General features: G+C 42.8%; 1 protein-coding gene and 1 long non-coding RNA gene across 2 annotated transcripts; one reads left to right on the top strand and one right to left on the bottom strand.

Annotated features, from left to right (window-relative positions):
* Positions 1 to 30,874: 30,874 nt before the first annotated feature.
* LOC137546290 (uncharacterized) lies at positions 30,875 to 31,751 on the bottom strand. The gene is made up of 2 exons (XR_011026222.1): positions 31,662 to 31,751; positions 30,875 to 31,096 (listed from the first exon to the last, which is right to left on the bottom strand). It is a non-coding gene; the product is annotated as an uncharacterized lncRNA (long non-coding RNA).
* Positions 31,752 to 50,781: 19,030 nt separating this feature from the next.
* LOC137561579 (uncharacterized) lies at positions 50,782 to 122,732 on the top strand. The gene is made up of 9 exons (XM_068272923.1): positions 50,782 to 50,861; positions 53,889 to 53,949; positions 75,004 to 75,151; positions 79,980 to 80,059; positions 84,457 to 84,520; positions 96,218 to 96,258; positions 103,545 to 103,607; positions 107,396 to 107,443; positions 122,418 to 122,732. The coding sequence occupies exons 1-9, from the start codon at positions 50,782 to 50,784 to the stop codon at positions 122,652 to 122,654; spliced, it is 822 nt and encodes a 273-aa protein (XP_068129024.1). The 3' UTR covers positions 122,655 to 122,732.
* Positions 122,733 to 144,179: the final 21,447 nt, after the last annotated feature.

The raw sequence follows: 144,179 nt of genomic DNA, 5'->3' as shown, positions 1-144,179 counted from the left end.
ACATTACAGTAATTATGTGACTTTGTACATGGCAATATGTACATATGTACATGGCAATTTTCAGTTGTTTTTTAATTCATTTTTATATATATTTTTCTCATTTCACTTCACCAACTTTGACTATTTTTTGTAGATCCATCACATAAAAAATAAGATGAAGAAGCATTCAAATGACAGGTTGGAATGAAACAAAATAGGTATGCAGCCAAGGGGGTGGAAACTCCTGCAAGGCACTGTACATAATGGTGATGCACATGGAAACACTGTTGGCTTCTTGAAATGATTTGCTTAGACACTTGTGAGGTGGCCTCAACCGATTTGCAGCAGGGATAAGCAGAAACTACGCCAGTGCGAATTTACGCATCGTAGTTCGCATCTACGCATCGTCGTTTGTAGGTGAAGTTTCAAAACTACGCTTAAGAATTTACGCGTAGCAAAGTACCGCTACGCGTAGCTTATGCCCACTATGCATAGTTAACATGTGTATTGCGTAGTGAACTACGAATGTGTTACTCGTGCCTAATTTTCCGCGTGCGATTGTATGCTTACAAATTTACGCATTGGAAAGGGGGAATGTATGCAAAGAAGAGTTCCCGGTTTAAGCATTTAACCTCCTTGCCGGTTTTCCCGACCTGAGCTCGGGGTAGAAAAAAGAAGCTATTAGCGGTGATCCCGAGCTCAGGTCGGGGTAGGCATTGCAGAGCTTTACCTTTAGTTGTGGAGTCCCGCACGCGATCTCGCTGCGCAGCGGGACTCCAGCCTCTCTCCCCGGCAGTGTGGGGTCTTTCCCTGGCCGCCGGGATCCCCCATGTCCCCGCTATTCTTCCGGGGACCCGGCAGCCAGTTGGAGCAGCGCAGCCGTGGTGGTGGCAGCAGAGCGGTGGTGGCAGCGTGACGTCATCGGGGGCGGGGCTAATATTGAAAACGAACTTCTCTATATTAGAGAAATATAGAGAAGTTCGTTTATATGTATATTAGCGCCATCTTGTGGGCAAAGAGAAAACTGCAGCACAGGACCCCAGGAAGGTACATTTTTTTTTTATTTTGCTGCAGATCTCCCTGCCAGAATGATTTTTTTCAGGTTTTAGGGTCTGAAAGAGTGGAAAAAAATTGCACCGCTTTTAGACCCTAAAATCTGGAAAGAATCAGACCGCCAAGGAGGTTAAAGAGGAATTAATGCGTAAAATGTTCTGCATACGGGCATAAGCATACGCTTCCCACTACGCGTAATTGCGTATTTTAATGTGTATTCTACGAAATGCATACGAAGCGAATATTTGATTTCGAAGCCGTAGTTTAGTGAAGCGTAACTGCGTAAAACTATGCGTAGTTCCAGCGTAGCGAAGTTGGCTGACTACGACCTTCCCTGAATTGCAGTACAAGATGTCTTCTATTATTTAAATATAAATAATTACATCGTGCCAGTATTACCACAGACATGTAGGGATAGAACATTTTCGGGATTGAATAGTGTTGCTATTCAAATTTGGGTTGAAGGCAAATGCATTGCCTATATATATACCTCAGTTTGTAAAATTCTAAAGTCCTACACTATACATGGGCAAACGCAGGGGGCATTACAGCTGCCCAGAATCCCCCTCAGACCAGGGCTGGTGCAGTGTCTGGGGACAGGCACAAGTTGAGACACCAGAAAATCAGCAGGCATTCTGCAGCTCACACCTCTGCCTCCTTTCTTTCCCAGCTGCAGTTGACTTTGGATGGAGCAGCAGCGTATGTACATAGCATGGAGCAGCTCTGGGGAACTTAACAGAGTCAGGTATGAGCACAGCCCTGTACCCTGCTGTGTGAAAGCTTCACTTTCCCCTTCATTAGCAATGTCAGCTGTCCTCATTATTATCTGTATCCAAACTGCTCCTGATTGATCGCGTTGTTGATCGGAAGCAATTCGGACATTTAGGAAATAATTGTCAAATCCTGTCAGTCGGATGGGAAATTGCGTTGAGTGTACCCAGCTTGATGGACGTCCTACCATATTATTATACTGTAATGTGGGTGGCTGAGGAAGACCTTTTAGAAATCTCCCCCCCCCTGGAATATCCTGGGTTTGCCCCTGCTATATCCATCGTCCACCATTGCATGCAGCGTCCGGGACCCCGATCGATGTAGTTTTTAACAAAAAGCTGGGATGCTAACGAACAGAACCTGTCAGCACATAGTTTCCAAACATCCAGCAATGAGGACCACCTACCGCCGTAGGAGGCCAAAATGGCAGCCAGACTGTGAGAGCTGCTGTGATTCTAAACAGCCCACTGGAATGTCATCATCTTTGACTTCAATGGTTCTAAGGCCTTCAGAATACTGAACATTTTGTCCTTTTCAGACAAATTAGCGTTTTTTTATAGTTATACAGAGGCATCATTAACAATAAAGAAAATTAAAAATTGAATGTGTACTCCAGAATGAATCAGTTAATTTCGGCACTCAGCGCGGAGTGCCGAAGCTGGGTGCCGTCATAGCAGCAATGCTATGCTGTGTGCCTGGAGTAAGGGTAATTCAGGGATCTGGCATTAGAAAGACCCCAAATTACATCTCCCTCTGAGTTGCTAAAACCCGGAGGGAGAATAGTGTACCCGATTAGTCTCTGTGTTCAGCCCCGACTGAGAGGAATCCACAAGACACTGACTTAAAGGGGTTCTTTCGCGAAAAAAGTAGGCAGTTAAAAAATGTGACAGATGACAGGTTTTGGGCCAGTCCATCTTTTTAAGGGGGATTCTCAGGGCTTTCTTTGTTTTCAACAGCATTTCCTAAACAACAGTTGCAAAATCTAACTGACATAATAGTGTACAAGTGATTAGGGAGGCCGGCTGGTATCTTGCTATTTTGGCAGTTAAACTGTTGTTCAGGAAATGCTGTTGAAAACAAAGAAAGCCCTGAGAATCTCCCTTAAAAAGATGGACTGGCCCAAAACCTGTCATCTGTCACATTTTTTAACTGCCTACTTTTTTCGCGAAAGAACCCCTTTAAATGCGAATATCAAGAATTTATTTGTGACCTAATAATGGTCAACTGGTAACTTCTCAACCAGTAATAACCCTCAACACAAATAAATATCCTTTTCACAATACAAGTCAGATAAATCTTCTCCTCTTCACAGCCGGTGCACCGGTAAAAACTGCGGAATGAAATTCAGGTTACTTATACACTTCTTACAAACAGTTGAGCTTTAACAGATCTATCTTTTTCTTACAAACATCAACCACTACTCAATACAATCTTTGTTCATCACAGTACCATATGCTGATATATAGGGGGCTTGGGCAAGAACAGGTCTACTGAGCAACTCAAGTTTTATTCAGTCTCTGTCCCTTGCTACCAAGTCCAAGCTATGTTGCTCAGCGAAACCTTAGGGTGTTAGAGGTTCTCTCTTTGTTGGTTTCTTTTGTTGGTTTATGACACTGAAATGATTAAGCCCATTCACACATGAGCGTTTTGCTGGCGATTTCGGTAAAACGCTCAAACACTAGCACTTTTGAAAGCGCTAATGTAATAAAACCCTATGGGCCCGTTCTTACTTACTTGAGCGATTTGCGCAAATCGCCCAAAATCGCGAAACACAAACACATAGTCTGCACCATTTTCAGGGGATTTCCCAGTGATCGCGTTTCAATGCTATAGAAGCGCTAAACGCGATCGCGGAGAAATCGCTGCACTGTCCAGTGATTTTTCCACGTGAAATCGCGGGAAAATCACTTTCGCAAAGCGCCGGCAAAAATCAATGGCGTTTTGCTCTTTCAAGTGTGAATGAGCCCTTACACCTTTTTGGCTCAGAGGGTTTCTCAGACTCTCTCTTTACTGTGGTCCCCAAATAAAATAATAATCAATCAAACAAAATAAAAATAAGGAAATAAACGGATAAAGGGTCAAAGAAATAAAAAGAAACAAAGAAAACAAATGCACCTAACTATAGCACCAATATCTCTCTGTAGTAAGATCACTCTTTTTTTGTGCTTTTTGAACTTCACACTAAATAAAGCTCCAGCTTATGCAATTGCAATACTTGAATCACAAACTCTGTTTGACTCCTTCTCTCTATCAGGTGCTACTTTCCTTTTTACTGTAGTTCTTTTAGTGTCACTGGATGCAGTGTGGCAGGTTAACAGAACTTATGTTTAGCTGACAGGTTATTTTTTATCTCAAATGCTCTTTCTCTCTCTCTCTTTCACAAGCCTTGCACTTAGGTAGAACAAATATCACTTATGATTCATTTTAATATCAGTGTAACGATAGGTGTCAGTGAACAGAGAGGATCTGATTACTGGTGATCTGCAGTATTACCAACAATACAGACGTAACCTGATTATTGATGATCTGCAGAATCACCAATAATACAAGTGTAACTAACCTCTGGACACCTAAAACAGTGATGACAATAAAGACAGTAACAATTCACAAGATCGTGGAAATATCCACCACACAGCGATTCCTCAGAGGTGTGGTTACCTCTGAATGGGAACCCCGTATGTGAGATCCTTTCTTTGTTTTCAACAGCATTTCCTGAACAACAGTTTAACTGCCAAAATAGCAAGATACCAGCCGGCCTCCCTAATCACTTGCACACTATTATGTCAGTTAAATTTTGCAACTGTTGTTCAGGAAATGCTGTTGAAAACAAAGAAAGCCCTGAGAATCCCCCTTAAAAAGATGGACTGGCCCAAAACCTGTCATCTGTCACATTTTTTAACTGCCTACTTTTTCCGCGAAATAACTCCTTTAAGAATATATCAAACAGGCAGATCTTAATCATACTACCTTCATCAGAGGATAAATTCAGTATGCTGCGGTTAACTATTACTTTTCTGAGACAACCGTCACTGAATCTTAGCTCTTTTCACCTTGTTGCTGGCTGCTACTCTGATCACAGCCTGTGGCAAAGTCGCAATGCTTATACTCATCTGACTCAACAGTGTCTCTCTCTCTGCACTGGCTTGGATCTGGCCCGATGTCTCTTTAATCTTTTTCTAGTTGCCGCTTAGTCTCCGTCATGTCTGACTGCGCTTTCTCTCTCCTTTGTGTCCGGTTAGCTGCCGTCGGGCCCCAGTTCTGCTTCAAGGGGTGGTTGCTGCATCTGCTCCGGTGCGGGCCTCTGTTCCCCTCGCTCACCGCCGCCTGACTGAACTGCGCGCTGTGAGGAGAACTGGTTGTAACCAGCCTCCTCAGCCTGTGTCTTGCGCCACTCTGCCTACTGCGCCTGCGCTGTACCTCGCGCCCTGCTCGCCCGGTCTCTGGAAGGTTCCCCACTCTGTGCATATGGTTGCCTAGCAACCCAAATACATGCGCTCAAATACTCGCTTAGGGCCTATGATGCTCCGATTTGGTTCCACAGCGCTGAATCTCAAGGCGAATTTTAGCCTGTCATGCTAATATTACATTACCCACATCACACAAATATATTCCCTCATCACACTCCGTTCTCTTAAAGGGCTAAAATAGTATTTACCACCGCCGGGAAGTTTAGTGGCAGCAGGGAGAGCCGTCATTAGTCTCGCCCTGTGCCCAACTGCCCGGCGCCGATATGACATGTCCTCCCTCTAGAAGGCTTGTGACTAAATTGGATTCCGTATTTCAAGCATTTACCAAACTTCGCATCTAAAAGCTTCACTATGAAGTCAGTATTTCAAGTATCTGTGTTACTGCTTAAAACAATGAATCATGTATTGTTAATCAGTTCCTGCAGTTAAAGTAGAATATGATGAATGTTGTGGCGAGTTCCTTAGTGAGCATACAGTATGTGCTGCCAATTTCCCAGCATTCAAACTTACTTATGCATTTTGAAATAGCGTCTTCTTACATGCAGCAGTCAGGGTGCTAACCTCACTAACAATAGCTCCATAGGCTTAAAACTAATAGTTCAATGAAGGGGTATGCTGTAGCAAATTCCATCTGTGTGTTAACTAGATTGGATGGAATTTCATTTTATTTGAGTTGCCTGGCTCAGGTGGTCCCAACTAACCAACATTATTATTATCACAGAAACATCTGTATCTTTCATTTGTATTTTGTATAATTCATTTCATTTTTAAAGTAGACCTGAACTCTTGAACAGGACAGAAGGAAAACATAGAAAAATGCACCCTGTAATTATTTAGAGCGTCTAACCTGTCCAATTACCCCTCATGTGTTACTAATCACAACTGTAATTTGATCTCTCAGTTGTGTCAGCTGGCTGCCTCGGCAGAGCTGCTAATTTGTAAATACAGGATATTAACCCCATGTCTGCTTCCACGAAAGCAGGAAGTAGTCACACTGTTGATTTATTCCAGGATTTGTATTAGCTGTTACAAAGACATGTTTTTCAGGTTATGCTGTTGCTCATCTTTTAGATCAGAGAGGAAGTTTTTAGTACTGGTCCACTTTCAATGCATACATTCAATTTTAAATTGAGCCTGTGATTTTGTGAAATTTAAACAGCAATCCTGTATATAGTGCAGGCACAAACAAGATTCGGACAAAACCGAGTGGCCTTTCTGGCTAATAGTAACACTTTGGAAGGATGGTGTCTGTGAAAATTAATTTGTTGCCTAGGCTAAAGGTTTCTGTATGTTATGCAAGCTAACCCTATTCATATACCTTAAAGTGGCCCTGAACTGTTGTTGCACAAGGCAGAAGGAAATTTAATTCCCCCTCATTTGTGTCTAATCACAATTTGTAATTTGATCTCTCCCGTGTCACATGACTGTCATGGCAGAGGCACAGGATGTTAACAATATGTCTGCTTCCATGAAACAGGAAGTGGAAACAGTGCAGATTTATTTTAGGATTTGTATCAGCTGTATCAAAAATGTTTTTTGTTTAAAGGTTATTGTGCTGTTGTTTATCTTTTAGAGCAGAGCGGACGTTTTGAGTTCAGGTCAGCTTTAACATTTTTTTCAAAATCTGCAGAAAATCATTAATTGATTTATCTGGGTTGATAAACCTCCTAGCATCAGACAATCGTTCCTAACAATGTTAAAGCAAACCTGAACTGAAAATGAAAAGTCAAAATAAACATACACACATCATATTTACCTCCCGTGTAGTCTACTCCTCAATCTCTTTTTCCTCTCCTGTGTCCTGTTTGTCCACTGTGATCAATGGAATTCTCCGTCCATTTTAAAAATAGCCATTGCCCCATAACCGCTTCCTGGTCAGCACACTGTTAAACTGTAATATCGCCCACTTGAGCCATAGGGAAACAAGGACATTACCTTGCACATCAGTTGTCCTTTCAGTAATAACTGACAGCAACTGATATATAACTGACATCAACTGATATTTTAGCTCTGACAAAAGCTTGTCAGAACTGGAAGGAATCATTGTAAGAAGAAAATGGTGAGCTTCTGAGAGGAACTGATGGCGAGGTAAGTATGTAATATTAATTTGCAGGTACATCATGTGTTTATTTTAAATTATTTTACTCGGTTCAGGTTCCTTTAAAATCTCAAGGAGGCACAGTACTCCCTAACCTGGAAACTTACGGTATCATTGGGCTTCACAACTGAGTCAAATAATTGGATTATTCTCATAAAAAAGGTTAAGTATCGAAAGAGAATCTAACAATACTTAGAAAATGAATCCTGGTTATTAGGCAAACAGGATCACCACTTACTGTCCAATAACCCTCTGATTGAGGCATCAGTTAAGGTTGTTAGCTCAGTGTAATAAATTAGCCTCTGTCCCTGGTTATTTAATTCGCTTCCCTTGTTGGGTAAATTCAATTTTAACCTAAGATCTCTATACACTTTAGTTATTGAATGTTTGTCCTAATTATTAATATAATAGATAATGGTACAGTTAAACCTTTGGATTTCTTACAATTGTATTCAGCACACATACTGTAAATGATCTTACTGGAAATATTACTGGATCTATTGTCACATTAGAAACTTTGCTAGATCTGTATCACAACGCACAGACCTACCTTCCATGCAGGCATTGTATCTCATGGATATAATAAAGTTGAAACTCGATAAATTTGAATATCATGCAAAAGTCCATTTATTTCAGTAATTCAACTTAAAAGGTGAAACTAATATATGAAATAGGAACCCTTTGCAGGTGTTTTGGATTCATTAGCTGATTAGAGTCTGACACTTTGAGCCTAGAATATTGAACCTTTTCACAATATTCTAAGGGCCTGATTCAGTAAACGGTGCTAACGCCAGTTAGCACGCCTAAAGGGTTTGGGCGTGCTAACTAGGGTGCTAAGTAGTTAGCACAAGCAAACTACTTAGCACCGTAGTTAGCACATGCAAATTTAGCACCGTAGTTAGCACATGCAAACTACTTAGCACCATAGTTAGCACATGCAAACTACTACTTAGCACCATGCTAACTGGGGTGGTAAGTAGTTTGCACGTGCTAACTAGGATGCTAAGTTGTTTGCATGTGCTAACTACGTAGCACCCTAGTTAGCACGTGCAAAGCGTGTTAGCACATGCAAAGTGGCGTTTCAATGGCGTGCTAACACTTAGCACCCTTTTCTGAATCAAGCCCTAATAGTCTGAGATGTTGATTTTGGGGTTCTCATAAGCTGTAAGCCATAATCATCAAAATTATAACAAATAAAGGCTTTAAATATCTTGCTTTGCTTGTAATGAGTCTATTTCATATATTAGCTTCACCTTTTAAGTCTTACTTTTAGTCTATTATTATTTTCTAATATAATCTTATGATCTAAATAAATTGTCCCTTTAAAGTAAGTGAGAGAGGGATCAAGGAAGAAATCTACATGATAAACAATAGCGCAAAAATGTTCCTGAATACCCATAAGGCTCCTTATATGTCAATTATAAAGGAATCATAACAAGTTTTGCAGACTTGTAGACAATCCCTATTAAGTGTTCAACAAGGTCTTGTGTACAGCTCTTTTCTTCCCCCAGCCTTTTTACCCCTCCCCAAGTGCTGTATCCTGTAGTGATGCTTGAGGAGTCTGGGCACGGAGAGAATAAGCTTTCTATTCTCTGCATGCTTGAGGTTTGGCGGGAAAGGGCCCCATCCAAAGTTTTGTAGGGGGGGCCAGTGATTTCTAGTTATGCCCCTGCGCTGGCGGGGAACCAGACAGCAATCAGAGCAGTAGAAACGTAGCCTAAAGGTGGCCACACACCATACAATTTTTTAAAGATCAGTTTAATTTAAGAATTGCAATCAATTTTTGTGACTGATTGTAACATTTCAAAAATATGACCAATGTACCACACACATATGTTCTATTTTTCCCCAATTATGCTAAAAATGATTGGATACTCTGACAAAATTGCTAGGGTGTGTATATTAATAAATTGGCAATCTAACACACACCATACAATCTTTAGAAAGATTGAAGCAAAATATCTGGCATTCCGGATAAAAATCGAAGAAAACGAGAAAACCGATCGGATTTTTCAGTCGAATGGAAAAAAAGCTTACGATTTTTTCGGGAGATATGATCGTTTTTATCGAATCACCGTAAAATCGGATCATTTTATTGTATCGTGTGTGGCCACCTTAAGTGATATTTGTCGGGGTTGTGACAGTGAGGTGTTCTTCATCTTCTTCATATTCATTGCTCTTGTCCCAAACTGAACAAGTTCTGGGCACAAGTACACTATTATTGCAAACACATCATTATGTTAGATTACGCTTTTATACCTGCAGTTTAAATGCTTTATTGGATGCCATTTTTTCACTTTTATTACAAAAAAAAAATCTCAATTTTGAGGCACTTAATTAATGTTGCTAGAGCAACATTTGCATTGGAAATCTAAAAATCCTTTTAATTTAGCTTTCACTATTGTATTAATGTCTTTTCATTAATTATAACTTGTGATGTAAGGCCCGGTTCACACTTGCGGTGGCCCTCCGGAATCGCCGTGCCGGAGCCGCACCGCTTGCAGAACGGACGGAACGGACGCACGGCATAGCAATGAAAGCCTATGCGTCCGTTCACATGCGTCCGTTCTGCCGAACCGGAGCCGGACCGGATCCGGGCCGGATCCGGACTCCGGCCTCCGTTCCAACATGCGCTATTTTTTCATCCGGCTCCTCCGGCAGCCGTATCCGGGGCGGAGCCGGACTGCACCATCCGGCCAATACAAACCAATGGGAACCGGAGAGCGCACAACACACTGGCTGAGAAATCCGGATGTTCTACCCCACTTCCTATGGGGATTGTTGCGGCGATATTGGATGGGGACACATGGGCAAGCATTTTGGAGTGGAGCAGCACAGCTGGATCCGGATCCGGAGATGTTGGCAGCATGTCGCAGGTGGAGGTGAGTGCTAAACAGCAGAGGGCCTGATTCCACAGGTCCCCCTTCTGCTGACCTCCCAGACCCCAACATTTTTTTTGTTTTTAACGTAACTTTTGCCAAACGGATCCGGATCGCATCCTGATGGACACCTGATGCAACCTGACCGGATCCGGATCGGATCCGGATCAGAACCGTACGGTTCCGATCCGGATCCGGTCCGGATCCGGTCAGGTCATCCGGTCCGTTTGGCAAACAACCGCAAGTGTGAACCGGGCCTAAAAGAGAAGGAACAGAGCCAAGAAGGACTTTTCCTGAGTACAGTCAGCGTTTGTAAGCTATTACACTTCAAGTTCCTTCCAGGAAGTGTCAGAAATGAAAGTGAGGGCTGGGCATTCATTAGCAACATTTCTACACTTTTGTGTTGCTTAGCATAAATTTACAAGTATTAGGCATGGAACCCACTAGAGTGCCTTTTTGAGCATTTAGGGAGCGCTTAAAGTGAATCGAGCACCTTTTTAGCACTCAGGACATTTCTATAGCACATGAAAAATGCATGCCAACAATCTGTTTCATTATTAAAATAAACTTTCATTTACTTTTGTATTTTACAATCAAAGTAGTATTTTTAGCCTGTTTCAACAGACCTGACCGTCCTCAGAGCTCTCAGGACGCTAATTCTTTTATTGAGCTAATTACCCAGAAGGACTGTTTCTTCAAAGACCTAGTGTGTGTCAAACAGTCCTAATTACCCACCCCCTTTGTTGAGAGAAAAGCTATTGTTTACTTATGGGTGATTAGCTTAATAAAAGAATTAGCGTCCTGAGAGCTCTGCGGACCGTCAGGTCTGCTGAAACAGGCTAATACTGCTACTTTGATTGTAAAATACAAAGGTAAATGAAAGTTTATTTTAATAATGAAACAGATTGTTGGCATGCATTTTTCATGTGCTATAGAAATGTCCTGAGTGCTAAAAAGGTGCTCGGTTCACTTTAAATCACTAGAGATTTCCCTAAACGCTCTACTAATGTAAATAAATGTAACAAATTCCACAGTAGCCAGTGTGATTAGCAAAATTGCAATCAAAGGACATGCAACATTTTAGGAGCATTTGCGCTTCTATGTAAAGTATTAAAGCACTGGCAAATCGCTCCAATACTTTACATAGAGATGTCTGTGCGATTTTAAATTACTGCAAACTGTAAAAAAAATTATAATAACCGTCCCCATAGTTTCTACTGTAATGCAGGGGTGCTGAAAATGGAGTTTGGCTTTTATTGACCTTTCTATGCTTGGCGTTACACGTCTATACCTGCTGATTCCAGAGAGGAGAAGAATCAAGTTGTATTACAGTGGCAAGTGTGGCAAGAACCACTTTGCCTCAATACAATATTTATTAATTTATCATCCTGATTGCTGTTAGAATTTGTCTTGTTCAGTTTTAGGTTTAATTAGGCTCTGTCATTTGCATGTTCTACACATTGATCTGAAAAGAGTCAGTTGCCAGTATAGATTGATATTTCTTCAGATGATTTTTCAGTCAGATGTCCCCTTGTCCAGTGTAGGTAGCAGGGCCAGATTTACCATAAGGCACTGTAGGCATGTGCCTACCGGTGCCTGATGATGGAAAGGCAGCTCCTCGAGTGCCTCTCTCCTTCCCTATAGATCTCCCTTCAGTCAAGGGCACCTCTAGCTACTTTATACTGAGGTTCCTCTAGATACCTAATACTTGATGGCACCTCTAGCTACTTAATACTAAGGGAAATTGTTCTGGCTACCTAATACAAAGGGGCACCTGTAGCTACCTATGACGGGCAAGGGAAGTATGGTAGAAGTGACAGCTGGGACAGCCAGCACACTTGCGGTGCAGTTCAGCGGGGGTTTGTACATTTATGGAGGGTGAAGTCTAGGGTGCCAGAACATCTGTGCCTGGCAGGAGTGAGGTAAATCTGGGCCTGGTAGGTAGTCAGATGTCTTCTCCCCGCCCAGTATAGGTAGTCAGATGTCTCCCCATCCCAGTGTAAGTAGTCAGATGTCCTCCCCCAGATCCCCCCACCCCAGTGTAGGTAGTCATATGACTTCATCATGAGAGGCACCGGTTGCAAGCATGTTGACTGGGCGCCAAGCGGCAGAGGAAAGCGGTGAGATTTAGTGCTGGATTGTGGACATGTGAGTTCACACTACACACAATTCTGCAGGGCAGAAGCGGGGCTGTGAGCATCCCTGCAGGCACAACAAAGGGCAGCCAAGAATGGGAGGCCCTAAGCCGCTGATTGCCCTGCTTGTAGCTAGTGGTGGCCCTGCAGAAGCAAGAGGTTAACTCCATCTCTGTGCATTCTGATACTGCAGTCTTTGTATAAATATAGTACTGTTTTGGCTGCTGTTACATTGTTGTATAAGCAAACTGACCTTTCTGCACAAACTTATCAACTTTAAGAGCAATTATCATAGACATTTTTGAGTTATAGGAACAATTTGTTCTATTCCAAAGTGCTTTTATGTTTACGTGATGATTCATAATTAATGTTATAATGTAGAACGATTTGTAATTTTGACCTCTGAAGTTGTATTCTTACTTTCAGGCATTCAATGAGATCCTAGCAGCAAAGGTGCAAGAAGAATATATCGGTTTATGTAATTTCTTAAGGTAACATTCTCCAGAAAACATTAACATATGGAGTGAAAACCATACACAGTTTAGCTAACTGTAGAAGGAACACAATACAATACATTTTTTTCCCACTGTTTATTCAGTAACATACAGTCAGAAGGAATAGTTATGGAAAATGTACTACTTTGAAAAGGCACAAGAGGGCTATTTAGGTGTTTGATAACTTTAGATGCATGTACCTGCAGTAATATTGCTGTGCACAGACAACGCACAGCAATACTATTCTTCCACCAGCAGTACCATGAGTTATGCTATCTAACACTCGTTAGTAACGCACATTACCATAGCAACCGTCTCTAATAGCTCAAATTGTGGTACTGCTGGCGAAAGTAAGGGTAGCATTCTCATGTGCTGTCTGTGCATGGCAATATTACCACAGATACTTGCATCTATCTCATTGTATCCTAGGTGAAATTCTGCCATAGTTCACACTAATTTGTTTTAACCCTTTCCGATTCAGTTTTGCAGTTTCCAATCCAATTTTGCTATCACCCACATTCCCTTTCCCCAGCACTTAAACAACCTCCTGCCAAAAGATAGTTTGAATGGCTATATATATATATATATATATATATATATATATATATATATATATATATATATACACATACAGTGGGTTGCAAAAGTATTCGGCCCCCTTGAAGTTTTACACATTTTGTCACATTACTGCCACAAACATGCATCAATTTTATTGGAATTCCACGTGAAAGACCAGTACAAAGTGGTGTACATGTGAGAAGTGGAATGAAAATCATACATGATTCCAAACATTTTTTACAAATCAATAACTGCAAAGTGGGGTGTGCGTAATTATTCTGCCCCATGAGTCAATACTTTGTAGAACCACCTTTTGCTGCAATTACAGCTGTCAGTCTTTTAGGGTATGTCTCTACCAGCTTTGCACATCTAGAAACTGAAATCTTTGCCCATTCTTCTTTGCAAAACAGCTCCAGCTCAGTCAGATTAGATGGACAGCGTTTGTGAACAGCAGTTTTCAGATCTTGCCGCAGATTCTCGATTGGATTTAGATCTGGACTTTGACTGGGCCATTCTAACACATAAATATGTTTTATTTTAAACCATTCCATTGTTGCCCTGGCTTTATGTTTCGGGTCATTGTCCTGCTGGAAGGTGAACCTCCGCCCCAGTCTCAAGTCTCTTGCAGTCTCCAAGAGGTTTTCTTCCAAGATTGCCCTGTATTTGGCTACATCCATCTTCCCAACAACTCTGACCAGCTTCCCTGTCCCTGCTGATGAGATGCACCCCCCAAGCATGATGCTGCCACCACCATATTTGACAGTGGGGATGGTGTGTTTAGAGTGATGTGCAGTGTTAGTTTTCCGCCCCACATAGCGTTTTGCATTTTGGCCAAAAAGTTCCATTTTGGTCTAATCTGACCAGAGCACCTTCTTCCACATGGTTGCTGTGTCCCCCACATGGCTTGTGGCAAACTGCAAACGGGACTTCTTATGCTTTCTGTTAACAATGCCTTTCTTCTTGCCACTCTTCCGTAAAGGCCAACTTTGTACAGTGCATGACTAACAGTTGTCCTATGGAAAGAGTCTCCCACCTGAGCTGTAGATCTCTGCAGCTCGTCCAGAGTCACCATGGGCCTCTTGCCTGCATTTCTGATCAGCGCTCTCCTTATTTGGCCTGTGAGTTTAGGTGGATGGCCTTGTGTTGGTAGGTTTACAGTTGTGCCATACTCCTTCCATTTCTGAATGATCGCTTGAACAGTGCTCCGTGGGATGTTCAAGGCTTTGGAAATCTTTTTGTAGCCTAAGCCTGCTTTAAATTTCTCAATAACTTTATCCCTGACCTGTATTGTGTGTTCTTTGGACTTCACTGTGTTGTTGCTCCCAATATTCTCTTAGACAACCTCTGAGGCCCTCACAGAGCAGCTGTATTTGTACTGACATTAGATTACACACAGGTGCACTCTATTTAGTCATTAGCACTCATCAGGCAATGTCAATAGGCAACTGACTGCACTGAGATCAAAGGGGGCTGAATAATTATGCACAGACCACTTTGCAGTTATTGATTTGTAAAAAAAAAATGTTTGGAATCATGTATGATTTTCGTTCCACTTCTCTTGTGTACACCACTTTGTATTGGTCTTTCATGTGGAATTCCAATAAAGTTGATTCATGTTTGTGGCAGTAATATGACAAAATGTGGAAAACTTCAAGGGGGCAGAATACTTTTGCAACCCACTGTGTATATATATATATATATATATATATATATATATATATGTAATCTATGCACTGTGTACAGTTAGATAAACATATAACGTTTATATCTGGTACATCGTAGTGGATAGAACAGACTCACATTTATATCTGTAGTAGAACCTCCATCTTTCTCCTCATGCTGATGCCAGGCACGCACACCCTCAGCATCGTGTCCTCCCCTACAGCCTAGTACCCTCCCCTGCCCTCTGTCTGCCTGGATCAAATTACATCTCTTTTCACAGTGTGTAGGAGAGAGGACACACAGCAGAACAGCTGCAACCTGTCTTATCATGTCTGTTTGCTATAATTTGGTTTTCAGATGTCTTGTCTGCCTGTCTGGTTTAGATCACATCTCTTTTTACAGTGGTTGTGGGCTATGAGCAGGCATTCGGTGGTGGAGTTATGACATGTATCCTCCACCATGCTTTGCACCTGTAATTTGGAAAGAAAAAAAAAATGCCTAGGCCCAATTTCACATTGGGGATGGGGATTAATAACGCTAATCCTCCCCAATCTATACCTAACACTAATGGGCACAGCCATAGGCGCCCATGTAAATAGTTGCTAATAGTGGCAATAAACAGTAAATTGGGGTGCCCAATACTGGGCACAGAAATTGCTCACTATAGGTACCGTGGCTGTAAATAGTGGGTGCTTTGGTGCATCTCAAAATAACCTCACATATCGCAATAAAAACTTGCTGCAAAAAAACCATCATAGGTGCGGACCTTCAGGCACACTGTTTGGTTCAGGGATCCCATGATCCCTTGCAGCAATCATCAGGGATGAACTCGTAGCTACTCAGAATCAAAATTGTATTTATAGCAGCTGTGACCGCTGGGGGGGTTAATTTACCCATAATTCCCTGGGATCCTATGCATCTCCTTTTCCTCATATGCGAAGTGTTGGCCACATTCAATGACTCACTACCGCACTTCCTCCTTTCCGGCTATCACTTTTTAAAATATTTTTTATTTTATATATTTTTTTTTTTATCAATGATCATTATTACTTAACAGTAATAGTGATCATTGAGGGACTGGTGGACACTGATTGGCCAAGAGATCACATGATCCCTTGGGCCAATCACTGCAGGCACAGAAGTCAAGGGATCACATGATCCCTTTGCCCAATGCTGCTGCAGAACGGTGGTCACGTTCGCCTGCATGATCGTCACAGGAAATCAATGACTTCCTGTATTGCTCTTTAGAGAATCATTCTCTCTACGCAGGCACGGATTGGTTCAGGGGACATCTGTTCCCTTCGGCTAATCCCCCCTGCTTCAGATGCTGTCGGGAGCGCACTTGTGCACACATGCGATCATGCGCGGCAGCTGGCACAGTGCACGGTAGGGACTCTCACACCCCTGCGGCAATAGCTGCAGCAGCCGCAGACGTGAGAGTAACGTCCGTATGGCGGTAGCAGTTAAGGAACTATGTGGTATTTATTCAGTATGTAATGGATTATGGTAGTGCAGGGAAAATGGACGAGAGATATGATACAGAAAGTGTTTTTTTGCCATTATACTCACAAGTAAAGTGCAAGTCCAAGCTGCATAGAATTCACATACAATTTGTATCAGCTCAAACCTTTAGTATCTTACTAACCATTTTTAATTAGGACATATTCATATTGTGAAATTATGGAAATATGTTTTTATTATTTATTTTTCTTATTTTCCGGTATAGTTTAATTAGTTTTCACTTTTTCTCTGCTCTGTTTCTTCCCTTCTTTACCTTTCAGAATGGCTGTTTTTGTTATCTTACCGACAGCTCCAGGCTGGAGATAAAAACCCAACATATCACTTGTTTAAGTAATTGATTGCTAGGAAGCAGAACATATGGGCTAGTTTACACAAGCAGTTCATCTACCCAGCAGGCCTCAGTTACACAACAGTGCTAAAAAACATGGTTGCTGTTCAAACCGACCACATGCAGGGGCGTAGCAATAGGGGGTGCAGAGGTAGCGACCGCATCGGGGCCCTTGGGCCAGAGGGGCCCCAAAGGGCCCTCCCTCAACTACAGTATTAGCTCTCTATTGGTCCTGTGCTCATAATAATGACTTCTATAGCTACTGTGAATAGTGGCAATCATTAACACACTGTTCCCCATCCCCTTCTTGCACCTCTGACACTGTAGTTGTCATTGGCAGGGTTTGGTGCGTCGTATCAATTGTAATGTATAGCGTGCTTGGGGGGGGGGGCCCCATTGTAAAACGTGCATCGGGGCCCACAGCTCCTTAGCTACGCCACTGACCACATGTAATGTCTTGTGGGTGGCTGCTATGGCAGTCCTGTGCCACCTCCAGCCATCTGCAAACACAGTGCAAATGTTGCCTTATCATACTTTTATACGATATACTGTAGCTAAAACTTACATACAGAAACCATATTCAAATTCTAAAACGTTTACTGCAAAAAATACATAAGTGGGCACTAGGTGGCAGTATGTTCATCCTAGACGAATAGTATTGAGCTAATTTACCTCATCAGAAAAAGGTGCACAACAGCTTTGAGCTTCTGATATGACTGTATAAATGGCAAATGACTAATACACGGGGAAGAATAGGTGCCATTTACAGTGTCTGCGATTCCACATAAAATGTATACAAAAATACATAATTGCTAAATGTGTGTTATTTTATGCTTGAGAGAATTACTCAAGACAAATGTGATTTTAACATTACTTTGCTATAAAGTGACTGATCGCTCCCATTAAAGCTTCCTAGCACAGCAATGTAACAAAGGCTTGTTATTATAAACCATTGTTATCAAACATTTTTCATATTCAGTCTTGTATGGGTTACCCACAGAGCACACAATGCGTTTTATAATTCAATAGTACGTTTTATTCCTTACAAATGTCATCAGGAGATCAGATTTAATAGAAAAATCTAACCTAAGGTAGATTTTGATGAAAAGTTATTAGTGAAAATTATGGACCACGGTTTATCCTTAAAGTGTACCAGAGCTGGTATACATAAAATGTTTTATACATACCTGGGGGTTCCTCCAGCCCCATGCGCACGGATCGCTCCCACACCGCCGTCCTCAGCCTTCCCGCAGCTCTGATACCGGGTCCCCGCACTTCCGTCAGTCGGAGCCGGTCTGACGTAAGTGAAGTGCGTTTCTCTCCAGCAGGTGCTATAGAGATACGTAGAGGGTGCACTTCTCCTGTGCAGAGTGCAGACTGGCCCGACTGATGGAAGTGCGGCGACCCGGTATCGGAGCTACAGGAAGGCTGAGGACGGCAGTGTGGGAGCGATCCGTGCGTATGGGGCTGGAAGAAGCCCCATGTATGTATAAAACGTGTTATGTATACCAACTCTGGTTTCCTTTAACCACTTCACCACTGAGGGGTTTTACCCCTGAAACACCAGAGCAATTTTCACCTTTCAGCGCTCCTTCCATTCATTCGTCTATAACTTTATCATTACTTATCACAATGAAATGAACTATAACTTGTTTTTTTCGCCACCAATTAGGCTTTCTTTAGGTGGGACATTATGCCAAGAATTATTTTATTCTAAATATGTTTTAATGGGAAAATAGGAAAACATGTGGGAAAAAATTCATTATTTTTCAGTTTTCGGCCATTATAGTTTTTAAATAATGCATGCTACTGTAATTAAAACCCATGAAATTTATGTGCCCATTTGTCCCAGTTATAAAACCGTTTAAATTATGTCCCTATCACAATGTTTGGCGCCAATGCCAATATTTTATTTGGAAATAAAAGTGCATTTTTTTCAGTTTTGCGTACATCCCCAATTACAAGCCCATAGTTTATAAAGTAACAGTGTTATACAGACTTGACATAAATATTTAAAAAGTTCAGTCCCTAAGGTAATTATTTATGTATTTTTTTTAATTGTAATTTTTTTTTTTAATTACAAAAAAAAATAATAATTGGGGAGTGTTGGATGTAATGAGTTATTTTTGTGTGTAAAACTAATGTATTTGAATATGAAAAATGCTTTAAGGTGTAGTTTTACTATTTGGCCACAAGATGGCCACAGTAACTTTTTGTTTATGCGACTCCGGAAGGACGCTTGCAGGAAGTGCTATGAGGCTGGGAACCTTTTTTTTTTCTTCACAATGATCGCGCTGCTTCTCGTAGAAGCAGCAGATCATTGCGGGGCTTAGATCAACGAACGGGAATGGATTTTCCCATTCAATGATCTCCGGCGAGTGGGCGGCGGCGTGCACAAGCGCGAGGGTGCGCGCACGAGCGAGCGGGAGTGCAGGCAGCGGCGGGAGGTACGGATATCTCTGTCCCTGGGGGTGAAAGGATGGAAAAAGGGACGGAGATATCCGTACAGCTGGAGGTAAAGTGGTTAATGTGTACCTGAGGCGAGAAAGAAAAAATGTATACGTACCTAGGGCGTCCTCCCGCCCCCTTCAGATCATTGGCTTTAGCGCCATGGAGGTAGTGAAATTGATCAATGATTGGCCAATCATAATTGAAAGTGTTTACCAGGCTTGTAGCCTTGGCTCAGATCAAATCATATGTCGAAATCTGGACATCACAAATATAATATAAATATAATAATTTTTTGCAACCCAGAGGGTGAGAAAAAATTGTTGTCAGTTTTTCAAAAAGAGTTTCTTTAACTGAAACCACACGAGCTTGCAGCGCATAACATGAGGACCTGCAACTAGGGGAGAAAATAATTGAGGGTAACAATATTGTATGCAAATTGATTATAAATGAGATGTGGAGGGGTACGCACCTCATTATGTTATTGAATATTAAATATGAGGTCAGGCTTGAAGGTTACCTCTGGAGGGGGAATAGTAATTAACGCTGCCGGGAAATTTGCAATAGCAGGGTGAGCAGTTTTCCAGCTTTACCCTGCGCACAAATTTCCCAGTGCCCTTTTTTGCATGTATGCTATTTAGGTGAGTACCCAAAGTCTGGTGACTTGAATGCAGATATGGGCGGTACACTGCATAAGGAATTGTGCTGTTATAGGAAAGTAATTGGACAGGTGGACAAGTGTGTAGGAGATTGCGTACAAAGGAGTCTCTGTTCTGTCTATTCAGCTATGTGGACAGCACACTGTTCAAAGTAACTTTTCAGTTACTGCAACTGAAAAAGTTCCAAAAAGTAGGTAAAAAGTACTGTTGAAATGTAGTCTGAGTATTTTCTTGCTTAGTTAGTGGCTTAAAATATATAAGGATATGGGCCCTTATGCAATTAACTTTTTCACCTGAGTTATCTCCTAGGTCCTAGGAGATCATTTCCATTTTCTCTTTAAACTAACTTTTCAACATTTTACAATTGAAAAGTACTATCAAATTTATTTTGAGTATTATCTTGCTTGCTGGTGGCTTAAAATGAATTTTATGACAAGTTGTGAAAATATCACCTGAGAGAAAACTCAAGAGAAAAAGTGAATTGCATATTGGCCCAAGGTGTGAAAATGTCACTAATTTAGGAGAAAATGTGTAGTGAATAAGGACCAAAGGCTTTTATTTACCTTTTTTTCCCAGTCCATGATTTTAGCTATGTTTTCTTATTCTTTTTCTCCTTTTAGGTGTGAGGGGGTAAGAGGTTTAGGAATGGGGAAACTATTGACAACAATTGATATTTTGACAATTCTTGATTATAGGTAGGCACACTGGTGAAAAAAAACATATTTTAAGGTGGTTGTGAACTGTTTTGAAAATTTCAACAAAAACATATTTAAAAAGAAAAAAAATCTGTTGACCCTCATATTACACGAAGGTGCTGAGATTAGCTAATAATTGGCCAATAAAATTTGAATGTGTGTATTTACCTTTATTGACCATGGTTGTAAATTTTGTAAACATGGTTTATGGTTTTGAGGGCTGTTGTCAGGTCACACAAAATTGTTGCATCCTAATTGCAGAAGCAATGAGAATCATATAGGGCTATCACACTGATCGCAGTGCGGTGGTTATCGATGCAGTAATTCAGTGCATGCAGTGCGTTAACAGTACAATGTGCGCATTAACATTGGCAGTGAGGCATGCTGTCATTGTACTGTGTGCTTCACTGTATGGTTGCTCCACAGGGTTAGTGTGCAATTGAGAATTAACCGCATCGCACTGGTCTGTGCAACGTGTGAAAGGAGCCTTAATTTTATCAAACAAAGAGAAAACCCGATATTCATGGATAAAAATGTATTGACCACCGTAGTACATTTTATAAATGTAGTCAATGGTTGTGTATTGCATCAAGCAATAAAATAATGTGCAAAGTGCAGCTGCATACAATTTGCATTTAAAGGACACCTGAAGTGAGAGGAATATGGAGGCTGACATATTTATTTTCTTTTTAAACAATACCAGTTGCCTGGTAGTCCTGCTGATCTATTTGTCTGCAGAAGTGTGTGAATCACACCACAAACACGCATGCAGCTTATCTGACAATGTCAGAAATACCTGGATCTACATGCTTCTTCAGGGTCTATGGCTGAAAGTATTAGAGGCAGAGGATCAGCAGGACTGCCAGGCAATTGGTATTGTGTAAAATAAAATAAATATGTCAGCCTCCATATCCATCTCGTTACAGTAGTCCTTTAAAGGGTACCTTTAGAGGCAGAGGGTCCTCAGGATATACAGGCAATTGGAATTGCTTAAAGTGAACCCGAGATGAAAATAAACTAATAAGATAAACAATTGGATCTGTCCTTCTACTCCTAAAAATGACTCTATTAGATATCTCAAGATTTTATTTTATGTATAAACATTTACAAAGCTGATTTAATGTTTCATAGTCTCTGCTCAATTGCAGTGTCTCAAGATTCCCAGAGTGAAAATACATGGACTATTGATCTTTTTATCTTTTCCTCTCATAGTAAAAAGCCCAGGTATCTGCTTAGGAAAGTGTTTTATAGCTGTAATTTGTTATTAGTGAGCCAACTGAGTCCTGACTGGAGAAAAGTTCCATAGCTAATTATAAACTCTTTCAGGCAGGGAAAAAAAGAAAAGGAGCACAGCACAAGTGTCTGTATGCTTGCCACTGTATATGCACATGTCTATTTCATTATGTCACATGTCATCTCTGGTACACTTTAAAAGGAAAGAAATATGGTAGCCTCCATATCCCCCTCGCTTCAGTTGTCCTTTAAAGAGAATCTGTACTGTCACATGTTACAGTATACTACAAGTTTTTATTGCATAGGGAATTATCTGCACTCCAGTCTGGGATTCCCACAGTTTCTCAGCATGTGTCAGGCAGCTCCCTTCCCCCCTCAGCCTCACACTGTGAGGAGTAAACAAAGCACACAGAGCCTGCAGGGGGCGTGCATAACTTGTATTCATTACAACATAGGCAGCCCATTCCTGCCTGGGTCGACAAAGCTTAACAAAGAAAAGAAGATTAGATATATTACAGATGCAACTAGAAAAGGCTGCAGTAATCCAGATCACATTAGAACAGGTATAGGAACTTATAGGATAGAAGAAATAAGGCTGAAAATGTTGTTACAGAGTCTCTTTAAGCTGAACATATAAGCATTTCATGGCCCATCTCTATTGGCAATTGACACATGAGACCTCTAGACCACTTGCTGGGCATCAGTGATATACAGCAAGCTGTTGATTTTACACAAACATACAGTGAATAAAAATGTGACAGACTTTGTGCGTAGAATGCTCTGCCAATGACGTGTTGTTTTATTTGTTACAGGAGTCTGCCATTATTCTCCTCATGGTCTTCAGAGAAAATAAACCTTCTTATTCACCGCTCTCTGCGGAGGAATCACAGGTCAGGAGTGACAGTAACACAATGTTCATCTTACTTTATTTTTTTTTCTCTAAGAAAGGCGAAGCCATGTTTGAAGTAAAATGTACCATTAGGCATCACTGCAGCCTCTGTGGTTTTCAAGTTCATTAAAAACTGGATATAAGAATGTTCTTCCACCTATTATCACCTATTCATGAAACTGTCAGCATGTGGCTATGAAATAAAGTCTTTTTTATGAGGCAGAATACAATTACTAAAGAGTTATGAAAAACTGATATAAAATTTATCAGTGATGCAAAAGCCATTTTGTAATTTAGTGTTATTAAAAATGTAGTTTTATTTCAGTCTGCAGCAGTTATAGAGGTCTCACTGGCCTGTTATATGTGTTCCAGAGAAGGCTATGTACATACTTTCAAATTCTGTCAGGCACACAGTTTAGAACTTTAACCCTGGGCCAACTTCAAATTAACCGAAAGGCTAGGTAAGTATGGAGGTGGGAGAGGGGAGGGACTGCATGTGGGGGAAGACAGAGCAGCTTCCAGTGGGTGAGGTGAGTAGGAATACAATGTGCTTGGGGGTTATTTAAAGTAAATGGGAACTTGAAAAAAACAAACAACTAGATACTTACCTAAAGAGAAGGAGGGCTCTAAGTAATATGTTGGCGCTTTATAAATACAATAAATAATAATAATAATAATAAGTGCTATAGAGCCTTTCCGCTCCTCTAATGGTCCCTGCGTTCCAGCGCTGGAACCCCTGGTAGCAGTATTCCACCAATTGGTCAGATACTGCTCGCTGCCACCTAAGGAGGCTTTCGAAGTTTTCAGGAGCCTGAGTGCTCCCGAAGACGGTCCGCTCCATACTGCGCCTGTGCTAGCATGCTCTCTCTCGGGCTCATGCATGCAAAGTATAAAGCCACCCATGGTGGGGGATTCAAATGGATAGCCAGGGCTTAAACGCGAAATGGGAGAGGAGTGGGAAGGGTCAGTAGGACCCAGAGGTAAGTATCTCCTTAGGTAAGTTTCTTCAATATACTACTACTACTACTACTACTACTATTACTACCGTACTACTACTACTACTACTACTACTACTACTACTACTACTACTACTACTACTACTACTACTACTACTACTACTACTACTACTACTACTACTACTACTACTACTACTATATTCTACTACTCCTTAGTTCGGTCAAAGTAAGATACTTACATATTCCTTAGGTAAGTATCTGTTTTTTTTCCAAGTTCCCATTAGCTTTAATCTTTGCTAAAGATGCAGCACGGCAGACATTTAGGCAATTTTGGGAGGCTCTCATACACATGCTAGATTCTTATGGTCTGTACTGACTGCCCCATTTGAGTTTAAACCAGCCTATGTACATAGCTTAATAGATGTTGAACTCCAGTCCTCGAGGGCCAAGGCCCTGACACATTTTTGGCACAGCTCAAATGGATAAATGACACTGAATCAGAGAAGTTGTGGTTCATCAGGTAGAACACTTGTCTCTATTTCTCAGTCCATCCTAAACACTGGCATGGATATGGCCCTCGAGGATGGGAGTCTCCCGAGGGGGGAAACCTGTGGCTTAAAGAGACACTTAAGCGAAAATAATAATAATGATATAATGAATTGGTTGTGTAGTACGGATAATTACTAGAACATTAGTAGCAAAGAAAATATTCTCATTTTTTTATTTTCAGTTATATAGTTTTTTTTTTTAATAACATTGCATCATACTCTAATATTTGCAGTTTACCCACTACTCAGCATTCTAAATGATTTTGCAGAGCAGGCTGTGAACTTTTGAACCCTTCTCTACAGAGAAATAGAAAATACAGTGACAGACAGTTGAGATAATAAGCTTCAGAAGACAGAGCTCTCTGCGACTTTGAAAGTCATGGAGCTCAGTGGCTCTTTTGCGTAGATAACAACTGGAGTTTCTTAACTCTTCCTGTACTGGAAACAATATTAGACTTATGTCTCAGCTCCTAATGTTTTATTTCTTAGCTGTACTACACATACAAATCATTATATAATCATTTTTTTTCCGCTTCAGTGTCCCTTTAAGGCTTGGTTTGCAGTGGGCCTCATGCTCTCTGTAAAAGTAGGAATGCGACAGAATGGAACGGGAAAGTCACGACACGCATTGTACGACCGTTTAGGTTAGTTCCACTTAAAGCAAAGCAGAATATTTCTGTGCACAAGTGTTTCTGCTCTGCTCTGCTCTGTGGGAAGCACTTTATACTGTAATTAGGACATGTACTTTTAAAAAAGCTGCAAGTTAAAATGGGTGTGGATTTGCCTGATAGTACAATATTGGTAAATTTTACCAATATTCTACATTTCGTTTTACCGTTAGTACAAGATCTTTAAATTTACCTATATTCTACTTTCACTTTACCCTAGCCTAACTCTTACATTATCCTTCCCCTACCTATGCCTAACTCTAACTCCCTTACCTACACATAACACTAACTTTCACCGCTTTAGCCACAATTGACCTTCTCAGCGCTAGTGTCACCATAGCCACAATTTCTACAGTGGCCTCCGACGGCTCCCAAATTATCAGGCATAGTGTTGAACCGAAATTTTCGTAATTTCGCGTTTCCCTAATTGCGGATGCGAATTTTGCTGCTACGACACGAATACAAACCATAATTTGAAATTCCGTAAGCAAAATTTCGGTTTTGTAAATTCTCGTTTCGGTGCAAATTCAGGTTTAATGAGAAATTTCATAATTTTGTGTTTTCTATAGAAACAAAGTTTTAATTGAAATTACAAAAATGGATGTTATTTCATTTCTAATAGTAATTATGCACATTTAGGTAATGACTTAACTCAGGAAAGTCACTCATTTATTGCAATTACTGATAATGCAAAGGCCCTGGCTGCACATGCTGTTGCTTTAAATATATCAGGAGGCTCTATCTGCAGCCATTTCTAAGACAGGTGCTCTTTGCCATGGTGCACTTAGAGGTCATGTTGAGATGCTTGGTTTTTGGCCTTGCAATTAGGCATGAACTCACAAGTAGTTACAAGTACGTAAGGACTCGAATTTCGTGATTTAAATGAGGTTTAAAGGGAACCAGAGATGAACGTTTCACACAAAATAAACATATCAGTCGATAGCTTGTAAAGAATAAACGCTCTACCTGATAATTTCGCCGCTCTGGTGTGCCTTTTTTAGTGTTTTTTATCCATTATTGCTCCAGGAAAAATCAAATGTGGCCGCCGGCTCATATCCCTTCTGCTTCCGGGTTATGAGTTTTTCTGGATGTGCTGTCTAGGCTATATGAGACTAGGCTGCTATCTAGGCTATATGAGAAAGGCTGCTGCAGCCTTTCATCTGTGTGCTTTCATTTTGGTATGATGTGCAGCTGCCTGTAGGAAGTGTCTCTCATAGGAATGAAACTGCAGTCATCATCATTATCTATGCAGAGAGAGTGCACACAGAGCACACAGATCATATTGCAGCCACACTTGTCTGTTTAAGAGATTCTCTCTCAGCAGCAGCAGCAGCCCCTCCAATGTCATCACAGCTCTCAGTATGTAAAGCAGGGAATCTGAGTCAGGAGGTGGCAGGCTTGGGCTTGAAAAGACTCCACAGAAGAGTGACTCAGCTATAATGATTCCAGGTCAAACCTAGACTGAGCCAGTCGGGGATTCTTATCACAGCTGATAATAGACAAATTAAGCAGATAAGAATGAAACTAAAAGCAGGGTAGGTGTTTACTGTCATGTTCCTACTGATAAATGTAATAAAATACATGAGGGTGCTTCATCTCTGGTTCTCTTTAAATCGGTATTGTCACCATAAAAATCAAATTTCAACAGCAACTTGTCTGAGTGTATTAAGTGATAAAGATGCTATTCCTACATTCAAAACTTTTTCTGCTGTTATGGTTTGGAGTTATCACATACTTTGGGAGCACTAGCCCTAGTGCCAAACAGTGCCAAAAAGTTGAATGCTGGGAGTTCTTTTGAATGCTGGGAGTTCTTTTTATCTATAACATATACCTCCTCTTCCATTTATTTCCCTGCCTAGCTGATCACTTGTGTTTACAAGCAAGGCTGAGGTGACTCAGTGATTGGATGTGTAAATAAAAAAAAAGACCCTGGAAGGAGGGCAGCTAATGAATACACAATGAGCAAGAGAAAGGAGGGGAGGGGGAGCAAGAGTCAGGGAGGATATGATGTCAGCATTAGCTTGGCAAAATGGCCACTGCCTAGAATAGGATTTTCTGCTTTTCCTTTGTAAAATTCACAGGAATCATTAAGTGGATAGCACAATACATATGTTATGTAAGTAGAAGTAGTATTTCTCTACTTATATATGTGTTTTTTATTTCTAGGTTAGCATGGGTGTCGCTTGTTCTTTAATTGCCTCAGGTGTGCAGCTGGATCTGAAGTGGTTAGTTACCCATTAGTCCGTTGTCCTCCCTGCGCTCCAAACAGCTTGCACGCGTCCTATTGGACGTGTTGCAAGCCTCACTACGTGCACTTCCGCCTTCAAGCCAGGTAGGAGGAAGTGCATGGTGGTGAGGCTTGTAACTTGTGATCACGAGCTGTTTTTTTGCGATCACGAGGTCGTACTGCTCTCGTGATTGCACTCATTACCCGACTCGTGATCACGAGCTACTCGTGATCACTTGTCGGTATTCGTGATTAAAAGCCCGCCAACTTTAGCAGTTAATAGCAAAGCCCCCTTACGTGCTAGAAACACCAAATTTGACGGTTTCAAAGGAAAAAAGTATACATTGAAATGCAGTAAATGACAGTTAATGTAATTACCGCATTTAAATGTATACTTTTTTCCTTTGAAACATTAAAATCGATTTTCTTAAATACTATAAGTTCTTTTTGAAACAAACAAAAAAAATCCTCTTGTTCCCACTGTTCTACTTAACATACAGTGGTGTGAAAAACTAGTTGCCCCCTTCCTGATTTCTTATTCTTTTGCATGTTTGTCACACTTAAATGTTTCTGCTCATCAAAAACCGTTAACTATTAGTCAAAGATAACATAATTGAACACAAAATGCAGTTTTAAATGATGGTTTTTATTATTTAGTGAGAAAAAAACCTCAAAACCTACATGGCCCTGTGTGAATAAGAAATTGCCCCCTGAACCTAATAACTGGTTGGGCCACCCTTAGCAGCAATAACTGCAATCAAGCGTTTGCGATAACTTGCAACGAGTCTTTTACAGCGCTCTGGTGGAATTTTGGCCCACTCATCTTTGCAGAATTGTTGTAATTCAGCTTTATTTGAGGGTTTTCTAGCATGAACCGCCTTTTTAAGGTCATGCCACAACATCTCAATAGGATTCAAGTCAGGACTTTGACTAGGCCACTCCAAAGTCTTCATTTTGTTTTTCTTTAGGCATTCAGAGGTGGATTTGCTGGTGTGTTTTGGGTCATTGTCCTGCTGCAGCACCCAAGATCGCTTCAGCTTGAGTTGACGAACAGATGGCCGGACATTCTCCTTCAGGATTTTTTGGTAAACAGTAGAATTCATGGTTCCATCTATCACAGCAAGCCTTCCATGTCCTAAAGCAGCAAAACAACCCCAGACCATCACACTACCACCACCATAATTTACTGTTGGTATGATGTTCTTTTGCTGAAATGCTGTGTTTCTTCTACGCCAGATGTAACGGGACACGCACCTTCCAAAAAGTTCAACTTTTGTCTCGTCGGTCCACAAGGTATTTTCCCAAAAGTCTTGCCAATCATTGAGATGTTTTTAAGCAAAATTGAGACGAGCCTTAATGTTCTTTTTGATTAAAAGTGGTTTGTGCCTTGGATATCTGCCATGCAGGCCGTTTTTGCCCAGTCTCTTTCTTATGGTGGAGTCGTGAACACTGACCTTAATTGAGGCAAGTGAGGCCTGCAGTTCTTTAGATGTTGTCCTGGGGTCTTTTGTGACCTCTCGGATGAGTTTTCTCTGCACTCTTGGGGTAATTTTGGTCTGACGGCCACTGCTGGGAAGGTTCATCACTGCTCCATGTTTTTGCCATTTGTGGATAATGGCTCTCACTGTGGTTCGCTGGAGTCCCAAAGCTTTAGAAATGGCTTTATAACCTTTACCAGACTGATAGATCTCAATTACAGTACTTTTGTTCTCATTTGTTCCTGAATTTCTTTGGATCTTGGCATGTCTAGCTTTTGAGGTGCTTTTGGTCTACTACTCTGTGTCAGATAGCTCCTATTTAAGTGATTTCTTGATTGAAACAGGTGTAGCAGTAATCAGGCCTGGGAGTGACTACAGAAATTGAACTTAGGTGTGATAAACCACAGTTAAGTTATTTTTTAACAAAGGGGGCAATCACTTTTTCACACAGGGCCATGTAGATTTGGAGTTTTTTTTTCACTAAATAATAAAAATCGTCATTTAAAACTGCATTTTGTGTTCAATTATGTTATCTTTGACTAATAGTTAACGGTTTTTGATGAGCAGAAACATTTAAAGAGAAACTCCAGTGAAAATAATGTAGTAAAAAAAGTGCTTCATTTTTTACCATAATTATGTATAAATGATTTAGTCAGTGTTTGCTCATTGTAAAATCTTTCCTCTCCCAGATTCACATTCTGACATTTATTACATGGAGACATTGTTACTGTGGGCAGGTTATTTAGCTGTTTCTAGCTGCTCTGGCTGTTAGACAGCTAATAACAGCTGTTTCCTGTCTCTGAACATTGTTACATTGTGGCTGTTTGCCAGGAGTACCGCGGTCTTCAGAGGTTCTTGTGGGAGGGATTTCAGCACAAAATCAGTCACACAGCGCCCCCTGATGGTCTGTTTGTGAAAATCATTGTCTTTCTCATGTAAAATGGGGTATCAGCTACTGATTGGGAAAAAGTTCAATTCTTGGTTGGAGTTTCTCTTTAAGTGTGAAAAACATGCAAAAGAATAAGAAATCGGGAAGGGGGCAAATAGTTTTTCACACCACTGTATATGGCAAATTTAGTGTTTCTAGCATGTAAGGGGGTTTTGCTATTAACCACTAAAGTCGGCGGGTTTTTTTGATTTGTGATTACATGCAGTTATTCGACTCAAAACCACATTGGAGTCGGATATATATTTCTATTCGTGATCATGATCACGAGTCAATTCGTAAGTGGGTGGAGTCGAATTCGTGATCACTCGAATATGGGATTGGGAGTATCCGAGCATCCCAGGAAGAGATGTCCGTGCCGGATATTGCTCATTTTATGCCGCCTAGAAATCAGTGAGTGAGGGGAGAATCAGTGAGTGAGGAGTATTCTTGCTGGTTCTAAATCGCTAGTACAGTGGATTCTAGATCACTGGAACTGGTTCCATATCCCTGCTAGAGTACATTTCTAAGCACTGTCAGGTGGGTGTAAATCTGGTAGAGAAGGTTCCAATTTGTTGGTAGAGTTGTTTTCAGATTCATTCATCATTGACTGTAACAGAGATACTAAATTCTTACTGGTGCGTAAATATCTAATTACCTGGGTACCTATGCTAAGGATGGAAGTGCAATTATCCAATAGCTTCACTTCCTCTGTGGCAGGAAAATGCTAGTAATGATGCCTCAGGGAGCTCTAGGCTTTCCGCTAAGTCTAATTAGTAGATATTAGAGGAGATAGGCTGCCACTGGTTCTCCAGACACCAAATATAAATTGCAATGTCCAATTAAATGTACTGTAAATCTAAATGTAAACAGTACTGGTTTTAGTGTGTGACTTTTCTGCATTTCCTTCCTTTCAAGCTGAATTATACAGATAATTCTTCTGTAGTGTTTCAGTTGCCATTGCAATTCATTTACAGTACCTGTTACATCTGTATACAGTAATTCTGTATGAAGCTAAGCCCAGTGGAACATAACACAATCTCTTAGTTACAATACAAAATATTATTATTTATCAGTAGATTGTTGTGTAGATTTCCAAATTTTAAATTGAATCAATATACAGCCATATTTTGTAAATCTCTACCTAGTTATTTGGTATTTGTATAAGGTGGAAAGAAATATGCCTTGGCATCTGGTCAGATATCAACTACCATTTTTTTTGTATTTATTCAGTTTCAAAATTCTGTGCTTAGCCTACAAATCGGTGCACAGGACCAGCCCGACCTACATCTCCGATCTTGTCCACAGGCACATACTGTCCCACACCTTCCGATCCTCCAACAAGATTTCCGAGGGGTGATTACGTTTAGCCGTGGGGGGTGGGTGGTTACGGTTCGTTGTGCAGGAGGTGGTGGTTAAGGATAGCTGTGGGGAGGAATGGTTAAGATTAGGCTCTGATAGTGGGAGGGTTCAGTGTGAGAATATGGCATGTTTAGCTGTAGTAAAATATTGGTATGTATCACCTTTTTTTATTATTATTGTCATTTTCACTGTAATAGTAGAATTAAATAAAAGTAAAAATATCGATAAAATAAATAAAAGTAAAAATATCAATAAAAAGTAAATTTATCAATATTCTACTGTCAGGTTTTCTGGTTTTCCAAATTTCCCTGGCACCCGTTTTGCATGTATGCATTCACTGTAGATCGCACTGACAATTCCTGTATTTATGTGTTGCCCATCTGAGAGGTGCCACACTCGCTAAATATCTATGCATACCATCCTGTTCCAACCAGCTGGCATGCTGGGAGGATGCATACATTCATAACAAGACTGGAGTTTGTACGCCCAAGTGCCCAGCTACCTTTTCTGTTTCAGAGACCCAGTTATGCTTCTTGATTCAAAAACATGAAAGCCCAACTATACCCAAAACAGAACTAAGACAATTCTGAAAGCAATTGTGCTGTGTAGTGTAAATTATAAATATTACCTTTGTAAATTAATTTTTGAAATTGAAAAAATATTTGTGTAGCTGTGCTTACTGCAGCTGTACAGCAATCTACACAGGGTTAATATGTCTGTCTAGATCCTGTTATTTTCTGTTAGCAGAGTTGAGGTCTTACAGTTGGTCACCAGCTACTTCCTGTGAACTACATAGTACCAACTTCTCATGTAGATGCATGTAATGTAGGCAGTCAGAAGAGATCTGTCACCTAGAAAGGGGATAGAGGAGCTTGGCCAGGGTGTGTGGCACACATATACATACCTTACAACTTTATGCGTTAAAGAGAACCCGAGGTGGGATTTAATTATGTTAGTGGGGCACAGAGGCTGGTTGTGCACACTAACACCAGCCTCTGTCGCCCCATGATGTGCCTCCAGGACCCGCCTGTGTGCCGCTATACCCCCCGCTGTGCTAGCGACACACAGCGTGTCACCAGCACAATGTTTACCTCTGCCTGTCTGTTAGCGCCGCTCCCCCGCCTCCTCCATATCGGCGCTACCCGCCCGCGTCCCTTCCCTTCCGCTGATTGGAGGGAAGTGACGCGGGCGGGTAGCGCCAATACAGAGGAGGCGGGGGAGCGGCGCTAACAGACAGGCATAGGTAAACATTGTGCTGGCGACACGCTGTGTGTCGCTAGCACTGCGGGGAGTATAGCGGCGCACAGGGGGGTCTTGGAGGCACACCATAGGGCAACAGAGGCTGGTCTTAGTGTGCACAACCAGCCTCTGTGCCCCACTAACATAAATAAATCCCACCTCGGGTTCTCTTTAAGAGAGAGGGACATTTTAAGACACGCCCCTGCCACCCCTGTAAACACACCCCTACTACACCCCTAGCCATTCATATCACAAAGTTCTAAAGTAAACTCAGTCAGAAGATGGCAGCTAGGGAGAATTCATTCTGAATGGTAGTGCAAGCATCCAAGGAAAGAAATCAAATAAAACTCCTTCTCTTTAGAAGCTGCATTGTAGTTGAAAAATCTCTTGGGTGTTTTCATATATTCTATTACAAAGTAGTATGTGGGGCAGAAATAAACAGTAAATCATTCCTCTGTGAATAATGACAGGAAAGTAGCACCTACCGTATCTAAATGCTATAGTCCTGCAATCCGTTGCCGACACAGAAAGCAGGGCTTTGATATACCAGTAATTTCCTTCACACAGGCTGTCATAAAAGACACAGGAAAAGTCTTCTATTGTTACTAGCTAAAAGCTCTATAGGTATGTGGGGTTTACAATAGGACAGTTGTCCTTTAAATGCAGCAAATCCAATCAGACTTCAGGCAGAACTATCTGATCTGCATGCTTGTTTAGGGTTTTTGGCTAAAAGTATTAGATGCAAATACTCAGCAGCAGAGCCCAGCAACTTCTCTTGTTTAAAGGACTCTTCAATCAAAGTATACTACCCCCGCTCTACTTACCCGGGCAGGGGCGTCTCACCCACCAGGCAAGTATAGGCGGTTGCCTGGGGCGCCATAAGGTGGTGAGGCGCCATGAGGTGGTGAGGCGCATTCCCCCGCCGCTGCTACTGTGACCATGTTTTTTTTTTATATTATATTATATTACCTCCCGACTCAGTCCCCGGTGCTCAGCATGCTACCATGTGCTCAGCAGTGCCTCCACCTCCACCTCCACTTCTCCCCAGCCAATAGAGCAATCAATACTGCTCTTCTCTGCCAGGCTCCTTCTTTAAAGCCGTGCTCCTTCTTCTCAGTAGCCACACAGGTAAAGTGTTTATCCCGTGTGGCTCAGCCTTTAACTCCGCCCCACGCCAGTCAAACCAGGAGCCAGCGGCCAGCCAGCTTATGCCCCCGACAGTCTGACCCCCCACCTGTGTCACTGGCTGCACACAGACACTGGAGGGAGACAGCCAGGGGGCAGATGCAGTCACAGAGAGAAGAATGTGATGTGTCCGTGTTGGAGCCCCGCCCCCGCACAAGACAGCAACACAGCCCGGGAGAAGGGAAGTTTCTGCTCCAGAGTAGTGATGGGAATTCCGGCTCTTTTCAGAGAATCGGCTCTTCTGAATCGGCTCCCATTAAAGAGCCGGCTCTTGCGGCTCTGAATCGGCTCTTCATTACATATCACTAAACACCACTCAGAATCGGAGTAAAAGCCCCGCCCCCGCCTCCATGACAATTCCAGACTGCTTCTCTGACTGGAGCAATCCCTCCTGCTACTGCTCTGCTCCGCCCTATACACTCCTACAAGCTGCAAGAGGAGGACTACATCTCCCAACATGCCTCAGCGCCCTTTATTGCAGAGCAAAGCAGAGCTCTGTGGGGCGGCTGAGGCATCGGCTCTTTCAAAACTGAGAACCGGCTCTTGTCGTTCGCAGCAAAGAGCCGGCTCGTTCGCGAACGACCCATCACTACTCCAGAGATGAAAAGCTGCATGCACAGGCAGAAGAGAAGGTATGCAGGCAGGCTGCTAAGAACACTTCCTGTCCTGTGTGCAGACTCCCAGTACTGTTATAACTGCTAGAATGTGCCCTGCTCTTTTGATACTAGAGTTTTCTTTGAAAGCTGGTTAGGCTGTAGGCTGGTAAAGCTGTAAACCTGTGCTTTAGTGCTGTGCTGTCTCTCCCTCTCCCCTCTCTGTTCCTCTGCCCCCTCTTCCATCTTATGCTGTCTCTACCCCTCTCTGTTCCTCTGCACTCTCTTCCATCTTATGCTGTCTCTCCCTCCCCCTCTCTGTTCCTCTACCCCCCTCTTACATCTTATGCTGCCTCTCCCTCTCTACTCTTTCACTCTGCTCGGATTACGTGTATTTTCTGGTGAAACGCTTCCACATTACGATTATTTTCTGACAACGCTGCCCCATTACGATTATTTTCTGGTGAAACGCTGCTGCCCTATGATTAATTTCTGGTGAAATGCGGCTGCAATAAGTGTATTTTCTGGTGAAACGCTGCCACCTTACGAATATTTTACGGTGAACTGCTGCTGCAATAAGTGTATTTTCTGGTGAAACACTGCCACATTACGATTATTTTCTGGTGAATTACGATTCTGAATTACGATAATTACTATTATTTTCTGATGAAACACTGCCGTATTATTATTTTCTGGTGAAACTATGCTGCATTATGATTATTTTCCTGGGGGGAGGGGCTTGGGGGGGGCCCAGGTTTTCTCGCCTGGAGTGACAAAATGACTAGAGGCACCCCTGTACCCGGGCTTCCTCTGGCCACTGGCAGCCGCTATGTCCCACCTCGCATCTCCACTCGCAGCTTCCGGCCTGGGGTCTCCGCCGGTGCAGAGGCTACTGCGCCTGTGTGAGCGCCACTGTCATTCACCTCCACGTGGCCCGGAGTGTACTGCGCAGGCGCAGTAAATCTGTGCCTGCCCAATACAATTCGGACCATGTGAAGGTGATTGACGCAGTAAAGGACAACCTGGCAAGGACCCCAGGCCGGCAGCTGCGAGCGGAGATGCTGCGTGGGACATAGAGGCTGCCAGGGGCTGGAGTGGGGTGCAGCATGGTTTGATTGATGATTCCTTTAAGAGGAATTAAATATGGCAGCTTCCATACTGTATATCTCTCAGTTCAGGTGTTCTTTAAAAGCAGTTATACACCTTTAAGATTTTGAGGTTATAAAAACACCCCTAGGTTACATGAAGGTTTCATTCATGATGATTTCACATTACATTTTATTAGTAATGATCACTGTACTGATGTGCTGCTGAGCTCTCTACCAAGCAGCCTGTTCTTTTTCTATGTAGAGGGGAGGAAGAAGAGAAAAAAAGAAGGCTCTGCTTTACACAAGACATCAGCAGACACCTGTACTAATGCTAGGCTGTTACTCAAAATGAACAAAGACACAAACAATCTCCTTGAGCAACAAAAGTCTATTGCATGTACTTGGCTTTATACAAAGACTCAGTGTCAGGAAAATTCCATTTTTAAAAGGAAGTTAGAAATGGTACATTTTGCATTCTACTACGTTCAGACTGTATGGTTCTGACCCAGTTCTGTATAATGCCTAAAAAAGAAACTTAACTTTTGGAAAGCTTGCAGTATACCATGTACAGTTAAGCCTCATATACACACGCTCAACAGCGGTCTTTTATGCAGCACAATTATCAAACAACTTTTGTTGTGAAACAAGTTGAAACAACCAAAAAAAAGTATTTTGCTATTGTTCAAAAGAGTAACCAAGCAGCTCAGAGTGACCCAAACTACTAGGAATGTATAGGGGGATAAAAGGAACCCAAAAGCCCTCCTACTATAAAAGCAAAGCTTGGTATAATTTGCCTTCTTAAAACAGAAGGAAATTTGCAATATACATTCCTAGTAGTTTGGGTCACCCTGAGCTGCTTGGTAACTCTGTTGTACTCGTCCAAGCCCTATTTCATACAGCTTTATCAATCCCTGCCATGTACTGATGAGGACCAAAAGTCAGAAACAGGCTGTCACATGTGGGTTTGATAAGGCTGTGTAAAACTTAAAGAGGAACTGTAAGCTCAAAATAATTTATTGCCAGCAGGTAGCCTATACCCAATTTATAGATGAAAACTCAGTATTTTCTGCTAGAAATCCAGCATTTTGCTGGAATTACACCTTTAAGTAGGAAGCCACGCCCCCTCATGAGGCTGCTCCGCGGCTGTATATTCATTAAGCTTGTGCGCACTGCCTTCTGGGTAGTGACATCATGGGTTGCTAAGGGGGGAAAAAAACAGCAGTCCTCACTGTCATCAAGGTGGGACATGTGCACGAGGCAGAAGAAGTTTATCTTGCAGCCTCCGATGGGATGATTGATCATCCCTCTCTGCCCTGTGAAGCTGCCGCTGCCACTATCAGGTCAGCGACATGTGTTTAACTCTCCTCATCCCAGCTGGAATCCCTCTTGTCAGCTCTTCCTACAGCCTCCGATGATCTAACTCTGCCTGCATGTCGGGTGAATGCACATGACATGCAGGCAGAGCTATAAGATCATCGGAGGCTGTAGGAAGAGCTGACAAGAGGGATTCCAGCTGGGATGAGGAGAGTTAAACACATGTCGCTGACCTGATAGTGGCAGCGGCAGCTTCACAGGGCAGAGAGGGATGATCAATCATCCCATCGGAGGCTGCAAGATAAACTTCTTCTGCCTCGTGCACATGTCCCACCTTGATGACAGTGAGGACTGCTGGTTTTTTTCCCCCTTAGCAACCCATGATGTCACTACCCAGAAGGCAGTGCGCACAAGCTTAATGAATATACAGCCGCGGAGCAGCCTCATGAGGGGGCGTGGCTTCCTACTTAAAGGTGTAATTCCAGCAAAATGCTGGATTTCTAGCAGAAAATACTGAGTTTTCATCTATAAATTGGGTATAGGCTACCTGCTGGCAATAAATTATTTTGAGCTTACAGTTCCTCTTTAAAGCTATAAGCTTGCTATACACCAGCGGTTCTGGATGCTTGCTTGGCTTACCAAGGGTGAAAAGGGATAATTTGCATATTCAGTAGAGCATTGTGGGTAACCACAAATGTTCACTTATAACTGAATTATTGCAAATTTCCTTCTGTTTTAAGAAGGCAAATTATACCAAGCTATTGTTCAAACAACTGATAAGACTGATAAGATGCCAATGCAACTATTGGATTGACGTCTTATCAGTTGTTTGAACAATAGCAAACAACATTTTTTTGGTTGTTTTACCGTAACTTGTTTCACAACAAAAGTTGTTTGCTAATTGTGCTGCATAAAAGACTGCTGTTGAGCGTGTGAATGGGGCTTTAGTCATTACAGGTATCACCAGAATCAATGTTTGTTGGTTTTGTTGTCTGCCTTTAGACATTATTGTCTGATGTAGAATCACCATAGATGTCTCACATGGCTTCCTTGACATATATCTTCCATGTAGATGGATTTTATGGCTTCTGGCATGTAAAAATGCAATCTAATCAATGAGATTAAAAGTGTGCAGGTGGTGTCTGTGCTGATAGCTGCCTGTCATAGTCATGTCAGTGTATTGACCAGAATATTCTGAGAGTAGGAAGTTAATTTCCAAATCAATGAGATTCAATACAACTGTTACATTAACATTATTAGATACAGCATAGATCATCCATTTGATGTGTACAGATGTGGACAATTTTTTTTAGTATCCTTACCACTCATTGAAAAATTGCTGAATTTTTCCTGATATCAAGTATGATGCTTCAGATGTAATCTCATTGGCATTGTATTGTATTTCCCTCCTTGTGTGAAATTGTATTTGTTAATATTGTATGTTTAAAATTCGGACGGCGGGTCTGTTTTTCCTTACGCAGGTTTCAGCGATACAATGCAAGTCAATGGAAAAACACACACACAAAAAAATGTGTATTTTGCACAAAAATGCAACTTTTTTTTTGATCAAGTTATTTGAAATGTTTTTTCTTGTACATTAACTTCATTTGTATTCATGGAAAAATTGCAATTTTCATGCAAATATAAAAAGAAAATACAAAAATCCCAAACATAGAATCGTGCATGCATAAAATTGCAAATAAAGATATGCATACATTTCTCCATAGTTTAAAGAGGAACTCCAGTGAAAATAATGTAGTAAAAAAAAGTGCTTCATTTTTTACCATAATTATGTATAAATGATTTAGTCAGTGTTTGCTCATTGTAAAATCTTTCCTCTCCCTGATTTACATTCTGACATTTATTACATGGTGACATTTTTACTGTGGGCAGGTTATGTAGCTGCTCCTAGCTGTTTTGGCTGTTAGAGACAGCTGTAAACAGCTAATTCCTGTCTGTGAACATTGTTACATTGTGGCAGTTTGCCCAGAGTACCGCGGTACTCAGAGTTTTTGTGGGAGGGGTTTCAGCACAAAATCAGTCATACAGCGCCCCCTGATGGTCTGTTTGTGAAAATCATTAAATTTCTCATGTAAAAGGGGGTATCAGCTACTGACTGGGATAAAGTTTAATTCTAGGTTGGAGTTTCTCTTTAAGTCCTAATATGCCCTTGCAAACTGCAGTCTAGCTTTTTATGGTGGTTCAGGAGCAGAACCTTTTTCCTTGCTGAGCAGCTTTTCAGGGTTTGCAAAGACCGAACTCCTTTTTTCTGTGGATATAGATACTTAATTAACTGCTTTCTCCAGCATCTTCACAAGTTTTTTTGCTGTTGTTCTGCAACTGATTTAGGCCCGGTTCACACTGGCTCTAAAAATGGTCCAGTCTCGGATCAGCAAAAGGAACGGATCGTAACAGATGTGAATGGATCCAATGTTAACCAATGGATCCGTGTGTATTGGTCTGTTCGAAAGGCATCCCTGTTTATTTTCCATTTCTATCCTCCCTCCCCAGTCTTGTGCAATTCTGCTTCCTGTCACCCCCCTATCCTTTCCTGTGTAGTCCTACTTCCTGTGCAGCACTTCCATTCTTCACATCTCACTCTTTTCCCAGTGGTTTGCAGGGTTTGCAAATGAAGCTGCATCCCACTGAACATATCTGATGTAATTGTTTGCATATCAGTGCAATAGCAGGGGATCGGAGGTAATGCCACCATTCACATTAGAGATTTGCTGCCTGGCTAAGGAGCATTCCTCCAATGGGAAATAATATTAAGAGATTAAATACCCTAAATACCTTTATTTTATTGTAAACAGCAACAATTATGTGACAACCACTGCCCCTTTTTGTCCCCCAGACCAAGCCACACTCCTTTCTGGGAGAAGTGTGGCTAAACTGCCATTCCCCATATTTCTTAGAGGAGCCACTTTGTTGACATATTCAACTACACAGAACCATGGATGTTTTTTTGAGAATAATAACACTGACATTTATTTAGCCCTGGGGACAGTTGTTTTTTTTTCACTTTGTGAAATGTCATATAATACTCGTAAGCCTGGTTTAAATCCTTTGCTCTTTTAAACTATTGTCATGTTTGCAAACAGCAATTTTTGCTGTTGTCCTTCCCTATGCTTCTAAACTCCTCGAACGCCTAGTCCACCAGCGCATTACCCAATACATCAACACCAATGCCCTACTTGACCCCCTACAGTCTGGATTCCGACCTGCGCACTCAACTGAAACAGCCCTCGCCAAGGTGGTCAACGACCTTACCCTTGCCAAGGCCAAAGGCAGTTATTCCATCCTGCTCCTCCTTGACCTCTCTGCAGCATTTGACACTGTTGACCACTCCCTCCTCCTCCAATCACTACAGTCCATGGGCATCCATGGGCTTGCCTTGGCCTGGATCTCCTCCTACCTATCCAATCGCTCCTTCACCACTTCCTTCAATGGCTCCTCCTCAACTCCTGCCCCCCTTTCAGTTGGGGTCCCCCAGGGCTCTGTTCTAGGCCCCCTTCTTTTCTCCATATACACTTCCTCAATTGGCAAGCTTATCTCCTCCCTGGGCTTCAATTACCACCTTTATGCAGATGACACTCAGATTTACCTCCATACCCCCGATCTCTCAGCCACCACCATAAACAAGGTCTCCTCGTGTCTCTCAGCAATTTCCTCCTGGATGTCAGCTAGGTTCCTAAAGCTTAACCTAGACAAAACTGAGCTCCTGATCCTTCCACCCCATGCTGCTGCACCCATCCCAGGTTTCCACATCACAATCGACAACACAACCATTCTCCCTACCTCCCAGGCCCGCTGCCTGGGTGTCACCTTGGACTCTGACCTCTCCTTCATCCCACACATCCAAAACATCACAAGAGCCTGCAATTTCCACCTCCGTAATATCTCCAAGATCCGCCCATTCTTAACCCCGGACACGACCAAACTGCTCATCCATGCCCTCATCATCTCCCGCCTTGATTACTGTAACTCACTCCTTTCTGGCCTCCCCCTGAAACGCACTGCCCCCCTTCAATCAGTGATGAACGCGGCTGCAAGACTCATCCATTCTTCGCACCGCTCTGCATCCACATCTCCCCTTTGTGAATCCCTGCACTGGCTCCCTATCCGTCTCAGGATAAGTTTCAAGATTCTATGCCTGGCGTATAAATCTGTGCACAAAACATGCCCTACCTACATCTCGCAGCTTGTTCACAAGTATACACCAGGTCGCCCCCTCCGTTCCTCCAACGACCTTCGCCTCACCACCCCGCGCATTTCACACTCCCATGCCCGCCTCCAGGATTTCTCAAGAGCTGCCCCCACCCTCTGGAATGCCCTTCCACCACCCATTAGACTTGCTCCCTCTTTCAACACATTCAAGCAAGCCCTCAAAACCCACCTCTTTATGATGGCCTACCCACCTCCTACCACACAGTAACTCTCTAAGGAATATTTAACAGCCCCCCCTAGTGTTTCCACCCCTCCCTTTAGATTGTAAGCCTCTGGCAGGGTCCTCCACTCCCTAGTGTAATCTACAGGATCATGTGCTCCTGTCCTATGACAGCCTGTACTTGTATTACTGGGCCTACCTAACCAGCCCATATTGCATGATCATGTATTTTGTACAATTTGTATGTATAACTTTGTTCTATGTGTATAACCCTATGTATGTCATCCTTGTATCATTGTATATATTTATTGTCCAGCGCTGCGTAATATGTTGGCGCTTTATAAATACAATAAATAATAATAATAATAATAATATGGGGTGTGTAGAGGGAAATCAGCAAAATTGGATGCAGCAGCCGTTTGGAAATTATGGCACCTCTATAGACCAATAGAGAGGTACATTTGACACATATGAATAACATTATGGATGTTACAGGACTACTAGTGGTAGGTATGCATAAAGATTCAGAGGAGCCTTCTTTTTGGTGTATGTGAGTACCCAGAATCATGCATGCATTTGTAAATCATTACCTTTGACTCTTATTTAGCTGTATGGACAAGACTGCATTTTTGCATCTTGCAGGCAGTAAGTCTTTATGTAAATAAGTATGTGAAGGTCTAATAACTTTTACTCTTCCAGATCACAATGTAGGAAGGGTATGTGGCTGAGCTGCCATTCAACCTCCTTCCTGTTGTGGGGGGAGGGGGAAAAGCACCATGATTTGGACAGCAAACGTTCTAAAAAAAAAAGTCAACCGAGCAACATTTTTTGCCCCCAGGGCATCTAAAAAGCACATTAAAAATGCTACCAACGTGGCACATTAAAAAAAAATCCATTCCACCTCCTCTTTTTACACTTAAACATTTATTAGGCCTAGCAATAACTAGCAACTAATGCTATGGGTGCGATCCCACTTGAGGGATGTGATTTTTTTTAAAATGCCCCATAACATTACATTAGCAAGAGATTTTCAAATCACAAGCGCTTAGAAAAGCGCTCTAGTGTGCTCCAGCGGTTAGAGGATTTTATTACCCTATTTTCGTGGCCTGCTGTTTGTAGAAAGAGACAGCAGGCCCAGAACGCTGAGACAGCACAGCCCCCACCCCAACCTCTGAGGCATCCACCTCTACGATAAAGGGATAGGAGGTGTCAACGTGTCTCAAAATGGGTGCAGAACAAAACAATTCTTTCAGAGTGGAGAAAGCAGCCAGAGCTTCGGGGGACCAGTGGTTGGTATCTGCCCCTTTTTTTGTGAGACTGGTGAGGGGTGCAATGACTGTGGAGTACCCCTTTATGAACCTTCTATAGTAATTTGCGAACCCTAAGAATCTCTGGAGAGCCTTCAATCCCACTGGCTGAGGCCACTCCAGGACAGCAGAGACTTTGGCGGGGTCCATAGAAAGGCCCGAGGTGGAAATTATATACCCCAGAAAGGCGACAGATGTTACCTCGAAAATGCATTTCTCCAACTTAGCATAAAGCATGTTTTGTCTTAGCTTGTGCAACACAAATCTGACATAAGCCCTGTGCTCTGTGAGGTTAGCTGAGAAGATTAGTATATCATCTAGATATACCAGGACAAATTTACCCAAAACCTCTATGAACACCTCATTGATGAGTTCCTGAAAGACGGCCGGAGCGTTACACAACCCGAAGGGCATCACCAGGTACTCGTAATGCCCATCGGGTGTGTTAAAGGCCGTCTTCCACTCATCGCCCTCTCTGATCCGTACCAGGTTGTATGCACCCCGCAAATCCAATTTTGAGAAAATCTTAGCATTGGTGACCTGAGTAAATAAATCGTCTATCAAAGGTAATGGATAGCGATTTTTTACTGTGATTTTATTCAGACCCCGATAATCAATGCATGGTCGAAGGCCTCCGTCTTTTTTCTTTACAAAAAAGAAACCTGCTCCAGCAGGTGACCGGGAAGGGCGAATGAACCCTTTAGCTAAGTTTTTGCGGATATATTCCTGCATGGCCAATTTCTCCGGCCCAGATAAATTGTAGAGATGACCTTTAGGGGGCATACAACCAGAGCGGAGATCGATGGGACAATCGAAAGGGCGATGTGGAGGAAGTTTATCGGCTGATCTAGGACAAAACACGTCTGACAATTCAGAATACTGATCTGGTACTCCCTCCATGTGAATCTTGGTCTGGCCCAAGGTTACCTTCGCTAAACAATGATGAAAGCAATGGGACGACCAGCTCGTTAGCTGACCAGTGGCCCAATTTATCTGAGGGGAGTGAAGTTGTAACCAAGGCATGCCAAGAATGATCGTGGAGGTTGTCATGTGTAACACAAAAAACAAACAAAATTTCCTTATGCAGCGCCCCGATAGTGACTCCCACCTCAGGGGTCTGTGACAGAGGACTGTTGCCCTGCAGAGGGGAATCATCTACTGCCGTAACTTAAATAGGAGGTTTTACCAGGGTGACCGGAATACCCAACTTTTTTGCAAATTCATAATCCATAAAATTAGCCGCTGAGCCCGAGTCAATGAAGGCTTCAGTGACTTCAGAGTTATCTTCCCATGAAATAGTACAAGGAAGAAGCAAACGTTTGCCATCTAGGGGTAAAAATTGCAGGCCTAGGGTATTACCCCCAACTACTCCTAGGCAGTAGCGTTTCCCGATTTCTTAGGGCAATTCTGTACTCTATGACCCCCCTCTGCACAATAAAGACAAAGCTGCTCTGCTATCCTGCGTTTCCGCTCCACTTGAAACAAATTTGACCGACCAATCTGCATTGGTTCAGGTGGAGGCGAAACGGGAGGAGGTGGAGTCACAGGGGGCGCAGCGTGGGATACCATTCTTGTATAGTTCCTACCCCGGGTCTGTCTCTGATAGTACAGCCGGCGATCTATTCTGATGGCCTATGAAATGGCCTCATCGATGGACTTAGGTTGAGGCTGACTTAACATAAGATTGGAGACCTCATCTGACAACCCTGATAAGAAACAATCTAAAAGGGCAAAGGTATCCCACCTGGCTGATACTGACCACCTCTTAAATTCAGCAGCATACTCTTCAACCGGACTCTTGCCTTGACGTAACAGCTTGAGCTTCCATTCAGAAGTCGAGGCAATGTCTGGATCATCGTAAATTATAGCCATGGCTTTAAAAAATTCCTCTACAGAGGGTAGGGCCAAGTCTCCGTCGGGCAGACTGTACGCCCAGGTCTGAGAATCACCTGATAACAAAGTTTTAATAAATGTAACCCTTTGGGCCATAGTTCCTGAAGAATTAGGTCTCCACTCAAAGTATGATAACACTCTACTCCTAAAATTTCGGAAGTCACATCTGCGACCGGAAAATTTTTCATGTACAGGGGCATACGTATGTCTGTGCTAGGAGGAGATCGCACTTCATCCACAGCCGTCTGGAGGGTTTGTATAGACCCGGACAATGCGTTAATTAACGCCCGGTGACTACCCAGCACTTGGTTGATGTTATCCACCGAAGTGGTAAGTGTGCCCAGACGGCTGGTGAGATCGTCCATTTGCATTTTTTGGTCTGCCGTTCTGTAACGATCGGTGTAACACAGAGAGGATCTGATTACCGGTGATCTGCAGTATCACAGAGAATACAGATATATACCTGATTATTGATGATCTGCAGTATCACCGATAATCAGATATATCTCTAACCTCTGGACACCTGAGTAATATGAGTGTTTGGTGCAACAGTAATACTTTGAGGAGAGCCTCCGTATAGAGGGTGCAAGGCAGTAAGAACAGGCTCCTTCCAAAGGCCTGAGGCTCCCCAAGGGGAGGAGTCAGGCTGAGAGTGGGAAGGACCAGAGTGTGAGTGACACCAATGGTGGAGTGTCACTGACAAATCTGTGAACTATCTCTAAACAGAGGAGATAGTTCTCGAGGTCGGACAAGCCAGGTCGGCAACAGACAGACAGATCAGATACAGAGGAAAGAGACTGATACGGAATCCTAAGGCAAGCAAGGTTTGGCAACAGAGTATCAGATATAGCGAAGTACCAAATCAGAGATCAGAAGAGGGGTCAGGAAAAGCAGAAGGTCATAACAAAAAATCAACAATAGTCTAGTCTAAAGGTTCACACCTTTAGACTAGACTATTGTTGATTATTTGTTATGACCTTCTGCTTTTCCTGATCATCAACACCCTGGAACTAGTCTGAAGATATAACAGGATGGTAAAGCTAATTCCTAGTCTTGGGTGTGAGCTCCATAGTCATCAACACCCTGGAACTAGTCTGAAGAATAACACAGATAATATACAGTATTCCTAATCTGGGGTGTAAGGTCCGTGATCATCAACACCCTAGAACTGGTCTAGAGAATAACACAAATGATATACTGAATTCCTAATCTGAGGTGTGAGGTCCTTGGTCATCAACACCCAGGAACTGGTCTAAAGAATAACACAGAATTTGACAAAAGGTCTGAGTGCTACCACGTAGTGATCGCAATGGCAGACAACCAGAGAATGACCAGCACCCAGTATATATAGCAAGGCGCTCTCCAGCGCCTCCCCTAAGTGCTGGACCAATGGGAAGTGGTGGAATTGTCAGCTGACCGGCTTGGTCAGCTGACTCCCTTCTGGCTGTCATAAAAGCTCTGCCTCTCAGCGCGCGCGCGCGTCCTTCTGAACCTGTGTGGACTATCAGTCCCAGCCACACCAGACCTGTGCTGCAAACCATCCGCTGTGCTGAGCGCGGAACCAGCCGCACCGCTATCAGAGCATGCGGCGGTTCCTCCGCGTTCAGCCATACTGCCAGATGTAGGCCTATGCGTGCAAACTGCTGCGTCGGACGCGGAATCCGCCGCCTTGTTCTCAGGACATGCGGCGGTTTCGCCACATTCAGTCATGCTAGCAGATGCAGGCCCACGCGCGCAACCTGCCGTGTTGGACGCGGAAACAGCCACCTTGCTCTGAGCACCCGTGGCGGCTTTTCCGCGTTTTCTCACATGTAATTAGCAGTATCAATGAGCAAACAACAGCTTTCATCAGCAAGGGGGGTGGGATAGCACACTGTGCTTCAAACAGTCTAGAGAAGTCACTAGATTATATTAAAGTGGAATATAACCCTGCATTTCAACTTTGCTCTAAAACATTATTTACAGCATATTATATGCAACCAGCATTTTTTCTTTTTATTAGACCAGCATTGGAAGGGTTACACACAGAGCTTTAAAGTTCCGTGGAGAGACATGCTGCCCGCAGCTGAAGTTTAGATAGATACATTTAAGTAAACAAAATGTAACAAGTGAGGAATGTGACTCACTCTCTCTGACTGTGCAGGAGCTGTAGGACAGCCAGAGAGTGTGTAACATTCACCACTTTTTACATTCTGTTTACTTAAATGTATCTATCTAAACTTCGGCTTCCGGCAGCATGTCTCTCCACGGAACTTTAAAGCTTTGTGTATAACCCTTCCAATGCTGGTCTTGTAAAAAAAATGCTGGTTGCATATAATATGCTATAAATAATGTTTTAGAGCAAAGTTGAAATGCATGGTTATATTCCGCTTTAACACCTTCCCCTGGATAAATAAGGGCAGGGGGGTGGCATCTCCTACAGCTATTAGAAAGCAGGACAAACTACAAAAAAAGCAGCATGGATCCCTTTAAGGAAAGCCTGTCTGTGAATTGTAGAAAAGCAGCAATAAGTATATTTTATGAACATTGTTGTTCTCTTATGTATAATTTATTTGAGCAGAGAAAGGGAGAGAAGAGGGAGTTTACAAAATAATAATATAAAATGTAATATTTACTTAGATGAATCATTCATTAAGCCTGCATAGTTTTGCTAATCTGATCTTTTTGAATTTAGTCCTGAAACTTTTGAGAAAACGACATAAAATGTATAATTAACTTTTGTATTTTTTTTCAGAAATGGATGGTTGTCATAAATGAGAAAATACATTTATACCATACAAAATTAAATATCAGTTCCCTGTCCGCATTTCACCTAATTACCGGTCATTTAAGCTGTTTAAATGTTTGCTCAGTATTTTTTAATATCTTTTTATTGTAAAGGCAACGAAAATCCCCACAATACTCACATATGGGGACAGAAACATTTATTTACAAAGGAGAAATCTTTGAAGAAGGTAGTTTCAGCATTGAGGTTCCTGGGGTGCAGGGATGGCAGTCAGGAATATCAAGCATAACCCTCAGAGGGGGTCTTTCATTTCTTGAATAGGAGGACCAACTGAGAAATTACTGCAGCTTTATGGGATGCATTTATCTGCGGAACCCCTAACCCACCATCATATTTATTTGTGAACATGGTAGTTCTCTTAACTTTGTGGTGTTAGTACCTCAAATAAACTACAGTATTCTCTGTTAAACATATATAGATAGTGGTTGGGGGCTGCCACAAAAAGGGTCCGAAAAAAATAAACAAGTTTAGGTAAATAGGTAATTTTGGTAGAGTTAATCTGGTCCAGCCAGGATAAATGAGCCTTAAAGAGAAACTCCAACCTAGAATTGAACTTTATCCCAATCAGTAGCTGATACCCCCTTTTACATGAGAAATATAATGCTTTTCACAAACAGATCATCAGAGGGCGCTGTATGACTGATTTTGTGCTGAAACCCCTCCCACAAGAAGCTCTGAGTACCGCAGTACTCTGGGCAAACTGCCACAATGTAACAATGTTCACAGACAGGAATTAGCTGTTTACAGCTGTCTCTAACAGCCAAAACAGCTGGGAGCAGCTACATAACCTGCCCACAGTAAAAATGTCACCATGTAATAAATGTGATAATGTAAATTGGGGAGAGGAAAAATTTTACAATGAGCAAACACTGACTAAATCATTTATACATAATTATGGCAAAAAATTGAAGCACTTTTTTTTACTACATTATTTTCACTGGAGTTTCTCTTTAAGGTGGCCATACACTCATGGCCACCAGATCAACCATCAGATTTCAGAGGGATCTATGACAAAGACTCTTATAGGACCAAGGATAGATAGGGAGCAAAAAAGGAGTGGATAATTAGCTGTGAAGGTGAATATTAGTTCAGGGATAAAGTGATTCCCAAGTACAGTAGGGTTCTAGACCACTGAAAAGAACAAGACTCAATTTAACTTCTTCTAGAAGACTCAACAACACTCCTTGCTTTTGACTTACTTGGATTGATGCTAAGCCCAGACAGACTGTAAAAATAGTCAAATGCTTTTAAAATATTGGGGATATAAATATGGGGCTGGGTCATAATTAAAAGGCTGTAGTGAGCAAATATTAAGATCTTAAGCTGGACTCCTATAATTTATACTCCCTTAATATTGATATCTCTCCTTACTAAGCAGGCAAATGGCAAAGGCAAAAAATGAAAGCAGGGGTGACAAAGGACACCTCTGAAGAATCCCCACATACAGTAATTGGAAACAAACTAGAAAGGTGACCAAGATATTTAACTGGTGGGGAAGGCCTTGGAAACATAGAATTTACCTAGATCTAAAAATGCTTGCCAAAACCCCACTTTAAAAGGACAAAGTCTCAGATAACCCATGGAAATAGGGAATTAAATGTTTTGAAAATGCCTAAGGCTGAAGCCATACTGCATGACCTGGTATGCAGAAAGTGTATCATTAACACAATAGGTGCATAGTAGGATACAAAAGTGACCTCTTTATTATAGAGAGTCCCTGTCAGCATAAGGTACCTAGCAGTTGGGTCCACAATTAGCTTGGAACAAATGACAGGGAGTTTTTTTTCCCCTGAATCCTATAATCACACCCTGAACTTTTGTTTCAGTGCAGGCTTTGCAAGTCTATAGAAAATGGCGACTGAAATATTTAGGAGAAATAGATGCAAGTAGTCTCTTGTAAGCAGAGAACATCTACCTGACAAGCTTTATAAAAGTTTAAGGTGTTAGATCTTTTGTTTGGGGATCTGAATCCCTGGTCATTGTGTGTACAAAATTGTCCTAATACTCATGGTGGAAGCTTTCAGAAACTGTTCCTGTATAACCCGTAGTACACCCGTAGTACACATTTCCACCTTTCTTAGTCCATCCTAAACACTGGCATAAATATGGCCCTCGAGGACTGGAGTTCGACACCCAGTGTTGGACTGGGAGCTGGAAAACCTGAGGAAATCCACCTGCTGGCCAAGCAGCAGTAATCAGGTGTTGCTGCTCATAGTGAAGACTTGCTACAGGTCTCTTATTATTATATAGGTCTATCTATCAGGAGTGATAACACATGGTTTATGCTGCTTGGCCAGCAGGTGGATCTCCTCAGTTTTTCTACCTCCCAGTCCGACACTGTCGACACCTGCGCCTTAGCCCCATACTGTGGTCATGGGGACTATTGTTACACCACTGGAGTTGAGCATCTGAATTCAAGTACAATTCTGACAATATTTGAAGCCAAACTGATGGGAATGCATCTTTCTCTGTCAATTGTATCTCTGAAATGTTGTAACTTGAGGAGTTTGTAAGTAGCAAACTGTATTTGTATGTAGACCAATAAAATACATATTAGAAACTAGCTCTTGGTTTCTGCCTCCATCAATCTACAATTTTGCGTTTTGCAAAGTAATTTTCCAAGCTCTACAATTTAGTTAGCATCTATGCTCATGAATAAAACTTGTTGTTTTTTATTTTTGTTTGCAAAGAGATAGAGAAGATACTCAATATTCATCTCTTATCATATTGCAGTTTTGAGCCGCTGCCAATTTTAAGCAGATTTGGTCCCTAATGATTTCTCTGAACCACAATAGTGCATGTTTCTTCACATTTCCTCAACAAATAGAATTAGCAATGCCTCATTTCCTTAACATTTTAACATTTACACATAAATGCCCGCATGTATGTTCCCTGAGCCTCTGCAACCACAAACGACAAGCTTAAATGACACGAAGCGTAAATGAAAAAAAAGCCATTTGTTGAAATTTGATGTACATATCTCATTAGTTCCCAAATATTTGGTCCTGACCTATGTCAGGAATTAGTGTTAATCAATGCAAGCCTGGTATTGCTCCAGAACTGGATGTATTTGAGCTAAATTACTTTAATGCATAAACAGAACAACAAGATCAAATTAAGTCATTGTAGGAGGTTTCATGGACGACTTTCACATATTTTTTTTTTATTTTTGATTGTGTTCAGGGAATCAAAATACAATAATATATAATAGAGGTAATTTAATACTAATGGAGAAAAACAAGGCAACTCCAGCATGCTATTTCTATTAATCTAAATTATTAGTGGTAATGCTCATTACTGTTTCTAAGAATTTTTACTTAGTCTTCTCATGTTGCAATCCATGATGAGGTTCTGTTTGGTTTCCCTCCTTTTGGCTGTTTATGATATTTTTGTATCTATCGCTATACAATATATCAATGTTCTGACGTCACGTTTTCATGCGAATATAAATCTCCTTCCTCTAATCATTAGGATTAATTAATAAGAATGACCATTAGCTGTGTAAAGAGGATCCTGTTATTTACCCTCCTCTCAGTGATTAGGAATTACCATTCAGTTCCAATTGATTTTAATCTGCCCTTTATCTCATGCAGGGATGTTTACCCAAAGTCAGATTAATGAATGGGGCTACTGGTATTTTTCCAACGCAATTCATATCTTCCACAATATGGTACCCAATAGTGTATTCATGGTAGGAGCCAGTTCGTAAACAAACTTTGTAAAATTAAATCAGTATTGAAAAGGATATGGAGGCTGAAGCAGATTTTTTGGGTGCTGGTGTATCCATAGACTCTATTGCAGGTTGGCAGTTTAGTGGCGCCAGGTGTTTGATTTGGGCACCAATATTCAGCTGTAGTAAAGCTGAGCACTAGCTATTGGTTTAATGAATGGTTCTGTGGCACTTGTGTTTGGCTGTAGCATATCTGAACGCCAGTGCCCAGTTCAATCACTAAAATGATGGTTGGAACTTGGCTATACAGGGGCCTACTGGTCAAGTGCCGGTGTCCAAATCAAGCACCTGATAAGAACAACAGAAGGTGAGTATTGGTTAAAGTTGATGGTTAGCGCTAGGCATCATTTTAGGTGTGTTAGTGTTAAGGTGGTCACAGACAATACCATTTTATATTTATTTTCAATTTGAGGAGAACAGCCAATATTCCTCTTTGATTGTAACATTTGAGAAAACTGTACAATGTATAACACAAATGTTCAATTTGTCCTAAATTATGAAAAAACTCATTGAAAACTTTGCTTGGGTCTATAAATCATGAGACTGACAATTTTTCCTACACCATTCAATCGTATATAGAATTGTACAGAAATTTCTGCACCTCCCGACAGAGTTTTATGAAAAAAAAGGAAAAAGGGAAATTCAATCAGATTTCTCGCTGGCCAACCAACCATTTTTTTCTCCCACCACAAGTAATTTAAAAAGAACATGTTCAGATACCTCCATATTCAAAACCCCTTCCCAGTTACATTACACACAGCTGTTAGTTGTTTTCCAGTAACAAACTGAAGACTGAAATATCTGACAGTTGAAAGGGCTCTTTTTGAATTTAAAGGATACCCGAACTGAAATGTGACATAATGAGATAGACATGTGTATGTACAGTGCCTAGCACACAAATAACTATGCTGTGTTCCTTTTTTTCTTTCTCTGCCAGAAAGAGTTAAATATCAGGTATGTAAGTGGCTGACTCAGTCCTGACTCAGACAGGAAGTGACTACAGTGTGACCCCCACTGATAAGAAATTCCCCTTTTTTTACCCCTTTCTTGCTCTCAGAAGCCATTTTCTGCTAGTAAAGTGTTTTATAGTTGGAATTTCTTATCAGTGAGGGTCACACTGTAGTCACTTCCTGTCTGAGTCAGGACTGAGTCAGCCACTTGCATACCTTATATTTAACTCTTTCAGGCAGAGAAAGAAAAAAAGGAACACAGCATAGTTATTTGTGTGCTAGGCACTGAATTAGCAGCTCTCCCCCTCGCTGACTGATGTTAGTTTATTACTAGTAGGTCAGTGCTGTTAAAGACCTCAGACCTGTCAAATTTATGGCTTTTTTTTTCCTCCTAGAGAATGACAACAACATTCTTTGTCCTACAGTTTAACTCTTTCCTGGCATTTTTTGCCAGCAAAGTACTGTGTTGACCATCAGTAAAAGCAGGATGATTTGAAACAGAATGACAACTGTGTTACATTTATTTACATTTACAAAACAATCAATGGATCTCCTGCTGACTGTATATATAGCTGTGTGCCTAACATGTTGTACACAAGTCTGAAGACAGCTCTCACTGTTTTTCTTTTGGTTAGCCAATAAAAAGTGTTATTCTGTTACAAAACTTCCTGCTGACTGATTTTAAGATCTGTCTTAAGTGCTGAATTGTCACTGTGTAAAGTACACCTGAGCTTATGCTGGGTACACACAATGCAATTTTCTGACAGATTTACTGTCACATCGACTATTTCCAATGTCCGATATGCTTTCCAATCAATTTTCTGAATGTTTTTTCATAGAAGTGAACAGCAAATTGATCGAAAAATTGAAATTAGATCAGACATGATGGAAATAATCGACCTGACAGTAAATCTGTCAGAAAATTGCATCATGTGTACCTAGCATTGCACTACATCTATGCCAGTGTGTGTAGTGTCGGATCCTTCTACTTACCTGTTCTCTGGTTTGGATGGGCTTCTCTCCATTCCGCTACACTGTCCCCTATTTGTGGCTCTGACGGCAGCAAGTAGCACAGAGGACAAAGAAGCAGCGCTGTCCACTGGGGCTCCTTGTGATTTTGCACTCCTGTATGCATGTGCACAGGAGCCGAGGGAGTGTTATAGGTATGAGTACTTGACAAGTGCTGCTGAGTGCTCATACATGAGCATCATTTCTGAAGTATGCAAGCCCAGAACACTATCGCCTGCTGTGCATGCAGCCAGGAGCGCAAAATTACATGGAGTGGACAGAGCATGCACTGCTTCTTTGTTGAACGGGCAGGGCCGGGCCGAGGCACAGGCTGGAGAGGCTCCAACCTCAGGGCGCAGTGTAGGAGGGGGCGCACAATTCATTCAGCTGTCATTCCTAATTGTGTTTGAAGCAGAAAGAAATAAGAAAAGGAGATACATGGAAGTGACAACAAGCCAGATAACTAGATATTAAGGTGTTGGGGGCCCTGGGGTGCCTCTTAGTCAAGTAGCAATCAGTGTGTGACAGCTGGGGTGGGAGGGATGGAGGGGCGCACTTTGGTGTCTCAGCCTTGGGTGCTGGAGGACCTTGTCCCGCCTCTGTGAACAGGGCAAAGCAGCAAAACAGAGGGGGGGGGCGTTCAAACTAGTCAGAGTTGGACAGAATGGGGGGGGGGGGCGGTTGGTGACAGCCGGCCTAGGGCGCTGGAAAGTACAAATCCGGCCCTGAAAACAGTGCTAACTTCTGCCCAAAGTGTCAATATATTGTGTGCCTACCATTATTTTCCAGCACTGTCTAGCCACTCTTGGGCATGTAGTTCACAAGAGCTTCTCGGGTTTCCACTGAAATCCTCTTCCATTCCTCCATGATGAGGTTGGTGCCGTTAAGAGACCTTAAACTCCTCCACCTTCCATTTGAGGATGCCCCACAGGTGATCAATAGGGTTTAGGTCTGAAGACATCCTTGGCCAGTCAAGCACCTTTACCCTGAATTTCTTTAGCCAGGCGGTGGTTGTCTTGGAGGTGTGTTAGGGGTCATTATCAAGTTGGAATACTGCCCTGCGGCTTCGTTTCTAAAGGGAGGGGATCATTCTCTTCTTCAGTATTTCACGGTATATGTTAGCATTCATGGTTTTCCTCAATGAACTGTTGCTCTCCAGTGCTGGCAGCACTCAAGCAGCTCCAAACGATGACACTCCCACCACCATTGTTGACTGTCGGCAAGACACATCTGGTTGCGACCACAAATCTTTGACACCATCTGAACCAAATAAGTTTATCTTGGTATTTCACAGTGCACTATATATGGCTAATTGCAACAAATGTGCTGTCCAGTTATTTTATGTTATATTACCATCTCCCTTTTTCTCTTTACAGAGCTGGGACAACAGTTATTTTAGACAGCACTCAATCATCATTTTTGGTGTTGATCAAATCTGTAAGTACATAATTATTGATTTATAAAGCAACAACATATTCTGTGAGGCTGTACAGAATGAGAAACAAACATGGGCTACATAATAATACAGACAATGGCATACACAAAATAAATATCAATATTGGTACATAATACAGAATCGATAGTAATGCTGGGGGGGGGGGGGGGGGGGGGGCATACTTTCTGGCCACCCAGCGCAACAAGGTTAAGCAGCTGGATAATGGAAGAGGCTACACAGGTTGTCCAGAGCAACTGCAGCTCTGGGCTTCTGATATCGCCACAAATAAGACACAATGGCAGCGCAGTGCGATGTTGTGCTGCCTATAGTCTGAGTAACCAGACAAAGAACGCACAGACAGACGGAACGCTAGCAAGACTAATCACTGTCCTAGCGATAGCAAGCATTTAGACAGATACAAGACAGGACTATAGATTGGAGGGTAACTAGTAGCAACCACCGCTCACAGTCACATCCACAGAAGCAGAACAAGCAGGTTACCAAACAGTCACCAGCAAGCATCCACACAGGCAAGACTACAGGACGCAACTAATAGCAACTGCAGCCTATAGTTACGTTCCCAGAAACTAGAGTAGCAGGAATACTACCAGTCACCAACGTGGTGATGGCAGAATCCAAGCAATCCGGATAATGGACTTCACTGACCCACCACGGATGCCGCAAACGTCCATCAGGCATGGAAGTAAGGCAATACACAATAATACAGAAAAATAACAAATTGCTCAACTAACGGATAAATATATATTAGCAAGTGTGCATATATATTTATCAAGAAACTAGCTAAATCACAAGTAATAAGGTTGCATTGAACCACAATAACAGAGCTATAAAGAGTGACAAAGTGCCCAGCAGACCAGCGTACTGACCGCTATGTCGGGCACAGTCTAAAATGGGAGGAAGACCTTTATGCCGGCATCAACCAATGGATGCAAGTATGCACATTTCCACACAGCTGAATGGTAATCATTCAATCCTGAGCTGGCTTGATTACCATTTGCTAGCTGGCTGTGAATGCAAAGGACTTTCATAAGAGATACATGCAGTATTATGTAACAACATGCATGCAGGAAATCCAGGGCTATCCGGCCACAGCTCAGCTGCAGCAAGCAATTGGTGGAATGACAATGAGACTTATTGCGAATGCACAACCGAATGCAAGCAGATAAGCCAGAACTGTCGGTTTGCAGCTCCACTGCAACGGACAGAACACGCGACAGGAGGGATCCTGACACATAATAACTACAGTGACAACATGATGAAAATAAACAAACAGCAAATTCCAAGACACTAATTGTATATCAGGCAGAGTGTAGGACAGAGATGGTGGAAACATGATTAGGTCTGTTTTACTCATATTAAGTTTTAGGAAGTGATTGGTCATGATGAAAGAGGATATAGTAGACAAGCAATCAGGAACATGTGCTAAGCTTTGTACACAGATCCACTTTTGATTGGCCAGTCATTGGTCAATTTTACCACTTCCATGTAGTATGCGAGCTTACCTACACAATCTATTCATAGCATTCAAAGTCTTTCAGCCCACATACTACATGGAGGTGGTAAAATTGGTCAGTGATTGGCAAATCAAAATTGAATGTGTGTATGCACCCTAAGGAGGGAGTTGAGGTTTTGGGCTGAAAGGTACAGTTATGAATCATCTGCATATAAGTGGTATTGAAAACCAAACAAGTTTATTAGGTTGCCAAGACTATGATAGATAAAAAAGAAGAGGGCACCAAGGACAGAGCCTTGAGGTACCCCAACAGACAAAGGATGTGGAGAATAGACCTGATATAACACTGCGAAAGACCTTTCAGAGAGATAGGAAGCTATCCAGGAGAGAGAGAGAGAGGTCCTTTATGCCTACAGATGAAAGTATTTGTAGGAGTAAGGTATGATCAACATTATCAAAACGCTGAGGACAGATCAAGAAAGATGAGTATGGAATAATGGCCTTTGGACTTAGCTGCAAGAAAATTATGAGCTATTTAACTACCTAAAGACCGCCTAACGCCAATTGGCGTCAGGTCCTGGGGCCGGCTACTGCAGGAGATCACGCGCAGGCTGCACGCGCATCTCCTACTCGGGGGGGGGGGGGGGGGGCTTCTTCCAGCTCCTGGGAGTCGATCGGTGCCCTCGCTGCAGCTCCTCTCCCTCCCGGCGTTCAGTGGTGAAGAAGCCGACCTCGCCAGGTCGGCTTCCAGGTCGGCTTCTGTGCGCTCCACGGCGGAGGGTCACGTGGTGTAGGGACGTCATCGGGTCTCTACTGCACAGGCGCAGAACTACTGCGCCTGCGCAGAAGAGACCAGATGACGTCACTTACACCACGTGACCCGCGCCCTGGAGCGCACATGAAGCCGACCCGGAAGCCGACCTGGCTTCTTCACCGCTGGACGCCGGGAGGGAGAGGAGCTGCGGCGAGGGCACCGATCGACTCCCAGGAGCTGGAAGAAGCCCCAGGTAAGTGCAGTTTGTTTTTTATAGTCTGCGCGGATCTTCCCTTTAAAGTGAACCTCCAGACTAAAAATCTACTCAGCAGCACTGAAAAGGCTTGGTGTTTCTTTAACAGTTTCACAGCATCAGAACTTTTCTTACCCAAGCCTCATTTTTAGCTGCACAGAAGAAAACTGCCTGGGCATTTTTCCCTTGATGCTGTGCAAAACATGATGGGATTTCTGATGTTGTTGTTCCGTTCTGCTGTTTTGGTGCAAATTTGTTTTTTTTTTTATTTTGAATTTGAGATTTGAAGCCTAGAGCGTGCAGCTGGGAGGGGTGATCAGGGTACAGGACAGTTTAAACTGTGTCTCATGCTCCCTGTCACCTCCTTTCAACCAAAAAGATGGCTGCCCCCATGAAAAAGATAGCTGCCCCCATGAAATCACAAACATTTGCCTGTTCTTTTAAAAAGGGTGGGTAAGAGATTATCTTACCTATCTATTTTAATTAACATAACTAATGTAACTTAATGACAGCTGAAGTTCCTCTTTAATCTATGTATATAGGGCACACTTGGCTATTACTATATTTAATTATTTTATCTTGACGCACCTGGCTATTTAATTTGTGTATCATAAGGCATGTAGCTACTTTATTCTTTTATCTGCAGGTGTGTTGACTACTTAACCTCTTGAAGACCGCAGTGCTAAACCCCCCTAGTGACCAGGCCATTTTTAGTAAAATAGGCCACTGCAGCTTTAAGGCCAAGCTGCAGGGCCGCACAACACAGCACACAAGTGATCCCCCCCCCCTTTTCTCCCCACCAACAGAGCTCTCTGTTGGTGGGGTCTGATCGCTCCCCCCATGTTTATTTTTTTTCTATAAATATTATTGTTAGTGTTTTTTAATCAAAAAAACACTGTTTCTTTAAATATCTTCCCTCGGCTGTCCCCAGTACAGCGCTGCTGCCGATCGCTGCGCTGTACATGTAAATAGACGGCGATCACGCAGTCTAACAGCCTCCCGAGCGGCAATAGCCGCTCGGAGACTGAAGGCGGGGCGGAGCTCCGCCCCCCCAAGCAGGAGATGCGCGCGCAGCCTGCGCGCGATCTCCTGCATTAGCTGGCCCCAGGACTTTGCGCCAATCGGCGTTAGGCGGTCCTGGTGCTGCGGCGCGGCCACGCCCATCGGCGTGACGTGGTCGGGAAGAGGTTAATCATTTTATCTGGATACTTGTGACTAATTTTATTGGAGGGCATGTGACTACTTGATGAATTATCTGGAGGCATGCACATACTTGATTCTTTTATCTAGAATCATGTGACTGCTTTATTTATTTATTTTTATCTGGAAGCACTGTGAGGCACATGGCTACTTAATACTAATATCTAGGGGACCGTGGCTTCTCAATTTACGTATCTGAGGGCATATTAAACTGGTATTTGGAAAACCCAGTCTGGCATCTAAAGACAACACATACTGTAATGTAGTGCGGTCTACAGATAAAAATTAAACATCCTCTCTGGTAGTATTGAATTGTAGAGTCCCATTTCTTTGTTGAACTGAGATATTCCAATGTGCCTGGAGACCCTTTTGACCAATAAACAGGGATGACGAGGAAAAGGAGTGGGCAACAACTAATTGGCCTTCCTAGAGACCTGTATAGTCTTAATCTGTATCCGGTGCTCAAACTAATTAACTCTAATGGTGAGGGGAAAGGTTAGTGTGAGGAGTGCAGAGGGGAAGGTTAGGGTTGGAGTGTTTGGTGATAAAAGAGGGAAAGGTTAGTGTTACAATAGAGTACAGAGAGAGAATAAGAAAAAAGTAACTTTGGCAAGATCACAAGCCAAAAAACAGGCAACCATAACAAGTGTATGTGGTGCACCATAGGCGTTATATTTCCCGGGTAGGCTTCTGGGAGGGATAGGTTAACTACTGATGCTAGTATGAGAATGAAGGGTGAGGACAGCTGAGATAAACTTCCCCTTCCACCTAGTTATTGCTTACACTAAATTAACATTTAAAGCAGTACATTTGGGGAAGAAGATCACGGCTGTATTAAAAAAAAAATCTGGTGATTTGACCTTTTCGTGTCCAAGGTGCAGATACATATGGGAATTGCTGACAGTTTATACATGAGCAAAGAATAATTGTATTTCTAAATATATGGACTAACAGGAGAGTTTCTGCATCTCCTGACAGCAGCAGCACCCACATACATTGATGCTGGAAAAGCTTCAGTGATCATTGAACCTTGGTCTTTGCAATATGTACAGTATATCTTTTTCTCCCTTTTTACCTAAAACTCAAGAAAAGTATGTATGTAAACTTACATGAAAAAACGAACCAATTTGTAATAGATTTTCATACTTTGTATATTTCATGTTGCATGATCTGTGCATGTTTTATGATTTGATCTTTGATGTTTTATATGATCTTTGCATTGCATGTTGAATCTCAAACAATTATTTTATAGAGCAGACCTACCGTACATGTAAAGCACAGTAACTGATTGCAGTTGACCTGACGTTTAACAGTTTGGATCAGATGATTCCAGAGTGACTGAAGGGTTAGGGATGGCAGAACCATTCGCCGGGTAAACAGTTCGCAGTGAACAGTCACCCTTCGCATCTTATCTGAACTATACAGGCTGTTTGTGACATCCCTATTCTTTCCCATGGAGCCATTTTTTTACCCTTCACCCTGAACTCACATAGGACAGGACGGCCAATGAGACAGGAACACCACCCAGGCCACTCCCCCATATAAAGCATGATCCCAGCGGCCATTTTCACTCTGCCTGTATTCAGTGTAGGGGGAGGAGCTGCTGCTGAAGATATAGGTACAGTGTTAGATAACTGTATTGTGATATTTTGCCATGTAGCGGCTTCCTAGGTGCTCTGCTACTTGTAGTGCACCAGCTAGGGACCAACAATTGTCCTTTTGAATACTCATCCTGACCACAGACTAGATAGGCTGTATTTGTGATATTGTGCTGTGCAGCTGCTGGAAGTGGTGACAATGAATTGTATGTGTAGTACAGATAACAAATAGAACATTAGTAGCAAAGAAAAAAGTCTCATGTTGTTTTCCAGTACAGGAAGAGCTAAACACTTCAGTTTTGATGACACCTCTGCATGTCAGTAGTAATATACATTTTTTCAATGAAATAACTTATGCTAAAGGTAATAACTTTGCCTGTTACACCAGGCCTCATTCATGCCTTGGCCACAGGGACAGCTATCCTGCACCACCTTCAGCACAACCCATTATGTCATTTATTCCTACTTAAAGAGTAACTCTCAGGCTGCAAAAGCTAATTTAAACCTCTATTCTCCTGTGTTAAACAGTTTAGAAGGAAGCCAAAAAGGCAATAATGAAGTTAAGAATCTCTCTTACTTGACAGTTTTAATTGAAAAATGAGTAAAACATTAAAATGTTAATATACAATGTCTGATATATCAGGCCTCTCATACAGTGGATGCAAATGTTGTAAACCACTAACACAAGCTGACATATTTGAAATTTAGATGACCTACAATTTTTAAAAATGTAACACATAAATTTGGACTGACACACGTTTCAGGGCTCTCTGTGGACTGGCTGTAATGGATTGCGGAGACACCGCCGCGTGGTCTGGCAGCAGGGCGGCTGTCTCCGCGTTCAGACCGGCGGTTTCCGCACAGCAGCATGCGTCTGGTGTGTCTGAGCCTAGTAGTGCACACAGATGGAGATCTACGTGCGCGCGCTAGGAGGCAGGATTTTTATGACAATAGGAGAGGGATCAGCTGATCAGGACGATCAGCTGATCCCAGCGCAGTGGGTGATTGGCTGAGTGGGGCTGGGCGGCGCTGAGGAGCGCTGCACTATATATACTTCTTGCCTGTCAGTTGCTTGTTGTCTGCCATTGCGAATACTGACGTGTGAGCACTCAGACCAGTCAGATCCCACAGTGTGTTAGAACCAGGAGGACCTGGGAATTCACACTTAGCCAGATTACGCTTGTGTTATACTTTAGACCAGTTCCAGGGTGTTGTGACCAAGGACCTCACACCCAAGCTTAGGAATTCTGTGTCATTGCTGTGTTATACTTTAGACCAGTTCCAGGGTGTTGTGACCAAGGACCTCACACCCAAGCTTAGGGACACTGTGTCATTACTGTGTTATACTCTAGACTAGTTCCCGGGTGTCGAGATCAAGGCGCTCACGCCCCAGTCTAGGACTTTGTTATATTTATATGTTATGACTATTTGCTCTGTCGACCTTTCTCTTGCTTTCTGATTCGGTACCTCTGCATATCTGTCTATCTGTTGCCAGACCCTGCCTGTACCCGGTTACCGAATCGGTCTTCTGTCTCTGTACCTCATCTGCTCGTGTGTTGCCGACCTGGCCTGCCCGACCACCCTAGCTGTCACTCTCCCTGAGTGCTCAGTCTATCAGTACTAGCAGTGATGCCATTCCACCAGGTGTCAGCTACAACCAGGACTCCCGCTCCTCAGAGAGTCCGGCCTGTTAGCAGCCAGTAGTCACTTCCTCTGGCTGCAGTACAGTTCACCATCTAATACTGTTATCCCTGGTTACCAGGTCCTCACTATCAAAGAGATAGTTGCTGCACTGCCCAGGGCCACCTCCCCCTCAGGTGGTTCTTGGCCGAGCCACTTATATCTCCCGCTCCTCCTACAATTCATCAAACACATTAAATTATTAGGTGTCCAGAGGTTAGTCATACTTGCATTATTGGTGATTCTGCAGATCATCCATAATCAGGTATACATCTGTATTGTTGATGATTCTGCAGATCATCAACAATCAGATTCTCTCTGTGTGCTGACACCGAACATTACAGAACGGCAGACCTGAAAAACAAAATGGACGCACTTAACAGCCGTCTTGATGCACTCACCACCTCGGTGGAAAATTTCATCAGGGTGCTGGACGGTAATCAGACCCAGATCACAGCATTGTCTGGGTCCATACATGTCCTTCAGACTGCTGTAAACACAGTGCGATCTCCTCCAGTTACAGACTTACGCATGTCTGTACCCGAAAGGTTTTCTGGTCATAGATCTAACTTTCAGAATTTTAAAAATCGAGTAATGTCGTATTTTGAACTGAGACCACATTCATCAGGAACTGAGGCACAGAGAATTACATTTATTAAGACCCTTCTGTCAGGAGATTCTCAGACTTGGGCATATAGCCTGCAGGTAGGGCATGAGGCTTTAACGTCAGTTGAATAATTTTTTAAGGCCATGGCCATAATTTATGATGATCCGGACATTGCCTCCACTGCTGAGCGGAAGCTTAAGACCTTGCGTCAAGACAAGGATCCGGTAGAAGTCTATGCAGCTGAATTCAGGAAGTGGTCTGTGTCAGCTAGGTGGGGGTCTTTTGCACTGGTAGACTGTTTTCTATCAGGGTTGTCAGACGCAGTCTCGGATTTGATGTTGGGACACCCTGAACCAAAAACTATTGATGAGGCAATCGCTTTAGCAGTATGGGTTGACCGCCGTTTACGGTATCAGAAACAAACCCGCGGTAAGAACACTGTAAGATATGTCTCCTATGCCTCTCCTCCACCTGTCTCACCTCCGCCAGAACCAATGCAAATTGGACAGTCCAAATTGACACGGGTGGAGAGGTATCGCAGGAAAACAGAACAGCTCTGTTTATACTGTGCAGAGGAGGGTCATAAGGTGCAGAATTGTCCCAAGAAGTCAGGAAACTCTGCCGCCTAGGTGTAGTCAGAGGTAATACCCTAGGCGCGCAGTCTTTACTTCTAAACAACAATGGTTTGCTCCTTCCCTGTTCTGTCACATGGGAGGGCCAGACTGTTACCACTGAGGCTTTCGTAGACCCTGGTTCAGCAGCTAACTTTATAGATTACGAGTTTGCTAAAAATTTGGGGATTCCTATACTCCTATTAGACCAACAGGTTTTGGTCACTGCTGTAGATGACTCTCCTCTGCAGAGTAGACATCCTCTGTCCCGAACCCCGAATTTGAGGTTCAGTGTTGGGGTGCTACATAAGGAGAATCTGCAATTTCTGGTCCTGCGTATGGCAACCTCCACCGTCATTCTTGGCATGCCATGGTTACAACTTCACTCCCCTCAGATAGATTGGGTTTCAGGTCAGCTAACAAGCTGGTCTACCCATTGTTATCATCATTGTTTAGCGAAAGTAACTATGGGGAACACCAAGATTCAGATTGAAGGTGTGCCAAAACAATACGCAGAATTTGCTGACGTGTTCTGTCCCAAATCAGCAGATAAACTTCCCCCCCACCGTACCTTCGACTGTCCCATCGATTTGAGATCTGGTTGTATGCCTCCCAGGGGTCGCCTTTATAATCTGTCTGGGCCTGAGAAACTAGCTATGCAGGAATACATCAGAGAAAACTTGGCTAAGGGGTTCATCCGTCCCTCTCGTTCACCAGCAGGGGCAGGATTCTTTTTTGTAAAAAAAAAAAAGATGGAGGCCTTCGTCCCTGCATTGATTATCGAGGCTTAAACAAGATCACAGTGAAAAATCGTTATCCTTTACCCTTGATTGACGATTTATTCATCCAGGTTACCAACGGCAAGATTTTCTCAAAGCTAGATCTGAGAGGTGCTTACAACCTAGTTCGTATTAGGGATGGTGACGAATGGAAGACGGCCTTTAACACGCCCGACGGGCATTACGAGTATCTGGTGATGCCCTTCGGGTTGTGTAATGCTCCGGCCGTCTTCCAGGAGTTGATTAATGAGGTATTCAGGGAGGTGTTGGGGAAGTTCGTCTTGGTCTATCTGGACGATATACTGATTTTTTCATCCAATCTCTCGGAACACCGCAAGCATGTTAAGTTTGTTCTAGAGAAGTTAAGACAGAATCTGCTTTATGCCAAACTGGAGCAATGCCTCTTCGAAGTGACCTCAGTTGCCTTCTTGGGGTACATTATCTCTACATCTGGCCTCTCTATGGATCCAGGGAAGGTTTCTGCTGTCCTGGAGTGGCCTCAGCCTGTAGGACTGAAGGCACTCCAGAGATTTCTGGGTTTTGCCAACTACCACAGGAGGTTCATAAAGGGGTACTCTACTATAGTCTCCCCTCACCAGTCTCACCAAGAAAGGGGCTGATACTCACCACTGGTCAGCAGAGGCCCATGCTGCTTTTTCTACACTGAAAAAACTGTTCTGTTCCGCACCTATATTGAGACATGTTGATGTCACCTTTCCCTTTATCGTGGAGGTTGATGCTGCAGTGGTGGGGGTGGGAGCTGTATTGTCTCAGAGATCAGGCTTGCAGGGCAAACTCCACCCATGTGCCTACTTTTCTCGTAGGATTTCACCCGCAGAGAAAAACTACGACATAGGCAATCGGGAGCTTTTAGCCATCAAATTAGCTTTTGAGGAATGGCGACACTGGCTAGAAGGTGCAGAACACACTATCACAGTTTACACAGATCATAAGAATTTGGAGTACATAGAGGGCGCCAAAAGACTTAGCCCCCGTCAGGCCCGGTGGTCCCTATTTTTTGCAAGATTCAGATTTGTAATTACGTATACCCCTGGTAGTAAAAACATCAAGGCCAGGTGTTTCGAGCCCGAGACAGTACAGCCCTCAGCCCCTGAGACCATTCTGCCTCAGAAGGTAGTTCTGGCAGCCACTGAGACCTGGAAGGATTGGACAGTCACTCTGAGTCCTTACCAACAGGATGTTCCTGAGGGAAAGCCTGATGGGGTCATGTTTGTGCCACTGCCTTTCCGTCTACAACTTTTGCAACTGTTTCATTCCCACAAGAATGCTGGTCATCCCGGGGCCACCAGAACTCAGGATTTACTGGCCAGATGCGCTTGGTGGCCTACATTGGCAACAGATTGTAAGCAGTTTGTAAGAGAGTGTGCAGTGTGTGCTAGGAGTAAACCCTCTCGTCAGGCCCCTGTTGGTACCTTACAACTCTTGCCAGTCCCAAGTGAACCATGGACCCATGTGTCCATGGATTTTGTGGGTGAACTCCCCAGGTCTGAGGGCAAGACGGTCATTTGGGTGGTAGTGGACAGATTCAGTAAGATGGCTCAATTTGTTCCTTTGAAAGGACTCCCCTCGGCCCAGGAGTTGGCTGATCTCTTCATCCAGCACATTTTCCGGCTGCATGGCATTCCGGAAAATATAGTGTCAGATCGGGGAGTCCAATTTGTTTCTAAGTTTTGGAGAACCTTTTTCTATCAGCTGGATATGGACCTTGCATTCTCATCAGGCTACCACCCACAGACCAATGGCCAGACCGAGAGAGTTAACCAATCCTTAGAACAGTTTCTCAGATGTTATGTTGCAGATGCGCAATCCAATTGGGTAAAATTTTTGCCGTTCGCAGAATTTGCGCCCAACAACCTGAAAAGCTCCTCTTCAGGATTTTCCCCATTCCAGGTAGTCTCGGGAAGATCACCTAAGTTTGCTCCATTGCCGGTGGCATCTACACCATTCCCGGCTCTGGAGGATTGGCAGAGAGCCTTAACCTCCTTGGCGGTAATCCCGAGCTGAGCTCGGGGTATGCCGCCGGAGGTCGCCGCTCAGGCCCTGCTGGGCCGATTTCAGTTCTGAAAAAAGCAGCACACGCAGCTGGCACTTTGCCAGCCGCGTGTGCTGCCCGATCGCCGCCGCTCCGCGGCGATCCGCCGCGTGCAGCGGCGAAAGAGGGTCCCCCCAGCCGCCCGAGCCCAGCGCAGCCGGAACAAACAGTTCCGGCCGGCGCTAGGGGCTGGATCGGGCGGCTCTGACGTCAGGACGTCGACTGACGTCCATGACGTCACTCCGCTCGTCGCCATGGCGACGAGGAAAGCGAAACAAGATAGGCCGCTCATTGCGGCCTATCTTGTTACTTTCGATTGCCGGAGGCGATCGAAAGTACGGATCAGGAGCGCCCTCTAGTGGGCTTTCATGCAGCCAACTTTCAGTTGGCTGCATGAAATATTTTTTTTTTTATTAAAAAAAAACCACATTGCAGCCTCCCTGGCAAAATAAATAAACCACCAGGGAGGTTAAAGGAGATATGGGGAATGGTTAAGAGGAACCTGGGGAAAGCTTTCCAAACCCAGAAAAAACAGGCAGCTAAAAGGCGGTCCATAGAGTGGAAGTTCTCTCCAGGAGATTTGGTGTGGGTATCCACTCGGCATTTGGCCTTGAAGCAGCTGTCACCCAAACTGGGTCCTAGATTTAGAGGACCATTTCCAGTGTCCAAGAAAATTAATAATGTCACTTATGCGATTGATCTCCCAGCCAGCATGAGAGGTGTGAGATCATTCCATGTGTCTCTATTGAAGCCAGCGGTGCACGTGGATTCCTCCCCCCCCCCTTCCCCCTGTGTTGGTTGATGACCAACCAGAATATGAGATTGAAAAAATTCTGGACTCTCGCTTAGTGCAGAATTCCGTACAGTATCTGGTCCACTGGAAAGGATATGGTGTGGAGGAAAGAACTTGGGTGCCAGATTGTCGCATGCATGCAGAGGAATTAAAGAAAGAATTTCATGACTCACATCCTGGGAAGCCTGGTGGGAAGTGTCCGGAGTCCACTCCTAGGGGGGGGGGGTACTGTAATGGATTGCGGAGACACCGCCGCGTGGTCTGGCAGCAGGGCGGCTGTCTCCGCGTTCAGACCGGCGGTTTCCGCACAGCAGCATGCGTCTGGTGTGTCTGAGCCTAGTAGTGCGCACAGATGGAGAGCTACGTGCGCGCGCTAGGAGGCAGGATTTTTATGACAATAGGAGAGGGATCGGCTGATCAGGACGATCAGCTGATCCCAGCGCAGTGGGTGATTGGCTGAGTGGGGCTGGGCGGCGCTGAGGAGCGCTGCACTATATATACTTCTTGCCTGTCAGTTGCTGGTTGTCTGCCATTGCGAATACTGACGTGTGAGCACTCAGACCAGTCAGATCCCACAGTGTGTTAGAACCAGGAGGACCTGGGAATTCACACTTAGCCAGATTACGCTTGTGTTATACTTTACACCAGTTCCAGGGTGTTGTGACCAAGGACCTCACACCCAAGCTTAGGAATACTGTGTCATTGTTGTGTTATACTTTAGACCAGTTCCAGGGTGTTGTGACCAAGGACCTCACACCCAAGCTTAGGGACACTGTGTCATTACTGTGTTATACTCTAGACTAGTTCCCGGGTGTCGAGATCAAGGCGCTCACGCCCCAGTCTAGGACTTTGTTATATTTATATGTTATGACTATTTGCTCTGTCGACCTTTCTCTTGCTTTCTGATTCGGTACCTCTGCATATCTGTCTATCTGTTGCCAGACCCTGCCTGTACCCGGTTACTGAATCAGTCTTCTGTCTCTGTACCTCATCTGCTCGTGTGTTGCCGACCTGGCCTGCCCGACCACCCTAGCTGTCACTCTCCCTGAGTGCTCAGTCTATCAGTACTAGCAGTGATACCATTCCACCAGGTGTCAGCTGCAACCAGGACTCCCGCTCCTCAGAGAGTCCGGCCTGTTAGCAGCCAGTGGTCACTTCCTCTGGCTGCATTACAGTTCACCATCTAATACTGTTATCCCTGGTTACCAGGTCCTCACTATCAAAGAGATAGTTTCTGCACTGCCCAGGGCCACCTCCCCCTCAGGTGGTTCTTGGCCGAGCCACTTATATCTCCCGCTCCTTGGGAGATAGCCTACAGTTCATCAAACACATTAACTCATTAGGTGTCCAGAGGTTAGTCATACTTGCATTATTGGTTATTCTGCAGATCATCCATAATCAGGTATACATCTGTATTGTTGATGATTCTGCAGATCATCAACAATCAGATTCTCTCTGTGTGCTGACACCGATCGTTACACTGGCGTTCTTTTCCGTTGGGCAGGAAGGATGGTGTGGCTCTAAAGTGGAGTTTTTCGCAACACCAATTTTTCAGGCATCTCATACAGTGGATGCAACAATGTTGTAGACCAGTTGACATGACCTATTTGAAATGTAACATTTTAATGACATACAATTTTTAAAAATACCTAAATTAGGAATGACACATATTTCAGGCCTCTCTGAGGACTGGCATTCTTTTACCTCAGACAGGAAGGACAGTGTGGGGGTAGAGAGAAAGTCATTGGCAAGTTGGCACGTTGAGTTGAAATACTTGAAAAGTTGAAATTTAAAGTCACAAAAAGTTTCAAAATGTAATACATAAATTTGCACTGACATGCATTTCTGGTCTCTGCTAAAGTGGCTGCATATAACAATAATAACCACGGATGCTATTCCTAAGATCTTTATCTGAAAAATCTAGAAACTATGTGTGATTTTTGGCATTTACGCATGAAAAAATGTAATTTTTGCGGATCCAACTCTGCCATGCTACTGTCTGGGTTTTTGTACACCTTTTTTTTTAAAGAAATTGTGACTGCAGAGATCCCCTGGAGGTTTCAGAAGCTCCCCTGCCATTAAACTCAATGGGGCTCGCTGCGAACGATCGGTTCGCTAACATTCGCTGTAACGTTTGTGGTAATGTTCGTGAACACAAAATTGCTTTGTTCAGCCATTGCTTTGCACAAGCTTCTTTGTTTTCTACCAATTGCACTGTTGATCTTAAAGGTAGCCTCGAGTGCAAACCACATGTTAGATTCCATTGCTGACTTTTATTTGAAGTCATATTTTTGTCAAAATGTTTCATCCTGGGCACACACACTTTACTTAAATATGTCTGAGTTATTACATTTTGGGTAAATTCATGTGCCCTTTCATTTTTAATAACATTAAATAATAAAATTACCCTTGAGGTCCCTTGCACATCAATTGCGGTGCATCGCTTTGCGGTACTCTCCCCCGCCACGGTTCGTTGCAAGGGAGATGCAAATCTATTGATACTTGAACAGCTCACACCAGATGTGGTACAACGGAAGTATACAAACCGCCGCAATGCTGACGCAAAGGCTTCAGCACCAGGGGAGGACTGGGACCTTTTGGCCTGGGGGGACAACACAAACTAGAGGCCCGTGTCACGGCATCCCCAGCCCAAAGCCATATCTTTCTTGTGTGCAAATCTTCAAATTGTGATGACTAACAGCCCCTGACACACACACACACACACACACACACACACGCACACACACACACACGCACACACACACACACACACACACAATGTACCTGATGCCTAACCCCATTTCTCCGCACAATCTACCTGTCTGTGTCTGATGCCTAACCTTAAAGGAGTTATCAGGCTTTTTTTTTTTAATGAAAATAAGTGCTACTTACCCAGGGCTCGTCCAGCCCCAAGCTCCCAGCATGTCCCTTGCCGCAGCTCTGCAGTCAGCTGTTCACTGCCTCCCAGCCCCCGGCGATGATGTCAGGCCGACTGCGCCTGTGCGAGCGGTGCTGTCAATCACCGCCACATGGACCAGAGCGTACTGTGCAGACGCAGAACTACTGCGCCTGCGCAGTACACTCCGGTCCACGTGGCGGTGATTGACAGTGCTGCTTGCACAGGCGCAGTACAGGCCGACATCCAGGTCGGACTGGTGCCATCGCCGGGGACTGGGAGGCAGCGGCAGCGAATGGCTGACTACAGAGCTGCGGCGAGGGACATGCTGGGAGCGTGGGGCTGGAGGAAGCCCCGGGTAAGTAGCACTTATTTCATCAAAAATGCCTGATAACTCCTTTAAACAACCTCCCCCCCCCCCACACACACACACACAAACCTACCTACCTGGTGATGCCTAACCCCACTCCTGCCCACCCACCATACAAACTACTTGTCTGACACCTACCCCCCCCCCCTCCAACTACCTGTTTGACAGTGCCTAACTGCCTGCCTCCCCCTCCCCTGCCGCCAATCACACCACAAGAAGAAAAAACGTCCCCCCTCAGGCCAGGGTCAGAATGGGGATGATTATCACACAAAAAAAAAAAACTCAGAGGGCACTGGCCTGGGCAGAGAATTGAATTTGACAGCAGTAGCAGGCAGGCAGCAAAGTGTGAGTAACTCAGTGACAAGAAGGGAGAAGAAGTACAGAAACAAAATTTATAAAAACCACCTTCTCCTCTGGCGACCTGGACCCGACCTCCTCTATCCTCCTGTCTCCTCAGTCCTACACCTCCTCCTCCTCCACAGCAGCAAGCAGCTATTGGTGGCATCTCCGACTCCCAGCCCCCAGAGTGTCCGACTCCTCCAGCCAGGACAGCCAGCCAGCCACTCGTAGCCGCAGCTCCAGGCCCCCAGCCCCCCCAGCACAGAAAGCTGAAGAGTGAGACAGCTCACTCCGATGACACCGCAGGCACAGCAGCACATTGCGGGCGGCAATGGCTTAAGGCGGGGGGCGGAGTCAAGCATGGTCAACCCACTGGGCCGGAGAGGACCTAAGCTATTTGTGTCCTTGTGCCGCTCACATCCACCGCAGGCGCAGCCACGCACAAGGGCACACCACGGCCGGCCGCCTCAGCCCCTTCTCTGATTGGATACTTCAACTTGCCGGGAAATATCGCGCGAGGTTGCGATCCCCACTGCGAACCTGTCACCTGTGGTATGTGGCCCTAATTACTTAAGATTCGGGCGGCCCGGGGGGCAATTGCCCCCCGTCCCCCTGGGCCAGTCCTCCCCTGTTCAGCACATTACCACACGAACCTGCACTTACCACATGGATCATGCAGTAATGCAAGTCAATGTGTGACGCAGGCAGTGTGCACGATGGGAGCGCGGTGCGGTGAGGCATGCACGCCCAGACCAACGGAAATCCCAGTGACGTACTACCTGCCCAGGAGGCAGTAAGTCACTAGCCGGGGGCGGGTCTATGCATATGACCCTGTCACGGCACCATGACGCAGGGTCATAGGAAGCCTCATATCTCCACAAATCCAGTTTAAAATCAGCCTGAAATGCAATAAAATGTAAATTGATTTTATGTTTCTCTAATGTTCATGTATCCTGTTTGAATTACAACCAGAGTTGTTTAGTAATATGGTGCATTGGCACACATCCCTCTAAATACCCCATTCTTTTATTCATTACCCTATTTGCACAATTTGTAGGACTCAGGGCGAGGCGAGAGAGGCTCCAGCCTCAGGGTGCAGTGTAGGAGGGGGGCGCACAACTCACTCAGCTATCATTCCCCTATTGTGTTTGAAGCAGAGAGAAATAAGAAAAGGGGACACATGGCAGTGACTGCAAGCCAGATAACTAGAGATTAAAGTGTTGGGGAGGAGGGGGGCCATGGAGCGCCTCTTAGTCTAATAGCAATCAATGTGTGATGGCTGGGGTGGGAGGGATGGGGGGGGGGGGCGCACTTTGGTGTCTCAGCCTTGGGTGCTGGAGGAACTTGTCCCAGCTCTGGTAGGACTTCCAGTAAGTAGAGAAGTCTTGGAGAAATTGTAAACATTTATTCACATCTAGGACTCCTTGAACTGAAACTTTGACTATCTATATTATCATCACTGGTGAAAGTCAGGTGTAATATCTCTTCCTTTACATTTACATTAATCCTTGCATCTTCCTTAGAGGAAGTGCAGTCTTCACTCCTTTTCTGTAATCCTGTCACTTGTTGCTCTGTGTCACTCTTGTATGCATTGCTGTCCTGTTGTCTCTGTGTCACTGTAATGTCTCTGCTGTTTACTGTTATCTCTCTCTCTTGTATGCATTGCTGTCCTGTTGTCTCTGTGTCACTGTAATGTCTCTGCTGTTTTCTGTTATCTCTCTCTGTTACAGGTACATTTTAATATCCTTGTCTTTCTTTCTTATTGCTTACTGTTTCTCTTCTGGCTTATCTCTCCAGTATTGCTGCTCTTTACTGGCCTGTAGCTGTGAGTGGTCTCTCTCCTCTCATGTAATGTCTGCAGCTCTTTTTCTCTTCCTTAGTTCAGTTTCCGGTAAGTGCTTACTTGTCTGTGCCTCTGCCTTGCTCAGACCGTCTCACCAATGGCTGGTCTCTTCCCGTGTCTCTACTCTATTTCCTCACAAATCAAGCGTATTTCTTGCTGCAGTACAGTATAGTATCGTGACACACTTTTTTTCTTGCTGCCTCATCACCTCAGTCTCCATGGCTACTTGACTCCTCCCCCTCACTAGCCTTCAACTGTAAAACTCAACTGTTACTTCCTCCCTGCACATGCCCAGCTTCTCTCTCTTCTTTCCTGCTCATGGGCTCCACCTGACAGCACCTGCAGGTTCCCTTTACAGCAGCACTTTCACAAAAAGTAAATGCATCTGTAACCCTTGGTGTGTGTGTCTGTTGCAATGACACACACACAGGGTTACATTCACCCCCTTTTTTTCAAATTGTAGTCCCTACAATTTTTCTTTTAACCAAGTCACAGTGTCTACATATAATCCGAACTGTTCAGGAAGTGGGGAATGTTGAGTATTTTTCCATTTTGACTCGTGGTCTAGTTCTGTTTGTGTAGAGCACCTTTGCTCTCCCTTCTCTGACTTCTCAAACTCTTTGCCTTGAGCTACCTTGACGTTTGTAAGCTGAATGGTTTCCGATGAACACTGTGTCCGTTTAGAACGCTTGAGCCGTTGAGGTTGTAGCATCGGTTGCCAATACAATTCCACTTCCTTTCTTCGAGAAGTATCTGTTCTATGTTGTAATACTTCATCTCCTACTAAGAAGTCGTTAATCATTACTTGCTGACTAGGTCCTGGTATTTCTCTATTTATCCGACTACTTTCACAGTCTTCAGCCTTCTGATGGCCTAAATCTTCTGGTGCTCTACCCTGAGCATGAATAATAGGTTCATCTGGATTCTTACTTTTGTTTCCTTCATTAGTTCCAGCTTCCAGAAAACTTTCAGTATCACTTGTTGTTCTTCCTGGTTGAGGAACAGATGAATCTGGATCACACCTCTGTCTAAATTCTTCATATAAAGTAGGTTGTACAGGGTATTTTGCTCCTCCTTGTTTCTGGCTGTACAAGAAGCTCTTCAAGTGATAATCACCATAGTGTCCCTGAGGCTTATATGGTCTCCAACGTCTTGCATCCTTGCTACCTTGAACTGGAGTTCCACCAGGGCCAGTTAAATTAGCGGCTTCTGTACCTTTCCGTCCTTCCACAACGTCAAATTCAACCAAATCTCCATCTCTTAGACTGCAAAGATAATGCCTGGGGTTGTTCTTCTTCATGGCAGACCAGTGCACAAACACATCTTCTTTGGTGTCATTCCGATTTAAAAATCCGTATCCATTTCGCACATGAAACCATTTGACAATGCCTAGAACTTTGGTTGCGATGACCTTATTTTTTCTCTTTAGCTTATCTTCCTTCCATTTCTCTGAAGCCTTCATCTTTTGTCCTGCCATGCGGACCACCACTGCAGAATTCCTTGATTTTCTCTGAAAACCTCTTCCACAGTCTCTTGCAGTGTGATCACTATGGTGACAGATCCAACATCCTGATTCCTCCGTGTTTCTATATCTCCACCTTGAATGTTCTGTTCTGAGTTCAGTTTTCTCCATGTTTTGTTTCATTTTGGCTAACTCTTCACTTAGTTCTTTGAGTGTTGTTTTTATTTCTCTCAATTTCCCCTGAGTATTATTGGTTATGAATTCAACTGCTGAATTTGTATGAGTAATCATAGTGGTGTTTTGTTGCAGTGTTCCCAGCTGATTGGTTTCTTCCTCCTGACTGAGCTTGATAGCTAAGCTTTGAAGTGTCCGGAAATTCAAACTTGGAGAATATTCTACTTTCTGTTTTAAGGATCTTTTAATAAAGTTGCTCCTTAATCCCCATATAAACTGATCTCTCAGCCACACAGCAGAATCTGTGGTAGTTTGTCCTCTTTCCTTTTCCTCTTTTATCTGTAGTCCACTCATTATTTCTTGTAAGGCATTGGCGAACTGAGGAATATTTTCGTTATCCTTCTGAATTCTGTCAACAAATCTCTTTCTCCATAAATGCAGCTCTGTAGGATCTCCATATATGTCTTCCAATACCTCGATAATTTGTTTCAGCGATACTGGTGTGGGCAATTTAGCATTAATTACTGTTCGTTGAGCATCTCCCTCCAAAGTTATAACTGCTATTTCCATATGCAGCTCTATGGGCACTTTATAAGCCTGCACAGCACTCTCTATTCTTTCACTCCACTCTCTCAGGGCCATATTATAACCATTGAACCTTGGTAGGTATGCAGCTAACATCCCAATAGCAGTCATGGTCAATACTGATGTGTAGCTTGCTGACCATTCTCCTGCAGCCTGAGTAGCTGAAGCATCATTTCTGGTGGGTAGTGTAGGCTGAGACTCCATCTTCCAGTTTTAAGGCACTTAGGTAATGCTTTAACTGTAAAGAAATCCTCCAGACACCAATCAAGTTCTTTTTAAGAAATATTTGTATTAAATGATATGGATAAAAAAATAGTTTAGTGACAAAACATTCATAAACTTCTTATCTTCAGCCTGTTAGGATCAGGGCTAGTTCAGGAACCATATAAGTAATTCAGTTTATTAGCATTTACTTGCCAGAATTCTCCATACACAGCACTCTGCTATTTGTCACTTCTTCACTGCTGTCTTTTTAAGGTGGATCTGAATTCTTGCATAGGACAGAAGGGAAAGTAGAGAAATGTCTGGTGGTTACCTAGCAACATCCAGGATGAGACAAATATGTTGAATTGATAATTGTGAATGATCACTTAATGTATAAGAAGCACCGCTGCATTCTCTGTATTTTGTCTGCCAGCTGTTGTCACACAATCTCTTCAGACACTGCACTGCAGTCTTCACTCCTTTTCTGTAATCCTGTCACTTGTTGCTCTGTGTCACTCTTGTATGCATTGCTGTCCTGTTGTCTCTGTGTCACTGTAATGTCTCTGCTGTTTACTGTTATCTCTCTCTCTTGTATGCATTGCTGTCCTGTTGTCTCTGTGTCACTGTAATGTCTCTGCTGTTTTCTGTTATCTCTCTCTGTTACAGGTACATTTTAATATCCTTGTCTTTCTTTCTTATTGCTTACTGTTTCTCTTCTGGCTTATCTCTCCAGTATTGCTGCTCTTTACTGGCCTGTAGCTGTGAGTGGTCTCTCTCCTCTCATGTAATGTCTGCAGCTCTTTTTCTCTTCCTTAGTTCAGTTTCCGGTAAGTGCTTACTTGTCTGTGCCTCTGCCTTGCTCAGACCGTCTCACCAATGGCTGGTCTCTTCCCGTGTCTCTACTCTATTTCCTCACAAATCAAGCGTATTTCTTGCTGCAGTACAGTATAGTATCGTGACACACTTTTTTTCTTGCTGCCTCATCACCTCAGTCTCCATGGCTACTTGACTCCTCCCCCTCACTAGCCTTCAACTGTAAAACTCAACTGTTACTTCCTCCCTGCACATGCCCAGCTTCTCTCTCTTCTTTCCTGCTCATGGGCTCCACCTGACAGCACCTGCAGGTTCCCTTTACAGCAGCACTTTCACAAAAAGTAAATGCATCTGTAACCCTTGGTGTGTGTGTCTGTTGCAATGACACACACACAGGGTTACACATTTTTCTGCATTAGTCATATAATTCAGTGCACTGGTGACTCAAACAAGTACAGAGAATAAAAATCCAGCAGAGATAAAATGGTAAAAAAAAAGTGATGTTTAGTGCTATTTGGAGAAGGTAGCTACTGAAGCTTTGGAATTAAACAGTTTGTTCCTGTCCTAGGGAAGATGCCAGATTGTGGTTCAACTCACTCCAGACAGGCCATCTACTGTGCCTGGAACCATCAGGAATTACAGCGCGACTATAAACCGACCTCCCACTGCACCTGTTCTGCTTCAGAAAAGAGATGGCTCTGCTCATCCACTGGGAAGTAAGACTTGCTAACAAAATACAATAATAAAGTTATCTACAATATGTTGTCCACTAGACTGTTAGTCTCTCAGTGGAGATTCTGGCATAGCTGTGACTGAAATGATTTAGGCCATGACCTAGGGCACCACAGGGGCAAGGGCACCAAAGCAGCCAGCTAAACTGGTGCAGCATTTGCAAGTGTGAGGATCCGCGCAGGCAGGCAGCCTTTTGACCACTGTTCAGGTCTGCATTCTGCAGGTCTCTGGAAGAGAGTCCTTTTGTCAGTTGTGCAGCTTGATGCTGAGGAATTTGCATATGTTTGTCATGCAGATTGCCTAGCCACATCCTTTGTGGGCTTGCTCTTTAAAGAGCTATGTTTACCACAGTAAGTTGCTGGTCATAAGGGTTAGTTCCTGTGAAACGCTCCAGAGAGTGTCAGCCTTGCTCTTTGTTCGAAGATTAGCTTAGAGTAATTCCTAGGACTGCACTAGGCAGGTTTCCCTAGTGCAGTTAGGATTGCTTATCTGTTTTGTTTGTCTGTTGCAATTGTCCTGTCCCAGCGGTGGTCGACAGGAAATCATTCTGTGTGTCTGGGTGCTAACCTGAACAGCGGTTGTTACTGGTAGCCCCTTCTGTTCTGTCTTCCTGGATCGCACTAGCCTCTTGCGCTAGTGCTGTGGATCCTTCTGTTCTGTCTGCCTGGATCGCACTCGCCTTGCGCTAGTGCTGTGGATCCTTCTGTCTCCCTGGATCGCACTAGCCTCTTTCGCTAGTGCTGTGGATCCTATCTCTCGCTTGTTCCTGTTTTCGTGTGTCTGTCTTGTCTGCTACGAACGCTTGCTGGAGGCTCAGTGAGGTAACCGTTAAGCAAGCGCTCGCGTCTTCTGTTTCATGTTTGTCTGTCGGTGGTTAGTTAGGCGTGCTTGTCTCTATTGTGCTTATCACATGGAGACCGCGCATAAACGCGTGCACTGTTGCGAATGAGTGCGGTGTTCGCATTTAGCTAGCATTTGTTATTTTCCGTATCTCCTCATTGTATGTTTTGCTGTGCCTTTGCTACTCTCGTGTTCTGCCTTGCTGTAGCCTTGTGTCTCCTCTGGCAATCGCCTCCCTCGCAATTGCGTTCCTACTTCATATCTGCTGTTGTGTATGCACCGTCGCGGGTTGGCGACTAGTTTGGTGCACACACATACAATCTGTCCCTGTGCTCATTCTCTTCCGCAATCACTTCTCTTGCGATTGCGTTCTCACTTGGTTTCTTCTGTTGTGTGTCCACCGTCGCAGGTGGCGGCTAGATTGGTGGACAAACATACATTCCTCATCTGTGCTTATTCGGTCTTGTGTCGCTGTTAGCAATCGCCATCTCCGGCGATTGCCTTCTCGCTTTGTCTTCCTGGTTGTGTGTTCATCGTCGCAGGATGGCGACTAGTTTGGTGAACACACATACCCTCTGTCACTTTGATCTCTCCCTTTCAGGGCTATCTTGCCCTGCGTTTCTGCCCTTCGTGCAATTCCAGTCTGGCGTGCTGTTCCTCTGCACTCCACAGCTCCACCTGCCGACAGTAATTTCCCTCTACAGGTGCTTTGCACCTTTTGCTGGGTTCCTGCAAATTATACGCTTGTGGAGGATTTCCGCGGTGTCAGCGCACGTCTTGTGCGCTGATCACGGAGAGAATTCCACAAAATCGTTACAGCAAGCTTGCAAATGCTGCAATGCAGGGAGATAAGGCGTGCGTCTGACCACAGTACTCTGCTGCTAGTCGCCTGTGCAGCAGCCACCTTGCTCTCTGTGCACGCTTGCATTGTGACCGGCAGCTGTGGGCTTGAGCAGCATTGAAGATGGAAAGGAAGAGGAACCTTCTGCACTGGAGTCAAGTGGAGAAATAAGTGACACAGATGGCTGCTGCAGTGTGAAGGCGAGCTGGCTACTTATGCTGAAGTGGGGAGGGGGACATAAATCTACCTATACTGGGGGGGGGGGATATCATCAGGCTACCTATACTAGATGGAAGGGAGGAGGGGTCATCTGGGTACCTATATTGGAGGAGTCATCAGGCTACCTATACTAGAGGGAAGGGGGGGAGGGTTCATCTGGTTACCTATACTGGAGGGAAGGGAGAGGGGTCATCTGGCTACCTATACTGAAGGGGGGCGGCTGGTGACAGTGGCCTTGGGTGGTAAAGAGTACAAATCCGACCCTGGTCATTGGTCAAGCTACCCAGAAGAGCAGCCAGTGTACATCCACAGAAAAATGAATTGTGCGGTCCAGCACACTGAGCAGTGCAAAGATTTAGAAAAACTAAGCAACCTCTGAGTAAGACAAGACACAGAACATTTATATTGCGCTTTTCTCCTGGTGGACTAAAAATGCCAGTGCAGCAGCCTCCAAGGCACCCTCAGTAGGCAGCAGCAGTTATAGGGAGTGTTGCACAAGGTCTCCTCACTGAATAGGTGCTGGCTTACTTTGAGGTGAGATTTGAACTCTGGTCTCCTATGTCAGAGGCAGAGCCCTTGAAGGGAAAATCCGAGGAATTTAAAAATAAAAAATCCACTTAACTGGGGCTTCTTCCAGCTCCTGGCAGCCGCCCTGTGCCCTCGCCACAGCTCCGGTGGCTCCCGGCCCCTCCGGTGGAGAAGCTGCCCTCGCCAGGTCACCTTCCGCGTCGGCTTCCTCTGCGCTCCAGCGTGCGGTTCACTGGTCGCGCTGATGTCATCTGGACTGTACAGCGCAGGAGCAGTAGTTCTGCACCTGTGCTGTACAGGCCAGATGACGTGAGCGCGACTCTGAGAGCCGCTCGCGCAGGCGCAGTAGGAATCCTGCACCAGAGGGGACCCAGGACCACCAGCGGTGAGTGGAGCTGCAGTAAGGGCACTGAACGGCTGGCAGGGGTTGGAGGAAGCCCCAGGTAAGTGGATTTTTTTAATTTTTGATTTGCTTGGATGTGTCCTTTAACCAGTACACAATCCCGCCACTGGACCTTTGAGGATGGTGAGATTTTCAATAGAGAAGAAAACTAGCTTGCAAAAAAGGGTAAAGAAGGCCAGTCTTGAACAATCATCCCTAAACTATGAAAGGGGCTGTCAACACTATTTGTTATCAGCATATTTTACCTAGATGTTTAAAGACAGAACTCAGATGTTTTGAAGACAGTACAGCACTCGCCTTCAGGTAGGCAATCACTTAAAGGAGAACTATTGCGAAAAATGTAAAATGTATTCATCTAAAATGTATATTTCTCTAAGAGTAAAATAAATTACTTACTTTTTTCCTATGTCTACTTTTTCCAATGCCACTTACAGTAGGTATTACAACCAGACAGATCTGACAGGTTTTAGACTAGTTCATCTCCTCATGGGTAATTCTCAAGTGTGTATTTACAAAAGCATTTACCGAATAGCAGTTGCTCAGCCCAACTGCCAAAAAAGTGTGCCAACGAGTCGGGAAGCATCTTTTGGGTGGCATCTTTGTACAGGTCCTTTCCATTGAGTGCCTCTGCAAAGAATATAGGAATAAAGGTAATACTGAGAATTCCCCATGAGGAGTTCGACTAGTCCAAAACCTCAGATCTGACAGATTTTGTACTACTTACTGTAAATAATGGCAACACTGGAAAAAGGTAATTTATAATGCATTTCACTCTGGGAAAAATATATGTTTTTAATGTATATACTAGTAGACCTAAGCCCGTTTAAAAACAGCTCTACGTCTGTCTCTCACCACCACCACCGCATGTCAGTGTGCATGCGTGCGCACCCGCCACGCACGCACACCCGTCTGCCCGCGCACCCGCCTGCCCGCGCACACGCCCACCCGGCTAACTGGCCCCGTCCTCCTGTCCAAATGGCTGTCTGTGCAGTAGCACAAATGTTCACAACAGCAGTCCTTTATCATCTACAATAATAGTGGCAGTTGCCTAGAGAGTTTGCTGAAGTAAGTGGAATGCCTGGACTTGTATGCTGCCTGTGATTCTTCTTCACTCGCTATAACTAAAAAAGTTGAGCTTTGCACACACACTAGAGGGTTCTCAGCTGAAGCCTGAGAATCTAGTATGTGTATGGCGGCCCTGACACACTGCCAAGAGATCCACAGGCTGAGCCCATTGTTCTCTTCTTGTCTTGCGATGTACTATCCCTCCACCTTCCTCCATAGCAAGAGTCATAGCGACTGTATTGCACTTGGCCTTGAACTGTCCCCTGAGGGAGTGAGCCTCACTACCTGCAGGTGACGGACGGTACTTGTGCATGTGCGCTTACTCTGTAAGAGTGGTGAACATTGGCGTAACTATGGGGTAGCAGCCCTTATAATCGAGGGGGTCCTACAGGTGTAGTTGAGTATCATTTGGCACTGGTGGCGAGGGACCATTCAGCTCCATTAGCAATCAAAATTGGGTGCTTGCCTATAATATAGTCGAGCCCCTGGTGGTTACGTTGGGCACCAAGGTTCAGCTATATGGGGCACCACCCTTTATGTTAAAGCAGTGGCTGTTGGCTATACTATAGCCGAGTGCTGTGAAGGTGGTACTAGTTAGTGTTAGGTGTAGGTGGGTGGGGGAAGCTTAGTGTAAGGTGTAGGTAGAGGGGAGGTTAGTGTTAGGCATATGTAGGTTGGTATGAGTTTTAGGTTACAGAGTGGGATAGTAGAATATTGGTAAAATTACTGGTATTCTACTATTAGGAATATCTCACGACCATTTTACCATCCGCCCCTTTTAAATGTACACATATATGAGTACTGTATAAAAAGGGGTGGCATTTATTAAATAGTTCTGTTTTGTGGTGCATTTATGTACCGGTAACTCTTTGCAGGCTTCTGACTCACATATTGATCCATGTGTTTTATATCTAAGGGTCGCTCCTGCCCAGAACATCATACTCTGCTTCCCACAGAGCAGTGGCGAGTCACAGGCCAGCGAGGCCTAGGCCCCAGGTAATAAACGTCTTTTGTTGTATTATCTATACCTACCCTTTAACTCTGTCTTGGTTCTATTTAAGCATAGATCGGATATTCCTATTTGTGCTGAAAGTTACAAAAATAACACAAAACTAATAAATCACTGCTTACATCTATTGTTTCTCCAGGGGAACAACAGGAATCAGAGAAGGCTTTCAACATTTTTTGATTAATGATTCCTTCCAGGGAATTGTAACACCACAGACATGATTGTGCTGGCTGAAAATGTTGGATGAGATAAGCACTTCCCCCATCAGTGGTCAGCTTAAAGTCCTCCACACCACTGTGCAGTCATGTCTCTTCAGTTTAATTAGGAACTGTAACCATGCAGACAAACAATTAGAAACGCAATTAGAAACGAACTCCTCCAGTTTGTAGCACTTATAATGTTGTGGCTAATCTGTTACAGTAGTTTCAATGCATCAACTATCATTTTTAAAAATGTTTGTTTAGTTCAGTGTGTTTATGAATTAGCCTTTAGGCCTGGAACCCACTAGCAGTACGTTACTAAGCCGTTATTAAGACGTTGTTGAGATATGAAAAGCTCTTGCTAATGTAATGCTATGGGTGTGAACCCACTTGAACGAGGTGATTTTATAAAAATCCCCCATAGCATTGAATTATCAAGAGTTTTTTTTTCAAATCACTAGCGCTTAGAAAAGGCTGCTAGTGGGTTTGAGCTCTAAAGCTACACACACACACACACACACACACACACACACACACACACACACACACACACACACACACACACACACACACACACACACACACACACCACACACACACACACACACACACATATACACACACACACACACACACACTATGTGGAATGTGGCCGAGGCAGCCATTTAAGGTGGTCCTGGCCTAGAATCTCATAACTCCCAATTGTCCCTCATTTGGAGGGAGAGTCCCTCTTTTGGAAGCCAGTCCATCTTTCTTTCTCATTTGTCCTTCTTTCAAGACTGATGCATAGATTTATGTAAATATATGTATTGTTCTACTGAAAATATGTTTCATTGGCTCTAAACTTCCCATCCTACCTAAAGTAAAAAAAAAAAAAAAGCTTTTGATATAATTAATTATATGTGTAGCATGGATAAGGAATAGAACATTTGTAGCAAAGAAAAACGTCTCATTTTCAGTTATATAGCTTTTTTTACTCACATTGCAACATGCTGTCACATTTGCAGTTTGCAAACCACACTTTGCATTTTAAACCAGGCATGGGCTTAAATTCGTCTTCGGGTGATCCGGATAGTTACTATCCGGATTTCACCCAGTAATGCTGTGCGTGCTGGGCGGGGGGGTCAACTTTACCCGTCTGACGTCTTCTTTGCTCGTCCCTCGGCACCTCCTACGATGCGTTCCAATGCGCCGTCACGTGATTACAAACACTTCCTCCTTCCGGGTTGAAGGAGGAAGTGTTTGTAATCACGTGACGGCGCATTGGAATGCATCGTGGGAGGCGCTGAGGGACGAGCAAAGAAGACGTCAAATGGGTAAGTTTGACCCCCCCGCCCAGCCAGCACAGCATTACTGGGTTACATCCGGATAGTAACTATCTGGATCACCCGAAGACGAATTTAACCTCTTGCCGACTGCATCACGCCGACAGGCGTGGCCGCGGCGGCAGCCCCAGGACCACCTAACGCCGATTGGCGTAAAGTCCTGGGGCTCCGTTTTGCAGGAGATCGTGCACAGGCTGCACGCGCATTTCCTTCTTGGGGGGCGGAGCTCCGCCCCGCCTTCAGCCTCCGAGCGGCTATTGCGATCACGCCGGCTATTTCCATGTACAGCGCTGCGATCGGCAGCAGCGTTGTACTGGGGACAGCTGTGTCACACGACTGTCACCCTGGGGGTCAAGAGAGCGATCGGCTCTCATAGGCTGAAGCCTATGACAGCTGATCGCCGTAATTGGCTGGCTGTGGGGAGGGAGGGAGGGAGGGAGGAAATGTAAAGAAACAGTGTTTTTTTATTAAAAAACACTGACAAAAATATTTATTAAAAAAATAAAATAAACATGGGGGGAGCGAAAAGAGAGGGGGGGGAATCACTTGTGTGCTGTGTTGTGCGGCCCTACAGCTTGGCTTTAAAGGACTTACGAGGCCTGTTTGCTCAAAAAAAAATAAAAAAAGTTAGATACCTGTGTCAGTTTGTGAGGCACGGAGGACTACGTCCGCGCCCTCCGTGCCGTTCCGCCAGGTCCCCGCCGCTCAGTATCCCCCCGAATGTCGCCTGACCGCACGGCCCAGGTCAGGCTCTTCAGCCTTCACAAAGATGGCCGCCGGAGCTGGCCGCGGCTGCACAGTCCGCATAGCCGCGAGTGCGGCTGCGCAGCTCTAAGGCCAACCCCCCGATCCACGCTACAGGAAACAGCAGGTTACGTGGATCGGGGGGTTGGCCTTAGAGCTGCCTAGCCACACTTGCGGCTATGCGGACTGCGCACGGCCCTGGTCGGGGGACGTGTGGGGGGATACTAAGCGTCGGGGACCCGGCAGAACGGCACGGAGGGCGCGTACGGCGTCCTCCGTGCCTCACAAACTGACACAGGTATCTAACATTTTTTTTTTTTGGAGCAAACAGGCCTCGTAAGTCCTTTAAAGCTGCAGTGGCCTATTTTACTAAAAATGGCCTGGTCACTAGGGGGGTTTAGCACTGCAGTCCTCAATAAGTTAAGCCCGTGCCTGGTTTAAGCTATAAAACAGAGCAGAACTAATGACCCTTTGAACTTTCTGGATGTTTCATGCCAAGAACCCACTAGGAGCGCTTTTCTGAACGCTTTGTGATCTGAAAAGCTTTTGCTGATGTAATGCTATGGGTGTGATCCACTTGAGTTATGTGATTCTTTAAAAAAAATCCCCATAGCATTGCATTAGGAAGAGCTTTTTCAAATCACTAGTGCTTAGAAAAGGCTTCTAGTGGATTTGAGCCCTCATGGTTGTTTAAGTGCTTCCGAAAACAGGTTTTCATCCCAAGTTGGGTGGAAGAGCTCAGAGAAGCTCTTTTGCATAGATAACCGAAATCTCTTAACTCTTCCCGTACTGGAAAATAATATGAGACTCTTTTATTTGCTACTAATGTTCTATTTCTTAGCTGTACTACACATACAATTCATTATATCATAAGTTTATTTTTGCTTCAGGTTTACTTTAAATTGATATATTTCCTATATTCAAATGTTAATCTGAAGGAAAATGAACCAGGATAGAAAGGACCAATGCGGTTCTAAAACAACAGATTCTTCTTATAAATCTTTATGGTAAGCAAGGGTAGGGGTGTGGTGGGGGCGTGGTTAGGGGTATGGCAGAGGCGTTGCTTAAGTGTCCCTCTTTCCTATCTCAAAAAGTTGGGAGGTATGGAAACTATCGTGTGCAGGTATCCCCCTGAGGCTGCTTCAGTATCTGGCATACTGGATTGTAAGTGGCAGCAACTGTGAAGTGTTTTGTTCATCTTCTTACCATGCCCACAAGAACACACACTGTGCTCCTCTCCGTCTTCACCCCTCCCCTTCCCATAGCAACAGTATATGTTGCTAAGGACATACCAGAGCAACATGTGTGTACAAGGCTTGTTCCCTGCAGTGCCACTGATCTTGATGGTCGGCATGCGTAGGATCGTGTACACACCTGTAGGCCTTGTTCCCAATGGAAAATGCAGTGCGCAATGATATGAATAATCAACTGCCATGCAATTTTTGTTGCCCTTGCAGACTTGTGTTCAAGTTTACTGAGTGGACTTTTGCTAATAGACCCACATCATATCACATTAGTGTTAAAAAGCAGCATACGTTAGTTAGTTCACACATGGAGCTACACCAGGCTGTTTCAGGGAAGGGACCACAATGGACAAACAGACATGTTGACATGTCGACTATGTTAAGAAAATAATCCATTTAGACTTGTGCCAACATGTTCATTGCATTCTATCTTTGACATGTCAGATATAATGGATATAATGGCCGATCTGTGATCAATGAAGTCATACCATGGACTGTAACAGCACATTCACTGTCACCAGGGACAAAACTCAAATCAGTTACTGTCTGTCACTGTCCATGACACAAACCTGTTCAAGTTGGAACCCAACATAAACCCATATCACTGAGAATCCGTAGTTGTATGCTTTCCAAAAAAAGAGGATCGGACCAAGTGCAGTGTGAATGTGGCCTAATGCAATTAAAACAAGCACATAGTTTATGACCCGAAGTCACAAAAGAACCACGTTAGTTATAGACTATGTGACACAGTGACAGTGCGTACATGCATAGACTACGTTATCACAGCAGTGACACTATTTAGAGGAGCGTTGGCAAGCTGTATTTTCCTGTGACAAATGACCTTAATTTACTCTTGCTTAATGTTTTGCAGACTGTGGGACCATCATCCTTCTCATTAAGAGGCAGGGGCAATCTCTCTGATTTAGACTGTTCAGGTAATAAATCTTCTGGGAAAACCTTGTTACATGAATGGTAAATGTTATACTGGTAATTTGTTTTTGTGCCTGATATTTAAACAGGCTGTTGACGTGTTGTGTGACTGCAATAGCTTCATATAATCTGGAGTGAGTCATGAGGAAGTCACTATTGTTAGTTTACGTTATGTGTATTACACGAGGGGATGCGGAAGAGGGGACACACTATTGTGGCAATGTTTCATTGTTTGCCACTGGCAAATGTGTGTGATGTCAGAGTCCATGTTATAATCACTACTGAGTCACAAAACTGCTGTCCAGAAATGACCAAGACAATAATGATCATTATATTACTAAAAAAAAAAAACATAACTAGAACAATATCATGGCTTTATTAAGTAACTGTTCAGAATCAGTTCATGGGTCATTCATCTAATGTGACAAAAAGACCAATGGTTATCAGGAGGGGGGGAAGGTGTCCCAATGTCTAGGGCGTTTCTGCAATAACTGATTGGGTAACTGATGACTGATATCAAACATTGAGAAATTACAGAAATCTTTCACCATGCGACATGTCCACTGATATATGGACTTAAAGTGAAATGAAGCAACTGTTGGGAGGGAGGGAGAGAAGAAAGAAAGAAGGAAGAGGGTGAGGAAGAGAACTAAAGCTGGCCAAACACAAATCCATTTTTTTCTGAGCGATTACCATCCAATTCGATAACTTCCATCAAATCTGCAGGCCATCTATCGCTTCAAGTTGTTTGATTGCTTCACTATTGATGAGATTATTGAACAAACTCAGATGATTGTGGAGCAAAACATCTGAGTTTGTTCCTCATGGGGAAATTCACTTTGATATAAGAGTGCTTTGGATTACGAGCATGTTTTTGGAAGGAATTATGCTCGCAAGTCGCAAACCAAGGTTCCACTGTAAGTAAGTAGGCTATGCAGTGAAGGAATTTGGAAAATTGAATACTTACCTTGCAGCAATTTTCCTTTCCTGGCAATTCTCCATGGCAGCATGACATATGGGCAGTTCCCCGCCCCCAACTGCCAGATAGGACCTCCTTACTAACATATAAATTAGACTCCACCCAACTGCTGGCATTCCTTTGAATATAGGACGAGCCGCCAACACTGGGTGGGAATGTATGCTGCCATGGAGAATTGCCAGGAAAGGAAAATTGCTGCAAGGTAAGTATTCAATTTTCCAAATTCCCTGGCAACTCCATGGCAGCATGATATATGGGTAATAACTAGAGAAATAAAACTAAGGGAGGGAAAAATGCCAGGAAAAAAAAGTTTAATGAACAAACACAGAGAAGATTCACAATAATTGATTAGTTGCTAAGGAAATAACATTCTTTCCAAAGGCAGCAGTAGATAGGGTCGCTGGCTCTATTTTATAGTGCCTTATAAATGTGTGACCTGAGGCCCAATTGGCTGCCCTACAAATGGTCTCAAGTGAAACCTTGCCCAGGGAAGCCCAGGATGCTGACATGCCTCTTGTCGAGTGGGCTGAGAGAACCAGAGGGACAGACAGACCATTGGCTTTATAGGCTTTTTGAATTGTAGATACAATCCACTTAGATATCGATCTTGGAGAGGCTTCCTTGCCCTTATTCAACCCTACAGGAAGGACAAACAGTCTATCTGTAGCTCTGAATTCATTTGTCAAGTCCAGGTATGTTTTGATACATGCAACTGGATCGAGCGGATGAGACTTGCTCGGATCCACAGGGTCTTTAAATGCTGGAAGAGTCCACTCCTGGTTGAGATGAAAATAGGAAGACACTTTGGGAAGAAAGGCCTCTACTGGATTCAAAACTACCCGGTCATCGAAGAAAGAAAGAAAGGGCTCTTTGCATGATAGCGCTTGAATTTCTGAAACCCTTCTCCCAGAAGTGATGGCAATTAGGAAGACTGTTTTCAGTGTCAAATTATACAAGGAACATTTGATTAGTGGAATAAAAGGTGGTTTAGAGAGAAAGTCCAGAACAAGAGGCAGATCCCATTGGGGAAATCTCGGTTTCCTGGGAGGACGGATTTTCATTGCACCCCTAAAAAACTGCCTGATCAGGCTGTTAGAAGACCATGAGGTGCCCAGAATTGCTGAAATTGCGATTTCAGAGTATTAAACGCAAGTCCCATTTGAAGGCCCCTTTGGAGAAAGGAGAGCAAGTCTGTAACATCTGGGATTAATGGATCAAAGGATGCTTGATTAGCAAACTGTACAAACTTGTTCCATACTCGATTGTAAACTGCCTTAGTAGATGGTTTTCTGGCTGATAACATCGTCTGTATCACATCTTGATCACAACCTTGAACTAATAGTCTTTGCTTCTCAATCTCCATGCCGTCAAGTTCAATCTGGACAGGTTTGGATGAAGAAAGCTGTTCTGTGACAGCAGGTCTGGAAGGAGAGGAAGTCGAAAAGGTTGTGCTATCGATAGGTCTTTGAGTAGTGTGTACCAGGGCCTCTTGGGCCAGTCCGGCAATACTGCTAGGACCTCTATCCTGGACAGAGCCACCTTCTGAAGAAACTTGAAAATTAATGGGAAGGGAGGGAAGGCATAGCCCTTCTTGAAAGTCCATGGCTGGATTAGAGCATCCGTTGCTAGAGCTCCCCTCGTCGGATACCGAGAAAAGAAAGTCCTCAACTTGCAGTTGTCCCGGGAGGCGAATAAATCTATCTCGGGTTTCCCCCATTTCTCTATAATCAATTGAAAGATGGCTGGATTCAGGGACCTCTCGTTGTTGCACAACTTCGCTCTGGATAGACTGTCTGCCTTTAGATTCTCCCGTCCCAGAAGGTAAATTGCAGATAGGTCCAGTAAATGTCGCTGAGCGAGAGCCAAGATTGGATCGACTTCCATAAATAAAGACTTGCTGTGAGTTCCCCCCTGTCTCTTGATATAAGAAACTGCTGCTTTGTTGTCTATTCTGAGCAGAACAGGTGAGTTTTCCAGGAGCGGAAGGAAGGCCTTTAAAGCTAGGAGGACAGCTCTCAGCTCTATGACGTTTGATGGAGGAAGATTGTCCTGATTGAACCACATACCCTGTACTGCCCAGTCGTCTAGAGTTGCTCCCCAACCTTTTGCGCTTGCGTCTGTCGTTAGTATTTTCCAAGATGGAGGAGTAAGAGGAAAGCAAGTCCTTAGATTTTTCCGGGATTTCCACCATTGAAGACTTTCCCACACTCTCGGGCAGATAGAAATTGGACAGTTTAAAGATTGATCCTGCCACTGATCTAGGAAGTTTAGTTGAAACACCCGTAGGTTCCAGTGTGCCCATTTGACAAGTGGAATTGTGAATGACATCAATCGCAGGATCTTCATACACTGTCTTGCCGAAATAACTGAATTTATGTGAATTAGATTTACCCTTTGTATGATAATCGAAATCTTTTCCTCGGGAAGGGAAACTGTGTCTTTTTCGGTTGAGAAAAGGGCACCCAGAAAAACTAAGTTTTGAGACGGATCGAGTTGGCTCTTGTTCAGATTTATAAGCCATCCAAACCGAAGAAACGTCTTCATCACCATATCCCGATGACTGATAAGCTCCTCCTTTGACCTTGCCAGAAGAAGGACGTCGTCTAGGTAATGAAGTATCCTTATTCCGTCCAGTCTCAGGAGGGCAACGATGGCCAGGAGAACCTTGGTAAACGTTCTTGGTGAGGTCGAAAGCCGAAGGGCAGACAGCAAAACTGAAGATGGACCCCTCCTACCAGAAATCTTAGGAACTTTTGAAAAGAAGCTTTTATTGGTACGTGAAAGTAGGCGTCCCTTAAGTCTAGTGAACACATCCAGTCTCCGACTTTTACTGCTTTGATGACTGACTGTAGAGATTCCATCCTGAACCTCGGAAGTTTGATGAATTTGTTGAGCGCCATCAAATCCAAGACCAGCCTCCACTCTCCCGTCTTTTTCCTCACCAAAAATACCGGGGAGTAATAACCTGAAAAGATTTCCTGATCTGGAACTGGAATTACGGCGCCTTGCGCTATCAAGGATTTTACGTAATCGAGAAGAATACTTCGCTTTTGGGGATTCTTCGGAATAGATGTCCTCACTATTCTGGGTAGCCTTGGGTATTCGATAAAGGACCACTTGTGACCCCTTGTAATTATATCTCTGACCCAGGGGTCTGCTACATTCTCCACCCAGACAGGAGCGAAGTGGGCCAACCTTGCCCCTACTTTCTCTATCTGTGTGGGCCTGATATCAAAAAGACTTTCCTGTTGAAGTAGCTGGGGCTGCAGCCCTATTTTTTGCAGACCTGAAGAAAGAAGGCTGAGAACATCTCCAGGTGGAGTTAGACTGCTTGCCTGGCCTGTAGGCCCTTGAGTCTCTAAATCTCTGGGAAAACTGTTGCTTAGATTGACTCCATCTCTGCTTCCTAAATTTTCTGTCTTGTGGCAAGAGGCCAGATTTGCCTCCCGTCACTCTGGAGATTGCTGCATCCATTTTTGAACCAAAAAGGTTCTTGCCATCGTATGGAATTCTTGTCCAGGAAGACTTCGATGATGGGTCTGCTGACCAAGGTTTAAGCCAGAGTGCACGCTTGGCCATAACAGAAAAGAGCATTGATCTACTAGAACCTCGAATAACATCCAATGCAGCCTCTCCCACAAAGTCCGAGGTAAATCTCAACTCATTCAAAGCAGTAGAGATTGGGCTTGATTCACAAAGCGGTGCTAACTGTTAGCACGCCTGTGAAAACCCCCTTAGCACGTCTAAACAAGCTTTTCGCGCATAAAACTTTACGCGCGCAAAACTTTATGCGCGTAAAACTTTACGCGCGTACTGCACAGAGCACAGGGCGCACCGCGCGAAGTGCCCATTAAAGCCTATGGGACTTAGCGCGCGTAAAACTTTGTGCGCGCAAAGTTAGCGCGCGATCTGATTGAGAAATCCGGTGCTAACCTACTTAGCACCCTGGTTAGCGCGTCTAAAGACTTTAGACGTGCTAAGTAGGTTAGCACCGCTTTGTGAATCAAGCCCATTGTGTTCTTATCGGCTCCATTGTTAATAGCCTCCTCCAAGTTATTGACCCAGATCTTCATAGCCTTCGAGACGGAAGTCAAAGCAATTGCAGGTCTCGTAGCATCACCTGCTGACATATATGACCTTTTCATATCCTGATCCTGTTGTCTGTCTAGAACATCTCTGAAGGCTGTAGTATCTTCCAGAGGTAAAGTAGTATTTCTTGCGAGTCTTGCAACTGAAGCATCTGTTATCGGGCAAGACTCCACAATTGTGCTATCTTCTATAGAAAGAGGGTACATTTTTTTCAGTCTATTTCTTGTGGCCGACTTTTTGACAGTCTTACTCCATTCCTCCAAAATAATACCCTTCACTTCTTCCATAAGTGGAAATGAGACCTGAGATCTATCTAATTGTTTAAAATAAGTTTTCTTTTTTGCTTTCCCAGGGTCAACAGGATCTTCCCATCCGATCGACTCCCTGATTTGACTAACAAAGTCTGGGATAGAAGAGAAATCAATAACTGTGTCCCAATCCTCCGAAGCCACAGAATCGTGATCTGACAAGTCATCAATGTTTCCATGCGTCATCAAAGGTGATTGAGAACCTTGTTGTGGTTTCTTTCCCAGTTGCTTCATAGCATCTCTGACTGTTTGTTGTATTACTTCAGTAAGGTCTTGTGTCTCTCCATCAACTTCCCCATAACACGTACTGCAGACTAACTTGTCAGGAAGACGATCTTTACCGCAGAGCCAACATTGATCCTCTGAAAGTCTATTTAATTTTCTAAGACACTTGCGAGGTGGAGATATATGCTCTCGAATACTGTCTGGAGAGGACGACGGAAATCTTCTTGAAAAGGATTTCATCCGTAATGGAGATGGAGACCGACGTCTTGATTGAGTATTTTCTGAGTTATTGCGACCAGAATCTTGTTTTCGCTGAGAAAACCTGGAGCTGAAAAAGTGAAATATATTCAAATTAAAATCGCCATTCTCTTACCAGAGAGTGACAGCCTCTTTAACTTACCTTCCTTACCTTTTATGAACAGTGGACTGGTCTTTTTTTTTTTTCCCCATGCCTGGAGATGAGCACAGCTGCAAACATACAAAAAGGCTACAATTAGCCCACAACAATGCGGACATAGCAAGTGTCTATATCATACTGCAGAACCACTGTATGCAAAAAAAGGTACACATACCGAACAAAAGAAGAAGCCCAGTAAGAAGTCCGCTCTGCGCGCACTCCCAGAGACCATAGGACGCCAAGCGGACTTCCTGCGCAGCAGAAATACCCTTCCCCGCTGTATCGGCAAGATGGCCGCCGCACTTCCGGTTCCGGATCCCGGCTGAGTGCCAACCAGAAGATGTCAGCCATGCGGACGCGCATGCGCTAAGGCGTCATCTCGTCCGCAATACAGACCAGCTGCATCCACACGGACACTGACAGCGGGGAGAGGAAATGCCAGAATCACCGTTTAGGTGACCTAAGACGGCTACGCTGGAGACCACCCAGCAGCTTCACTGTCCCCATAGGCCCTGTTAGGAACCTGGGCAACAGGACCTCAGCCAGAGAGAGGCACAGACTGGCTGGCGCTTCAAAAGCGCGGAGGTAAGGCAAGGAGAAATCAATATAAAAACAAAAAAGAGCAACACCCTAAGAAAAACGGCCCCACTGGCGGCGAGGACGAAAAAAAGGAATGCCAGCAGTTGGGTGGAGTCTAATTTATATGTTAGTAAGGAGGTCCTATCTGGCAGTTGGGGGCGGGGAACTGCCCATATGTCATGCTGCCATGGAGTTGCCAGGGAAATAAGGGATAGCAGGGGTGGAATTAAGGAAGGAAAGTGGAATGGGAATAAGGAATTCTAGCAAAAGGAACTAAGAATGTGAAGGTAAGGAAAGAAGAAAGGAAAGAAGGGAAGATAAGAAGGTAAGGGAGAAGATGAGTGAATTTTGGGTTAAGGCAGTGTTCACGCCCCATCTCAAATCCTTGGTTATGGTGGCGCCTATGAACTGAACGCTGTGTACCCTGGAAACCACAGTGCCCTTGATGGAAACTGGATTGAGTGTGGGTGAGTGCCTTCTGAAGTCCATGGTCAGTTCAACATGTTTAGGACAAGCTTTTTATCCTTGCACCACCTGCAGATTCGCTCAGTCTCGCTGCGGTATGTGTGCTTCCTATTTTCACAAATGAGGCTAAAGATGGTGGTATATCATTTGTGAATTTGATGACCTTGACAGAGTTGGCAGGTCAGGTACAGCTGTTTGTCTACAGGGATAACAGGATCAGGGACAGTACACACCCTTGCAGGAGAGTAGTGGTGTGGCACTTCAGATGGGTGAGAACCAGTCTCTCGAAGGTTTTCATGATTGTTGGTGTTAAGGTGACAGGCCTGTAGTTGTTTAGATCTGTGACTCTTGGCTATTTTGGTATTGGAATGATAGATTTTTTTTAAAGCAGGAGGGTACTTTACCCAGCAATGGGGATTTGTTAAATATGGGGTGTCCGCTGGCTTGCACAAGTTCTCATGCAGATTGAGGATTTGCAGTCCAGGCCCGAGGATTTTCTGGGGTTGAGCTCCTGTAGGTGTCATAGTATGTTAGCCTCCTGGACTGTTACCAGTGCTGGGGGGAGTGACCAGCGAACACTGGCAATCCAGCACAGGAGACCTGGGCCCAGCCGGTGCCACCATAGACCGTAAGAGGAATTACGGCTATATCGGCGCACAGTGAGTAACTTAGGCGCCGTCAGAAGACGGAGCTGAAGTTACTTTTAAAACACTGTAATTCGGCCTCCAGCAATAGCTGGATGCTGTATTACATAATTCCCCACTATCCACGTAGACCTAGAGGGAACTTGTGCAGCAGCAGGATAAGCCATACCGGCTGTATCCTGCACCCAAGTCTCCCGGTGGCGGATCCTCTCGTACGCGTGACCAGCATGGGGAGATGGGGAGGGAGTGTATGTGATCACCTGGTCCTTTGGGTGGTTGGGTTGGCACTCAAACCTACAGTAGAATATGTTGCGCTCCTCGGCTCAGGGGTGTATGTTGATGAGGGGGCTTGAAGTTTGTGGCTGCCCTGAGGCCTTTCCAGGCATCTCGAATGTTGTTGGACTGAAGGCTATGTCCCAGCTTGTTGGAGTAGTCCCGCTTTGCTACTTTCAGTTCTTGGTTTAGGGTGTTCTGGGCTTCTCTGAACTCCTTTGGCCTGCCAGATTTTTGTGCTTCCTCTTGGATAGTTTGGAGCTGGCGCAGCTTGCTGTTAAACCAGGGTTTGTTGTTAGGGAAGACTTTGAAGGTCTTCATTTTGATGAATCCTCACAAAGTCCACACAAAAGTCCTCACAAAAGCTGATGTAAAAGGTGACATTCTCCAATATCCATCCATTCTCCAATCTCCATCCATTCACCCAGGCAGGGTGCCTCCAGGACCAACCAGTCAGTGAAGTCAAAATAGGTCTGTAGTTGCTGCTTTGCCTCCTATGTCCACTTTGTTGCAATTCTTGAAAGTTTATCAATTTTTAATCAGAATAAGGTAACAGCTTTTCTATTTTAGCGAGCAAATAAAATGGTAAGAAAAATGAGCAGGGCTGCATGAGACAACACAGTGTGGGTGCGCAAACAGGTGAATGGGTTGGCAAGGTAAGGACACAATGGGAGTAATCAGGATATGAGGGGTTGGGGCAAGAACAAAGTGGAGATGAATAGGAAAGTGAGCAGGGTGTGGGAAAAGGGGTGAGAAAATGCAGCAGGATTAGGTATAACAAATGTCAGGATCGGTCCAAAGTGTGTTTAAGTAAGACATGTGAGCTTGGTGGGGAAGCACATAGCAGGGTATATTGAGTAGGGCACATTGGGGCACATTATGTGGGTAGCAGGTCAGGTTGGGGAGGACAGGGCACATGGATCATGTATGGGTGGTTGGACAGGTGGGCGGGTCCTACAATGTTAGTGGAAGGACAAATGGAAGGGGGGGGAGCAGCACATTGGCGGGAAGAGAATGGAACATGTTCACCTTTTTATTTTCTACCCTCTGCCCTCTCCTATTGATGTGCTTAGAGAATATGTCAGTGTAACATGAAGGAGTGGAGGTGAGTGTGGATACTCTGTCATACTCACCAAAGATTGCTGTATTTCCACTCTGACTGCAGTCACCCCACCCTGTTCTTTTGCAGCTATTGTACAGGCTTCCTTCACACCAATGTGCCATTCTGCTGATCTTTCTATTTCCCTTGTCAAAGCCTTCTTCCATGACCATTGCTTGTCATTTACGTTACCTTAAAAATAAGTAATGGCATAATATTCACCAAAGATTGCTGAAATTTCCAAATCTGCAGTCACACCATTCTGTTTTTTTGCAGCTATTTGATTGGCTTCTTTTACACCAACGTGCCATTCTGCTGATCTTTCTAGTTCCCTTTCAATCCTGCTTTCATGAGCACTGCTTGTCATTTATGTAAGCTCTTAAAGGGGAACGGAAGTAAAAGGTATTCGGCTGTGCGTTTGCAGTCATCACTATCCTGTTGCCAGGAGCATTCTGCACTTGCACAGTAATTCTGCGCAGACGCAGTACGTTCCCATCGACAGGAGCGTGATGGGGGCGCACGCGCATGGCCGAGCTGCGCATGCGCAGTACACCCTGACCAGAGAAACTTCAGAGGGCCCAGCAGCAGATCGAGGCAGTCCTGAGAGGACGGCGAGGGAGCCAAAGGTCTGAAGAGGGCTGGAGGAATCCCAGGTATGTATGAATTTTCCCCCAACCGCCCTCTCAGGTTCCCTTCAATGAAAACAATAAATAAAAATGATTTAGAATGAATATCCACATTCATTTTCCTGTGCAATAATAAGAGCATTAGGTGGCTGCCCATCCAGGAAACAGAGTGATGGCTTTAATCCAGATATGAATTCTGAGTGCTGGAAGAGTCTATAACATCCCATCTGTTGGACAGAGAAGCACAGTTTAGTGCACTGTGATTTCAGAGGACTGGAGATAATACAGGAAAAGGCAGCGTTAATTAACTCATAGCTTCTGTTTGTCTTGACTCTTCCGTCTGATACATATGGTAGTCACAGAGGGCAAGACCCCTTTCCGTGTTATAATTCATTAACTGAGCTCTGACTGGTGCATCTAGAGAGCAGAAAATTCCCACACGTGTCTCCAGGCACTTCTGCCGTAGATGTGAAGAGCAGCTTAGAAGATGATAACATTTTGTTTTTCTGTTTTCGGCTCATTGGGGAAAATACATTTTGGTAAACAAGTTTTTAAGGATAAACACACTTTTGTAAGTTTGTGAGATTAATTGCTTGTTTTGCTTACAGCAACTATATTTCTGTTCTTAATCGTACATCTGTGAACACTGATGGTTAGTTGGTAGCTATAAGAAAAACTTGTAAACACTTAAAGGAGAACATGCTATTAGCAGTGTTTCAGCCAGCAAACTGCAGCACTTCCTGCAATGGACACTGTAATAGGTTCTCATGTGTAATCAGGGGTGTAAATACAGGGGAGCAGTTCCTGTAACCACAGGGTGGGGGTAGGGGGCAGAGCTGTGAGGGGGATGACACTACTAACCTTCCACCCCTCTGATAAAGGGCTCCATCCTTTAGATCAGTTGTTTTTGTGGCTACACTTGTTATGGGTGTGAAGATCATGATGACCACAATTATTTTATGACCCTTCCAAGATTGGTCGCCAAGCTACAAGGCTCACAAGAGGTTTACAAGTGAACATTAGGGCGTCCCTTCAAAGTTTTGCTTGGGGACCACATGGTTTGTAGCTATATCCCTGTGTGTAATTGGAGCATCACTGTTTTATATACAGGGCACCAACAGCTTACTTGTATCCAGTGTAAAGTTGAAAAACACTTTTCTTTGCATTGGTTCTGTGACGGTGAATTGGTTAACTATATCCTTTAGTGTCAACATACATCCTGTGGATCTGAGCTCTCTGGATAAACCCTTTATTAGATGTATCTTATGCCTTATGAAGCTTGATTCCTTAATAGGCCTGGATTTGTACTATTGGCTCCTGTAGGCCAACTGTCTTGCACCTCTCTCCCTTCCATCCTTCCACTTGCATCCTACCTTTTATGTATGCAGTACAAAGGGACCTTTCACCCTAATGTTAAAAGCCACATATGTTAGTATTTGTCAGATGTTGGTTCTGCCATCTTGGGCACTTAAACTTCATTGTTGATGTTTATTAGGTATCACACTTCATTGGTGTGGCCAGCTAGGTAGTACAATGCTTGGCAAAAACTAGGAATACATGCAAACACATGCACTTTTTACAGTTCAATGAATGAAGCCAGTTGCAGCTTTAGATTTGCTGATAGCTGTTGGGATTCTACAGCTTCTACACATTGGGGCTTGATTCACTAAACTGCGATAACTTATAGCTAGCTTTTTGCGTTTCTGCGCGCAATCGTGAATTTCCGCTCGCAACCGCAAATATTTGTGGGCGAAAATTTGTGATTGTGCGCGGAAATGAGAAATGAGGTGATATGAGTTATCACGGTTTAGTGAATCCAGCCCATTGTGACTGCATCGCCACCTGGGCCTAATGTACTCGCATCCTACCTGGGAACTGTGGCCACAACTAGCACAATAAGCCAAAGAAGTGCAAATACCAATTCTTAGTAAATCACCCGAAGTAACTACTGTAGATAACACACAATGCAAAGCATTGTAAATGAAACTAACTGAAATCTATATGTTGTTCATGTACAGACAAAAGGCCAGATGACAAAGGAAGGCACAGTCAGCAAAAGGTAAGATATATTTTTCTAGGAACCTGTTTGATTGCAAGGCCACATTAAATCAATGCCATAAAGAATACTTTATTAGCTGCTGCTACATCGGGTTTGAATATTTTGCAGTGTTTGGTGATCATTTGATCTTATCCAGTACAACTCTAGCATTTTAAAAGGGAAACCACACTTTTGTTGTATACTGCAATGATTCATGCCATATATAATTTCAAGCTAATCACACTAACCCAAGGTCTGTATGTTGCTTTACCAAGTGACTTCTCCAGTGTTAAAGAGCTGAGGAAATAAAGCTAAATGAGTTTCTCAGTAGAGTGGCGGAGCATTTAGTAGAACACAAAAAGGTTTCCAGTTGACATCATCTTATCTTTTCTTTGGATACATCATGAGCTGGAGAAGTGAGAGTCTTCACTGAATGTAAAATAGTTATGGAAATAGTTAATCAGATTTTAAATTTGGATGATTATTTGACATAATCTAATATAATATTATTCTCTTACTGAAGTCTAGTTCTGCTTTGCAAACAAACATGTTTGCAAACATACAGGGAGATAGGTAGCCAGTGCTTCTGGATCATGCAAAGTGCAAAGGAAATCAAGAGGCAGTCCAATGATTCATCAACACCAGTGCACCAATGCTTCATTTGTGCTCTACAGGCTCTTTACAAAACATAAACAAAACCAGTAGATGGCTACTAACTAAACGTAAAGCTGAAAGTCCTCTCTACTGGGAGCAAACATACTGTGTGTCCCAAATAAAAAACACAACTGAGAGCTCAAGCAAGTCTGCTTCCAGCACAAAACTCAGAAACTTTTTGTTTGTTTAATCCAACAGTAGTTCTCATAGTATGACAGCTTTGGACCGAACTAATGATCCTTTTGTTTCTTACCTGAACACCCATTTATGGGAAAACACCAAATCCTGGCATGGATCCACTATCTTACCTGAGCACCTGTCTTGTGGAGAGCATCAAATCCTGGAGCAGATAAAAATAGCAGTGCAGGGGAAAGGAATCTGTACAGATATAAACACCATTGATCACTTTCCCACAAAAACTCATAGGTTGATAAATACTGTGGCAATCAAAGAAGTTCAACCACAGTGAGGACAATCTGCAGTGACTGCTTAGACTTCTCTCAGGCCAGTTGCACATCTATTCATTGCGGTGCAGGCATCACAGAACTCAGGATTCAAATGACTCTGGGCCATGGTGCGGCGACAGGGTCGTATGCATAACGCCACTACCAACTAGTGACATACTGCCTGCTGTGCAGGAAATGTGTCTCTGAGGCTGGCAGTCCTCACATGCGCGCTGCAACGCACTTCCGTCGTGCTCACTTACTACGTCGGCACAAGGGATCTGGGTTCAAACCCTGGCTCTTCCTGTTCAGTAAGCTAGCACCGATTCAGTAGGAGTTCCCGAGCAAGACTCCCTAAAACTGCTACTAAGTGCACTGTAGTGGCTGCCTCGCAATCGCTTTGAGTCTGACAGGAGAAAAGCGCTATATAAATATAGGAATTATTATTAGTATTACTGCATAATCGAGCAGTAGGCACGAAACATGTGGTAATGCACTGCACTGGATCGTATTGCATGAAGTGTACAAGTCTCCATAGACTTGCATGGCCCTTGCAGTGGGGATACATCGGGGAAGAGAAATGCGGTGCAATGCAGTGTGCATGGGGCCAAAAGAACACTGGGAATGTATCATATAACTGCTGTACATACAGTGCCTGTATTTTGAAGCATTATTACTGTATATAGTACATTTAGTTTTGTGCATTATTTACATATTACAGTACAATGAACATGGAGGGGTATAGAGATACAAATACTGCAAAGCTGTGGATAAACCTGTCAATACTAGGCCTAACACTCTCTTGTAGTACTGTTTTCATATGATGGACTTCTGCAATTATTCCCTACAACAGAAAGCAGGAATTAGGACAATGACAGACCTTCAGCACACATCCTAATGTGAGGAAGTTAATAGCAAATAATTGTGAAAGTGGCTGCATTAATGAGATAAAGTTCATGAATCTCGAAAAGTATGCCAGAATTGTCATTTTTCTTCCATTTACTTAATGCAGTTACAATAATGAGTAGAAAGGTTTTGGTATATCAATGATAATGTTTTATTCTATATTGTATTGTGTTCGCCACCAGTAAAAGTAGGAAGTTTTGAATCAGGATGATACGATTTGTTGGATAACTTCAAAGAAAAAGTGTAACCACTTCCTGCAAAATGGACATTTATAAACATCCATAAAGATTTCAAAGGCTGAAGAGAGTGACACATGTGTTGTGGCAGGGGATTCCAGAGGTGGGGTGAAGCACTTGAGAAATGTTGTATGCGTGAATGCAAGGAGGTGATTCTAGAGGAGGAAAAAAAGGTCATGTGCAGATCTGAGATTGCGGTTGGGTTGGTATGTGGAAACCAGTGAGGAGATGTACCCAGGAAAGAGATTGTGGAGATCTTTGCAGGTTGGGGTTAAGCTTTTGAAATGGATTCTTTCACTAATTGGCACCCAATAAAGAGCTTGACAAAGAGGGGCAGCAGAGGAAGCGCAAGAAGAAAGATAAATAAGTAGCCGAATTCAGTGCAGATTGGAGCAGTGCCAGTGGTCTATTAGTTTGTAGTCCACAAAGCAGTATGTTACAACAGTCCAAACAAGAGATTATAAGAGATTGTACTAACATTTTAGTAGTGTCCTTAGTGAGAAAAGGTTGGATGCAGTTGGAGATGACAGGAGCTAGTTAGGGAATGAATGTGAGGAATAAAAGAGATGGAGGAGTCAAATATTACCCCCAAGCACCGTGCTTTGGGAACTGAAGCTATGGGAGTGTTATTAACATTTATTTTTATGTCAAAGAGATAGACAGAGATGGTGGAAAAATGAGTAGTTCTATTTTATTAATTTTAAGTTTTAAGATGTGAGAGGTCATAAAGGAGGATATATAGCAGACAAGCAGTCTGGAACACATGTGAGAATGGAGTTACAGGGCCGGATTTAGGCCAAGGCCGTCTAGGCCATGGCCTAGGACACCACAGGAGAAAGGGCACCAAAGCAGAAGGCTAAACTGGTGCAGCATTTGCAAGCTTGCAAATGCTGCAATGCAGGGACATCAGACGAGCGCCTACCGTGGTACTCTGCTGGTAGCTGCGTGTGCAGCAGCCACCTTGCTCTCTGTGCATGTTTGCATTGTGGTCAGCGGGTATGGACTTGGGCATCATTGGAGACGGAAAGGAAGAGGAAGCTATTGCACTGGAGATGAGCGGAGAAATGATTGACACAGATGACTGCTGCGATGTGAAGGCAAGCTGGCTACCTATACTGAAAGGTGGGGGGGAAGAAGAGATTAAGGGAGTCATCTGGCTACCTATACTGGAGAGAAAGGGGGGAGGAGTAATCTGGCTACCTAGCGGGAAGAGGGAGGGGCCATCTCGCTACCTATACTCGAGGGAAAGGGGGAGGAGTCATGCGGCTACCTATACTGGAAGGGTCATCAGGCTACCTATACTAGAGGGAATAGGGAGGGGTCATCTTGCTACCTATAATGAAGGGGGGTGGCTGGAGACAGTGGCCTAGGGTGGTAAAGAGTACAAATCAAGCCCTGGTGAATTATGGTGTGGGGCTGAGAGGTACAGTTGTGTATCATCTTCATATAAGTGGCATTGAATACCAAATGGGTTAATTAAGTTGGCAAGACTGTGCATGTAAAAGAGGAGGGAGCCAAGAACAGAGTCTTAAGATAGCCCCACAGACAAAGGATGTGGAGAGGAGCTCTGATCCAAGTAAGAGTCTGTGAAATACCTTCCAGAGAGATATGAAGATATTCAGGAGAGAGCGTGGCCATTTATACCCACAGGTGAAAGAATCTGTAGTAAGGTGTGGCTGACAGTATCAAATGCTGATGACAGATCAAGGAGGATGAGTATAGAATAATATCCCTTGGATTCAGATGTAAGAAAATCATTGGCCACTTAAGTAAAGGTGGGTACACACATCAGATAAAAGTCTTTGGAAAATGAAAGATCACAGACTAATTTTACCCCCTTCCATGTAGTATGAGAGCCACACCTACACAGTCTAGTCTATTGAGCTGAACTCCACATCAGATAAAAATATTTGCAAGATGCTGTACACATGCAAAAGATCAGTATCTGCAAAAGATCTGCTCCTGCAAAAGATCCGTTCCTGCAAAAGATCCATCCCTGAAAATTGCATTCATAGTCTATGATCTCATACACACCTTGTTTAACAGACATTCATCTGCAGATCTGACAATCATCTGCAGATCCAAAGATCCATCCTGGTGGATCTGATCTTCAGATGATTGTCCATTAAACAAGGTGTGTATGAGATCTGCAGATATCATAGACCATGAATGCATTTTGCAGGAACGGATCTTTTGCAGGAACAGATCTTCAGATCTTTTGCAGGAACAGATCTTTTGCAGGAACAGATCTTTTGCAGATACTGATCTTTTGAATGTGTTCAGCATCTGTGTGTGCAGCATCTTGCAAAGATTTTTATCTGATGGGCAGTTCAGCTCAATAGAATAGACTGTGTAGGTATAACTCTCATACTACATGGACGGGGGTAAAATTGGTCTGTGATCTTTTCATTTTCATATCTGATAGGTGTACCCACCTTAAGAGCTGTTTCTGTGGAGTGGGTTAGAGTAAATGCCAGACTGGAGCTGATCAAGCAGGAAGTTTTTTTTCTCCTGAGTTTCTCCCAAAAGATATTTTTCATCTTTTCTACAAAATAACTTTTTAGTAGTTTCCAATTAATAAAGTACAAACAAGTAGGCATAAAAAGAAATATCAAACTTATTTGAGTATTTTCTGGCCTGCTGAGGGCTGTAAATGTATTTTACAGGGCTGTGGAGTCGAAGTCGGAGTCCAGGAGTCGAAATTGGAGCAAATTTTGGGTACCTGGAGTCCGAGTTGGTGGTTTAATAAACTGAGGAGTCAGATCGGATGATTTTTGTACTGACTCCACAGCCCTGGAAAGTATTAGACTAAGGAGTTGGAGAAGAGGAGTTAGAATGGGAGCAAATTTGGGTACCTAAAGTTGGAGTTAGTGGTTTCATAAACTGAGGAGTCGGATGATTTTTGCACCGGCTCCACAGCCCTAGTATTTTATTGCTAAGGTGAGAAAATATTTCCTGAGAGAAAATTTAAGAAAAAAGTTAATTGAATGTCCTAGTGTTCTGCACATCTAATTAGATTTTTTTTTAGATTTTCTGATGTAAAGAGGAATTCTGTGCTCAAAAAAATCTCCTAGACACATTTCTGACCTTCTACTGAACAAAGTCACTAAAGGTGGCCCCACACGATACAATAAAATGATCCACTTTTATGTCAATTTGATAGAAATGACTGGTTGTTTTGAAAACTTTAATTTATTATTTATTTATTTATTTATTTAAGAAATCTGATTGAATTTCCTATTCTTTTTTCAATAAAAGAAGATTGTGGTGGATTTTTAAAATTCGTTTTTAATGAAAATTGAATGGTGTAGCGTAGATTGTCAATTTCTTGATGTATAGACAAAGCAATTTCTTCAGAGTTTTCAATCACTTTTTTTTATAATTAGGGAAACATTTAACACCTGTTTGTAATACAATGGTCAGATTTGAAATATTACAATCAATCAGAAACATTGATTGCAATTCCTGAATTGCAAAGAAATCTAAAAAAAATGTGTGCTATATGGTCACCTTTAGGGTAGGAACAGACCCAGGCAGAATTGCATATGCGTTTTCCATAGCACATAGTGGAAAACGCATATGCGAGTCTGCCTAGTGTGTTCCTACCTTTAGACTTTTAAAACAAAAATCTTATATATACTTGAAATTGTTTTGATTTCCCTGATGATATCATCATTTTAGCCCCGCTGCACTAACAACAGATTACTTGGAAGGAAGTGATTCTACCCATTTCATCAAATTTTGATTGGGCATAGGACTACACTTCTTATGATCCTTAGTGGTGGCAATAGTTGCTAATACCCTGCTGAGAGCATTTATTTCTGAACAATATTGTCATTTGGTTGTTCACCTAGCCACCGTTTGACAATTGGCCATTAATGGTACAATTTTTAGTGAATGATCATATTTCAGATCAGAGTATGCTGATCGTATCGAAGGAAAACAAAGAAGCTGGTGGGCCCAATAGACCCTGAACAACTGCATTATCCATTGTTTCCTTACAGAACCGGTCAATCAGATTCAGCATGGCAGATTTTTCTTATAGACATGATTGTAACTCATTAAGATATGACCGTAAGTTGGATTCTTTAATGCTATGGATTGATTAAATAGGATCTTTTCTTTCAATCTAAATTAATATGGTCATTTGCTAAAAATTGTACCATTAACGGGCACCATTAGAATCACTGTAAGCCGCTTTGAATGTCATTCAAAAAAAGGAAGTACTGACTTTTCTCAACAACTATTTCTAGAAGATCAAGAGGTAACAGATGATACGAGGTACAACAATATTTTCATCTTACTTCACAAATATGCCAATCTTTCTTTTAGGATCTGCACAGAATTCATACAGTATTTACGTGGTGGGTGCGATGGCTGAATGGTTGATGGGGTCACTCATTTAGTGCAAAAGTAGAATAACAACTAGTAAACCTTTACAGCTTCATGGGTTGCAGCCTGGAAAAAAACAGGACATGTAGTGTCACTTTGTTAAGGCATAAAGGTCTTTTTGGAATCTTTCTGCAGGTCAGTTAAAGGACACCCGAGGCGAAAATAAACTGATGAAATAAACGATTGTATCTTCCTTCTCCTAAAAATGACTTTTTAAAATATTCCACAGTTTTATTTTATGTTTAAATATACTTTTTAAGTTTTAACTGTTTTATAGTTTTTGCTCAATGACACATTCATTGAAGTATGCCAGAGCTAAACATCTATGAACTATTGACCCTTTTTATCTCTTTCCTGCTCTCAAAAGCCATTTTTTGCTAGGAAAGTGTTTTTTAGTTGGAATTTCTTATAAGTGAGGGTCACACTGTAGTCACTTGCTGTTTGAGTCAGGACTGAGTCAGCCACTTACATACCTGATATTTAACTCTTTCGGGCAGAGAAAGAAAAAAAGGAACACAGCATAGTTATTTGTATGCTAGGCACTGTACATACCCATGTCTATCTCATCATGTCACATATCACCTCGTGTATCCTTTAATAAAATTGTTTATTCCTATGATATAACATGTGTACAAACTACTAGTAGTATCATGTATTGCTTGTTGTTGTCTTCTAGGTGTGTACCGTAACACAGACACGCTTTGTCTCCATTGGGTCTCTGGAGCAAGGAGGAATTTTTGTGAGTTCTTCATATTGCGTATTTGGACCAGTTTACTGTTTTATCTTAATTTTACTGACATGGTTCTTAATGCAACTCGTGTGGCCATATAACTGATTTGCTTACATATTATAACATAGTAACAAAACTTGTATCTATTTTGCACAGAAGAAATGAAACAAAACTCCACTTTAGCTGAGAAAAACACAGGCTTATCTTTCAAACTATAGTGACATACAGTATAAAAGAATGCAATAAAGTATTCAGGATACCCATTTTTACATTAACTTTCCTGGTTTCTGCATCAGAAACACTTCCTATATCTATATATTTCTGTACATTGGTATGTATTGTAGTCCTGACTTCCCAGTGATGCTTAGCTTAGGCTGTTAAAGAGTACCCGAGGCAATATATGATAATAAATAATATGATGAGATAAACATGTATGTACAGTACAAAACATATTAATAAACAGGCTGGTGTACTTGTTTTATTTTGCTGCCTGAAAGAGTTAATTTCTAGGCATGGAAGTGACAGCTTCTGTCTTGTGGGAACCTTGTCAGGAATACAGTAATCATAACTGACAAGCAAATTACAGCCATAAAAATTTTCCTGGCAGAATACAAGGTCTGAGGGCAGGGAGAGATAAAAGACATGAACTATTGACCTTTTTCTAACTATGGGACACTTAATAGGCTGCCACTGATTAGAGACAGTAAATATTCAACCTACGTTGTAAATGTTTAAATATAAAATAAAACCATGAGATATTTAAAAAAAAATATTTTTAGGTAGGGATGATCACAGATATGCAAATTGTTCAGAGTTGTTGCAAATTTATGCAGATTGTATGCAAGTGTATGCAGCTTGAAAATGGACCAATCAATTTAAACCTGGGTTTAAATTGATTAGTCCGTTTTCAAACTGCATACATTTGCATACAAATTTGCATAATTTTGGAAAAATTTGTATCATTGATCATCCCAATTTTTGGGAGTAGGAGGATAAATATAATTGTTTATCTCATCAGTTTATTTTCACCTCGGGTTCACTTAAAGCTATGCAGAATTCTGCCCTGGCGTGCGTTCTTGCCAGTTCCCATTCCCTAATCTAAGTCAGCGTGTCAACAATCGTCGGCATCAATGAGAAGTTACACATCCACACATTACTTCCTGTTAGCACGCTAATAGTATGCACAGGAAAGTAATGTGTGAGGACATCTTTTGGCCAAATAGTAAAATTACACCTACATTAATTTTTTTTTTTTTTAATAAAAAGTCCTACACATACATTTAAAATAACCCCTTACCTCCCACCCTCTCCTATAGTTACCAAATAAAACTTTTGCATAAAAAGAAAATGACAAATTTAAAAAAACCACATAAATAGTTACCTTAGGGACTAAACATTTTTGAACATGTATGTCAAAAGTGTATATTACTGTTATTTTTTAAATTATGGGCTTGTAATTAGTGATGGACGCAAAACTGAAAAAAAATGCACCTTTAATTTCTAATAAAATATAGGCACCATACATTGTACTAGGGAAATATTTTAAATGTTGCAATAACCGGGACAAATACAATGTGTGGGTTTTATCCACAACAGAACATTTTATTTTTAAACTATAATGACCAAAAACGGAGAAATAATCAATCTTGTTCTTATTATTCCCATTAAAATGCAGTTAGAATAAAATAATTCTTAGCAGAAAGTACGACCCAAAGGAAGCCTACTTTGTTGGGGGAAAAAAAACAATGTATAGATCATTTCAGTATGATAAGTACTGATAAAGTTATTGGCAGATGAATGGATGCAGTGTTAAAATGTGAAAATTGCTCTGGTGTTGAAGGGAGAAAACATTAGAGGTGAAGTGGTTAATCCTTCACACACTTATATACACAGAGTCTATACATCGTGCACACAGCAGCCCCTTTCACTACAGTTGGTTAAAGGTCATACATATTAACTTAAAGTGGATCCGAGATGAACTTTTACACATTGCATAATTTATCGATTCACCCCCTATATATTATAATGGAGCCAAAAATTGACTCCTCACCGCAGAGTCAGCAGACACATAGCAGCCAATCAGCTATCCCTCCTACCTGGACCCCCCTTCACCTATCAGAAAGCCAGCACTGCAGCCATTTTACACTCTGACTGTTGGTGCTGTGAAGGAGACTAAGGATAGAGCTGTACTGCTATTAGGGAGCATTAGTTAGACCTGTGCACTGTGTCCCCAGTGGAGTTTCTTGTTGCTACAGTACCAGTTCACCATCTGCATAACGTAGCCTTCTAAAGGCTGTGTTTTGATCTTGTAATATTGCTGTTCAGTGTGTCCACACAGTGCACTTTAGCTGTTGCAGACAGGTGCAGTCAGTGCTTAGTGCTACAGTAGTCCACCCTTCTAAGGGCTGTTTTTCTTTTTCTTGCTGTTGTTATATTGAAATCCTCTTTGTCCAGTGCACACGTTAACTGTTGGAGAGTGCACCAACCATAACCCAATAATCCTTCACCACCACTACTGGCATTTAGTATCCACTACTGCCCCTGTATAAGGCGTCAGAGCAGAATCAGTGTTTTTTTGATCACTTAACTGTCATTGAACTACCTCAGCCTGAACATAGGGAGTGGAAAGCCATAATCACCTGCACTTCTGCAAACATGTGCATAAGCACGGCGGCCACTACACACCTCTACACAAAGATTGCCACCGAGAGGACTAACATTTCTGTCCTGGAGGTATTAACTAGTAAAATCAATGATTTGCTCACCTGATGTTATCACTAAAGCCCTTTGCGGTTGTTTGTGGTGTATTAAACGCGGTGTTTCATCTGTCAGTTTGAACCGGGCCTAAGCCTTACACTACCTTACAACCGTGTATGCATGCCGGACATTTTAAAGCACTTAATTCCACAAATTTAGGAATGTACTATGATTTCTGCCCTTTAGAGATTAAAACATGACTCTGCGTCAACTATGTAATTTTTGGTAGGACTTTTGCCTTGGATCCCCCTCTGGCATGCCACAGTCCAGGTGTTGAAGTCTATTGAAGTCTATGGCGGTTCGCCCGATTCACCTGTTCTGAACTTATGTGGAAAATTTGCCTTCGCAAACTGAAAATTTGATGTTCGCTATATCACTAGTACTTTGCTAGATATATTGAATTGAGTCAGTGGCTGTGACCAACCCCTATTGAAATAAAACACTATTCAAAAGCAAATGAAATGCTTATTGAAAGACAAATACCATGATTCAAATGCAAATGAAAATTGTGTATCCATTCAGTATCAACTCAAATGCGAACTGAATACAAATTCCCATTTGGACAAGCCCTAAAATATTGTAAGAAACATTTAGTGGCAAGAATATAATTTTGAACTCCTGAAATTTATTCATAAAGGAATCCTACAGGCATCTTTTCACTGCATTGATTGTAAGCCTTTTCGGCAGCCCACCCATGTGCTCTTCTCCCCCACCATATGGACTCAATGACTTAACAGGTATAAATATCCTTATATTGTTACATTGCTATTGCTAGTTTGTGTACCATTTTTGGGAACATTATAATGTCCCCGTGTAGCATGGTTTGATGCTGAAATGTCTAATTTTTCTATCAAGTCAATTATAGGCATCCATTTAGGGCTACCTAGAGATAAATTACATGACTAATTAATGTGTAGTGTCTACAACTAAAAATTAGTGTGTAATGTCCACATTGTAATGTGCAATATAAATGTGATGGTTTCGTCCACCATCTTTCCTTATTATGTATTTTCAATGTTTTTCTTCTCTCCCCATGTTAGGGCCTTGCAGAAACAATGGACAAATCATCAAAGCTACGGTTTAGCCTGGTAAGTATTGTAAATTATCTGTGATGATAAATTATATTTGGGTAAATATGCAGTAAGAGTGCTAAAGTCAATGGAACCGTATTGTAAAAAAAAAGCCAGATACTCACCTAAGGAGAGGGAAGGTGTTAAGCTTGGAGGTGTATTCTCCACAGTCAGCATGCAACACATAAGCTGACGTGACGGAGGTACACACACTAGCACAAGGAATCAGGATATCCCCAGTTTAGTGGAGGAGAGGACTGACTCCAATAGGAGATTGTGGTGCACAGAGCCGGTGCAGATCCGAACAGCCACAAACAACACTTTCGTAATAACGTCTCAGCGCAAAGTAGCGCTGAGCGCATAAACCAGGACTGAGGAGATCAGGACAGGTAGACAGAATGAACGCTTGCTTAACTAGCCACTACTTAGTGACAGCAAGCGTCCACAATAAAACAGACTGGAATGAGGCAGCCAATGCGTTTGCAGCAATGGCGTGCCTCACAAAGACAGGACAGGATAGTCAGGAAATAGCAGGATCAAGATAGATGAACGTAACACAGATAAATATACAATAAGTATGATTTCCTAGCGTATTACAATTACAGCTATCAATGAAACTATTTGTAACGTCTGACTAACATATGTATATATCGGCAATGAACCGATATATGACATAAGCAGGAACTCTGACTAAGACTGGAGTAATACAGGGAACAGGACTCAGAAGGATTCGCTATCTCTTCGCAGAGATGAACGCAATCCACAAACAGGACCAGGAACTGGATAACTAGCTCAGCGTGCTGGAACGCTGACTAACGGAACACAGGATATAAACAGTTCGTGTACGTATATATCAGCGACACTGATGTATCAACGTAACACGAATACAAGGAAAATAACAAAATGCGCAAGTATGCGTATATATTGGCGATGAACCAATATATGACACAAGACAAGCAAGTAACAACTTCTAGAACAAGAGCAGAACTAGGAGGACTCGCTGACCCCTTCGCAGGAGTCAGCGCAGTCCACACGGACCAGGAACGAGGTGGGGCACGAGCAGAGTAACAGATAGAATCTGAGACTATGGTAGCCCATGAGGCATTGCAGGAAGCAGTTCTTTATACTGAGGTCATCCAATGGGAGCAGACCTGCAGATTCCCACACAAGTGAATGGTAATTAATCACAGGCTGATAGCAGGAAAAGGCAGACAATGATATGCAGCCTGCAGGAAAGGGACCGCCCCTCCACTGCAGCAGACAATGTTTGTTTACACAAAAGCATATTAAACTGTCATTAACTTCAGAGCGACTGCAGATGGAATCAGCAACTAGTTTAAGTGCAAACCAAACTATGCAAGCAAATGCATGTAATGACATTAGAACTCCTTGGTTTGCAATATCACTGCAGTCAGCAGTAAACGCTGCAGAAGCGATCATAACAGTACCCCCTCCCTTAAACGCGGCCTCTGGACGCCTATGAAAACTGACATATTTCTCCTGAACCACCCAAACCAAAAAATCAGAAGTGGGAAATCCAGCAAACTGATCTGACTGAAAATTCATGAAGGTCGGATCAGCCCGACAAAACCAAATTCCCGAATCAGTCTCACCAAAACTAGACCAATTGGAACCAGAACCTACCGAACCATGCCCGTCAGCACTACAAGCCTCAGTGTGACACCCATCAGAACCACGACTTCCAGAAAACAACCCCAAGAAACTCTCTGCGCGATACCCACCGCCTTCCAAGGACTGTCTAAAAACGCCAAAGCCTTTGCAATGCCCACCGGAACTGTCCTTACCAACACAAAACCCACTGTTGAACCAGTCCAAGGTACCAGGACAAGTTTCCTCAGAGATCTCCCAGAACACTTGGAAGCTCCAAAGAGATCCCCACAGGTCAGAACGCCCCTTAGGCTCACATGGAGAACTATCAAGAACCCCTATGGAACCCAGGGCAACTCCAGAGTCAGGGTCACAAGGACAAACATCAAGATCAGGGCTTTTAGGGACCAGAACCATCTCCGGGCATGCAGGCCAACCGGCAACATCAGAACATGTCTCCACTAGGGAAGCACGTGAGCACGCTAACACAGACACATCTGGGCACTCTGGCATACGAAGCACATCTGGGAACACCGGCACAAGAGAAACCTCTGGGCATGTCAAGGAACTGCGAACCTCAAAGTCAGTCAAGACAGGACCGAAACCAGAACTGGGCAAAAAAAAATCATCATGACTAGACTTCACAGTTACTGGATTCTCACTAAAAACTGCAGGATCAGACTTAGATGTCGCTGATTCCAGCAGGGTTATTAACAAATCATGTTCAGGGGCATTTACAAGACAGGGCAAATCTTCTGATGTATGCACTGAACTAGACAGGGTTCCCATAGCTTCTTCTGGACTAGACAGAGACTCATCAAATACACTGGACTGGAGCTCATGAAGGGCTGCAAAACAAGTCAATATTGCAGCAATCCCCACTGAACTAGGCAAAACTGAGAAACTCACTGGACAGGAAGGGGACTCTGGAACTACTGCCACACCGGGCAGAAAACCAGAATTTTCCAGGATACAGGGCTGGGTTTCAGAAACACTCATTAACCCGGACTGAAATTCTGAGATCTCTACTATTTTTTCCAGCGAGTCAGAATTATCCATGTTACAGGGCAAGACTTCTGAAACATTCAGAGGACAGGGCTGGAGTTCCTCGGCTGTTACAACACTGGAGAGGGACTCAACAATATTGGTTAAATCAGACTGTGTACAGGGCAAGGTATCTAACACACTTGCTGACGAGGACAATATTTCAATGGCTTCTGCTTTGCTGGGCAGAAATTCATCAAGTTTTATTAGAGCAGACTGTAATTCCAAAACAGCTGCTAGACAAGTGAATATTACTGCAACACCAACTGAGGTAAGCAGTGCCTCAGACTCCTCTGCTAGAGGGTTTGAAGTATCCAAAGTACTGGGTGAAGCATAAGACTCTGCGACCACAGCTTCACTGGACAGGATCACTGAACAGTCCATATTGCAGGGCAAAACCATGGAAGCACCTGCTGGACAGCATAATGATTCTGTGACCTGAGTTTCATTGGAGAAATCTACTGCACAATTCATGGTACAGGGCAAATTCACTGGAACATTTTCTGAACAAGGTAATAATTCTACGATTTCAGGTTCACATAGCAGATGCTCTGAGCTATTCATGAAACTAGAGCGAGGTGTAGAGACAGGAAGATCAAGACACAAAATTTGTGCATCTGAAGCACTATTCAATTGTAAAATTGGAAAATTCAGATGCTGGGGTTCTGAGGTTTCTAGACAGGATTGCTGGGACTCAGAAACTAATGTAGTGCATCTATTGGCATCTGCTGGATCAGACAGGAGTTGAACTTTATTAACACAGGTAAATTCTACAGAAGTGTTTGCAGAGGCAGGCAAAGATTTTCTAATGTCTGTTTCACTGAACAAAGACTCATGAGTACTGGCTAGGCTGGACTCAGAAGTCGGCAGGACCTCTGGATTCTCTGCTGAGAAATTTGTGCAGGGCAAAGTTAAGAAAGTATCAGTGGCTTCTGTTTTACTGGGAAGTAACACTGAGTTATCCATGGTACAGGGTGGAGTTACAGGAACATTCACAAGACATGGCAGGGACTCAGTAACTGGAGAAGTGGGACAGTCTCCAATTGACAGTGTGTCTTCCCTGGTGTCAACTGATTGAATCGCATAAAAATCGTCCAAAATCATCTTCCACACATCGATCAATGGAGCCACAAAGTCATACCCACACACACCAGTTTTTATTAGGTTATAGGCAGACTTAATGCATGCATTCAATACTAATTCACTTTTTGCACTGTAAAACTGACAAAATGAACTTGCATCTTTCTTCCATTCATAGACCAGGGCTTCCATCTTTCCTTTCTCAAACGGAGGATCCCATGCATATTTAACAGCTGAGCATTCCGGCTGATCATAGTTTGCAAATGTGTTAGTGGCAGAAACATACATTGGGTTATTTAGCAGGTGATTGGCCGATTTCTTATTCCTAAGGATCTCCAATACCTGTAGCAAGTGTTGAACTGTAGTGTATGCAAATTTCCCTTGCTGCACGAATAAATTGATCTGTTCAATACTCTGTAATATATCTTCATAATCATATTCAGATAATTCATTTAAACAAGAACTTTTATTTTCCCTGGCTAGCAATGAAAGTTCATTAGTAGTTTCATAGGTCCATTTGACTCCCCTGAATGGTGACTGAATTTCATTATCTGCTACTGGCGGAGTCTCATTACAGATCTGATGCGCAGTCGCCAAGGGCAACGACTCCGCTGATTGTAACGCTTTTCTTTTGGAGCGTTTACGTTTGGCTTTAGACCCTGCTGCCTTAGCAGAAGAAAAGTTATCAGAACAATTATCTGCTTGCTGATTATTTTTGTAGGCAGTAGAAGGAGCAGCTGATTGACAAGCTGCCAGGAGCTTATCAAAAGGGCTAGGCAAATCGGTTTTGCGCAGCCAGTTATGGATCACAAACGCTAGAAATTCCAGTGGTCTCTCTTTTAAATTGGTATGATCCAAGACATCGTAGGCCCACTGAAACAATCTTCCCTTAAATAAAACATAAACTAGCTGGGGGGCCCACGTTGAAACAGGAGTAGCCTGGAGCTCGGGATTGGCCAGGAACCTGGTACATTCAGAAAAAAACTCATTTTCTGTTTCAGAATTGAGTCTCTCAAATTTCTTAAAGGAACAGGAACCATAACAAACAGTGTCATTTTTGCTGGGACCCCCCCCCCCCACAATGGGGATTGGTAATGGGGCTACCATAATGTTAAGCTTGGAGGTGTATTCTCCACAGTCAGCATGCAACACATAAGCTGACGTGACGGAGGTACACACACTAGCACAAGGAATCAGGATATCCCCAGTTTAGTGGAGGAGAGGACTGACTCCAATAGGAGATTGTGGTGCACAGAGCCGGTGCAGATCCGAACAGCCACAAACAACACTTTCGTAATAACGTCTCAGCGCAAAGTAGCGCTGAGCGCATAAACCAGGACTGAGGAGATCAGGACAGGTAGACAGAATGAACGCTTGCTTAACTAGCCACTACTTAGTGACAGCAAGCGTCCACAATAAAACAGACTGGAATGAGGCAGCCAATGCGTTTGCAGCAATGGCGTGCCTCACAAAGACAGGACAGGATAGTCAGGAAATAGCAGGATCAAGATAGATGAACGTAACACAGATAAATATACAATAAGTATGATTTCCTAGCGTATTACAATTACAGCTATCAATGAAACTATTTGTAACGTCTGACTAACATATGTATATATCGGCAATGAACCGATATATGACATAAGCAGGAACTCTGACTAAGACTGGAGTAATACAGGGAACAGGACTCAGAAGGATTCGCTATCTCTTCGCAGAGATGAACGCAATCCACAAACAGGACCAGGAACAGGATAACTAGCTCAGCGTGCTGGAACGCTGACTAACGGAACACAGGATATAAACAGTTCGTGTACGTATATATCAGCGACACTGATGTATCAACGTAACACGAATACAAGGAAAATAACAAAATGTGCAAGTATGTGTATATATTGGCGATGAACCAATATATGACACAAGACAAGCAAGTAACAACTTCTAGAACAAGAGCAGAACTAGGAGGACTCGCTGACCCCTTCGCAGGAGTCAGCGCAGTCCACACGGACCAGGAACGAGGTGGGGCACGAGCAGAGTAACAGATAGAATCTGAGACTATGGTAGCCCATGAGGCATTGCAGGAAGCAGTTCTTTATACTGAGGTCATCCAATGGGAGCAGACCTGCAGATTCCCACACAAGTGAATGGTAATTAATCACAGGCTGATAGCAGGAAAAGGCAGACAATGATATGCAGCCTGCAGGAAAGGGACCGCCACTCCACTGCAGCAGACAATGTTTGTTTACACAAAAGCATATTAAACTGTCATTAACTTCAGAGCGACTGCAGATGGAATCAGCAACTAGTTTAAGTGCAAACCAAACTATGCAAGCAAATGCATGTAATGACATTAGAACTGCTTGGTTTGCAATACCACTGCAGTCAGCAGTAAACGCTGCAGAAGCGATCATAACAGAAGGCTCAGGGTCCTGTAGAGCCTTCCCGCTCCTTTCCTGGGTCCCGTTGAAGCTCTGGGTCCCCTGTAGCAGCATTCAACCAATTTGGTGAAATGCTGCGGTCTCCAACACCGAAGAGAGGCTTCGGAAGTCTTCGGAAGCCCGAGCGCGCAATCTTGTGTGCTCAGTATGGAGCTGCCTGTCTTTGGTAGGACTCGGCTCCTGATGACTTCCAAAGTCCCCCGCGGCATCGGATTCAAATGGGAAAGCTAGCGCTGCACTGAGGGCACCGGAAGAGGAGAGGGAAGGCTCATTAGGACCTAGAGCCTTCCCTCTCCTTAGGTAAGTATCTGGCTTTTTTTTTACAATACAGTTTCTTTTGACTTGAATGCATAAATTGTGCCATGGTAAATACAAGAGTGTGAAACTGGAACTGGAGTGATGATCCTTTTAGGAAAGCTATCCATGCGCCACATCAACTATACTGGTGACAATCTTATGTTTTACGTATATTTCAATAGACTCCCACAGACATTTTAAAAGATATTTCCTCTCACATTAAAACAAAGTAGGTGGTTTTGGTGCTTGTTGCCGAGCACCTGAGCTAGGCGCCGCTATAGCACTAATGCTAGTCGCCAGACCCCGAATTAATTCTACCTCCGAGTTGCGACGACTCAGGGGAGGTATAGTATTTTGTGCCACCGGGGATTTGAGCGGCAGCAGGGTAAGCCGTCATTCAGCTCACCCTGCACATAACTCACTGGCGGCATACTAATCAGTACGCAATAAAAAGACAAGCTACAATATGTTAGGGATGAGCAGAAATCATGTATATGCGTAATTATGCATCGTAGTTCGCTTTTACGCATCGTAATCGTAATGTGGGGAAAAGTGTAATTCATTCCGTATGTAATGGGAAGCATTTGTAATTACGCATATGTGCCGACTTTGGCGGTGAATAGGAAAGCCCCCATATATGCTACTGCTACCAAATTGCTAGGCTATTGCTACATATGTTAAGGAGAATAGTGGGTACAATTCAATAAAATAATTTTTCAAAAAGACCTTGTAGTTTGAAGAAAATCGAATTTAAAAATACTAAGAAAAATGTGTTTTAAACTGTAATTTTTATGAGTTTAAAAAACATTTTTCTGTGTATATTTAAAAACAATTTTCTAAAAAAAACTACTAGGTCTTTTTGAAAAATTCCCTTTTTTTTGCCTTGTTCCGACTGTTCTCCTATATATATATATATATTTATATATATATATATATATATATTTATATATATATATATATATATATATATATATATATATATATATATATATATATATATATATATCAATTTTGGTAGCAATAGCATGTATGGAGGCTTTGCTGTTCACCGCCAAAGTCCACACGAAATTACACATAAATTACGCATAAATTCATGCGTAATTAGGAATGCTTATCCAAAGTCAATTCAATTAACAATCAACGATCGTCACTACACTATGTCATAAAAACTTTACTGAGGTGAATTAGTACTAGAATTAATTACTTTCCCATAGTGACCATGGAATTTCTGCTCTGCTTCCTTTTCCATTAAGATCCAGCCTGGTCTTCTGCACTGAATAAAGAGAACGTCCATAGAAAGCCATTCCAAGTATATCCTCAGGGGCCAACAGTTCACATGAAAATTAATTGACCTAGGACTCCACCTGGATTTATTGTGGCAATAATACTTTTTTGCAACACAGTACCAGTGCTACAACACAGGGACGGATCTCTAGACCAAGTTGCGCCTTGGGCAAGGTCAGGTTTTGGTGCCTAAAGGTCAGGTTTTGGCACCTAAGCTGCCATTCCCCATCCAGTTTTGGCGCCTAAAGGTCAGGTTTTGGCACCTAAACTGCCATTCCCCATCCAGTTTTGGCGCCTAAAGGTCAGGTGTTGATGTCTAAAGATCAGGTTTTGGCGCCTAAACTGCCATTCCCCATCCAAATGTTGCCGCCTTTTTAAGAATTCAACAAACTGCGCCTGGGGCAAGAGACCTGTCTGCCCCCCCCCCCCCCCCTAGATCCGTCCCTGCTACAACAGTATAACTTTTCGGTCAACCAAGATCTTTAACCACTTCAGGATTCTGCGTACGCTTAACTACGCCCCTGAATCCTGAAGTGGATTGCATGGAAACGATGTTCCATGTCAGTTCACGGAGGGTGTCTCCGTGAACACCCTGCGAGCCGCCGAGCCGCAGGGTAAATGTAAACACGCGGGGGAGATCTTCGCCAGGGTGTTTACATATATACGGCGCTGCTGCGCAGCAGCGCCGTAGAGGAGATCGGCGATCCCCGGCCTCTGATTGGCCGGGGATCGCCGGCATCTGATAGGCTAAAGCCTATCCTATCCGGCGCAGGACAGCTTTCCGTCCTGCACTGCACACAGGGGACGGGAGAGGCAGGGAAGGAGGCAGAGGGAGGACTAGTGCTGCGGAGGGGGGCTTTGAGGAGCCCCCCCCGCTAGGCACAGCAGCGCGGCGGCGATCAGACCCCCCCAGCAGGACATCCCCCTAGTGGGGAAAAAAGGGGGGAAATCTGATCGCCCTGCCTGATGTCTGATCTGTGCTGCGGGCTGAAGAGCCCCCGCAGCACAGATCAGCCAAACCACCTGGAATCCGGAAGTGGTTAAAAGGGGGGCTAGCATTTGAGAAAGGTCTTGGTATACCGAAATTCCACACTGTTGTAGCTCTGGTATTGTTATACAATAAAGCAGTATGTATTGCTACAATTAATCCAGGTGGAGTAATGGGTCAATTACTTTTCCTGAAAACAGAACCTCCATATAGCCAGTAGGAATCCCTCTGAGGGAACAAAGGTTCTAGCACATACAAGGAGAGTAGTCAAGGAGAGATTTACCTTACATAGTGGGACTGATACACTAAATTCTGGAAAAGTTGTTGTGCACAGGGAGTGCATGGCAATTTTACCATTACTAGCGCAGGTGGAGCACCAGACGTTAACCCTTAGTGCCCACTGCCATGCATGTTACTGGACTATTCGTATCATTAACATGAATGACCCTAGTAAACCATTATATCTAGAAGTCAGATTTCAATAATGACAGAAGGTGAGGAAACTCATTAATAGCACTGATAGGAATGCATAGTATTCACAATTAATCATGCATTTCTGCATCTTCAGTGCTGTTTGCAATAATATGGGGTTTATTGATTTATTTGGTGCTCTTTTTTTGGGTTTACATGAAATGACTATTTGCCCTTCACATAAGATTAACTGACTGTTACATAAAAATTGAGTAAAGAATAAGCACTGTTGAGCTTAAAATAGTTTTGTCTCAGATTTTTTTTTTATCTGAGATTATAGAAGTCTTGTATAGCCTTAGGGATGACGGTTCATACAGTATATCACCTGTCTCCAGTTCATGAACTTAGTGAGATGCTTGGGTGAATTCTAATATTCACTGTGGTAGATTTTGAGAGCAGGCAGATTTTTTTTTTTACCATTTGTACTTCCAGGGGCATAAATAGATGATTTGCATATTCAGGAGTGATGCATCATGGGTAACTACAGTTGCTCACTTCAAGCTGAATTATCGCAAATACTTCCTGTTTTAAAGTTGAATGAAACCCAGAATTTCTTCTTTGCTCTAAAAAAATATTTACAGCATATATTATACTACCACTATTTTTTTTTTTTTACTAGAACAGCATTCAATTAGTTAAACACAGGTCTTGAAAGTTCAGTGCAGAGAAATCTGGACGCGTCCAAAGTGTAGAAAATGTTATCTTGTGTTTACTTAATTGTATCAAGTGAGGAGGAATGTGACACATTCTCTGACTGTGCAGAAGCTTCTGGACACAGAGAGACACTGAAAGCATTTCTGCCTTCAATAGAAACATGAATAAAAACAGTTATGAATAAAATACAAAGGCAGCTCTCAAAGCAAAAAACTGTACTTTTGGGAACTTTTAATTTCTAAATGAATAATAATACCTATGCACAAATGCGAATATGATAACCGTATGGCATATAAAAAGTAGGAAAACATGTTTTTATTGAATATTATGTCAGGGTTTTATACCACTTTAACAAGGCAAAATTACATTTAGCTTTGTTTTTGGTCTCTTTTAGCCCTTTATACTTTCCAGGTTGTTCTGGGTCACCAGTCTGGGTACTCCTTGGTTTTCACTGAGAGAACTAACTGCCTATACTGTAGTTACTAAACAGATTTGACTTTCACTCTGTGTCATTGAACCAGGATACAAGTTACTTCTGTAATAAATAGTTACAAATTGATATGTTTATAGATTGCTGAGAATATATGTTGCTCTTGAGGATTTTATTCACTTTTGATGTTTCATGATGACAGAAGAAAAATCCTGAACTTCACTGAACTTGTCTGTACAAATAACACTGTGATGATTCAGCAATAAGATTATTTTAACAAGCTCAGTATAATAATATTGCCATGATCCGGAAGCCACAATGCATTCAGACTTAAGTCTGCTGAATATTTTAATTGCCATATTTATGAATAATGAGATCCCAAAGGACTCATTTGGGGTAACAACTAGCATTGCAGTGAGCAACCAATTCTCCAGCACGCTTAGCCCCTTATTTCAACACTCATCTAAAGCTTATTAGGTAAGAGCCCTCTGATTTCATTCTACAGACAAATTACTATGTTGCTGACCAATTTGTATAATGCATGGCATTGAAGTCAGGTGCTGCAAACAAACACACACCTGTCCTAACCTGTTTCACAGCCTTTCATTAGAAAACCTCGTTAAGTGAAATAAATATGTAATATATGAATATTAGAGTTTTTCCACAAATATTGGGTAGAGAGGGGGGGGGGGGGGTGGGAGGGGTTGGTGGTGGGCGGTGTCAGCCTGCATGTGAGGAGGACATCCTTGAGAACTAGGAATTCAATTTCTCTTTGAATTCACGTTTCATGTGAATGTTATATCGCTTGAATTTGACCAATAAAATTTGACAGGAAATTATTCTGATTGGTCCAATTTCAAGCTGTACATAATTTACATGAAATGTAAATGCTAGGAGAAATGATTTGCATCTCATTGATGATCCCTATTGAGAGCATGTATTGCAAAATGTGGAACTGATGTCTCTTTTGCATTCGGTTTCCAGCTCCTGTTATATTTGTCGCTATTTTTCAAGTTACCCAGATTCCTCAAACAGGAGTCCTGGGCCCATATTATTATTATTATTATTATTATTATTTATTGTATTTATAAAGCGCCAACATATTACGCAGCGCTGAACATTAATTTAGGTTACAGACAATATTTAGGGGTGACATACAGCAATAAGACAATACAGGGATACAAGAAAACCAGATCACACAGCACAGTATGAGTACAAGGTAATGCTTAGTCAGTCACTGGATGGGAGCATGGAGATTAGGCAAGTTAGGTACACTCAAATGCATGGCATGGGTTCACAGTAATGGAGGTGCCAGATCAGGTAGGACACAAAAGGAGGAGGACCCTGCCCAAAGGCTTACAATCTAGAGGGAGAGGTAAGGACACAAATGGTAGGGGACCAGAGTTCAGCTGTAGGTTTAGAGCACTTGTGAGGGGTAGTAGGCCAGAGTGAAAAGGTGAGTTTTGAGGGCTTTCTTGAAGATGTTGAAGGAGGGGGCTGCCCTAATGGGTGGAGGTAGGGAGTTCCATAGTGTTGGAGCAGCTCTTGAGAAGTCCTGGAGGCGTGCATGGGACTGGGTGATGCGGGGGGTGGTTAGGCGAAGTTCATTGGAAGAGCGGAGTGAGCGGCTAGGTGTGTACCTCTGAGTAAGATCGGATATGCAATTTACTTTTTCACCTGAGTTTTCTCCTAGTAGATAATTTTTTATCTTCTATTTAAAATAACTTTGCAGAACTTTTCAACTAGAAGAGTACCAAAAGGTAAATGAAAAAGCACTATCAAAATTATTTTGAGTACTTTCTTGCTTTCCGGTAGCTTAAAAGGCATTTATTGACAAGTTTAAAAATACCACCTAGGAGAAAACTCAGAAGAAAATGTTAATTTCATATGGGCCCTGATACTTATAAATTATAATGTGAAAAGAAAACCAAGAGCAGGTGTAGTATCGTTAGGTGGTAGAAAATAAACAGAATTTGTGGGTAATGGATACTCAGAAAGGTGAGTTGCAAGATTTGCAACCACTGTATTTGCCTAAGAGGAAATAACCCTTCCCACTCAGTATCCCAGATCCTCCAAATCCTGGTCGGTTGCTCTCCTCAGGTTTTTCCTAGTTGTAGGTGACTACAAATTTGGAAAGACTACAAAGGAGGTGCCTAGACACTAGACAAAAAAGGGGTTGTGGAAGGCGCCCAATTTGTAATATTCTGTACTCTGTATCACTAGAAATAATTAAATAGAGGTATCTTAGATCCTAGGTTCTCAACGTGTAGTACGCGTACCTAAGGAGGTACTTCTGATGGTTCCAGGGGCTACTCGGGCTAGATATACTTAACAATAAACAGGTACAGTCCACCAGCCTCAGGGATGTGTATTGGTATAATGTGGTGAGTTCTAATTAGGCAAGAGGTCCATCACTCCTCTAAAGGCAGTCCACAACAACTGGACTAGTGCTTCACTTGACAAAGGGCCTCTGCCCGCAACGTTGTGCTATTGCTATGTTGTATCTCCGCAGTATGAAATAAATACATTTTGTATATATATATCTGCTGTTTGGGGCCGAGTTCCGGATGGCACTATTCTTGATATACTTAACCAAGAATAACAAATTTGGAGTTTTAGAAAATGATACATCTTATTTAAACAACACCAAATTTGGTTAAATAAAAGCAATAGTAAATGTTTGGAAATTGTTTAGAACCAATTATCAAGTACAACAATTAAATATATATTTGTTAAGGGGTACTTGTGATAATGTTTACTATGCTAGGGGGTACTTGGTGAGTACAGGGTTTTAAAAAAAGGGGTACGTACCAATGAAATGTTGAGAAACACTGTCTTAGATCACTAGATCATCTAAAAAAGGTAAGATACCTCTATTTAATTATTTCTAGTGATCCAGAGTACAGAGTACAAAATACTACACATTGGGCTCCTCCCACAACCCCCTTTTTTGTCTGTTATATATATTATATTTGTTATATTTGTGCTGGCATATTATGTACCTTAAAAGTTGCTTAGAATCCTTGATCTTGTGTCACTAAGGCCCCTTTAACACTACGTGGAGAAAAGTGCAATGAAATTATTCTTCAAACACAACGCAAGTATTTGGAAAATTCAGTACTGTGACAGTATGCCTCACTGCCAATGTAAACACACATGTTACCCTATAAATGCAAGTGTATCCACTTTGCTATGCTGATGGAACCCGTTGGATACTTATAGTTACCAAATACAGGTGAAAATCGAAAAGTTGGAATATTGTGCAAAAGTTCATTTATTTCAGTAATTCAACTTAGAAGGTGAAACTAATATATGAAATAGACTCATTACATGCAAAGCGAGTGATTTAAAGCCTCTATTTGTTGTAATTTTGATGATTATGAGAACCCCAAAATCTAAATTTCAGACCATTAGAATATTGTGAAAGTGTTCAATATATAATGCTGGGAATACACGGGTGGTTTTTGCGGCAGATAGATGGTTAGATAGATAATATCCGACATGTCCGATCTCCTGTTCGATCTTTTTGCTGCTCGATTCCTGATAGAGGTGATCAGTGGCGTAGCTAAGGAGCTGTGGGCCCCGATGCAAGTTTTACAATGGGGCCCCCCATGCACTCTATACATAACAATTGACACAGCGCACCAAAACCTGCCAATGGCATCTACAGTGTCAGAGGTGCAAGAAGGGGACGGGGAACAGTTTGTTAATGATGACCACTATTCAAAGCATCTATAGAAGTGATTATTATGAGCACAGGATCAATAGAGAGCTAATACTGTATTTGAGGGAGAGCCCTTTGGGGCCCCTTTGTCCCAAGGGCCCCGATGCGGTCGCTACCTCTGCACCCCCTATTGCTACGCCCCTGGAGGTGATTGGAAAAAGATAAGAAAAAACGAGCGTAAGATAAGAGAATCGAGTGAAGAATCGAGCAGCAAAATCGATTGAGAGGAGAATCGGGCGGAAAAAACTACCCGTGTATTCCTAGCATTAGGCTCAAAGTGTCAGACTCTAATTCATCCAATACACCTGTTCCTCTTTCACATATTAGTTTCATCTTTTAAGCTGAATCACTGAAAGTGATGAGCGAAAATGCAAAAATTATTCCCGAATTTTTGCCTAATTTTGTTTCGACAGGCGAGTTTTCGATCACATTTTTTGGCGTTCATTTTCGCCTAATGCCCGTCATTTTCGTGTTGCTTGCGTATTATTGCGGACATTTTTCCGTATAAGGGCATAAGCGTCCGCATACAAATTGTCTTGCGTATTATTGCTGACATTTTTCCGCATAAGGGCATAAGCGACCGCATACAACAAATTCTCAAGCGGATTATTGCGGACATTTTTCAGGATAAGCGTCCGCATACAATTTTCGATGCTGGTCGAAAACGCGAATATTTCTGAAGATTTTCGCAAAAATTCGCCGAATTCGAAAACGGGATTTTCGATGCGAAAATGACTTAGGCGATAATTTGCAAGCAACACTGAAATAAATGGACTTTTGCACAATATTCTAATTTTAAGTTTCATCTGTATTTGAATACATGTCTTGTAAATGTGCTTTTTTTTAATTTCTGTTACATAGGTATATAATGAAGTATGATGTTTTTAGTAAGTGGATGGTACAGCAGAGGCTGATAGTGCCTAGGTTCATTCTTTGGCCTTGTTTATTTCTGAGTTTATTTTACATGTCATCTGCAGGTGAGTGAAGGAGCTGAATGCATATTAATACCTTCCAAACTGTTCATGGCAGAAGCCCCTGTGAAGTCCAGGCAGGTGGCACAGGAGCTGGTTGACAGTTTCCCTACTGAGCTGAAGATCAGAGAATGCTACACCACTCTTCAGACTTGGAGTGCTTACAAGGATAAGCTCCTAGGGAGGCAACTAAATAGCTTAAAAGACTGGAATTCTGGTAGAGAAATGCAGCAGCTGACTTGATATTACTGCTGTATATACAGCATGTGCAACAAAATAAAACATAACTCTAAATATTTAATAGTATAAATTAAAAATAGTATTTTAATGAACATCTGAAGTGAGACTTATGGAAGCTTCCATATTTATTTCCTTTTACACAATACCAGTTGCCTGGCAGTCCTACTGATATCTTTGGTAGTAGTGGCAATGTCAGTCAGTAGTGTCTGACTGAAACCACGAAGCAGCTTGTTAAGAGATATGATGATTCATATGCCCTTATACAGCTTATCCACTGATAGAGTCATGTGACAATGTTGTCTGTTTGTTAACCAGGAAGTGTTAAATAAAGTTTACTCAGCGAGCAGAGAAATGAAGAAAAAAAAATGGAAAAGAGAACAGTGTGTGTTTCTAAGAGAAACCAAAGCACGATGTCTGTGTGCAGTTTATCCTTGTGATACAGGGCAGAGGTGGGCCGACTGCACAACGGTGCGGCATAAAGTGGGTGGGCGGAGTAATTCTTTCCCACAGGGGTGATCGGGAAAACTGTACATATGCAACATTCTTGGCAGAAATGGCCCCAACCTGGCTGCCGCACCCAAGGAGCATCTAGTGTGTGTACAAGGCTTCAAGAGACACTGAAGCGGAAAAAAAATTATGATATAATGAATTGGTTGTGTAGTACGGATAAATACTAGAACATTAGTAGCAAAGAAAATATTCTCATTTTTATTTTCAGGTATTTTTTTTATAACATTGCAATTATCTAATAGTTGCAGTTTACACACTACTCTACATTCTAAATGATTTTACAGAGCAGGCCAGTGAGCTATTGACCTGTCCTCTGAAGAGAAAAATAAGATACAGTGACTGACAGTTGAGATAACAAGCTTCAGAAAACAGCTCTCTGCGACTTTGAAAGTCATGGAGCTCAATTACTCTTTTGCAAAGATAACAACTGGAATTTCTTAATTCTTCCTGTACTGGAAACAATATTAGACTCATGTCTCTGCTCCTAATGTTTCATTTGTTAGCTGTACTACACATACAAATCTTTATATATCATATTTTTATTTTCACTTCAGTGTCTCTTTAACTATACATAGTTCTCTTGCCAGGTGTTGAAACTTGAAGTTTGTTCCTCAGGTGTGATACAGAACCACCTCAGTACTATACGGTTTAAAGTTTTGAAGGCTTGCAAAAGAACTACCGGTATGTACTTTTAGCCATTACAGGTAGTACGTAAATCAACTTTTGTTCAGAAGAACTGCTAAAAGAAAAAGAATGGAACTGTATGTATAGGCAGTAAGGAATTGGTTACTTACCACACATAAACATATGTATATTAATAAGTGCATTTATATGAATATGAGTGGAAATGTATGTATAGGCAGTAAGGAATTGGTTACTTACCACACATAAACATATGTATATTAATAAGTGCATTTATATGAATATGAGTGGAAATGTATGTATAGGCAGTAAGGAAGTGGTTACTTAGCATACATAAACATAGGTATATTAATAAGTGCATTTATATGAATATCCAAATTTATCTTGACTCTCATTAAACATGTAAGTGTGTCGAGGGCATGTGCCACTTTATCAGGAGTGTTTTATAGGGCAGCTTAGTTTCCTCTTCTCCTTTGTATTTATTCAAAGAACCTTAGGGACTCATCTGAGACTTATTTAAAAGTTTGTTTTGCAGCCTTACTCTTCGGCAATAAATATTCTTCCTTTTTTGTCTACATGTATATTTATGAATTTCTGTGTGGTTTGTGATGAATGTTACCGGTGATCATTTCTATCCAATAAAATAATGAACGTATTTGTTATTCTCTGGGCGGAACAATTCATTTACTTGTGTGTGTGTATGAATTTCTGTTTAATTTGTTTCTTAAAGCTTTCTGTGTACTGTTGCTAAGACAAATTAGTGGCCGGTAATTTACTGGCTGACCTGAATTGTCTGCTTAATTAAAGGAAGCCCCAAATTGAGAGCAATATGGAAGCTACTTTATTATTATTTTTTTTCAAGTCTCCTCTACAACAAGCATGCAGCCAGTTGGGTCAGACGTCATACCAAAAAAACGTGATCTTCGCAATCGATAATAAATGGCTTTAGATCCAGGAATCTTGATTTATTGTTGCACTGAAGTGACACCAATGCCTAAAGCCAAAGGGTCCCAATGGCTGCATTGGTGGGAATAGGGAATGGATTGTACAAATTAGTTTTAAGAATTTATTTGGCTAATGGTTGGCCTGGTTCTGTGTGCTCTGTAAGTGATTAGTAGTATAAACTTTTGATAGTTATTTGGGTTGAAAAAAGACATATATGCATTACGTTCAACCAGAAAACATGCTACAAACTAGCCTACACCCTCACATATCTCACTTGATCCGGAAGAAGGCAAAAAACCCTTACAAGGCCTGGACCAATTAGCCCTACAAGGGAAGAAAATTCCTTCATAGCTCCAGATGGCAATCAGATAAAATCCCTGGATTACCACCACTGGGAGTTATAGCCTTAGATGTCCATCAACGCAAGGAAAGCATCCAAGCTCCCTTTAAACGCAGATATAGAATTTGCCATAACTACTTGCTGTGGTAATACATTCCACATTTAATCACTTTTACTGTAAAGCACCTGTTTCTAATCAGATGGCAAAATCTTTAATTTACCGGATCTAATGTTTTTGCTCTTCTTAAATAATGGGAGCATGAGGGCTGTATGCCAGTCTACTGGAACTATCCCACTTGAAGGTGAGTCACAAACGATGAGATAAAGGTGTTTATTAAAAGCTGAACTTAAAAGGACTCTGAGCAGTGCAAAAACTATGGAAAGATGCATATCATTTTAAAGCTCTCTTTCTCCTCTTTCCAATGATATATAAACCGCCACCCTATGCCTTTTAGTTTTCGCTATTTTCGTGATTGAAATTGCCGCGGCCGCAATTTAGATCGCGAAAATAGAGAAAACTAAAAGGCGTAGGGCGACGATTTAGGGGTCGTCAGAAAGAGGAGAAAGAGAGCTTTAAAATAATATCCATCTTTCCATAGTTACATTGTATTACACAGGGCGACTTTTTCTCAAACTCCGCAGCTCCATTCTGCAGAATACAATGTAACTATGGAAAGATGGATATCATTTTAAAGCTCTCTTTCTGACGACCCCTAAATCGTTGCCCTACGCCTTTTAGTTTTCTCTATTTTCGCGATCGAAATTGCAGCTGCTGCAATTTCAATCGTGAAAATAGCGAAAACTAAAAGGCTTAGGGCGGCGATTTATATATCAATGGAAAGAGGAGAAAGAGAGCTTTAAAATGATATGCATCTTTCCATAGTTTCTGCACTGCTCCGAGTCCCTTTAATTCTCTTAGAATGTATGCCATTGGTGCCCTGCGCCTTATTAGTTAAAGGGAAGGTTCAGGGACTATCCGAAAAAAATAAAAATCCCCATCCACTTACCTCCGGGCTGTACTGCGCAGGCGCAGTAGTTCTGCGCCTGCGCAGTACAGCCCGGAGGACGTCCGATGACGTCAACGCGCCGGCGTGGGACGCAGAAGTGCCGGGCCTTGGAGCGCAGAAGAGCCCGACCTGGCCGCCGGCCTGGCCAGGTCGGGCGCGCCACCGGAGACCACCGGGAGCCTGCGGAGCGGCGCCGAGGGCACCTCCTGCCTGCCACGGGCTGGAGGAAGCCCCAGGTAAGTGGATGGGGATTTTTATTTTTTTCGGATAGTCCCTGAACCTTCCCTTTAAGTTGCCTTCACTCTTTCCTGCACTAAATATTTAATATTTAAATCAGAAGACTGAGACCAGCATCTGTAATATGCAACACAGATGTTTCCCTTGTGAAGACAGAAGCAAAGCAAACATTCAATAGTTCTGCCTTATTTCAGACTTCCACCACTAAGTTTCCTACCTCATCTTTTAGGAGAACTAGGGGCGTAACGACAAATCATCATAATTTTTTATTGCTAGAAGTTTTGTTTCCATTTGAGATATATTAATTGAGATTATTTTTACATGTTTATTATTTGCGTTCAGTGTCCTGCCAATGTAGAATACTATTTTAGTCCACCAAACTCAGTTATCAGTGTTTGAACTTTGCTTTTCTAAAATTCATACTTTTAGTTGTAATGCTGCTCTACTACCAGCTAATCACCAGATAAAATTAATAGATATAATTGCAATATCACCCTACAGTACAAAGGAGAAAATGAGGATGGATAATCTTTTTGAAAAACAGACACTGCCAAGCAGATGTCTCACATGCATAATTGAAGTTACATCATTCTACCCAAAGTATGATGTGCTTGTCTTTATTGTGGACCATTCCTTTAGTAATTTAGTAAATAAATGTTTACTATATTATACATTCATGTAATTATCAAAAACAACGTAGTACAGGGTATACAATTGCTAAAAATGGGTAAACTTTAATTGGCAGAAGTTAACAGTAATGTCTAAACCTAGGAATAATTAGAGTTAGTTATACTGTAAATGTATATAAAGAGTTTTCAATCTGGTTAAATAACTGACACAAAAGTACATGTCATACACACTCTACACACATACCTGCGCCATCTGTTGTTAAAAAAAAGTTAAGTGCATTTCGGGACATAACTTCTTGCCATCGGGAACTAGCTACTCAATTAAGGAACACTGTTTATAATAGACAGAGAGGCGCACATGCTTGCTACAAAGCCATAGCAGTTGAGGCACCTGGTTTTTTTTTTACTGACCTGAGGAAGCGGGCAAGAAACTCGTTGTCAATTGTATGTGCTAAAAGACCTTTTTCAATAGACTTGTCCAAATTCTTCAAGAGAGGTAAGATTACCTCTCTGTTTATAAGGTTAACAGCTTATTAGCCTATCTTTTATGCATTGGGTGCCTCCACCCCTGTTTTTAGTGTCTTGTCATACCTCTTTTAGAGGTGATAGTTTTTTAGTTGTCCTAAAGAACTTCCGGAGTACGACCACCGGGGACGGTTAATTTCCCATCTGCTCTGATGGTGGTTGCAAGGATTTTCCACCCACCTTTGTGAGTATATACTGTACTGTGTATACTTAGCAATTTGCTTTTCTGAATCTTACATGATTCTGCACCATTGGGCTCCTGGTCTCCTTTTGTCTTTTAGATGAACCTGGGGTTGTTACACTCACAGGAACCATCAACATAAGCTATCTTCTGTCTATAACAGGTATTCACCTATTCAATTTGTAAAGTTACTAGCAACTGGAATTTACATGGAACTGTTTACATTCTTTTTAAGACATTTGTTTTCCTTTACTATGTTTTATATTTTTATACAAATCTATGTGCACATTTAACTCTTTTTGGTTTAGATATTACTGTTGACTTTTGCAAATAAAGTTGACTCTTTTTTTAGCAATTGTATACCCTGCACTATTTTATTTTAATAATTACAGCTTTGTACCAAGACCAGAGGTAGTGGGAACCTCCAATTTATAGTAAGCAGTGGGTAAAAGCAGAGATACCCGGCAGCATCCCCTTAAATGCCCTTCATTTGTATTATTTCGTAGTATACATTCATGTTTGGGATGTATGCATATTATTTTCAATAGAACTAAAAAACTCTCTTTCTTCCTTATAGGCTCATGATAGTATTTCCTGTTATTCAATTGAGATGTAGGAGCCTCATGAAATGAATATACTGTATATATATAAAAGATATTTAGATGATTAAACATGATACTGTACATATTGGTCCCTTGGCATCAGGGACGGATCTAGACCAAGTTGCGCCTGGGGCAAGGTCAGGTTTTGGCGCCTAAAAGTCAGGTTTTGGCACCTAAACTGCCATTCCCCATTTAGTTTTGGCGCCTAAAGGTCAGGTTTTGGTGCCTAAAGATCCGGTTTTGGCGCCTAAACTGCCATTCCCCATCCAAATTTTGACGCCTTTTTAACAATTCAACAAACTGCGCCTGGGGCAAGAGATCCGTCTGCCCCCCCCCCCCTAGATCCGTCCCTGCTTGGCATCAGAAGCTTGAACCATATGACTCGACTATTTGAAAATTCAGTAGTTAATAAATGTAACAAGATTTGATTCATGTAATAAAATGCAGGTAGAGAGATTAATGTTTATACAAAAGTACACAAATTAAATATTTTTACTTCTATTAAAGTAACAGAAATGAAAATTAATCGGAGATGTGATGATTACGTCAACTGTTGAAGCTGAAGAAGCCTGGACAGCATTGTGGTTCCCAGCTGCCACACAGGACATTTGTGCTGGCCATAGGGCAGCGTATTGACTAAATGAAGGCTAATAGAGGCTAATAGCATCTTTAAAAAGGCAATACACACGGCACTCTCCATCTCACTCTCACTACAGGATTCCTTTAAAGCAGAAATGCAGAAATTTCTTGTAAACAGTAGGCTACTTTCACATTGACATGTTGAGTTCCATCGGACAACAGATTTGGTGAGTCCAGATTAGATTAGCACTATCAGTTCATCTACATTGTAGACTCAGGGCTTGTTCACACTAGGGGTGTTTCCGGCCTTTTTCCAAGCGCAGGCGATTTTTAAAATCACCCACAGACACTTGTTCAATGAATCTCTATGAGAAGTTTCATATCAGCGTGGTTTGTGCGCGGTGCGTTCAGCAAAGCGGTGCCTGTACAATTTTTGGGGCGTTTTTTTTTTTGCTATAATGGAAGGTATAGGAAAAGCGCTAAACGCTCACAAAACCGCTTTATGCGGCAATTGCAATGGCGTTTTTAGTATAAATACATTGTATTTATTATTTTCCGGATCAAAGAGTTCACTTTCTGACGTGTGTCACGGAGTGAATTACAAAACCGCTCTGGAAAAGCGCTTAGACTAGTGCTTTTACCAGAAATGCAGTGCGCAGTGGAGTGCCAGGAGGGGGGGAAGCGCACAAAATAGGAAAAAGCTTGTGTTTGCGTTTTTAATTTTAGGTGTGAATGAGGCCTAACTGATGGAATAAAAGCAACTGGTGTACTAACCTAATCTGGACTTATTTGATATGATGTTTGATGATTTGGCTGATCACCTAGGTTACGCACCCAGGCAACTACCAGTGAAGGTGTGCAACTTTGTACCTACCTACACGCACGGTCAGTATAATTGCATGGCAAATGTGGTGCCATTATATTTTAATGGTATGTTCACATCGGTGTGTTAGTAGATGCAACGGAATCCATTGGATTAATGTGAGAAATGCTGTGCGGTACTGTACAGCATGCACATTTACAGCATACCTTAATGTACTATTTGCTTCACTATATGCATCACATTGCACGCCAAACGCACAATGCAACTTTTCCCCTCCATTCTGCGTTTGGCGCATTGTGTTCCTGTCTTTACAGGATATAGAGTGCAATGCACCAGTGTTAAACTATCCTAACGGTGCCCATAGACTGACTTGATTTCCCGCCGATAGCAGATTCGATCACTGTGTTCAAATCTGCTGTGAAATCAATAGTGCAAACATGGACCGATCGACCGATTTCCATCCGAAATCAATCGATTCCGTCGATCTGTCCAGGTGTAAAATTTCACTCGATCGCTTACGGGTTGGGAGCGTGTTGTTAGCGGTGTTCGATTTGGCGATGACCGAAGCAGCAACAATCTCACCTGTTCCGCCGGCGTGAGTCCCCGAGACCCTGCAGTCCCTTTCTCTGGCTGGTCTTCTTCTGCATCTCCTCTTCACTTCCTGTCCCGTCCTGTGACCAGTGGAAGTTCAAACAGTAGAGGGCGCTCTACTGTTTGAACTTCCCCTTCTCCCAGGACAGGACAAGAAGTGAAGAGGAGATAAGGAAGGCAAGCCGGAGAAAGGAACTGCAGGGACCTGGGTGGGGGTCCCAGGTATATTGCCGCTGGTGGGGGGGAGGGGGGGACAGGAGTGAGCTGACGCAGGCGGCAGCATTAGCTACACAGATTGTGAATTGATTTCATGCTGAAATCGATTCAAAATCTGTGTGCACTGTATGGGCAGCCATTAGATCCCTCTCTGATTAGATTCGATCAGAGAGGGATCTATCTGTTGTTCGATCTGGTGGCAATCGACCAACAGTGTATGCCTGCCTTATGATTGAATTCCAAGCAGCCATACTTACCAGCCCCAATGTTTGCTTCTAAAGTTATATAGCCAGACACAGAAGAACACACAGCAGACGGAAACTGCTAAACTTGAAGTATGGAAAATTAACCTCTATTCTAACACGGAAAGCCTTAAAGGGACTCTGTAACAGCATTTTCAGCCTATTTCTTCTATCCTATAAAATCCTATGCCTGTTCTAATGTGGTCTGGATTACTGCAGCCTTTTATAGTTGCACTGTCTCTGTAGTATATCTAATCTTTTTTTCTTTGTCAAGCTTTGTCGACCCAGGGAGGAATGGGCTGCCTCTGTTGTAATGAATGCAACTTATGCATGCCCCCTCCTTGCCCCCTCTAGGCTCACTCCTGTGTGCTTTGTTTATTCCTCGCAGACAGCGTCTCACTTTCAGCTTGTCTGTGATGCAGTTTGTGAGACTGAGGGGGGAGCTGCTTGTCACTTGCTGAGAAACTGTGAGAATATACCGTATATACTGTATATATGTATATATATATATATATATATATATATATATATATATATATATATATATATACACACACGCACACGCACACATACATACATACACACACACACACACACACATATTAGTGTATGTGTGTGTATATACAGTGGGTTGCATAAGTATTCAGCCCCCTTGAAGTTTTCCACATTTTGTCACATTACTGCCACAAACATGCATCAATTTTATTGGAATTCCAAGTGAAAGACCAATACAAAGTGGTGTACATGTGAGAAAATCATACATCATTCCAAACATTTTTTACAAATAAATAACTGCAAAGTGGGGTGTGCGTAATTATTCGGCCCCTGAGTCAATACTTTGTAGAACCACCTTTTGCTGAAATTACAGCTGCCAGTCTTTTAGGGTATGTCTCTACCAGCTTTGCACATCTAGAGAGTGAAATCCTTGCCCATTCTTCTTTGCAAAACAGCTCCAGCTCAGTCAGATTCGATGGACAGCGTTTGTGAAAAGCAGTTTTCAGATCTTGCCACAGATTCTCGATTGGATTTAGATCTGGACGTTGACTGGGCCATTCTAACACATAGATATGTTTTGTTTTAAACCATTCCATTGTTGCCCTGGCTTTATGTTTAGGGTCATTGTCCTGCTGGAAGGTGAACCTCCGTCCCAGTCTCAAGTATTTTGCAGTCTCTAAGAGCTTTTCTTCCAAGTTTGCCCTGTATTTGGCTCCATCCATCTTCCCATCAACTCTGACCAGTTTCCCTGTCCCTGCTGAAGAGATGCACCCCCCGAGCATGATGCTGCCACCACCATATTTGACAGTGGGGATGGTGTGTTCAGAGTGATGTGCAGTGTTAGTTTTCTGCCACACATAGCGTTTTGCATTTTGGCCAAAAAGTTCCATTTTGGTCTCATCTGACCAGAGCACCTTCTTCTACATGTTTGCTGTGTCCCCCACATGGCTTGTGGCAAACTGCAAACAGGACTTCTTATGCTTTCTGTTAACAATGCCTTTCTTCTTGCCACTCTTCCATAAAGGCCAACTTTGTACAGTGCATGACTAATAGTTGTCCTATGGACAGAGTCTCCCACCTGAGCTGTAGATCTCTGCAGCTCGTCCAGAGTCACCATGGGCCTCTTGACTGCATTTCTGATCAGCGCTCTCCTTGTTTGGCCTATGAGTTTAGGTGGATGGCCTTGTCTTGGTAGGTTTACAGTTGTGCCATACTCCTTCCATTTCTGAATGATCGCTTGAACAGTGCTTCGTGGGATGTTCAAGGCTTTGGAAATCTTTTTGTAGCCTAAGCCTGCTTTAAATTTCTCAATAACTTGATCCCTGACCTGTCTTGTGTGTTCTTTGGACTTCACGGTGTTGTTGCTCCCAAGATTCTCTTAGACAACCCCTGAGGCCCTCACAGAGCACCTGTATTTGTACTAACATTAGATCACACACAGGGGCACTCTAATTAGTCATTAGCACTCATCAGGCAATGTCTATAGGCAACTAATTATGCACACACCACTTTGCAGTTATTTATTTGTAAAAAATGTTTGGAATCATGTATGATTTTCGTTCCACTTCTCATGTGTACACCACTTTGTGTTGGTCTTTCATGTGGAATTCCAATAAAATTGATTAATGTTTGTGGCTGTAATATGACAAAATGTGGAAAACTTCAAGGGGGCCGAAAAGTTTTGCAACCCACTGTATATATCTCTCTCACCAGACTGGGGACACTTTGGTGCAGTTGGTGAGCTTAAACGTGTTAAAGCATAACCAAGAGCCTCTGTCACTGTTTTACTGTTGTGTGCTGCAGCCCCTCTGTATTTATAAATTTCTTATGGTGAATGGGGAACTCCAGTGCTGGGTGCATGCTTTGCATAGTATTGCATAAAATTTGGTTTGTGCTGCTCATCCCCTGGTATATATTTTTCCCCTGTGAGCGTGCATAACCACGCCCACCTCTAGCACAGTTAAGCATATAAATGAGTGGAGCTCATAGTTCAGTCAGTAGCTAGTAGAAAGTGAGGTGTTTTTAATTTCCTTTTTTCCTATTTAGTTGACTCTTGGGCTATTGGAATGGTTCCCACTAGAACGCTAATAAAACTAGCATTTTTGCCTGGTTAGAGTAGGTCTCACCAGATTGGAGACACTTTGGCGGAGTTGGTGAGCTTAAAAGCGTTAAAGCGTAACAAAGAAGAGCCCCTGTCACTGCTTTCCTGTTGTGTGCTGCAGCCCCTCTGTGTATGTATATATATATATATATATATATATATATATATATATATATATATATATATATATATATATATACACACACACACACACACATATCACTTCCTGGTTAGCGCCCATGTCTTATATTTGTAAACACTGCCTAACACTGTTGATTAAAAGCCAGGATCGCCACGGGGAGCAGCAGAAACAGCAAAGAGGGATCCAGAAGATCACAGTGACTCGATTGGTATGGTTTTTATTGAACAAATCGGACAGTACAGATTCTTTTTAACCATTTCAGCCGCCCGGACATGATGCTCACGTCCAGACGGCTGCTCTGCTACGAAGCCGCGCGATTTCGGGTGTGCCCCCATGCTGTCCCCCGGTAGCCCTGGGATCAGTGAACGGGAACATGGTTCCTCGATCACCGATCCATGTCCCCAGCAGAAAAACCGAAGCGCTCTAACTAGAGGCTTCAGTCTTTCTGCAAATAAAATTTTCCGCATCCCCCTTGTGCTTCCGGTTAGCGAGAAGCACAAGGAGAATAAAAAAAACTTAAGGTGGCCATCTTGTGGCCAAATAGTAAAACTACATCTACATATTTTTTACATTACAATTTACACATATAATAACATTAAAAATGTACTGTTTATTTTCCACACCAAAATATTACTTAAATAAAATCTTTAATGGAAAAAAAAATACAATTAACAAAAACAAAACATAAATAGTTACCTAAGGGTCTGAACTTTTTAAATATGCATCTAAAAGGGGGTATACTTCGAACATTTTTTAAATTATAAGCTTGTAAATAGGGATGGACGCAAAACGGAAAAAATGCACCTTTATTTCCAAATAAAATATTGGCGCCATACATTGTGATAGGGACAAAATTTAAATGGTGTCATAACCGAGACAAACGGGCAAATAAAATACATAGGTTTTAATTATGGTAGCGTGGATTATTTTAAAGCTATAATGGATGAAATTAATTTTCTCCATTTTTTTCTTATTAATCCTGTTAAAATGCATTTATAAAAAAAAAATTCTTAGCAAAATGTACCACCCTAAGAAAGCCTAATTAGTGGCGGAAAAAAACAAGATATAGATCAATAAATTGTGTTAAGAAGTGATAAAGTTATTAGCGAATGAATGGGAGGTGAAAATTGCTCTGATGCATAAGGTGAAAAATCCCCGCGGGCTGAAATGGTTAAACAGCTCTCAGAAAGATCATAGCTAAAGTCTGGTCACCTTTGTAACAAGCAAGGTCTTTACCAAGAACATATAAGTTGCGATAACAATTATACTGCTATTGCATAACTATAGTGCATTAAATAGTTATTCATCTGGTTGATAAGAACTGTATAGAGTCACATTTTATACATGATTAGGCCTCTTGCACACTGCATGCATTTCTGATTCAGATTCCGCTTTTTAATTGGTTTTTACATCCGATTCAGATTTTTAATCTTTACTGCATGCTGCATTTTTTTATCAGTTTTTCTGTTGAATGTATTCAGGGAAAATCGGAATTGAAAATCGGTATCGGAAACAGAATCGGAATCAGAATCGGAAAATGGATTTGCAGTGTGCAGGCAGCCTTATACAGGTTTTCACGTACATGTGAAGGAGGTGGGGCTTAGTGATAGCAGAAGTTGAATTGTTGCCAGAAAGCAATCACTCAGTCACGTTCATGTCAAACCCATCTAAAGTTAAAAATCAATGATTGAATTGTATGTCCATATCCAGGAGTGGATTACTGATACCTTAATATGTATTATTTTATTATCATTTATTGTATTTATAAAGCACCAAATATATTATGCAGCGCCGCACAATAGCTAAACAGGTTACCATACAAGGTAGGACATACAAGGGTGTCACAACAAAACAAGATCATGCAAATGATTTGATAACAGTAGTTTAGTGCCTTTGGTCAAAATAGAGACTGTTCTAGTCCATATATTTGTCTAGTCCAGGATTTCCAAGGGGGTGGGGTCCTGAAAGCGGTGTGTGGCTGTGGCCAAAACATGGTGTGGGTGGAGCCAAATACTAGCAGTTTCTAGGCTAAATTGCATCCAGGGTGAGGGCGTAAAATGCGCCCCCCAATGTGGAGACAGGTATAGGTGCCCGCAGTATAGGTAGCCAGCTATAGGTCCCCCCCAGTATAGGTAGCCCATATAGTTGCACCCAGTATAGGTTAGATAGGTATATGCCCCCAGTATACCTTAGATAGGTATATGTCCGCAGTATAGATTAGACAGGTATATGTCTGCAGTATAGATTAGATAGTTATATGTCCCCCAGTATAGATTAGATAAGTATATGCCCAGTATAGATTAGATAGGTATATGCACCCCAGTATAGGTTAGATAGGTATATGCCCCCAGTATAGGTTAGATAGGTATATGCCCTCAGTATAGGTTATAGGTATATGCCCCCAGTATAGATTAGATTGGTATATGCCCCCCAGTATAGATTAGATAGGTATATGCCCAGTATAGGTTAGATAGGTATATGCCCCCAGTATAGCTTAGACTGGTATATGCCCCCAGTATAGATTAGATTGGTATATGCCCCCCAGTATAGATTAGATAGGTATATGCCCAGTATAGATTAGATAAGTATATGCCCAGTATAGATTAGGTAGGTATATGTCTCCCAGTATAGGTTATATAGGTATATGCCCCCAGTATAGATTAGATAGGTAAATGTCCCCCAGTATAGATTAGATAGTTATATGTCCCCCAGTATAAGTTAGATAGGTATATGCCCAGTATAGATTAGATAGGTAAATGTCCCCCAGTTTAAATTATACAGGTATATGCCCAGTATAGATTAGTTAGGTTAGGCGGGGGAGCAGGGAGAGAGGAGTTTCCACTTACCTGTCTTCATCCTGCACACAGCTTCTATCTTCATCCTCTCCCGGCGCTCGTCGCATTGGTAAGATCTCCCCCTGTGATGACATCCGGTTACGTCATCACAGGGGGCGCTGTTACCATAACGACAGACGCCAGCCAGGACAGGATGTAGTTAGAAGCTGGCAGGTTCGAGGAAGGTAAGTGGAAAGTCTTCTCCCCGCAGTGCTAGTGCCCGTACGCCCGCTGCCCGCTGCCAGCAGCAAGCGAGGCCCCCCGCAGCGTGAGGCCTCGGGTGCCCCTGCTCGTGCTGCCAGTCAGACGGGACCCTCGGCTGCACACACAAACGGCAGCCCCACTTCCAGTCTCGGTGCAGGGGGGGTGTTCCAGACACCCGGAACACCCCCTTCCGTGCGCCAGTGTAGTCCATATATTATTTGTCAGCTAACTTTTGATTTCCTGTTAGGCAGACCTCACAGACCTCTGCTAGATCCTGTTTAGAAGTGGTCCTAAAAGATTGTACATTTTTAGTAAGTTGGGATATTTAGCTGCACCCCCTCAAGGATGTAATTATGTAATGTTAATGAGCTGGTCAACTGACAGCAGTCCTAAATGAAAATAAATATTGAGTGCATCTAAGATATGAATATTGTTTGATAACAATACATGAACACACTGAGCATGTACATTGCATACATCCTGTCCACGGCATTACCACACAAGGGCCCATATGCAATTAACTTTTTCTCCTGAGTTTTCTCCTAGGATATATTTTTCATCTTCTATTTAGAGTAACTTTTAAGTACTTTGCATTTTTTAAATTAACAAAAAGTAGGATGAAAAGTACTATTTTAAGTATTTTCTTGCTTGCTGGGGATTTAAAAGGAATTTTATTGACAAGTTTGAAAATATCACTTAATAAATCTCAGAAGAAAAATGTAATTACATATGGGCCAATGGCCCTGTTTAATTTTTTTTTTTTTGTCCTAAGTTTTCTCCTAGGTGATAATTTTTAATCTTCTGCTTAAAATAACTTTTCAGTACTCTGCAGTTGACAAAGTACCAAAAAGTAGGTAAACAAGTACTGGTCAAAATTATTATAAGTATTTCCTTGATAGTTGGTGGCTTAAATCGCATTTTATTGATAATATGTGAAAATATCACAGATGCTGCCCACTACTCTCTGTGTGTGGGGGAAGCATTACAAGCTGTTAGTATTTACCAAACTGTTTTCCTTTATTGTATGCTGAAATAAATCCTTTAAAGTCTGATCCTTTCTACATCAGGGCCCATATGCAATTAAAATTTTCTCCCGAGTTTTGTCTATATTCAGACTTTTTAATAAAATGCATTTTAAACCACCAACAAGCAAGAAAATGCTCAAAATAATTTTGATAGTACTTTTCAACTACGTTTTGGTACTTTTTCAATTACAAAGTGCTGAAAAATTATTTTAAATAGAAGATGAAAAATTAGCTCCCTCTAATACAATCTGCCCCCCCCCCCCACTTGCAGATCGGATGGAGAATGCATAAATCTGTATGCTTAGCTGACTGGTGTGGGCATGGAGCCATGACGACATGGTACAAGAGGAGGAGCAGTGGAGACAGTTGTGACTCGTTACCTTGAAAAACCCCCGTGGGCGGGGCGAAATGCGTCGGTAGGCTTGTCTACCGCAGGAGTGCTCGCACTGGACCATCCACGTGTAAGGCCAGCACGCTGAGCCAACTCCCTTGCACAGACAGGAATCGGCTGGAATCAATGGTGTCAGCATAATCCCGTCTTGAGCGAATGTCAGCGCGGCAGCGACACCTGATTCACCCCAGTCCACTGGCGGATAGAGGACAAAGTATAGGTGGTTGCTTATTGCCAAGTACATCAAATACATTAAGAGGCTTTAATATAATCCAATGGCCCTTGTTCCATCAAGTGGTGTCAGTGGTCTTACTTGCCTGCAGCAGGTGGAAACATACTCATTGTTCAGGAAGTCTTGGGATGAAAACTGTGGAAAACCGGTGTTTTGAGTCTATAAGGAGATAAAAGGCTGGAAAAATCACAGAGTGTGTGGTGATGGTAGAGCACCATATAGATCCGTGTTGCGCTTGGTGTTTTTAGCATTAGGCTGAGCGATTACACCTTGCGAGAAACTGGATCTGGTCCCTTGTAACGATTGTGGAATTCTCTCCGTGATCAGCGCACAGGGCGTGCGCTGACACTGCGGAAATCCTCCACAAGCGTATAATTTGAGGGAACCCAGCAAAAGGTGCAACGCATCTGTAGAGGGAAATTCCTGTCGGCAGATGGAGCTGTGGAGTGCAGAGGAACAGATCCTCTGCCCTGCCACAGACGCCAGATAGGAATTGTACGAAGGGAAGAACGCAGGGCAAGATAGCCCTTAAAGAGAGAGAGTAAAGCGACAGAGTGTATGTGTGTCCACCAAACTAGTCGCCACCCTGCGACGATAAACACACAACCAGGAAGATAAAGTGAGAAGGCAATCGCCGGAGATGGCGGTTGCTAACAGCGACACAAGACCGAATAAGCACAGATGAGGAATGTATGTATGCCCACCAATCTAGCCGCCAACCTGCGACGGCGGACACACAACAAAGGAAACTGAGTGAGAACGCAATCGCCTGAGAAGTGATTGCGAATAAGATTGAGCAAAGGGACAGATTGTATGTGTGTGCACCAAACTAGTCGCCAACCCGCGACGGTGCATACACAACAGCAGATATGAAGTAGGAACACAATCGCGAGGGAGGCGATTGCCAGAGGTGACACAAGGCTACAGCAAGGCAGAGCACGAGAGTAGCAAAGGCACAGCAAATATACAATGAGAAGATAAGGAAAATAACAAACGCTAACTAAACGCGAACACCGCACTCATTCGCAACAGTGCACGTGTTTATGTGCAGTCTCCGCGTGTTAAGCACAACAGAGACAAGCACGCCTAACTAACCACCGACAGACAAACATAAAACAGAGGACGCGAGTGCTTGCTTAATGGTTACCTCCCCGAGCCTCCAACAAGCGTTCGTAGCAGACAAGACAGATACACGAAAACAGGAAGTGAGAGAGACGGAACCACAGCACTAGCGCAAGGTGAGTGCGATCCAGGCAAGACAGATTAGATGAGATAGCTGGTAGCAACCGCTGCTCCAGCTATACTCCAAGAACAAAGAACAGAACGACTTCCTGTCGACCACCGCTGGGACAGAACAATCTCAACAGACAAACAAAACCGATATGCAATCCTAACTGCACTAGGGAATTTGCCTAGTGCAGTCCCAGGAATTACTCTAAGCTAATCTTCAAACAATGAGCAAGGCTGACACTCCAGGAGTGTTTCACAGGACTAACCCTTATGACTAGTCCAGGTCTGTGATATCACATGGTATATATAGAGCAAGCCTACAAAGGATGTGGCTAGGCAATCTGCATGACAAACGTATGCAAATTCCTCAGCAGCAAGCTGCAAAACTGACAAAAGGTCTCTCTTCCAGAGACCTGCAGAATGCAGACCTGAACAGTGGTCAAAAAGCTGCCTGCCTGCGCAGGCAGCCGAGCGGATCCTCACATCCTTATAGATAAAACGCGCATTCCTGGCCAGGTACAAATGTTTTTAACTGTATGTCGGTTTTTAAAGAGAACCTGTACTGAGTAAAATTATTGAAAATAAACACATGAGGTAACTTCAAATGAACATTACATAGTTACCTTGCCATCAGTTTCTCTCAGAAGCTCACCATTTTCTTCTGACGATAATCCCTTCCAGTTCTGACAACATTTTGCCAGAATTGAAATATACCAGTTGCTTGCTGTCAGTTATATATCAGTTGCTGTCAGTTACAGCTGAGAGGAGAACTGATGTGTCCATGTTTCCCTATGGCACAAGTGAATGATACTACAGTCAGGGCAGTTTCTAGGCTAAATTTCACCCAGTTCGAGAGTCCAAAAATATGCCCCTCCCCCCCCCCCAACCCTCCCCCCCTTCCCCAAAATCAGAGCTGCTGAGAGAAATCATGTCAAAAGGCTTCTTGAAACCAACTCACCATTTTTATTTTTTTTTTCAAAATTTTTTTTACTTATGCTTAACACAAGGTTTATTGAGAGAAAAAAAATATAATAAATTGCAACACTTCACTAAAAGGTGCAGGCAGGGTGATCCAGGAGAACTGTAGCCCTGGGCTGGTTGGCTGGCTGGTTGGTGGTCAGACTCTGGCCTGGTGGTCAGAGCCCACCATGGTCTGACTGTGACTCCCTGGCTGGGGATTGGGGGGGTACTCTTTTTGCCCTGGGCTGGTTGGTGGTCAGACTCTGACCACCAGCCCAGGGCAAAAAGAGGAATTCAAGATAAAGTGTTGCGCCCAATTCGATAGCAGCAGAAACTGTAGAAGGGGTCCCACTTCCTTATTAGATAATGCAAAATCACCAAAAACAGACTGCGCTTGTCAAATGGAAAATTAAAATCTTTAATAAAATTGTGAATAAACGACCTATGTATAAAATTGTGTATATATATATATATATATATATATATATATATATATATATATATATATATATATATATATATATATATATATATATACAGTGGTGTGAAAAACTATTTGCCCCCTTCCTGATTTCTTATTCTTTTGCATGTTTGTCACACTTAAATGTTTCTGATCATCAAAAACAGTTAACTATTAGTCAAAGATAACATAAACGAACACAAAATGCAGTTTTAAATGATGGTTTTTATTATTTAGTGAGAAAAAAAACTCAAAAACCTACATGGCCCTGTGTGAAAAAGAAATTGCCCCCTGAACCTAATAACTGGTTGGGCCACCCTTAGCAGCAATAACTGCAATCAAGCGTTTGCGATAAATTGCAACAAGTCTTTTACAGCGCTCTGGGGGAATTTTGGCCCACTCATCTTTGCAGAATTGTTGTAATTCAGCTTTATTTGAGGGGTTTCTAGCATTAACCGCCTTTTTAAGGTCATGCCACAACATCTCAATAGAATTCAGGTCAGGACTTTGACTAGGCCACTCCAAAGTCTTCATTTTGTTTTTCTTCAGCCATTCAGAGGTGGATTTGCTGGTGTGTTTTGGGTCATTGTGCTGCTGCAGCACCCAAGATCGCTTCAGCTTGAGTTGACAAACAGATGGCTGGACATTCTCCTTCAGGATTTTTTGGTAGACAGTAGAATTCATGGTTCCATCTATCACAGCAAGCCTTCCAGGTCCTGAAGCAACAAAACAACCCCAGATCATCACACTACCACCCCCATATTTTACTGTTGGTATGATGTTCGTTTGCTGAAATGCTGTGTTACTTCTACGCCAGATGTAACAGGACACGCACCTTCCAAAAAGTTCAACTTTTGTCTCGTCGGTCCACAAGGTATTTTCCCAAAAGTCTTGGCAATCATTGAGATGTTTTTTTAGCAAAATTGAGACGAGCCTTAATGTTCTTTTTGCTTAAAAGTGGTTTGCGCCTTGGATATCTGCCATGCAGGCCGTTTTTGCCCAGTCTCTTTCTTATGGTGGAGTCATGAACACTGACCCTAATTGAGGCAAGTGAGGCCTGCAGTTCTTTAGATGTTGTCCTGGGGTCTTTTGTAGCCTCTCGGATGAGTTTTCTCTGCACTCTTGGGGTAATTTTGGTCGGCCGGCCACTCCTGGGAAGGTTCATCACTGTTCCATGTTTTTGCCATTTGTGGATAAGGGCTCTCACTGTGGGTCGCTGGAGTCCCAAAGCTTTAGAAACCTTTACCAGACTGATAGATCTCAATTACAGTACTTTTGTTCTCATTTGTTCCTGAATTTCTTTGGATCTTGGCATGATGTCTAGCTTTTGAGGTGCTTTTGGTCTACTTCTCTGTGTCAGATAGCTCCTATTTAAGTGATTTCTTGATTGAAATAGGTGTGGCAGTGATCAGGCCTGGGGGTGACTACAGAAATTGAACTCAGGTGTGATAAACCACAGTTAAGTTATTTTTTAACAAGGGGGGGCAATCACTTTTTCACACAGGACCATGTAGATTTGGAGTTTTTTTTCTCACTAAATAATAAAAACCTTCATTTAAAACTGCATTTTGTGTTCAATTATGTTATCTTTGACTAATAGTTAACGTTTTTTGATGAGCAGAAACATTTAAGTGTGACAAACATGCAAAATAATAAGAAATCAGGAAGGGGGCAAATAGTTTTTCACACCACTGTATATATATATATATATATATATATATATATATATTATAGATGAAGATATATTGCTTATTACTGTTAAAAATGATAACGCCTAAAATGACGGGGTGGTGGTGTCTTTACTCCTCAATGGATTTATTGCACATTAATATTCTGTATTAATGTGAAAGTGAAGACTACGGAGGGTAAGATTGTATAGCACCTTACAGATGATCATTTAGCCGTATGCTGCATATTCAGTGACTATTTCAACCATATCAGCGGTTCAGACATGGAAAATAGTGTCATAAATACAGAATATTAATGTGCAATAAATCCATTGAGGAGTAAAGACACCACCACCCCGTCATTTTAGGCGTTATCATTTTTAAAAGTATTAAGCAATATATCTTCATCTATAATAGAAGATAACACTTTCGTTCATTTTTATATAAGCTTTTTTCCACACAAGCTATATATATATATATATATATATATATATATATATGTATATATATATATATATATATATATACATACATACATACATACACACACACACACACAATTTTATACATAGGTCGTTTATTCACAATTTTATTAAAGATTTTAATTTTCAATTTGACAAGCGCAGTCTGTTTTAGGTGATTTTCCAGGGCAAAAAGAGCACCCCCTACCCCCAGCCAGGGAGGGACACTGTCAGACCATCAGACCATCCACCACCATGGTGGGTTCTTCTGAGTCTGACCACCAGGCCAGCCCAGGGCAAAAAGAGCGCCCCCCTCCCCCTCCCCACTCCCCCCACGTCAGAATGAGAGGCAGTGCAGTACATAGACTGCCTGCCTAGGCTAGTACTTACCATGATGTTGTTGTTGCCCATGCCCATCATCAGAACTGGATTCTTGGCCGGGAAGTCAGGCGCCGGGCCAGAATCGGTGGGGGTCTGGGTGGCCGTGGGGGACAGGTGCTAGCAGGCAGCGGCAGGCGGCAGCAAGGGCCAGACAGGCACACACACAGTAGCAGCAGCAGTGGCAGCGAGGAGCCCGACTGGCCAAAAGACTCCACCTGTTCTGGGGCTGGGCACTGCTGCTGCACAGGAAACGTCCGTCCGTGACAGGATCATCGCGCAGTCTCTCCTGTCACGTGACGTCAACACGCAGGTCAGGAGCGCCCAGAAGGATCATCTAGCTAGGAACAGAAGCCGGTGATCGCGCTGGTGCGCACAGCTCCTCCTGCCTCTTGCTGCACCGCGTCCGCGCGTCACCGGCTCTAGCACTGCAGTGACATGACGTCACATCCTTCTCCTTCTGCCTGGCGCCCCCCCAAACTGTCTGTCATCGGCGCCCCGTTCAGCAGAACCGGCTGAACGGGGCAAGAAACGGCCCTGACTACAGTTTAACTGTGTGCTAAGCAGAAAGCTGTTATGGTGTAATGGCCATTTTCAAAATGGAGGACGGAGAAATCCATTGCTCACAGTGGACAAACAGGATGCAGGAAAGGAGAAAGAGATTGAGGAGTAGACTACACAGGAGGTAAGTATGACTTGTGTATGTTTATTTTGACTTTTAATTTTCAATTCAGGTTTTTTTTTAACCTCCTTGGCGGTAACCCCGTGTGTGACACGGGGTAAGCCGCCGGAGGGTGCCGCTCAGGCCCTGCCGGGCCGATTTACTTAATTTTTTTTTTGCTGGACGCAGCTAGCACTTTGCTAGCTGCGCCAGCACCC

The sequence above is a fragment of the Hyperolius riggenbachi genome, chromosome 1 (assembly GCF_040937935.1).
Source record: "Hyperolius riggenbachi isolate aHypRig1 chromosome 1, aHypRig1.pri, whole genome shotgun sequence".
NCBI lineage: Eukaryota > Metazoa > Chordata > Amphibia > Anura > Hyperoliidae > Hyperolius > Hyperolius riggenbachi.
The sequence above is the reverse complement of the archived record's forward strand: the minus strand, read 5'-3'. Positions and strand labels throughout refer to the sequence as shown.

Coding starts and splice junctions, on each gene's coding strand:
- LOC137561579 (XM_068272923.1), top strand. CDS start 50,782: ATGGTTGGAACTTGGCTATACAGGGGCCTACTGGTCAAGTGCCGGTGT. Junction 75,152..79,979: donor CTCTGCTCATCCACTGGGAA/GTAAGACTTGCT, acceptor TTTATATCTAAG/GGTCGCTCCTGCCCAGAACA. Junction 84,521..96,217: donor CTCTGATTTAGACTGTTCAG/GTAATAAATCTT, acceptor GTTCATGTACAG/ACAAAAGGCCAGATGACAAA.